This window comes from Mus caroli, unplaced genomic scaffold, assembly GCF_978045245.1.
Source record: "Mus caroli unplaced genomic scaffold, Mus_caroli_1 scaffold_12, whole genome shotgun sequence".
Taxonomy (NCBI): Eukaryota; Metazoa; Chordata; class Mammalia; order Rodentia; family Muridae; genus Mus; species Mus caroli.
The window spans coordinates 19,414,894-19,527,930 of record NW_028227267.1 but is presented as its reverse complement, the minus strand read 5'-3'; the positions used below and the strand labels follow the sequence as shown (position 1 = coordinate 19,527,930).

The following is a 113,037-nucleotide window of genomic DNA, read 5'->3' as shown; positions in this document are numbered from 1 at the left end:
CAGGGGCAGAACTGTTGGGTCATGTGGAAACAACTTACCTTTTGAGAAAATGCTAGGTTACTGAAAGCAGGTGCATCTCTACCAGCAAAACCTGAGGTTCTGATTTTTACACATCCTCAACACTTTTTACTTTTTAATTTACATTCCTCTTTCCTCTAGGGAACATGAGTTCCCTACTTATAAGACTCCAAATGGATTCCTAAAACAGCATCATACCCTGTATCAATCTTGTGTGTGTGCATACATACTTATGATAGTTTAACTGATATAAGTACAATATACTAATAAGATATAAGTTATTTAAAGCCTAATTCTTTTTAAACCTTCCATTTAATTTTTAAAACATGGTGGAACATAAGGACTGAAATTGTGGAAAGTGAACATGTAGACAGAATACCATACATGTCTATTTGAATGGTAATACATTTGGACAAAAAACGAACCACTGTTAACTAAAGCCAGAACAGTTCCTAAGAGCTAGTACTGAGTGCCCAGTGAAACTGAATGCACACCACTCGTTTGCAGAGTAGAAATTGCAAGTTGCAAGGGAACCTAGTTTCTTTTCTTCTACTGTAAACACTGACTGAGAAGGCAGTTGCTGTTTACTGAGTTTGTTAACTTAGTCACTTAAACATGTTACATGGACTACAGAAATAACCTTGTTGGGGCTGGAGAGATGGCTCAACGGTAAGAGCACTGACTGCTCTCCCAGAGGTCCTGACTTCAGTTCCCAGCAGTTCCCACGTGGTGGCTCACAGCCATCTGTAATAGGATCTGATGCCCTCTTCTGGTGTGTCTGAAGACAGCTACAGTGTACTGATATACATTAAATAAATATTTTTTTTAAAAAAATAACCTTGTTATTAATATTTGCCTAAATGTAACTAACTACAATGCTGGGATTAAAGGTATTCGCCACCACTGCCTGGCAAATATTTAAAATTTTTTCATTTTATGTGTTTTGTCTTCATGTGTTCACCACATGTACAGGGCCCCCAGAGTCCAGAAGAGAGCTTTGGAACCCCTGGAGCTGCAGGTAGAGATAGTTGTGAGGCCCCATCTGGGTGCTGGCAATCTGGAAGAGCAGCCAGTGCTTGACCACTAAGTCATCCCTCCAGCTTAGATTTTAGTTAACTGTAGTGCTAACTTACACTCTAACCCCTTAACTTACGGAAGCTTCACATTTTCTATTTTATATCCCAAAAAACCACACACTGTACTGTAATTTAGATTTCTCTAGAGAGAAAGAAGACCTCTCTTACTTGGAAAGAAGGGCTAAGGATATTTCAATCACATCAAATGAAGCACACTAATTAAACATACTCTATCTCAATAACCTACTTTAGATACTCAGAAATTGCTTAACTTCAGTTTACTTTGCTAAATTAAGTGGTTTTTATTTTGTGAACAAAATAAGAACACACATTTTACAAACCTGTAATTGACTTCAGAAATAAAACTTTGAAGCTGGGTGTAGTGGTTCATACTTTTAATCCCCACACTTGGGAGGCAAAGGCAAATGGATCTTTTAAGTTCAAGACCAGCCTGGTCTATAAAGCAAGTTCCAGGACAACTAGGGCTATTGAGAAACCCTGTCTCAAGAACACAAACAAGAAAAGAAATACATTTTTTGATCCATGAGTTTATCTACATCTGTAAGTCATAAAAAATCAGTTTATAATACATGAGACAATATAGACAAAATTCCACTCCAACCAGTAGTTATGGCATGTATCACAGTTGCCACTATAACATGGAAGTCTGGATACATCTTGTGCTGACATTTGAAATGTTAAGTCCCACTGTTGCAGGACTTTCTCTGTCCAATCACATTAGGGCAGTGGCAGACCTGTGATTGGACAAGAAAAGGGAGGCAGAGCTAGGAGTTTTGGGAAAAGGGAGAGGTCACAGAAGAGAAGACAACGTGGAGGCAGACACATGATGATCCTGATCCCATGTGGTTTTAAACAGCCACAAGGAGCTAAGATTGTCACAAAGTTAGAATAATTAGGTCAAAGCTTTATCAATTGGCTCTGAAATTATTGTATTGGCACCTTGTAAATTGTGATCTTGTTATATAAATCTGATTGGATAGTTAAGCTTTTCGAGTCATGTTTTGGCTGAGTAGTGGTGGCACACGCCTTTAATCCCAGCACTCGGGAGGCAGAGACAGGTGGATTTCTGAGTTCGAGGCCAGCCTGGTCTACAGAGTGAGTTCCAGGACAGCCAGGGCTATGCAGAGAAACCCTGTTTGAAAAACCAAAAAAAAAAGGTCATGTTTCTACTGGGTAACTAGGTGTTGAGGTGGCTGATCATGGGGTGTGTGGGGCGTTGTGGTGAAGCGAGATGAACTGGCTAGTTGGGAGAGAGTAGTTCAGTGGTGAGGCTCACCAGTACCAGTACTAGAGCAGGAACTCGGACTGGCAGGTCAGGAGAGATGGCAGCTTGACTTTTTTAATATTGCCACAGTGCTTATGGACTATTCTCAGAGTAGCATCACTTAGCTATGCATCCTACCTAATGTTAGTTGCCAAATGTATGCATACCCACTTGTCAAATTATTTTCTTTGAGAAAGGTCTTATGCTGGCCTCAAACTCAGTAAGTGGATGATGATTTCTGCCATCTCTGTGGCACGTGATACTGGGCTCAAACTCAATGTATACAAGGCAAGCTTCATCACCAATGAATCACCGACTGAGCTTCATCACCAACCCCTTCATACTCAGCTTCTGGAGTTCATATTATGATAACTTAGTCCTCTTCTTCATCTGACCTTTGGACTTCATAGCTTCAAATGGTATTCTACTAGAAAAATTAAAATTCTTCATAGTGCACCTTACTTTAATGCACATGATAACCCATGGTTAAGTTTACGGACAACTTAAACCATAAGTAAATTCACTGGGATTTAGCCATACTTTGTTATATCAGGAAATCATTTTCAAATATTGCAAAGTCTCAAAAGAACACACAATCATGTTTTTTAAAATCATTTTATTAGGAATAATTCCAAATGGGTTATGAAGAAAACTTATTCATTGAATTTGATGAGTTTTCAAAAAATTCTTAATGAAGATATGTTCATCAATAAACAGTAAAATACCAGTAGAACTATCATATACTGGGCAAAGAGTCAGGCTGATTCCAAAAGCAACATGCAACATAAAAAAGATAACAATATAAAGGAAGACAATCTGCTGAGTATTAAAAGTTATCTCAATATGAACTCTTTGCATCCAGCACAGAATTGGCTATCAAATCCAAACCACATCAAAGTTTGGCTGATAGAAGCCAGGAGTCAATAATGTGGGGGTGGTGGGGTGGGGGGATCCTCAGTACAAGAAAACTGAATAGTGTTTTGGACCACGGCCCTGGCCTGTACAAGCATTATTAGAAAAATCTTTTTGGCAAGGGGTAGAAATAAATACAAATGGAATGCTACATTTTTAAGTCAGCAGACTGTCTGAGGAATGATAAAGGTATCAGTAAAGCATCAAGGGAGTAACTTTAAAACATTATTGTTGTGGGCTCACAAACCACTCAGATCTGTCTAAAGGTGTCACAATAGCTATGTATCCAGGCATTTAGGTTCAAGGGAAGCATAATAATGGATACTTTTCTTTCCCAAGGAGAATTTCTCTTAAACCCAAGCACATTGCTAAATAGCAACATTGTTCTTGGTAAACAATAATTGGCAACAAAACAAGTTTTAAACGCTGTAATTTCTGCCCAAACCTGTCTCAGATATCCTTTAATAACCAAGATGCAAACTAATTTTGTTGTAACAAGCCTAGACCAATTCTATCAAACATGTCCTTGGTTAGATATCCAGCTTCATTTAACGTTTTGAAAGTTCATTTGACAGCCAATCCAGTCCCTCATACAGACCAGTTCCTTGTGTAGCACAAGTGGCTTGGACATACCACTGTGAAAAAAAAGAACAAGAAAGCCCTTGATTAACAAGACAATACACAGTGCCATTTTTAAACGAAATATTAAGCTCCTCCCCATAAATGCCTAAGGGCACTACTGAGTCAGTGGTTACAAATATACAAAAAAAGTCACTGTATTAAATATAAGGAAATAAGTACTTATATCCCACAAACATGAACTTAATGATCTAGCTAACTATACAGGTCATTCAACCTTCATCCTTCAGGTATGTTCTCACACCTCTTGCTTCTCACTCTACCCATTTAAAGCTCCATCTATTCTTCAATGAACTTATCAGTTTACCACTCCCCCACATAATCTGAGGAATGATGGGAAAATCTCAAACTACCTACATAATCCATAAGATTCTCATAAACTAAGGCGACACATGAGCCTGACACATGACATAAACTTTGATTTTTGTAGTGCTAGAGATCGTACTCAGGGCCCTGCATGTGCTAGGCAAGTCCTCTGCCATTAAGCCACATTCCCAGTGTAAAAGGGGTAAATTTCTGAAAGATGTTTGTTGATACTTTTATTTTTAACAGAATAGTCTTCTTTCACCTTAGAATAAAATCTTATTTTCATGTTGCAAGGCCACGGCAGGTTTATCATACTGCCAATTATCTGAAGACCAAATACCCTATTAGCCCAGCAGGGAGGGGAAGACAATTTCATATCTCCACAGCACAAAAAAGTTCTCTCTCTCTCTCTCTTTTTTTTTTTTTTTTTTTTTCTTTTTGGTTTTTCGAGACAGGGTTTCTCTGTGTAGCCCTGGCTGTCCTGGAACTTACTTTGTAGACCAGGCTGGCCTCGAACTCAGAAATCCGCCTGCCTCTGCCTCCTGAGTGCTGGGATTAAAGGCATGCGCCACCACGACTGGCCAAGAAAGTTCTTATTGTGTATCTTTATCTTTTTAAATCCATGTAGACACTGCAACATGCTACACAACAAATAAATAGTATCTGCCATGCTGGCAAATTAGAGCAAAGCTCTTGTAAAGGACAGGACACTCAGTTTTCCGCAGTATCTTTTGCTTTTGCTTTTGTTTTTTTTTGTTTTGTTTTGTTTTGTTTTTAAAAAAAACAAGGTCTCATGTTTGTGATACAATTTATATGTATGGGGATATTGCCAATACATCAATCACTGATGTAAAATGTTAAGCTATTTTATAGCAGGCACAGAATATCTTGTAATTTTGTATTCAAAATATCTTCAAAAATGTATCAGTAGAGGTTTCTTCATAAGGTTTTCTTTTAAAGTCAATAAGCAAAGAGCACTGAACAGTATGATCTAAGTTACAATTGATACATCCTGGGCTTTTTATGAACAATCCAACATGCAGGGCTTAGTATGATTGCATGTTTGCAATCCTTGCACTGAGGAAAGAAAAGCAGGAGGCAGGAGGATGTCCCTAAGTTTAAGGCCAGCACAGACTATTTATATTTAGTGAGCACCACCTAAAAAAAGCAAGCCAAGTATAAAATTCTTGCTAAGTTGGAGATTCTATTCAGTGTTAGGGTGATTACCCTAACTTGCACAAGAATCATCTGGGTTCACACCCTAACACCACAGAGAATAGTAAAAATAAATAGCTGGAGAGCTATTTGAATGATACAAATTTAAGAATGTCTGTAACCTCTACATATTCAACTCAACATTGTTAATACATTAATACAGAAGATAAAATTAAATAAAAATAAAATTTAAAAATAGAAAATCAGTATTTTTAAAAGCAACATTCAATGCAGTTAAAGAAAAGTCCTATAAATCACATTACCATATTTTTACAAATGTCCTGTATGTTCAAAGGAAGTAATTATTATACATTTAAACTGGGCCAACATGGCATATGCAGAGGTGACCAGATCTCTTTGAGTTTGAGGCCAGACTAGTCGACATAGTGAATTCCAGTCCAGCCAAGACTACAAATGAGACCCTACCTCCAAACAGTAACAACTACAGCGATACTGACAAACAGCTGAGTATCAGCCTACCTACCCTGACACTTCACCAGAGACGAGCTTAGTGTCTCCTATCAATACTTACTGTTCTGTTTCGCAGAGACTGAAGACCTAACTTGTCTGTCATCTCACTGATGGCCATAGCGTTTGGCAAATCCTGTTTGTTTGCAAAAAGGAGCAGCACTGCATCCTGCAGCTCATCTTCCAGAAGCTGGGGATAAAGGCTAAACCGTTAGCAGTTACCCATGGAAAATCCAACAATCACACAGTCTTCCGAAGTATACATTTTCTTTAACATTAAACAAGCTATTGAACACCAAGTAAATTTCTCTATGTAAATTTTTAAGCACTCTTATAAATCTCATATCCCTCAGTTTGAGCAAATAAAGATTTGCCTCTAAGAAAAGAGACATTTTTTGCTTTTGTTACTGTTTTTCCCCTAGACTAGACTCAAAATTGAGATTTTGCTGTTTCTGCTTGCCAAGTGCTGAGAATCCCAGGCCTGAGCTGCCATTCCTGTAGCACAACTGTTTAAAGCCAATCATCCTCCATTCTATGGCTCATTACCATTCAGCCCTCATTATTACCCACTCAGGTTCAGAACTGACAAGGACAAAAATAGGTATCAAAATATGTATTCCATGATCATAGGTACTTAAGTAGCAAGATTAGTTAGGTATGATTTTTTTTGGGGGGGGGCTCCTATCTTTTCCAGTGCAAGAAGTATACCAAGAACAGATCCAGGTAGCTCTGATACATTCTATCCTGTGGAGATAACACGCTGTGTGGAAGGCCTGGTCTTATGATTACCACACTTACATGAAATCTAAAAGAAGTGACTGTGGGCACAGAAGGCTTTCCTGTGCATTCTTAAGAACCTGGAAACAATATAGTTTCCCAAGTTTATTTCTACCTCTAAACTGTGTAGCCACTGACAGCTCTCAACACTACACCCCTTACAAACGATCAACTGGAAGTCTATACTCACCATTTTCTGCAGCACAGCTGCTCCTTCCTGGATTCTTTCACGATCATTGCTATCTACCACAAAAATGAGACCCTAGGGAAAATTTTTTCCAATAAATTTAAAATTAATGTAAATATACACTAAATATAAAATACCCACCAAAACAGTATCGAAAGTTATTTAATTAGACATGGGGTAGAAAATATGTTCTTGTGTCCTGGCCAGTTTTACCTCAAGTCATCAGAGGGGAAGAAACCTCAAGTAAGAAATGGCCTCCCACCATGAGCTGCAGCTGTGGGCACTTTCTTCATTAGTTACTGACATGGAGGGCCCAGCCCGTGGTAGTGCTGTCCCGGGCTAATGGTTCTGAGCTGCTTTGATCATAGTGTTTCATCACAGCAGTAGTAAACATAACTAAGACAGAGGGTTTCCAAATAGAGTTTTTAAAAGTCTCTAACATGGGGCTAACAAGATAGTTCACCAGGTAAAGGCGCATAATGACCTGAGCTTGATCCCCAGAACTCACATGGTGAAAGAGTAGATTCCTCCCAACAATGCAAGTTGTGTCTCAGAGGTACACCCCCCCCAAGACAGACAGACACAGAGAGAGAAAGAGAGAGAGAGACAGACAGACAGACAAGACAGGCAAAGAGGGGAGGGAAGGAGGGAGAGGGAAGTGATTTTAAAAAGAAAAAAGTTTCTGTTCAGGTTAATTTATGTCAGCTGATGCAATCTGACAGGAGGGAACTTCAGTTTAAAAAAAAAAAAGTGCCTCCATAAGATAAGGCTATAGGGGGCTGGAGATGGTTGGAGATAGTTAAGAACACTGGTTGCTCTTCCAGAGTTTCTGAGTTCAATTCCCAGCAACCACATGGTTGCTCACAACCATCTATTACTGGGATCTGCTGCCCTCATCGGGCATGCAGGTGTGTATGCAAATAGATATTTAACAAAACAAAACAAACAAAACCAAAAGATCAAGCTAGGCAGGACTGTGGGGCATTTTCTTAACTAGTGACTGATGGATGAAGCCCCAAGCCCACTGTGGATGGTGCCATCTGGGCTGGTGGTCTTGAATTCTATGAGAAAGCAGGCTGAGCAACCAAAACAGCAAACCGGTTAATAGCGACCTTCCATCAGCTCCTGCATCTAGGTTCCTGCCCTGCTGGAGTTCCTGTCCTGATGTCTTTCGATGATAAACCAATATATGGAAGCCTAAGCCAAATTAACCCTTTCCTCCCCAGATTGCTTTGGTCATGGTGTTTCACCATAGCAACAGTAACCCTAAGACATTCCTGTTAAAATAAAATCCAAATAAAACAGGAAGATAAGCTCAAGGCTAATATTGAAAACTAATTTAAGCAACATGTGATTTTAACCTATCATTCTTACTTCAAATCCAAAAAAAAAAAAAAAAAACCAACAAAAAACAAACCCAAAACATATATGCACACAGACAGACACACACACACAAAGCACAAAAATCGTATTAATCAGTGACTACCTTTCTCTACGTTAAGAGAAGCAACTGTAGCCCTTTTCCCTACCCTGCCATATTTAAGTATCAGAAGAGCTACAGGTCTTGGGGTGTAGCACAGAAGAGGAGAATGCTTGCCTGGCCTGCAAGCAGCTCTGGGTTTGAGCTCTTACACTGAGCAAAACTGAGTCTGGTGTTACACTCCTCTGTGATCGCATCATTCAGGAAACAGAGGCAGGAGATCACAAGGACTATCAGCTACAGTGACTTCCAGGATGCTACTATGGGCTATGTAAGAACCAGTCTCAAAAGTGAAGAAAATGAGCAGAGGCAATGGTGAAGACAAAAGGAAAATAAACAAAGGATCCCCAAAATTATAAGTGATGTTGATTAATGTATGCAGTAAAAGGCACGTACAAAGTGTGAAATGGAGAGACAACACACTTTTCTTGTTCTAAAATAAATTGGAGAATTGGATAATGGTCCTAACACGTTGTTTTCAGGTGTGTGGTTATAAGAATAACTTCCTGATAGTTTAATCATCTTTAAGAAAAAGTATTTCATTAGTAATGCAAAAGAACTGTTTACATATAATTTCTTCCTCTTTAAGTTATATTTTATTTTTTTGAGATTAAAATAAAATTACATTATTTTTCCTCTTCCCTTTTCTCCCTCCAACATCTCCCATGTAACTCCAAACTCTCTGCTCTCTTTTAAATTCACGGCGTCGTTTTCTTTGTTGTTGATGTGTCTATTCCTAAATACATCAACATAACCTGTTCAGTCAATAGTTTTTATATACTTCACCATAGAAACAAAAAAAAAATCTCACTTTAAAATGTAGCCTGCTAACTCTCTAATTGGAGGAAACAAGCCCTAAGCAAACATCCCATGAAAATTTCAAGGATTACAAGATCAAAAGAAACTCATAACAAAAAGGTGGCAGTAAGAATTTAGAAGATATCTGCAAATATTACAACTTTATACAGCAAAAGAAGTGGCATTAGAAAACAACTGATTTGGGCTGGTGAGATGGCTCAGCGGTTAAGAGAACCTGCTGCTCTTCCAAAGGTCCTGAGTTCAATTCCCAGCAACCACATGGTGGTGGCTCACAACCATCCATAACAAAATCTGATGCTCTCTTCTGGAGTATCTGAAGACAGCTACAGTGTACTTACATATAATAAATAAATAGATATTAAAAAATAAATAAAAATTTAAAAAAAGAAAACAACTGATTTAAGACCTTTTTGAAAATTTTCAAACTGCACAGTATTTGAAATGCTCAGTTAATGAAACAGTAGTATGTAGAAACTACATCTCTGTTAAAAGTATGTACCTTGAGCCAGGCGTGGTGGCGCACACCTTTAATCCCAGCACTTGGGAGGCAGAGGCAGGTGGATTTCTGAGTTTGAGGCCAGCCTGGTCTACAGAGTGAGTTCCAGGACAGCCAGGGCTACACAGAGAAACCCTGTCTCGAAAAAACAAACAAACAAAAAAATTAAAAAAAAAAAAAAAGAGAGAGAGTTTTAAAAAAAATTAAATATAGAGTGTTAGAAAAACTGGTTAGGAATGCAAAGAATGCCAGCTTAAGCAGCTTAGCTGTAATTACACCAGCAGGCAAGAGCTCCCTGGGATGAAGAATGCTCTGGCAAGGAACAAATCTAATCTCAAAGTCATTGATTCACAACATGTCTTAAAAAACATTATGAACAAACATAGGGATAATACTATCATTTTAAGTTTAAAAATCAGCAAGATTTACATCATGCCTAATTTTGTTTCAAAAATATACTCCTTTAAATATCTACAACCTACCTTAAAACAATTGGAGGTGCTAGCATGTTGCAATGAGTACTGGTTAAACACACTGACCATATTTAATAACTGATAATACACTAGCTATACATGAATTCATTGTGTTCACTTCTATTTCCAATCAAGCTTTTAAAGCCTTTACTTTTGCAAAATCTATCCAAAGCCATGTGAATGAACACATTTTTGTTTTTCAGTAATAAATTATGCCACTTATTTGACACTTACACTTATCATACACTTAGCTTAATAAGAATGTACTTATACCACTCAAGCTAAGATTGTTGCAGTCACTCAACAAGTGTGTTCACTACTACCAAGCAACAATGTACCCTAAGGAGAATAAGCACAACACTGCAAACCTTAAATACCCCAAATGTTTACTACACTACTTCGAAAAATTCTCAACTCTGGTAGTGAACAAAACCTGATGTGCAACCCTCATATGGTAAAATGTAGAAGAGACACAAGAACTGAGACCAGGTTACCAACAAGGAATTCCTCAATCGTTCGCAGCCTTAGCTGACCTGGAACTTGCTTTGTAGATAGGCTGGACTCAAGCTTACACAACCCCTTCTAAGTGCTACAATTACAGGTCCATGCCATTGCAGCCCAGCTACAACTCCTCAATCTTGAAGCACTTCTAAGTTTCAGGTTCCTCACATTTAGAAACCCCTGCACACTGCTGCATGTCTGCAATACCAATGCTCAGGGGAGAAAGAAAAAACAAAAATGAAACCACAAGAACAGGTGAACTAAAATAGTTGCTCTCACCAGAAAATAATTTTGTCCCTGGGGAGTTTTTTGGCAAATGTGCAAGCATTTGTAGTTGTCACCACTTGACTGGGAAGGTGAGCTGCTACTAGCATTTAATAGGCAGACACTAAGAATACTGCTAGTCACCCGAAAGAGGCCTCCCCACAATTCGACAAGTCAAGAGAATACTAAGAAATGAGACTGGTGATGAGAAGAATGTAAACTCCGTGTAAACTCTCAGTATAAAAATCAATAAATTAAAGTTACAAATATATGGCATTTCTCACCTGGGTATTCTGGAAGTAATAGTCAATAGAGCTGCTGTTTTAATAACTCAAACTAGCAAAATCAAGACCACAAGAGAACATGCTAGAAGTATAAAATCTAAGAAGCTTGTCCCATTGAATCAATCTGAATTTTAAGCCAATACCCAGGTGACTGGTATGCACACTCAAGTGCTAGAACAATGAGGCTGCTGGGCTTACATGTCCAAGGTTCTGACCTATCATTGGACACTGGAGAGTTTTCAAAACTCCCCTAGTGGTCCAAAATTGAGCCAAATTTCTAATCTACACTTCTAACCTACACCATCAGTAAGATCTTTTTCATGCCAATGTATCCTATATAAAACTGGCCTTACAAGTTAACAAAACACATTGTGCTAAATCAAGTTCTACCATTGTCTTATTAGAGCCACTGTGATACATACCTTAATCTCAAAATTAAGGTTAAAATAAAAAGAACTACTGATAAAATAATTCATTCTTATGGTTTGTTTGTATTTTGGGATTTTGGTTTTGGAGGGGAGGGTTCAAGACAGGATTTCTCTCTGTGGCCCTGTCTGTCCTTAAACTCAGAGATCCACCTGCCTCTGCTTCTAAGGGCTGAAATAAAGGTGTGTGCCACCCACCACAGCAGACCTGCAATAGTTCATTCTTGAGAACTCATTCACTTCCATTCTAAATCTTACCAGAGCAGCTACATTTAGTTCTTCCTCACGACACAGCTGAACTTTCAAAGCACAAGTCAAGAGAATACTAAGAAATGAGACTGGTGATGAGAAGAATGTAAACTCCGTGTAAACACTCAGTATAAAAATCAATAAATTAAAGTTACAAATATATGGCATTTCTCACCTGGGTATTCTGGAAGTAATGCCTCCAGAGAGGCCTAATTTTATCTTGACCACCAACATCCCATACTGTGAAACAAATGTTCTTATATTCTACTGTTTCCACATTAAAACCTGTAAGAAAAAAAATAACCACTGTGCATAATAAAGTACCACAAAAATAAACCCTTTAATGTTCAATTCTCTTAGATTAGCTTGTTAAGTTTTACCGATATCATCTCTACGATTAACAAAAACAAAATTTAATTTCTCACTGTATAAAGTCATCTATAGATTTTCTTACCAATGGTAGGAATGGTGGTGACTATTTCCCCTAATTTCAGTTTATACAGAATTGTCGTCTTGCCAGCAGCATCCAATCCAACTAGAAGAAAACACCATAGATTTAAAATCTGATCATACATATACATAAGGAAGCAATTCAACAATTTAGTTTTAAAGTAAAAGTTAACTGCTTGATACTTAAGTTGAGTTAAATGTAATTTCTCTCATTTCTGCACCACCCTCCACATCAACACTTCCCGAAACCCTTTTCTCTCTTTAGACCTACAGACCGATGGTTTCCTATCTGTGCCGCAACGCCTTTGGGGGAAGGAGTCAAACAACCCTTTTACAGGGGTTGCCTAACACCATCTGCATAGCAGATGTTTGCACTACAATTCATAACAGCATGAATTTTACAGTTATGAAGTAGCAATGAAAATAATTTTATGATTAGGGGTCACCACAACATGAGGAACTGTATGAAGGGGTCTCAGCATTAGAAAGGTTAAGAACCACTCCTGTAGACAGAGAAAAAGAGTATCTGGCAGACTTGAGTTCGGACCTCTGGGCACTGTGCCACTAAACTAGCTGAGTGCCTTTGTTTGGAGAAAGGGTCTTTTATGTATCCCAGAGGGGCCTCAAACTCATTATGTGGCTAAGGATGCCCTTTAACTCTTGATATTCCTGCCTCTATATTCCTGAATATTAGTACTAGGATTATAGGCAACCTGTGCGTGTTAAGAATGGAAGAAGCCAACATAGTATACCAACTATGCTACATCTCCAGATGAAAAAAATTAATCCTTTGTTTGGTATTTACACATTATATCTTGAACAAATGCTCTTCAAGCTGGAGAGATGACTTTAGTAGTTAAGAGCAAGTACTAGTTCAGTTCCTGGCACCATCAGAGGGCTCACAAGTACTTGTAAGTCCAGCTCTAAGGAATCTACTAATGCCTTCTTCAGGTCTATACTCATGTGTACAACCAACATATGAACACACATATACACATAGTTAAAAATTAAGTGTGGCAAGGCAGTGGTGGCACACGCCTTTAATCCCAGCACTTGGGAGGCAGAGGCAGGAAGATTTCTGAGTTCGAGGCCAGCCTGGTCTACAGAGTTCCAGGACAGCCAGGGCTACACAAAGAAACCCTGTCTCAAAAAAGAAAAAAGAAAAAAAAAAAAAAAAAAGTGTGAAATCTTTTAGAAAGTTGGTAATGCTAAGGGGTAACATATATAACTATGTCCTAGTCTCCTGAGACTAATTTTGCCACCACCTAAATCTATATCAACATCAAATATGCATAAGTAAGATTCAAAGTCTTGATTTGTGTTATAAAAATGGTCCTATTATATTCTTCTCTAATTCTTAATTTTGTTGTCTTGTTTTCTGAACCAGGATCTCATGTAGCCCACCCTGACCTCAAATTCATACTGTACCAAAGCTGGCTGGGATATCCTGATCCTCCTGTCATTATCTCTGAAGTGCTAAAACTACAGGGATGTGCTAAATTATGTCTCTGTTCTTAATCCATGAGACCCAGTTAAGTAGGGGGATATGCTTGTTTATGGGATATAACATATAAACCTCTATTATAGTAGTAGCGAAGAACAAATTAAATGTGTTTAAGTATAATTCTCAAAACCTACATCTTTTGTATACTAAAGCTCTCATAAAGAAAAGATCAATAATTAATAACTTAATTGAATTTATTTTTGTTTTGTTTTATGAGACATGGTTTCTCTGTATAGTACTGGCTGTCCTCGAACTCAGAGACCTACCTGCCTTTGCCTCCTGAGTGCTGGGATTAAAAGCCTGTGCTTCCACTCTTGGCCCTACTTTTTTTTTTTTTTTTTCTTTTTTCTTTTAAAGAACATCTCATTTGGCTGCATGCACTTATTTTATCCCAGAATTTAAAAGATTTGTAACTAAATCAACTGAATACTAGTTTAGGCAAAACTACCTACTTAATGTTTAATTCAAACCACAACTTAACATGTGAAAACAATGCTAGCAGGTTTTAGCTTCACTCATCCAAGTTTCTATTCCTGGGCAATTAGGTGTGACTTTTTTCACATCTAATGAAAAGCTACAGGAATTGGATTTCCACCTATAAAATAGCCTTTTCTACTCTGTATTCTGCAAACAGTAGCATCTCTCTGGAGATGCTGTTTAAAAGAAAAGGAAGTTACCACTCCTCTTGGTAGCAACAGGAAAGGCTTAGGGCTTGACAGCATGAACATGGTCTATACTCCCACCAGTATTAAGAATCTAACTTTGCTAGTGTGGGAGGAGAAGGGGTGTGGAGGGGGCAGAGAAGGATGGGAATCAAGCAGCAATTCGTTTTCTTATACTAATGCTCTCTAACTGAACCCTGACTCCCATACCAGTTTTCTTCCTTCCAATGTACTATGACATATATTAGTCAGAATGACTAGTTTATCCTTACTTACAGACCCTACAAAGGTTAGTTAACCTCTCACAAGGGTTAGTTAACAGTTACACAAAATGCTCTCTCAAATGTGCAACAGTATCAAATCTGAGGGTGGTAGCTAAATGGTAACTTCAGCAAAAAAAAAAGGGGGCGGGAGGAGAAAGGAGCAAAAACCCAATCAGATCTTTCAATTCTTCTATGAAGTGTTCTTGTAAGACTCTTTTGGGTGATTACAATCAAATTTTATTAACACCAAAATTCACTTTAGGGCCAGATGGGGTGTCACACCTTTAACCCCAAAGCTTGGAAGTCAGAGGCAGGTGAATCTCTGAGTTTGAGTCTATACACAAAGCTGTTCACAAATATGCACAATGACATTATTCATGAGAACTAAAAATAACTATGAATAACCAACTTCCACCAACTGATAAATGCATAAACAAACTACGGTTTTCTACATGATGGAATTACCATTTGGCCACAAAACGTCACAGAATGCTAATACTTGTTACACAAACTTTGGAAGAAAAAAAAAACATGCCAAGTGAAAACACCAGAAGTAAAACAGCCATATATTATCCATTCCTTCAGCTGAAATACCCAGAACAGAAAAAGCACACAAAGTTATTAGTGATTGCCATGGATGGTCAAAGAGGGAAGTGGGAATGACTGAGAAAAAAGTCATGGGATTTCATGAAAATACTCCATTTGACAGTGGCAACTGTTACACAACTTTGTAGACATAATAATGATTCTCTAGGAGTGGCACTTTTTTTTTTTAAAATCACAGTTTAATTATTTGTGTGAGTTTCCATATGTATGTGTGCACACATGCACAGAGTGGTGTGAAGGTCAGAAAACAGCTTGCAGGAGTCAATCCTGTCCTTCCACCATTCCACTCTAGGGACAAATTCCAGTAGTCAGGCTTGGCAGCAAAGGCCTTAATCTGCTGGGACATCTTGAAGGCATTCATGAATTCAAACCCAGCCTAGGCTTTATGTGACCTTGTCTCACAAAACACCTACCAACTTAAGAAAGCTAATTCTGATGTCAGAGCTCTCAAATAGTATTATATATTGTGATGTTATCTTTAAGATGTTAAGACTATTATATCTTAATATTTTATTTAATTCCTCAGGGATTTGACCAACTAAACAGAAACTGGACCAAACAGATACAGAAAAATAAATTCAGGTTTTGCCAAAATTAATGTTTGGATTTTGGTTCTACCCAACATAATTGAGGGGTATTTTCTTTTTATGAATGAATTAATTAGAAACAAATTATCAAAGGCTAGCAATTATGTTTACAAATAATGGCTTATGAAAAATGCTTGCAATTTATTAAGTAAAAAGGGAACACAATTTTCGAGGAATAAAGCTTTCTAAAATGTGGAGAATAAATGTGACAAGTAGGGACAGGAGCAAGCAGGGCTGGGGCAAGAGGGAGAAAGGGAAGGGGGGAAATTTTGTAAAAAAAAAAAAAAAAAAAAATTGTGACAAGTAAGTACTGAAGAGACAGCTCACTGGTAAGCATTCGCTCTTCTCCTAGAGGAGACTGGAGTTCAATGCCCACATAAATTATGTAATAATAGTGAAAAGGTTGAGTTACAAGTTACAATCACTTTTTTTCATGTCTAAATTGAACTTAAAAACAAACAAACAAACAAAAGAAAAAATCAGAGCCAGGCAGTGGTGGTGTACACCTTTAATCCCAGCACTTGAGAGGCAGTGGCAGGCGGATTTCTGAGTTCCAGGAGAGGCCAGCCTGGTCTACAGAGTGAGTTCCAGGACAGTCAGGGAAACCCTGTCTCCAGAAAAAACAAACAAACCATCAGAACCCAGAATTACCTAATAAAAGGATATATAAAATAAAACATCTATCTAACTTAAAGCCTTATGTTTTAGTACAATTATTACTTATTAATATATTTTTAAATGAGCAAATAGAGGCTCCGTCCCAGTACTCAGGAGGTGGGACAGAAATTGAAGGCCATCCTTAGCTACATAGTGGCCAGCCTGGGCTACGTAATTACATGAGACCCTGTCTCAAAGAACTTGCAAGATGGCTCAGTAGGTAGAGACATTTTATCCCCAGAAGCATTCTCACCAAGTCCAAAGAAAATAGGTTAAAATTAGCAATTCCTCTACAAATATATTAGTAATTTCAGAAAAAAATGAAATACTCATTTGCCTTTTCATAGAAGACATACATACAGATATACAGACAGACCTAGCTTACAATTCAGAGCTACTGCTCTCTAACTCTGGCTACCTGAGTGCTCTAAGACAAAAGCCGGTTGTCCTCGAGTTTAAGTGTAATATTATTCAAACAAGTAAGCTTTCCTTACAAATACCGAGTGCATCATTTCTGTTGGTCAATTGTCTGTAAGGTGTTACATTCAATATAGTGTATTGGCTATGTATTTGTTGGTGTCTGAAGCACAGTATTCCCCTGTTCCAGCCTTCTTGGTGCTTCATTATGGACACTGACCATCATGCTAGCCCTGGCTAGGCTTATTTTTTTTTAATTATGGTTAACTATTAGCCATATCTTCCAACATCTCAAATTAACCTTGGGGGATCAGCTAGTATATAAATTAAGTTTTCATTTCCACAGTAGTTGGGCAAACCAGACACACCGGCTAACTGTCTTTTTTTTTTTTTTTAAGATTTATTTATTTATTATGTATACAGTGTTCTGCTTGCATTTATGCCTACATGCTCCAGATCTCATTATAGATGGTTATGAACCACCATGTGGTTGCTGGGAATTGAACTCAGGACCTCTGAAAGAGCCGCTAAGCTCTTCACCTTTGAGCCATCTCTACAGCCCTAATTATTGTTTCTTTATACACTTCTAAACAGTAATCTAGGGCTGGAGAGATGGCTTAGGGGTTAAGAGCACTGACTGCTCTTCTAAAGGACCTGAGTTCAAATCCCAGCAACCACATGGTCGCTCACAACCATCCTTAATGAGATCTGATGCCCTCTTCTAGTGTGTCTGAAGAGAGTTACAGTGTACTTACATACAATAATAAACCAAAAATAAATAAATAAATAAAACAGTAATCTAGGAGCACAGATGTATCTCAATGGTTATGTAAAGACCCTGATTTTGATCCCCAGAACTCCCCCACCACCACCAAAAAAAAAGAAGAGCCTGTTAATGAAAGAGAGGAAAACAAAATGATCATTTAGGGTGAGGCTAGGCTAGAGTACATGAACAAGGTTCCATTCTCAAACCCATACCACAAAGTAAACACATACACACACACAGAAGCACAGCACATATGCACATATTTATATACAACAATTCATTAACTAGAATTCCCAATACTCAAATGGGGAAAGTTATCATAAAAGTGATTATTAATGACAAGGTCAATCACTCATAAAGCCACAAAGACAAAAACCAAAACTCAAAACGTAGGAATTACCAGACTTCCAAACTACTGTGTTCCCAGTTCACACACAGAACGGACATTTATACTTCCTCTGATGAGTTACCATAAAAGTTGACTTTATGACTAGACTGCTTTAAACAAGGAAAACTAGTATTTCTAAATTACAGTATAAAATAAGAACAGCAAAGCGAGAGCATTCATCCCATGGCTGCCTTTCAGTTCTAAATCTGCTGGTTTACTACCTTTGCTCTTTCAAACTAATTTTATCTAGCTGGATTGGATAATAATAAAATTAGAAAGTCAACTTTTAGAAATGATTTTATTTTTAAACCAGATAGTTCTAAGGAACCTTAATGAAGCTATTAAAAAAACACTGTTTAAGAACTGCTTCTCTGTAACAAGTTTTATTGCCCAGCAGAGACCATTTAATTGGGCACAAGCATGACAAGTGTACACCTGTAATCCCAGCACTTGGCAGGCAGAGGGAGGTGGGTATCTATGAGTTTAAGACCCATCTGGTCTACATAGCTACACAGTGAGTTCCAGGACAGCCAGGGCTATATAGAGAGACCCTAATGTCATTTTAAAACAAAAACAACAAAAAGAATAGCAAACCTGAGCGAGTAAATACTTAAATAAAAAGAGTAAACCTAAACGGTGACTTCCACCCCTTCCGTAATGGCAACCAGCTAACTGCTGTCTACTTCCATTCTCTTCCAATTGGGATGGACAGGAGAGTTTCTCAAGCATAGTGCAGGGCTTAAATCATCATTTCACGCTTCTCCCTCCATCTCTTTAGCCATCACAAGACTCTGACAATGACAGTAACATCGACAATAAATTCTCTTTTTCAGTAACACAATCCTGTACTGGATAATCTCTAAGAAACCCATTTATCACAGTGCAAAGTCCTCCCTTTGACTTCAGCCTTTTTCATACTGCCAATTTCTAACCAATTAAAGCTTAAATAACATGTCTGCCCTCCTAAAATAATTGTCCTTTTCATAAAGAGTATCTGCAAAACTATGAAAGAAAACATTTTCACTTAGCTTTGTGAATGGATCACGAACAATTGTTTTTATGAATTGTAAAGAAGCTGAACAAACTAACAATAACCAACTTGTACAGCCACGCTCTGCAACACTACGGAAACTGACGCGCTCCATAGGAGTGGGTGCTCAAAATAATCCTTTTCTCCTCACACTCAACAAGTGTCAACATTCAGTGTTCTCGGGGCTTTTTAAAAGGCATCATTCAGGTCCTTGCAACTCAGCTGTGAGGTAGACTGCTGTACTAAGGAGAGACCACTTTACAATGCCCAAGCGAAAGGCCTCCGCTGGGCAATAAAACCTGTCACAAAGAGGCAGCTTCTTAAACTTTTTTTTTTTTTTTAATTTGTAGCTCAATTAAGGTGCTTTAGAACTATCCGGTTAAAAAAAGATTTCGTTTCTAAAAGCTTTTGAATTTTATTATTATCCAGGCCAAATGGATAAGATTCGTATGAAAGAGCAAAGATAGCAAACCAAACAGGTTTAGAACTGAAAGACAGCCATGGGATAACTTCCATTTTCACAGAATAGGCTTCATAATCACGAGAAAGAAAGTCGAATCCAGGGCAAGGCAAAGTTAAGCAAAGTGAGCTCAGAAGTCTCCGGACTTTTTTTTTTTTTTTTTTTCGAACCTTGGGTAGCACCAAGTGTGACTTCGCCACAGTGGGCCTGGTCACTTCCTGCCCCAGGCGGCTCCTGGTCCGGGTCACATACCGATGGTGTGTGCACAGGGCGTACACGACCAAGAAAGGGGGAGGAGGAGGAAGGCTGGAATAGGCCAGCTTCACTCTCGGCCGCTGCCCATCGCCAGGAAAGTGAGGTGGAAGGAAGATTGCACCCTGAGAACGGCACCTTTAGAATGAGCTCCGCCAGTGTGAGCTAACCCTACATCTCCGCTCAATCTCCCCAGGCTCTCAATTACATCAGGAAGAGAAAGGCACGCAAAGCCAGGAGCGAGGAAATCTGGCCCAACTCTCTGGCTCAGCCTCTGTGGGAAACAAACCCCTCGCCCCCATTGTTCCCCGGAACGATGCTTCTTGATCGCCCTCCCCCACCGCAGCCGGAGAAGGCTGGGCGCGGGGCCACGGGCTGGCGAAGACACATGGCCTTCCCCAGCCCCGGCCCCTCACTCACCCATCAAAATGCGCATCTGCTTCTTGCCGAATAGGCGCGAGAAGAGAGAGGAGATGGTGAGTCCCATAGCGGTGGTGGCACTTGACGGTCAAAAGGAGGGGGTCTGGTGCGCCCTCGGGCCTTCACGGTTCCGGCTCACAACCGAGTGGGCGGAGGAGAAAACGCTGAAGACGGGTCTCGCAGGCTGGAGTGTCGGCGAAGCCGCGGGACACGACGTAGCGGGACCAGGACCTGCTAGGCGTCTGGTGCGGTGGCTGTGGCGCGGCGTTAAATGTTCGGCTGTGCCACGTCACACGGCGGCCGCGGAGACTCAGGCGGCGGCCCGCCCGCTCCAACGCGGACAGAATCGCGTCAGCGCTGCCCCACCCCCCTGCGTTGCAGGCGCCGCCCGGGCCACCGCGCCTGCGCGCAAAGGGCCTGAGCCCGCTACGCCGACGTGCGACCTACAGGACGTGGAGCCCAGCAAAGACGGTTGGCACAGGCGGACGGAAGGACAGGCGGGCTCCCATGAGTCCTTGCTGCATCTCGTCCAATGGGGTTCGAAGTGAGTGGCTTCCGCCCGGATGAATAGTAGTAGTCCAAGGTTCGGGTAGGCGAGATGTGCATTGTGGGCTGAGTGGTGACGTTCTTGCTGACCTCTGGGTGACTTCTTCCTTCACGGAAGCCTCGGTGGTTTCCCACTCCCACAAATGTAATCGAATCTTGCAAGCGACCAGTATGTTTGTCACAATGAAGGAACGAAGATGGACCCTGTTTTAATAAAAAGTTTCCAGGCTGGGTAGGGACATGCGATGAGACGGATTTCATGTGAAATATCCTTAGTAGCTCGCTGCTTACAGCAAGCAGGGATAGGAGATCCAAAGACAACCCGCACAACAAAGGAAAGTCTTTACTCGTATAGACTTAATTTTATTCATTTTTAAAAAAAAAAACTTATAGACATCTAAAGTATCCTTCTAAGGATAAAGGGGTCTCTGATTTTTGCAGTTGGGTGAAAGTATTAGTAATTAAAGCATGGCTGGCCTTCACAAGGGCAGCATCTGATTCTAGCTTCTCCAGAGAGAATTAAAAACAGACCTGCTGGCAGAGTAAAGGTGGAGAACTCCTAGGCATGACGCCCAGAATCATCGGAATGCTCTGACGGTTTTCCATTCGCCTCCAGTACTGAGGATGGAACCCAGGACTTCAAAGCTTGCTAAGAGCGGTCTACCACTGTGGACAGTTTTCCTTTTGAGATGACAAGCTGCTCTCGAATTTGTGATCCTCCTACATCACCCTCCAGAATGGCCAGGTTTCTTGGCTTGTCCCACCACACCCAGTAGAGTACTAACTTTTTGAGAGGTCAACTAAAGGCTGCGTTTCTGAGACAGGAGCCTTGTCTGCCCTATTCATTCTTATTATTCCCAGAATAATAATGAAGAATTTACTACCGTTTTACTGGTTACAAAATACGGTGTAGGGGGGAGGGGGAAGCAAATTATCTAAGAATGTCACCTTACAACTACTGCTAAAGTTTACCGTTAGTAGCGCCCACAGTTCTACCCTTCCTAGTTAGTGTTCACCAGCTCTTAAGTATTTTCTCTAGGAAGGTACTTTTTGTTTGAGCAGTTCCCTATGTCTTAGGTTCAATGTGTGATGTCTTCTGTTCAGAAATAAGGCTTCCTATTTAATGTTATTGGCAAGAGCCCACCGTTCCTCTTGTCTGAAAGCATTAAGGAAACAGAGAACTTTGCATACTGCAAATAATGACAGAAAGATGACCTATAAACTATGGTATATCCACACTCTAGGATATGAGGAATTAAATCATTACTATACACAGTATCCTAATAAAAATATCTCCAAAGTAGTGTTAGTGGAGTGGAAGACAAATAGTAAATACAGTAAGGTGATATGAAAATAGATTTCTAGGGATATAGCTCAGTTAATGAAAGTCTTGTCATAAAAGCTTTGAGTTCATTCATTCCCCACAGATGGGAGGTGGTGACAGGATGATCAGAAGACCAAGGATATGCTCCACTGCAGAGTACAGGCTGCAGAGGCCAGCCTCAAGTACATGAGACTGACTCTAAAACAAAACACATGTTTCTGCCATCTGTGATAAGACACATTTGTAATCCCAGCTCTTGTCAGATAGAAAGTGGAGGATCAGGAAGACAAGGTTATCAAAGCCTGAACTCTATGAGAACCCAGCAATAATACAGTTTATCACTGTGTATATTTGTATGCAAGCATGTGGACACAGCACAGGAATTTAAAATAGTAAAATTCAGTAGTCATTAGCAGTTACCTGATTAACTATGAAGGAAGGAAAACTTTGAAAGGGTCAAAAAAAAAAAAAAGAGCTTTACTTGTACTTTAAAAAAAATCACTTTACTGAGATATAACTTCATGCACTGATTTGCCAATTTTAAGTGTACAATTTAATAACATATAGTCTGCCATATAACTGTTTCTAAGGCTGGCGAGCATAGACATAGCCTGACAAGCTTGAGCTATACACACACAGCTTTCTCAGTAATGCACCTTGCAACCTGAGACCCTCGCCTGCATGAAGCTTAGCTCCTGAGAAACCCTTAGAAACCCCCCTTTTGTGGCCGAACATGTAACCAGAAACTAAGGGCATTGGGACAGTCTACTCTACACTATGTCCAACTATCCTGTGAGGGAACGCGCAGGGGAAACTCACCTATTAACTACCCTCTGCCTAGTCATGATGGGGCATGCATATCATTAAAACAAGATGCAATGTAAGAAAGGTCATGTGCAGTGAACAAAAACATAACATCAGCCTATGAATCAAAACAAAAAGCCACCTGCAAACCACGCCTAGAAAAGAACTCCTTCTTTCCTTGGGCCTGCAAAAGGAAGCCCCAAACAGTAACCGTGGCTCAATGGAGCCAGCAGCTCCCCTGTAGCGTATGGACTCTATATTTTTACTTGGCCTTGAATAAAATAATTTGCTATGTTCTTATTCATGAGACCACTGGTTCTATTTCTGTTATCCACAAAACAAATTTACCCATACTCCTTTGTACTTAACCTCTCTTTGCTAACAGCCTCTAGTCAACCACACTGACACCTGATCTTTATTCACTGAGCTATCTCCCTAGCCCTTATTTAATTTTTTTAAAGTCCAAAGCAAAAAACCAGATAGCTTTTAAAAAGTCATAATAGGGGCTGGAGAAATAGCTCAGTGGTTGAGAGCACTGACTGCTCTTCCTAAGGTCCTGAGTTCAAGTCCCAGCAACCACATGGTGGCTCACAACCATCTGTAATGGGATCCTATGAACTCTTCTGGGGTGTGTCTGAAGTCAGCTACAGTGTACTTACATATAACAATAAATAGATCTTTTTTAAAAAGTCTTAATAGGGAAACACACAAACAGCCTAGATTACACTTGCCACTCTTCCAAGTGTCTTCCTCTCCCACCCACTCTCCCTGTGTCTCTACCTGCCCCCATCTCTCCCAGAGGCTCATTGATTCCAAGGGCCCCACACTTACTATGGTAGGCTCAAACTCAGGGCTTCATGTATGTTAAAAAAAAAAAAAATTATCAACTGCGCTATAACCCCAGCACTAAAAAGATCTCAAGTTTAGTCTTTACATTTCTCCAAACTATGTGATCCCTCTCCCCCACCTCCAGGCTTTAGGGCTGGATTTCTGACCCAAGCACCCAGGAGAACTTTTGTAGCTTCTTTAGTTAAGAAGAATAAATGGCTCAGTAGTTAAGAGCAATGACTCCTCTTCCAGAGGTCCTGAGTTCAGTTCCCAGCAACCACATGGTAGCTCCTAACCATTTGTAATAGAATCTGATGCCCTCTTCTGGTATATACTCACATATATAAAATAAGTAAATCTTTAAAATAAATAAATAAAAATGATCTATTATTCTGTTCATCTCTTTAACACCTAAAACAAACAAAAGGAAAAGTAATATCAAAACATATTTTTAGACTTTTAATTAAGAATATGCTATATATCAAGTAGGCAACTGATCACAAAACAATATTAACTGTAGCTGCCAGCGACCACAGGTTACATCTAGCCTGCTGGAATGTATTCTGCAGATAAGGTTTTTCAGGATCAGAGAGATTGAAGCACACACCTAAGCTCACATTGTAAGGGAAATGGAGTTAGGACAGTAGCCCATTTCTTCTGATGATAATATTATGTACCCACTATGCACAATGACTTGTTACTTGAGAAGTAAGGAAACTGAACCCTGGGCGGGAGGGGGATTGCTACTGTTTATTCAGGCCAATTCTATACTTCATTTCCTATACCTCATTCGTCCTAACCACTTGAGGTAGACGTGGTAACACTGTCCAAATTTCAACACACCAGTTCATTCCTCACGCCCATCTTCCCTTCCCCCACTTTTTACCTGCATATATGTAAGCTTATGTATGTGCTGTATGTTTGTGGTTTATATGTCAAGTGCATCATACACATTTAAAGGCCAGAAAAAGACATCAGGTATCCTGTCATTCTTCACAGTACTCCCCTGAGAAAGGGTCTCTCACTAAAACTGAAGCTACGCTGGTACCCCAGAATGCCCCAGTCATTCTCTTGCCCTGTTCCCACAGTTCTAGGGTTACAGGTGCATGTAACTTTAAATTCTTACAAGGATGCTAGGAACCAACGTGGGCCCCAGTGATTGTACAGCAAGTCCTCTCACCCACTGAATTCTCTCTCTAGCACCTTGCTCTTTCTAATAGCATCTAACTTTATAGCCCAGAGCTTGAACTCAAGTTCCTCTTGCTTCAGCTTCTCAGTTGCTGGATTACACACCTATCTCTAACCAATCGTTCTTTTTTTTGTTTTTCGAGACAGGGTTTCTCTGTGTAGCCCTGGCTGTCCTGGAACTCACTTTGTAGACCAGGCTGGCCTCCAACTCAGAAATCTGCCTGCCTCTGCTTCCCGAGTGCTAGGACTAAAGGCGTGTACCACCATGCCCGGCTGACCAATCACTCTTCATGACATCCCTTTGCTTACAAATGTTGCACATATCGTCCGTTTGGGTTTAATGCTGTAGGCATTTCTACACTTCAAGCTCATGTAAAAAACCTGGGACAGTGGTGCACGTCTGGAGTTGTACTACTCTGGAGGGTGGGATAGGAGGATTGTGAGTTCAAGACTACACTTGGCTACTTAGCAAAAACCAAAAGGGAACTACATATTTCTTAACATTCAAACATTTGAGAGGATATACTCTATAGTGCTAGTATCTAGCAGTGATAATGGTTATGAAGGACTACAGAGACAGACATTGCACTGAACATACAGTAATCCATTGGATCCTCTTACTTTGCCTAGTGGTAACTCGTCTACTGTGCATGAGGCTCTCTGATCAAATTCAAGTATTGCAAATAAATAAAACTTAATCTCAATTTACCATATATCACTCACTGTTCAGAAAATACAAGCGACATGGTCTACTAATTGCTGTACAAGCAGTGGAATTTTTGCCCTTGCTTTCCCCTTGGCTTTGTAAGCTGTATTGCTAATCTCATTTTCTTACGTTACTTCATTGCTCATCTTCTGAACATTACTTATCCTCAGTGGTAGAAAAGTACCTATGCCTCAGTGAAGAGTCTCACCCACCTACCTTTTCTCCTGTAGGCATCGGTATGGATTTTTTAGTCTTTATCTAGCCAGGTCAGTGAGAAACCCTGTCTCAAAAACACAAACCAAAACACCAAGCATGGTTCCTGAGGAACAGCACTCAAAGTTGGTTTTTTTGTGCACCCGTACAAGTGCCCATCCATACATTAGGCTGGGCATGGTGACAATGCCTTTAATCACAGCACTAGGAAGGGAGAGACGCGGAATCTCTGTGAGTTCAAAACCAGTCCAGACATTAGTGAGTTTGAGAATGTTGAGAGCTACATAGAGACACCCTGCCTCAAAAACAAGTAAACTCAAACGCAAATACCCATAATGAGCACCACATATAAACCGCTTTAAACCTCGGTACACTTCATTTCACTTCATTGTCTCTGCCTTCTGAGCACTGGGATTAAAGGTGTACACCACTGGCGTCTGGCTAGGATCTCATCATTTCACCTGTTTATAATAAAATACACACAAAAAGGTTTGGATTTTCATTTCATTTGGAAAAAAAAACTATCTAGAAATAAAATATTTTAATAATGTACAAGTTTCATTATGTATGTTTCTCCAAGTATTGCAAATATAAGAAATCCAGGTTAGGGCTGGGCACATAGCTCAGTTGGCAGAGTGCTGGCCTAGATGCATGGATCCTTGGGCTCAGGCCTCAGCACTGAACTAGGCATGGTGGAACAGGCCAGCAATCTCCACGCTGAGGCGGTAGAAGCAGGAAAAGCAGACGTTCAAGATCATCCATGGCTACACATGGAGTGTGAAGCCAGTCCAGGATACACGAAAGCTTGTCTCCAAAACAACACCAACCAAAAAAAAAGACACATAACACAAGCTACCTAAGTTTTTTAAAATCCAAGGCCTTTAATTCAAGCTTTGGGTAATGACCATAAATGCCTCCACAAACCCTCTTTTCCACGGTAAAGAGAAGGCACTAGGCATTACAGAACACTCTAAAGCACTGATTCCTTCTGATGCTGGTGGAGATAACACATTAAACAAACCGCAGGGTTTGAATACTAAACTCCTTAAAAACAATGAAAGAGCCTAGCGGTGGTAGCACACGCCTTTAATCCCAGCACTCGGGAGGCAGAGGCAGGTGGATTTCTGAGTTCGAGGCCAGCCTGGTCTACAGAGTGAGTTCCAGGACAGCCAGGGCTACACAGAGAAACTCTGTCTCGAAAAAAACCAAAAAAAAAAAAAAAAAAAAAAAAACCAAAACAATGAAAGAGACAATTCTGAAACTGACATAAAAATTTAAGTTAACCATTCAGTCTTCCTTGGGTTTCCAATGCATAATTTGAAATTAAGAGATAAAGTAGGTGAATATGATTTGGTTTTCACCATGTGTTGAGTTTCTGTTATATGTGGTAAACATAAAGACAGCATTATCATGCTAATTGATATTTCATGTTTTTCTTTAGGTGTGCAAAATAAACTTCAAATGATATATCCTGTAGAAGTATATTTCAAAAATCCTTGATATAACACTAATGACTTTCATATTCATGTCACAAACTGTATATAAATTGTGAAATTATTAAAATACATTTTTTTGAAAAATAATAAGATGACCATTTCTACGTAAATAAAGTTTCCCAGAAAGTTATGAAGCACTTTAGCATATAAAAGTAGTTGCCCCTTTCTGAAAGGTCCGTACTGTTTCACAGAATAACCCATTCAGTCCAGACAAATGATTTCATTCAAATGCCATACTCTTCCTAGGACAGTGGTATGCTTCAAGAGACTGTATCCATGAGTAAGAAAGGGGCACCCTAGATATGAGACCACAGTCACACACACAGAGAAACCTTCTTGGATCAGGAATGCCCTTGAAAATAACATCAAAAGAATAAGAGATGGCTTCTGAAGCCACCGTGTGGCTGCTCAGAAGGGCAGGTACTTAAGTCACAGCTATTTACACATATGCTGCTTTGTGTGTGCCTACCTGATCAGTGGCTTCTGCAACATTCCCATCTGAAACCAAACTATCTCATTCTACTTTTGGCAAGGTAGTACAAACAAAATGAAAACAAACAAACAAAAGTGTAATGCTGATTTACACAAAAGGTCCCATGTCAAACAACAACAGGAAAAGTCTTCTAAAAATCATCCATTAGGGGAAATAGTGTCACCCAACAAATAATGTTAAAAGGTAAATGTAAAACTCTCAAATAATTATTACATGAATGGCTTATCTTTGACATAAAAATATTCTTTTAAAAAACAACTATGATGTTCATAGTGAGAATGTCTTCAAAAGACATTCAAGCTACCTAGTGTATGCAGGCCAGTGAGTAAAAGAGAAAGGAGAAATCAGCTCGTCCATAGCCAGAACTACATGTGCCTCCTTCCTTGGAGACACACCTAAGTCGTACTTGTGAAAATGGTAGAGTTGTGACATGAAAACCTACCTGATAATTTAAAACACCAGGTAATAAACATGAGGGGCAACAAGAAATACTTTTGGGCAAGTGATTACTTGACATAATGCCTTTGAAATTATGTATCATAATTAAAAAAGAAAAAGCCTTACAATTAGCAGCCGGACCCTGTGAAACATATAGGACAATGGAAGGCACTACATAAGCCTCAGTTATATCTAACTCTAGTTGGAAAGTTCAGTTTTTCCTTCTTAAGAAGACAGCCAGTGTGAACATTATTCTTATATTCCCCTGAGTTCAACATGATTGGGCAAAGCAGCACCAATTTAAAAAAATATCTGCAATGCCGGCACTGCAGTTTGGAGTCACTTACACTGATGGCCCCATAGGTCTCTCATAAGAGCACTTTAGAACGTGATTAAAAATATGGAAATGTCTTTCGGTATTTCAGCATTGTGGAACCACCACAGAACGCACTACAAATGTCTGTTTATCCGCTCAGCCTTTCCACCTGTATCTAGCAATTGCTGCTTGTTTCCGTGCTATGCCACTGAGCTTGCTCCTGTGTGCGTCTAGATGAAATGTCAGTATGCTTCCTGCTTCACAGTCCTTTCTGGCTGGAAAACCTGGCAAGTATCATGTCATGCCAGTCTTGAGCAGTATGCCTTGCAGGTCCTCTGGTAAGGCTAGGATAATTGCATCTATATGTGTCCGTAACTTCTCCACAGTGTCAGGCTTCACAGGTAAATTCTCTCGGTCAGCCTGCAACTACATAAGGAATGGTTTTAGTGAATCTGTATTAATATATTGCCTTTGCTACATAAACACCTTTTTATAGAATGATCACTTGGAAGTTTAGGTCTCCGCCTAGAATTTACAGAAACTAAAATTGTAGAGAACATCAAGTGGGGGAGGGGTGTAAAGGACCTCAATAAAGGCCGTTCTATACACTCATAGACGATGCCTAAGGATAGTATGTGCCATAAAATCTAGGTAAGACAATGGCTTTAGAGAGTTCAGGAGATTCTGTTTTAAATCTCTTTTGAGGGGCTAGAGAGTTCAGCAGTTAAGGGCACTGGCTACACTTGTGGAAAACCTGGGTTCAGGTCCTAGCATATACATGGCTTCATACTGCCAATGGAGGGGGTGCCATTTTCTGGCTTCTGCAAGCACTGCATGCATATGGTGCACTTACTAAGAGCAAGCCATACATTTATACTCATAAAATAATTTTTAAAATTGTTTAAATGTCTTTCAAATAATTTAGAATCATTTGATCTATTTGAATGAGCAAAATTTCTAGTGATATCTACCATCAACTGGCCAATCTCAAATGTTCTCATTTAAAAAACGACTTCTGTAGTACACAACAGAGTGAGAGTCAGCTCAGATGAGAAAATATTTTCACAGAAAGGTCCATTTTCTATCCTCATCTCTTTAGTTACATACCAGCTTATTTTTCAGCTTCAACACAAGGTCCACTGTTTCTACTTCTGTGTGTTTCTGGATCCAGAGAAGGAGATCCTACAACAATAAGAAAATCCTCAGTTGGTACAGACTCAGAACCTCTCTGTTCCAGCCAGCGAGTCTAGCGGAAAGGAAGGACAAGACGGGAAGAAAGACAGGGCACACAATTCCCACACAGCAGTATAAGCCCAAGGGTAATTTTCATGAAAATCTAAAAGTGTTAAGTAGATAAATTTCAACATCGGCCAAAACAACTGTAAACAAAAATATAAGAAAACTCCTTTCTGAGGTGGCCTTTTTGTCAAGACAGAAAAACTGAACAGCAGCTCAATGCAATACTAATCTTTACTTAGTATATTAGTAATTTATAAGGAATAGTTAGCTAACAAATCAAGATAACCAAACACAAACATATTACTTGATATAATTTTTATATCTTCAAATAAGATCTTTATAGGGCTTACATGAGGTTGCTTTCATCATAGCATTTTTCTAAAAGCCACAGTCACTAGGAGTTTCTGACAGAAATGATAACACTGTGACCTGCCTACCTCAGCATTTAAAGCTAAATACAAATGCAACTTTTTAGACTGTACTGTCTCTACAAGTGTCCTGTGACGCAGGCTGTGAGACCAATATGAAATGCAGTCCAACCACATGCACAGTGCCATGCACAGCACCAACTGGAGGCGGTGACGAGGTCACACCAGAAGCCAGCTGGACTGAGCCTGCACGCATGTGAGTCCTGATCCCAGGTATACTCAATCCTTTAATATTTGCCAGTTTCCCAGATATAATACTCCTACTGCAGGTGATTTCATGCTACTAATGGAGGTCACTGAACACACAACTGGAAAGAGATGCGCACAGTTAGTTCTCATAGACCAAAAAGCAGACTACAGCACACCATGGCTTCACAGCGTGGGGTGCAGACTGAGGCGAGCTCACTGAACTGAACTACAGGTGCAGCAGAATGCAGATCACAACCCACCCACCTCCAGGACATGACAATTGAGAGAGAGCTCTGACTCATAGGACAGGATAGGAGAACGTTAGCTGTGCATACTATGTAAATAAAGTAGTGCTCTGTGTATAAAGACACTACTGACAAGACAGATACCCCAGGTTAGACCTTGTACCTGCATGGGGGAAAAGGAACCCTGGCCCTGAAATGTGTCCTCCAGATCATACTCACACTGCAGCATGCATGCACACACACATACATACACAGAATAAGTACGTAAATATAATAAAGTGCTGTCCGAGTATTACTCTAAGCCTCTAAGAATACTTTTGTACTCTGAACACTTGCATGTACTAATACACTTTTTTCTGACCTCTTCACAAAGAGCTTCTAGATGAAGTGCCTCCAATTTTTGAGTCATTTCTTTCCGCCGGGTCTTGAACCAGCCATCAAAATTTGGAGACTTTAGAAACTGCCTACAAAATAAATATTAAAAAAGCAAAGTTTAGTTAAGATTTATTTCTTGTTTCAAAATCCTCCTCTTAAAACAAAGCAAAGCAAAACAACAAGAACAAACAGGGATTCAAGTAGTCCAGGCTTGTTCTGAAGCCTGGGAAAAACAAACTCGTTAGGAAGCTGATTCTGGGTCCTCCTGGCTCCACCTCCCAAGTGTCTGGATTATAGACATGCAACACCATACCAGCCTTTCCTTCCTTTCTTATAGTTCAGAAACCCATACGATATGAATATCTTGGTTTTCAACTAGTTTTTTTTTTTTTTTTTTTTTTTAAGTAAAGATCCACAGCTAGGAGGAAAATAAGTAAAGAGCCTAACCGGTAAAGTCCAATCCAGTCGCCCTTTATTCCAGAGGTGAGCTGAGGCCCTGTTTTCTCAAGTGTTTTCATAAATTCTTCTGGAAGGAACTGCCGTAACTGGGGTGGACTCTAGAAAACAAGGCATAATATATTTAGAAATAAGGAACTGGTCTATTCAAAGCAGTTAAGTATAGCTAGACAATGAAAAAGAGGAAATTGCTTGAATATCACATACCTTCCACGGAGAAATACTTTTCTGCAAAGGCATCAAGCTTGCCACATATCTTTCCTGAAGCAAAAATAAATAAATAAATGTATGTATGTGTGTCTGGTGTTCTTACACAGTCTTACTTAAGGGAACTTACATTTTAATAAAGCGGTTGTCCAAGTGATACTATGGCATCACACACACACACACACACACACACACACAGCCTTTTTTCACCCAGTTTCTGTGTGAAACTTGTAACTCCTTACTACAGGCAGTTCATAGAAACCAGATTTTCACTCCCATAGTACGTAACAAAGATCTCTTAAGTCTTCCATGGCCTTTCTACATACAAGTTGCTAGCCAGGAGTTCTCTAATCTATCTGGTCAGAAAGGGTCTGGATCACAACTTCAAGGAGGAGTCTGCCAGACAGGCTCTGTTGACTCCCACCACCCACTGCATCAGTAACAGTGAACACGGATACCCAGGCTTCAGCCATGCTTATGCAAGGAAGTCTCTGTAGCATCCCAAAAGACATGGGTTAAAGAGTTCTAAGGTAGAACCCTGGCATTCATAGCGGTGGCACATTCAGAGACATCGTGCAAGCTTTAGTCTCTCCCTTCATACCTCATCCTATCTATCTGTACTCTTTGTAATGCTCTGTATAATAAACCAGCTAACATCAGTGTTTCCCTGAGTCATTCAAGTAAATTAGTGAAACCCCAAGAAGGGGATTATGGGATTTAGAATGGATCAGTAATCACAGACTAGAGCTTGTGATTGGCATCTAACATGCAATAGAGCATCATCAAGAACCCAGCCCTCAGCATTTGGGATCTGAAGCTATAGCCAGGTAGATTATCATCAGAACTAGATTAAAGGATACCTTGCTGGTGTCTACTGCAGAACTAATTAATCACTTGCTTGTTGGTAAGGTAAAAAAACTTCATGCTTCATGGAATCATAAAAGTGATAGGTCTTGTGGATATATAAAAGGAAAAAGTGAGCCCAGGTGTTTTGTTTTTTAATAATTTTAAGTAATTATATTCATTTATTCTCACCCACACACACACACACACACACCTTCAATGCTTTCACCATTTCCTACAAAAGACTGCTCCAGTTAAAATGAATTGGGAAGTCATGTTTCAACAAAATTTAACTAAGGCTTGGACACTCAAAACAGACTACTTTTAGTTTTGCTGTCTTTCTTTCTGAGATGGGTGGCTTGTTGTATTGCCAAAGCTGATCTTGAACTCATGGCTTCAAGTTATCCTTCCACCTTAGGTTCCCAAGTAGCTGGTACATGGCACTGTGCCCAGTTCATAATTTTGTCTGTTGATAATAATCTGTGTGTGAGTGTATGACATATGGGTTTAAGTGCCCAGCACACACGTGGAAGTCAGAGGACAACTCCGGAGCTGGTTCTCTTCTTCCGTCTTCATCCAGGCCTCAGGGATTGAACGAGTTGCCAGGCTTATACAGCAACTGCCTTTACTTCCAAGCCCTCTCAACAGCTCTTGCTTGTTTTGTTGAGATGGGGTCTGGCTATATACTCCTAGCTATCCCTGAACTCATGATCCTCCTACCACCAATTGTAATTATAGGACTATGCTACTCTTATCTGGCTCTAAATCCATTCATCCATCCATCCATCCATCCATCCATCCATCCATCCATCCATCCATCTTCTCTGTGTAGCCCTGGCTGTCCTGGCACTTGCCCTGTAAACCAGGCTGGCCTCTAATACAGAGATCTGTCTACCTCTGCCTCCCGCTCATATATATTTTAAAGATTAATTTTTAAAATTCTTATTTGTGTGTGTGTGTGAGTGAATGAGAGAGAGAGAGAACACTCATAGATACCGGAAGAGGGTGCTGAATGCCCTAAAGTTAGAACAACAGGCAGTTTTGAACCTCTAAAAATGGATGGCTGGGACAGAACTCTGGTCCTTAGCAAGAGCAACAAGTGCTTCTAACTGCATAGCCATCTTTCCAGCCACATATAGTTTTAATGACAATTATTAAACATGCTATGTCAGAAAATATATGTAACACTGTAGATGCTTCATCTCTTGTAATCCTTGAAACATGTTGTGCTAAGGAAACTGCTGGGAAACTGAAGCTTCAAAAAGCAACCTAGCCAGACTCTTATTTGAACTTGAGTTCAATTGTTGCTATTTGTTTAAATTGAGATTATAATTACATCATTTCCCCATTTCTCTTTCGTCCTCCCAAACCTATATATAACTACCAGCTCACCCTGTGTCTTTTCAAATTCATGGCCTCTTTAGCTTTGTGTGTGTGTGTGTGTGTGTGTGTGTACCTGTTCTGCCTGTATACTAGTACTTGTTTGTAAGTGTTCAGGTCTGACTGACTACCTGGTACTGGATAACCAGCTGGTGTGCCCTTCCCTAGGGAAGACCATGTCTCCCACGCTCATCATTCCTTAGTTGCCTACAGTTTTGTCTTCTCTCCCACGTGAGCATGCCTACTAGTGCTGTCACTGTCACTGTTCCCGTCACATTTAGGCAGCCACACTGGTGAGATTTCATGGGTGTAGGTAGCCTCTGATGTTTCTAAAAGATAAAATCTCACAGCAAACTTCCTGTTTCTCTGGATCTTAAACTCTTTCTACTCCCTCTTACACAATGATCCCTAAGCTATAACCTCCACACACCGTGGAGGAACTGTGTTGTGGATTTGGGCTCCACAGCTCTGCATTTTGATTGGTTTGTTGTGCGAGTTGTTTGTTTTTTGTCTGTGAGACAGCATCAGCCTTGGCTAACTTTCAACTTGTGACAATCCTGCTTCAGCCTCCTGAGTGCTAGGAATACAGAAGTGAATCTCAAGTGGTACTTAGCCTATGCTAAGTACAAAAAAAAAAAAAAAAAAAAAAAAATGTAGTTTGATTCTAGGCCTCAAATCCAAGGTCTCACTAATGCTTATTGTACCACTGAATTATAGCTTCAGCATAACACAGGTTTAAATGGATCAAAATTCTATCCCCAAAACAAGAAAGAATACTTTCTTTCTAAAAATGAACATCAAAGATCTTCAGGTTGCTTTCATGTAACATTTGTAGATTCTATAGCAACTACATAAAGGTAATGATGCAATTTCCAGACCAAGACACTGTCTGTCATACTGCTGATATTTATATCTCACTCCGCTAAGTTTCTTAGAATGGTTGTATTATCTAGTTGTTTATTCAATAAATAGTTAAAGGCCACCCGACATCAGAAGGAGGATGTGCTAAGGTTCCTTTTCAGAGTTATAGAGCTTCCTGGATATGGTATCCACCTGTTCAAAAAAAAAAAAAAAAAACCAAAAACAACCCCCCCCCCCACACACACACACACAAAAAAAAAAAAACCAGTATCAGCCAGGTATGGTAGCACATGTCTTTAATCCCAGGACTTGAGAGGCAGAAGCAAGTATATTGCTATTGAGTTGGAGGCCATCCTAATCTACATATGATTTTCAGGTCAGCCAGGGCTACATAGTGAGATTCTGTCTCAAACAAAACAAAAACAAACAAACAGTAGAGACAGAAACTCTAGGGCGACCTCTTAAGGTACAAAACTCAGGCATGATATAAAATCTCACCACAGGCTAGTTCAGAAAAAATGTATGTACCAAGACACAGGTACTCCCTGCTTTGACCCACTTGGGCCAAAACAGTGCACTGTTGTAATCATTTTTAATTCCAATCCTGGGGCGGGGGAGAGGGGTGTTACTCCACCTTTGATCATTTATTTTACAGATAAAAGACATACATAACTTTTATTACTTATAATAAACCTTAAACAGCACAAGAGCTGGGCAGATATCTACCCTCTATGCTGCTAGAATCTAGTTTTTAATAGATAACCCTGAGTTATTACTTACCATGTTTCATCTGGGCTGCTCTTAACTCTATATGGCCAGACTTTGGGGCCATGTTTTCACAACCCCTAACCCATGGACTTTTTTCTCCTCTTCCTTTCTCTCCTTTGTGGTTCTCCTCTCACCCCACAGGCCCAGAAACCCTAAACCTGCCTATGTCTCTTGACTATTGGCTATTGGCATCTTTAGTCAACAATCAGAAATAACTTGGGGCAAGGTCACATAGCGTCACTTGGGTCTATATGAGGACTCTCTTATCTCTGGGGCAACAAGACCTTGAGGAACCAATAGTAGCATTAGAATACAAGCAACATCAGGGCAAGCCACTAGAGTCCAATTCCCCTTCACTGACCCTGACCAGAGAGATACTTCTGCCCTCTGGGTCCCTGTCACAGAGCAGATAGTGCTTTAATAAGAGAGCAACCTGCGGGACTGCTGGTATACCTCAGCAGTAAGGGAGACAGGAACAAAGTTCCAGCCTTGGCTTCTATTTATAAGGGTGATGTAGACAAATTCTTAAGGGAACCTAGGATAAATCTGATAGAAAGGAGCCACCGCTCTTACTAGAGCAGCCTCCTCACTCCCAGGTAGCAGACACAGAGAAATCTTCTGAAGTAGATCCTCACATTACTGGAGGAAACAAGAGCTCCTAGTCTGAAGAAGATGGTGTTTAAGAGAAGGAAAGAATGGGATTGGCTGAATCATGCAGAAAACACCTCCTACCCACCTACTCAAGAGCTTCCTCCTGAAGAGTGTGTACAGCTCTTCTCAGTAAGACAACAGCACCATGATCAAAGGGGCAGGTTCTCTTTGCTGCATCTGACATCCCCCACCAGTAATTTCTGATGAAGAACTGGACCCAGCTTTGCACATATTGTGGGGATTTATATCAGAACCTGTAATAGCTAACACAAACCTGACCTGATCCTTGGGTATCTGCACCACTTGTAATGATTTGTTCTATGGATGCTGTACCATAAATCCATAGAACAATCACCAAAGCACATGCCTTTATTCCCAGCATTTAGGAGGCAGAGACAGGAGAATCTCTGTGAGTTCAGGACAGTCAGATCTACACAGAGAGACGCTGTCTCAAAAATCAACCATACAAAAAAGAACAATCACCAAAAGTGTCTATTATACCTCTAGGATAAACGGTCTGCGTGCTGACTGACATCTAATGCAGCAGTTTGGTAGTAAACTGTCTGTGGTTACGTGACATAAGCATCTGGTAAAAACAACCTTGACACACGAGTCAAGATGTTCATAGGAATTTAAAAATTAATTCAGTTAGCTGGGCGGTCTTTAATCCCAAAGTTAAAATCCCACTAAAATCTTTAGTCCGAGCACTTGGGAAGCAAAGGCAGGGAGATCTCTGTGGTCTACAGAGTTATTAGTTTGAGGATAGCCAGGGCTACACAGAGAAACCATATCTTGAAAAACAAAACAAACTGATTCAGTGGAAACCCTTCGGTTTCTAAAAATGAAGCACTGGTATTAAACTCACTACTGTAAGGGTTTCTGTGATTGGTATAAAGCATCCTACCAAAGACTCTCTGTTAAAGCTTGGTTCCCTAGCTGGGGTACAACTGAGAGGTGAGTGAATGACAGAAACACTAAAGTCATCAATGGGTTAATCCACTGCTAAACTTGTATGGAATGAGCTAGGAAGAGGTAGGACCTTACAAGAGGTCACAGACAGGACAACCCTGGATGGGAAACCTTGTCCCTTTCTCACAAAGTGTGCAGCCTCTGCTACAGGTTCACACTGCTGTGACAGACTACCTTGCTTCAAGCCTAAAACAGTGGACAGTCTGACCTTTCACTCAAGTCTCTGTCTGAAATTATGAGCAAAACTAAATCCTCCATTTGAACTGAGAATTTTGTGGCTTTATGGTGATACAACTTTAATAGTCTTTAATGGGCTTTGGGGCACCTAATAAACACTACATTTAGAAAGGTGTGGTGGCACACATAATACCAGCACTCACAAGGCAGACACTCAAAAAGACTGCCACAAATTGGAGCCAGGCTGATCTGCATAGTGGGTTCCATGCCAGCCAACGCTAAGGAGGAAAGAAAGGACAGATAGAAGGGAGGGAAGAAAGGACCGATAGAAGGGAGAGAGAGGGAGAGAGACAGAGACAGAGACAGACAGGGGAGACTATACTTGACTACTGGTTCTTACATAACAAATACGAATGAAGATACAGCCACCCGCACCATTGTGAAGTTCATAAACAAACCTGCTCTTGCTTTTGCAATACAAGGCCTTTTCAGTGTTGTTGAGGGGCTTTTTGTTGGTGGTAGTGGTGGTTTTTGGTTTTGGTTTTTTGTTGGTGGTTTTGAGGCAGGAATGCACTCTGGGCCCTTGACTGGCCTCTGATTTTCAACAATCCTGCTGTTCCTATATTGTAAGTGCTGGGATTATTAGGTAATCACCATGGATCGTCAAGTTTCATATCAAAGGTATCTTGGAATGTTTATCACCTGGAATTACGGATTGAATTTTATTGTTTTGTGCTCAACTTTCTCATGCTCTCCACCTCCGAAGTGTAGTGTAGGATGTAGCTCAATGGCAGAGTCTTTGCTTTGCAAGGGCAAGGCCTTGGGATGGATCCTTGCACCACCCTCCCTTCACTACCACCCTACCCCAATCACTTTAACTCTATGCATTCTGGATGGTGGAGGTTTGAATGAGAATAGGCTCATATATTTAAATACTTACCCCCACTGGTGGAAACATTTGGGAAGTAGTAGGAGGTATGGCCTTGTTGGAAGAAGTATCACTGAGGGTTAGCTTGAGCTTTGAAAGCTCAGGCCATTCCCAGTTAGCTTTCTCTGTCTCAAGACTGTGAATCAAGACTTAGGCTCTTAGCTATTGCTCCAGCACTGTGACGTCATGCATGCTGCCATGCCCCCACCATGATGGTCACAGACTCTAACCCTCTGCAACTATAAGCTCAAATAAACTTTTGTTGTATACATTGCCTTGGCCATAGTCTCTTATCACAGAAATAAAAAAGCAATGCAGACAATTCTGTGTCTATTTCAAAAGAATGGTGAATAAAAAAAGAATAAAAACTGTATTAGTATCTCAATAAAGACTTATAATGTGTGACTACCCTTCAAGAAGCCTATGACCATGTTCTCAGGGATCTTTCTGATTGTTCTTCTTTCTCTTAAACCTAGTGCTTGTAATGTATACTGTCCATCTCTTAATAAGCTCCAACCCTACTTCAAAAAATGCATTAATGAACTTCAAAGTTATTTAGGGACCATAGAATCAGGCCTATCTCAAGGACAAGCAGACTGAAGGCAGATGACTTACCTACTTCCTTAGTGAACTACTACTTACAAGTGAACTGGAGCCAGGAATCCACACTTCTCCTAAGTGGCTGGATTGTAAATCACTAAACCCATTAATTGGCAAAGCATATAAGTTAAGATTGAAAAATGGGAATCACATTTATACATGCTCAGTAAATCATTAAGATTAATAACTTACTAATGGAATGATGAAACTTTGTGTTAGTTCCAAAAAATAGCGCCGGAGTATAACGCTTTGGGCCTCAGAAGGACGCTTCTGCTGTATACCCTTGTGAGAAGAAAATGGAAATCCATATTTTAGTGTCAGGAAATTTAAGATAACAACCAACTCCAACTACTTTGTAACTAGACATTTAAATTTAGTACCAACCAACCAACCAACCAAAATACTTAGAGTGTTATATTGAAATAATTTAATTTTAAGTTCATTTTGTAAATTTTGTAAAAGGAAGCTTTAGCTGAAGGCTGGGGAGAGAAAGCTTAACTGTAACTGTACTAAGTTACAGCTTTACAGGAGCAAGCAATTTTGGTGTGTTCTTATTGTACAGCAGGGTAATCATAGAATATTTATGTACTAAATATCTAAAAAAAAAAAAACAGAAGAAAGGATTTTAAATGTTTTCACTACAAAGAAATGATAAGTGTTTGAAGAAATGGGATTCTTTAACCTGACAAAAGATGATACAATATATACATGTATCAAAAGACCATAGTATTTGCATTTATCATTCAAATATAAATTTAATTGAAAAATCCTGAGTAAAACCCAAGAACATACATGTATTAATATCATTTATCACATACTTAAGAGCATCACTTCACAATGAAAATAATCTTTATTTTACATACATTATATTAATACTACTAACATATCTTAAAACAAGAAGCCCCCCAATTTTTCTCTTACTGTTAGTGATATTTTCACAATGTCTAGGTTTCCAGAATGACTGGCATTTTCCCATATCTACAGAGCCAACACTCAAGTCTATGCGCTGGTATCTTGATTATGTGTGTGTGCACCTTACCAACTGAACCATCTTTGCAGCCCCTTGTCTTTTGATTAATTTTAAATTAAAAAAAAATTACTTACATTGTTGAGAGCTTTTGGTGCCACTTGTAGAACTTTGGCATCTGTCACTGGGCTCAGATCGGGATGTGAGAACCAGTGACCCCGGGGCTTTGTGTGCTGCTTTCCTGCATCGTTGCCTGTGTGATCCTTTGCTTACGCTTTACTTACTTACTGTCCTGTGTGACCGCCTTGTCTACTACTTCCCTTGATGACTTTTTTAGTCTTTGCTCTAAGGGCTGACCGTGTTTTTCGGATGGACCTGGAATGCTATAGAGCAGGCTGCTGAGACAGAAAGCTGCTTCAGCCTCAGCACTGGCTGGAGTCTGTGAGCATTTGCTCTGTTTTTCTTCTTTTTCAATCTTCACTCCCTCCCTTGAGATCCTGTTGACTGAGCTGGCTTGGTCAATACATTTGTATGTGTGCGTGTGCACATGTGTGCCAAGGAGTGGTTGTATAGATCAGAGGACAACATGCAGGAGTCAGTTCTGTCTTTATTATGGAAATCCTGAGACAACTCAGGTTTATACATTTATTTTGTATGTAGCAGTGTGTGTGTATGACTGGGGAAGTGGGAAGAAGCACACATATACCACTGCAAAATATGTGGAGGGCTATTTGTGGGAGCTAGTTTTCTCCTCTCTCTTACAGCATGTGGGTCCTCCCCAGACACTGAACTGGGTTGTCAGCTTGGCAGCAAACGCCATCACCTGGTGAGTCATCTCACCATACCTATGTGTCTACTTTTGAGACAAGGGCCTGATAGGTCTAGAACTTAGATCCTTCCGTCTCAAGTTTCCTAGGGCTAATACTACAAGTTTGAGCAAAACATACAAACCTAAGGTTGGATTTAAAAGTGATTCGGGGGTGAGGTGTGCATCAGAGCTAGCAAGATGCCACAGTGAGTAAAGGTATTTTCCCCTGGAACCCAAATAAAAGGTGGAAAGAGAGAATTTCATACGCACACACACACAAACACACAGAGATTTTTTTAATTTTTGAAAGATAATGCAAGTCAAGGCAAGATTGCACATGCCTTAGTGCAGAGTTCTATCACGCCTTCAAAGAAGATCTAATTCCAGTTCCGCACAAACTATTCCACAAAATAGAAACAGAAGGTACTCTACCCAACACATTCTATGAAGCCACAATTACTCTGATACCTAAACCACAGAAAGACCCAACAAAGACAGAGAATTTCAGACTAATTTCCCTTATGAATATGGATGCAAAAATACTCAATAAAATTCTCGCTAACCGAATCCAAGAACACATTAAAACAATCATCCATAGCCGGGCGTGGTGGCGCACGCCTTTAATCCCAGCACTCGGGAGGCAGAGGCAGGCGGATTTCTGAGTTCGAGGCCAGCCTGGTCTACAAAGTGAGTTCCAGGACAGCCAGAGCTATACAGAGAAACCCTGTCTCGAAAAACTAAAAAAAAAAAAAAAAAAAAAAAAAAAAAAACAATCATCCATCCTGACCAAGAGGGTTTTATTCCAGGGATGCAGGGATGGTTTAATATATGGAAATCCATCAACGTAATCCATTATATAAACAAACTCAAAGACAAAAACCACATGATCATCTCATTAGATGCGGAGAAAGCATTTGACAATATCCAACACCCATTCATGATAAAAGTCTTGGAAAGATCAGGAATTCAAGGCCCATACCTAAACATGATAAAAGCAGTCTACAGCAAACCAGTAGCCAACATCAAAGTAAATGGTGAGAAGCTGGAAGCAATCCCACTAAAATCAGGGACTAGACAGGCTGCCCACTTTCTCCCTACCTATTCAACATTGAACTTGAAGTCCTAGCCAGAGCAATTCAACAACAAAAGGAGATCAAGGGGATACAAATTGGAAAGGAAGAAGTCAAAATATCACTTTTTGCAGATGATATGATAGTATATATAAGTGACCCTAAAAATTCCACCAGAGAACTCCTAAACCTGATAAACAGCTTCGGTGAAGTAGCTGGATATAAAAGTAACTCAAACAAGTCAATGGCCTTTCTCTACAAAAAGAATAAACAGGCTGAGAAAGAAATTAGGGAAACAACACCCTTCTCAATAGTCACAAACAATATAAAATACCTTGGCGTGACTCTAACTAAGGAAGTGAAAGATCTGTATGATAAGAACTTCAAGTCTCTGAAGAAAGAAATTAAAGAAGATCTCAGAAGATGACTCTAAGGAAGTGAAAGATCTGTATGATAAGAACTTCAAGTCTCTGAAGAAAGAAATTAAAGAAGATCTCAGAAGATGGAAAGATCTCCCATGCTCATGGATTGGCAGGATCAACATTGTAAAAATGGCTCTCTTGCCAAAAGCAATCTACAGATTCAATGCAATCAACATCAAAATTCCAACTCAATTCTTCAACGAATTAGAAAGAGCAATCTGCAAATTCATCTGGAATAACAAAAAACCTAGGATAGCAAAAACTCTTCTCAAGGATAAAAGAACCTCTGGTGGAATCTCCATGCCTGGCCTACAGCTTTACTACAGAGCAATTGTGATAAAAACGGCATGGTACTGGTATAGTGACAGACAAGTAGACCAATGGAATAGAATTGAAGACCCAGAAATGAACCCACACACCTATGGTCACTTGATCTTCGACAAGGGAGCTAAAACCACCCAGTGGAAAAAAGACAGCATTTTCAACAAATGGTGCTGGCACAACTGGTGTTTATCATGTAGAATAATGCGAATTGATCCATTCCTATCTCCTTGTACTAAGGTCAAATCTAAGTGGATCAAGGAGCTCCACATAAAACCAGAGACACTGACACTTATAGAGGAGAAAGTGGGGAAAAGCCTCTAAGATATGGGTACAGGGGGGAAATTCCTGAATAGAACAGCAATGGCTTGTGCTGTAAAATCGAGAATTGACAAATGGGACCTCATGAAACTGCAAAGCTTCTGTACCAAAAGATACTGTCAATAAGACAAAAAGGCCACCAACAGATTGAGAAAGGATCTTTACCTATCCTAAATCAGATAGGGGACTAATATCCAATATATATAAAAAACTCAAGAAAGTGGACTCCAGAAAATCAAATAACCCCATTAAAAAATGGGGCTCGCTCCTTTCTGAGCCCTGGCGGTGCGCTTTGAGGAGCTCAGCCAGCCTGCTCCGTCCTGACTCACCGCTGTTCGCTCCTGCTGAGGAACAAGTCGGTCAGGAAGCCGCGCCTCAGCCATGGCATTTAAAGATACCGGAAAGACGCCCGAAGTGGCGATTCACCGAATTCGAATCATGCTCACCAGCCGCAACGTGAAGTAGCTGGAGAAGGTTTGTGCGGACTTGATCAGAGGCGCCAAGGAAAAGAATCTGAAAGTGAAAGGACCGGTGCGCATGCCTACCAAGACTTTGAGAATCACTACCAGAAAAACACCTTGTGGTGAAGGTTCCAAGACCTGGGATCGATTCCAGATGAGGATCCACAAGCGACTCATTGATTTACATAGTCCTTCTGAGATTGTTAAGCAGATTACTTCCATCAGTATTGAGCCGGGAGTTGAGGTTGAAGTCACCATTGCAGATGCCTAAGACAACTGAATAAATCGACTTAATAGTCAAAAAAAAAAAAAAATGGGGCTCAGAGATAAACAAAGAATTCTCACCTGAGGAATACCGAATGGCTGAGAAACACCTGATAAAATGTTCAGCATCCTCAATCATCAGGGAAATGCAAATCAAAACAACCCTGAGATTCCATCTCACACCAGTCAGAATGGCTAAGATCAAAAATTTAGGTGACAGCAGATGCTGGTGAGGATGTAGAGAAAGAGGAACACTCCTCCATTGTTGGTGGGATTGCAAGCTTGTACAACCACTCTGGAAATCAGTCTGGCGGTTCCTCAGAAAATTGGACATGGTACTACTGGAGGATCCTGCAATACCTCTCTTGGGCATATATCCAGAAGATGTTCCAACTAGTAAGAAAGAAAACTTGCTCCACTATGTTCATAGCAGCCTTATTTATAATAGCCAGAAGCTGGAAAGAACCCAGATGCCCCTCAACAGAGGAATGGATTAAAAAAATGTGGTCCATTTACACAATGGAATACTACTCAGCTATTAAAAAGAATGAATTTATGAAATTCCTAGGCAACTGGTTGGACCTGGAGGGCATTATCCTGAGTGAGGTAACCCAATCACAAAAGAACTCAAATGATATGTACTCACTGATAAGTGGATATTAGCCCAGAAACTTAGAATACCCAAGGTATAAGTTACAAGTTGCAAAACACATGAAACTCAAGAAGAATGAATTAAGGCCAGCTATCAAAAGCTAGATCTGTGAGATGATGCCGGGGCCTAGCAAACACAGAAGTGGATGCTCACAGTCAGCTATTGGATGGATCACAGGGCCCCCAATGGAGGAGCTGGAGGAAGTACCCAAGGAGCTAAAGGGATCTGCAACCCTATAGCTGGAACAACATTATGAACTAAGCAGTAACCCCCGGAGCTCTTGACTCTAGCTGTGTATGTATCGAAAGATGGCCTAGTCAGCCATCACTGGAAAGAGAGGCCCATTGGACTTGCAAACTTTATATGCCCCAGTACAGGGGAATGCCAGGGCCAAAAAGTGGGAGTGGGGGAGGGGGGAATGAGGGGGAGGGTATGGGGGACTTTTGGGATAGCATTGGAAATGTAAATGAGGAAAATACCTAATAAAAAATATTTTAAAAAAAGGGCTGGTGAGGTGGATCAGCGGGTAAGAGCACCTACTGCTCTTCCAAAGGTCCTGAGTTCAAATCCCAACAACCACATGGTGGCTCACAACCATCCATTACAAGATCTGGTGCCCTCTTCTGGTGTCAGAAGGCTTTATTATGTGTACTTACACATAACAAATAAATAAATCTTAAAAACAAACAAGCAAACAAACAGCAAGGAAACTCCAGCCAGTGGGCAATAACACTGTTTCATATCTGTTTAAAAAAAAAAAAAAAAAGATGGCACATGCCTGTAATACAGTACTTAGGAGGCAGAAGCAGGGAGATTACAAATTCAAGACCAGCCTGGTCTGCATAGTAAGTTCTAAGCCAGCCAGGGCTAAAAGAAGAAAAACTAAGATTCTAAGCTAGGGATATGTGTCAATGGTAAAGCCTTTGCCTAGCATGCATGAGGCTCAATCAGCAGCATAGGGTTTAAAAAGTCAAGTTCAACTTCACATTATTATATAAAAACAAACAACAATAATAAAACAAGAACCACACACTGTCTGACTAAATATTACATAGCTCCAGGAGGAGATTTAAATGAATAATATGGGGGGCTGGAGAGATGGCTCAGCAGTTAAGAGCAGTGACTGCTCTTCCAAAGGTCCTGAGTTCAAATCCCAGCAACCACATGGTGGCTCAGAACCATTTGTAATGAGATCTGATGCCCTCTTCTGGGGTGTCTGAAGACAGCTACAGTGTACTTACATATAATAAATAAATCTTTTAAAAAATAATTAATAATATGAGCAGCTATTTACCTTCTGAAGTTGTTTTATGATCTCCTCATCTCTGTTTAGATATGGCTTGTAAGAAGTATAAACTCCTAAGAAAAGAAGATAAACAGAAAAAGCCAACAACCTAGGTGAGTATATACTTAAAATTAATAAAAGTACGGGCCAACAAACTGACTGAGCAGGGATTGTGCAAGCCACACTCCATGACTGCCATCTCTAGAATCCACGGTAGAGAGAGAGAGAGACACCTCTCCCAGACTGCCCTCTGGCCTCCACACATGCACTGTCACACAAGGAGATACAATGAGAGAGGCAATACCAGGTTTAGAGTCCAGAGTCTTTAGGCTCTTCAGCTTTTTCACTTTAACTTGCTTAGGAATTTCACCTGAAAGAAAAAACAAAAATTCTTGTAAACTGGGCTGTAATTTAGTGATAGAATGTTTGCTTACCATGCACAAAATTCCATCATCAACATCGTAATACTTTTAGCTACAATCATACATGCTCTATATATTATGGCTAAAACATAATGTGCAACAAAAACTAAATGCCAGGGAAAGAAATAATTTAGCAGGATGTTTCCTATTTCTTTTCTGTTTTTTCTTTCTTTTTTTTTTAAGATTTATTTATTTTATGTATGAGGGTACAGTGTAGTTGTACAGATGGTTGGGAGCCTTCATGTGGTTGTTGGGAACTGAATTTTAGGACCTCTGCTCGCTCCTGTCAATTCCGCTCACTCAGTCCCTGCTTGCTCCGGCCCAAAGATTTATTATTATAGATACTACTATTAAGTACACTGTAGCTGTCTCCAGACACAGCAGAAGAGAGTATCCATCAGATCTCATTGCAGAAGGTTGTGAGCCACCATGTGGTTGCTGAAAATTGAACTCAGAACCTTCGGAAGAGCAGCCAGTGCTCTTACCTACTGACCTATCTCTCCAGCCCAAGTTTCCTATTTCTTATTGTCACTAAGTTCTTGGTAATAATGAAAATACTGTCTTTTCTTTTTTGAAATGAGAAATGACAAGAGCCCAGCAGTGCAGCAGGCTTCACTCTGACTCAGGGACTTCATCAGGTGTATGACAGACTCAGAGCTCCAGTGCTAGCTGTCCATGGAAGGAGAGGCAGGTGGACCTGAGCTCACTCACTTCTCGCATGCACAGAAGTTTCAACTGTTTTAAAAACATAAAATGGATGCCAGACAGCTCTGGGAAAGGGCACCAATGCAAGGAAAGAATCCAGGTCTGTGATTATATTTAATTTACAAAGTTATTCAGGGCCCAAGGGCCTTCACATTAGTAGAGTCATCTTAATGCACCTTTGAATATCTGTACATACATCTTAACTTAGGCCAAATATTTTACCTTTCTTGTTGTAAACCAATCCACTTTCTGATTAGAAATGAACACTCTACAATTAGAGCCAAGATAAACCAGCACAACTTGTGCTACCTGCCAGTGTTCAAACTCAACAACAATAATAGGATAATTATAAACTCCTGAGCCCAAAAGACAGACTCTGTTTTGCCATGCCTTCCCTCTGGGGCCTACAGGGTATGCTTTTTTGTAGGTCTATAAACTCTGTTTTAAGTTCTCAAAGCCAGAATCCCCAATAGAGTTTGATGCTGTACAGCCTGTGTAGCATATGCACTGGCTTCTGGAGTTCAAGAAGCCAAACAGTGCCATAAGACACATTCAAGTGACTCTCAATCCACAAAAAAAAAGTAAAGGAAAAGTTAGATACAATGAACTTCATCAAAACTAAAAACCTGTGCCTAAAGGGGCTCTGTAGCTGGTCTTTGCTACTTTTTGGGTATTTCTTTTTCCCACACCTCCCCACCCCCTTTAGCCCACAACTACTAGATAGGAGAGAAACAAAGATAGAGGGGAGAAAGTTATTAGAAATATCCCTGACTCTAATTTCTTTCTTTGTGTTTCTTCTACTAACAAACCACAACCAACTTCTCTAAACGATCAACAACCACCAATCCCTCTTCTCAGGCCCTACCACTCATATACTCTCTGAGAAAGTTCCCAGAATTCCAAATGTCACACAACTGCAGAAACTATCTGTAGCTAGCAAAACCATGCCACTGCTAGAGCATGAGGTAAATCAAAGTCAGATGCTGTGGTCATTTCAAAGCATCCTCACATCTCCCTATCTGGGATTAAAACAAGAGCACAGATTCTTATATTTCTGTGTGTTTTAAAGAAACCAAAATCCAAAATTGTCATTACAGGGACTCAGAGAGTAAAACAGTAAAAAATTTACAAAGCCTGTCTGATAAGAGACCAGCACCCAGACATATAAAGAACTGAGACAACCAATGATGAGAAGTCTTAAATAAACATTTCCAAAGAAGGCATACAAAAGACTCATGTAAATACACTCAACATTATTAATCACTAGGGAAAAGAAACTGTAACCCTGTTGGGGTGATCTTCCTTACATGGTATTATGCTGCATTTTTAATTGTTAATTCTGTACCAGCAAAGGGAGAAGTGCTGGCAGGATTTGGTGTCGACATTTCCGTGACCCATCACCAGGTTTTCTTTTATAAATGTTTTTCCTTCCACACCTGCCCAAAACACATGCAGGTTGGGCAACCTTCACTGACTAAAGTAGCCAAAGAGATGTTTTGGCATTGTCTTACTGCTGATTGGTAATAATAAAGAGCTGGCAGCCAAGTGCTGGGGCAAAAGTGGTGGAACTTTGGGCAACCAGAGAGACAAGCAGAGGCAGGAGGATCAAAGAGGGCATGGAATGGTAACCTGAGTGGAGTAGGGTAAAGAGCCAGCCATGTGGTGGGGGCTGGAGGGAAGTCAGTGTAAGGTAAATGAGCTAGCAGAGAAACTGACCCTGGTTTACATAGTGAGTTCCAGGACATCCAGGGCCACATAAAGACCTTGTCTCAAAAAACAAAAACAAAAAATGGCTATAATGAAAACAATAAGGATATAAAAATGGGGAATCTTCATATACTATCAGTAAGAAGGTTCATTACTGCACAACTCTGGAAAACAATATGGTGAGTTCTTCCTTTTTAATCAACTGATTTATTTCTATTTACATGTATAAGTGTTTGGCCTGCATGTATGCCTGGTGTCCATAGGTATCAGAAGAAGGCATCCCATCCCCTAGAAGCGAAGTTCTAGATGGCTGTGAGTCACTCAGTGAGTGCTGACAAGCAAACCCAGTTCCTATGCAAGAGCAACAAGTGACTTTAAGCACTAATCCATCTTTCCAGCGCCTTTGAGGATTTCTCTTCCCTCCTTCCTTTCTTTCTTCTTTCATTTGTTTGTTTGTTTCTTTCTTATTTATTTATTTATTTAGAGACAAGTTCTCAAGCTTGCTAAGAATATCAAGGTGAGCTTCGAATTCATAGAGATCTGCTTGTCTCTGCCTGGAAAGTGCTGGGATCCTGGGATTAAAAACATGTGCCACCATGCCCAGCTCCCTTTTTTTGATCATACTATGTCATCAATGATTTCTACCTATATCCCTAAGGGAACCTTTTTCATAGGAAAGAAAAGTAAATAGCAGTATATTGTATTACAGTAAATCACAAGTCTAGATAAGTAAAAAACACCAAAAAACCCCACAAAAACAAGCAAACAAACCAAAAAAAAAAAAAAATACACCAAACACTAAGCTACAAAACCTCCCATCTCTTTTGTGAGTAGAGTAAGCTGTTCCCTAAATTATCATTAGAATCTCTCAGAAAACTAATGATAAATGTTAGGGGAATCATTAAATTGGCATCTAAAGTAAACATCCAATCTCAGAATTCATTTATTCGTGTAATAAACACCTATTAAATTCCTACAAGAAGCCAAACACTGTATGTCTTTTTCTCAAAGTTCAATCTATGAGGACTTGCTCAATCAATACAACAGCACAGAGAATTTCATGCCAAATCTGGAATAATTCTAGCTTTTTTTTTTCCTTCCTTATTTTGAGGTACGGTCTTTAGTATGAAATTCATGCTGGCCTGGAACTATATAGTGCAGGCTTCAGGCTGGCCTTGAACTCACAGTCCTCCTGCCTTAGTCTCTTGAGTGCTAGAATTATACATAGGCACTATGACATCTGGCTATCATTTCAGTTTTCTATAAGATTTTTTTCACAAGCAAAACTAGAATCCCCAATTTCATATAGTTTATAAAATAAAAAAGCTCAGTTTTCTTGGGCTTTTTTGTTGTTGTTGTTGTTGTTGTAGTTGTTATTTTTTGGTTTGGTTTGGTTTTTTTCAGACAGGGTTTCTCTGTATAGCCCTGGCTGTTCTGGAACTCACTCTGTAGACCAAGCTGGCCTTGAACTCAGAGATCTGTCTGCCTCTGCTTCTCAAGTGCTAGGATTAAAGGCATGCGCCACCACGCCCAGCTTTCTTGGGCTTTCTTTTGGGGTAGGACATAGGCCCATTTTAGTGAGAAGCTATACTCTTTTCCAAAGGCCCTTATCCAGGCTGTCTCCAAGAATGTTACCAACAATGTCAACCGCAAGAGACAAACACAAGGAGAGTTACCCAGTTCTGTCACATACTCTGAACACCAAGGAGACACATTACCTGCAGGTTTAAGATCTCCTATTCGAATAATGTGTGGCCAGTGCTGTAGTGTTTTAGCAAAAAAGGGGTTGGTTACTCCTAAGATGACTGAGGGCCTGTATAAAAATGAGACAAATAAATATTAAATCACAGAAGAATAAGTGACAGTTTCTGAGTGAACAATATAATGAGTATTGCTCCCTTTACTTATTACATAAATGACAGGCAACATATTCAGTACTAGACACATGAAGATAAAAAACATATGACTTTTTATTAGATTTATTCATTTTATTTTATGTGTACTTTGTCTGTATATATGTCTGCACATCATGTGTGTGCTTGGTACTCCAGAAGATCAGAAGAGAGCATTAGATCCCCTGGAACTGGAGTGAAGGATAGTTGTGAACATCATGTGTGTGCTTGGTACTCCAGAAGATCAGAAGAGAGCATCAGATCCCCTGGAACTGGAGTGAAGGATAGTTGTGAACATCATGTGTGTGCTTGGTACTCCAGAAGATCAGAAGAGAGCATCAGATCCCCTGGAACTGGAGTGAAGGATAGTTGTGAACATCATGTGGGTGCTTGGTACTCCAGAAGATCAGAAGAGAGCATTAGATCCCCTGGAACTGGAGTGAAGGATAGTTGTGAACATCATGTGTGTGCTTGGTACTCCAGAAGATCAGAAGAGAGCATTAGATCCCCTGGAACTGGAGTGAAGGATAGTTGTGAACATCATGTGTGTGCTTGGTAATCCAGAAGATCAGAAGAGAGCATTAGATCCCCTGGAACTGGAGTGAAGGATAGTTGTGAACATCATGTGGGTGCTTGGTACTCCAGAAGATCAGAAGAGAGCATTAGATCCCCTGGAACTGGAGTGAAGGATAGTTGTGAACATCATGTGGGTGCTTGGTACTCCAGAAGATCAGAAGAGAGCATTAGATCCCCTGGAACTGGAGTGAAGGATAGTTGTGAACATCATGTGGGTGCTTGGTACTCCAGAAGATCAGAAGAGAGCATCGGATCCCCTGGAACTGGAGTGAAGGATAGTTGTGAACATCATGTGTGTGCTTGGTACTCCAGAAGATCAGAAGAGAGCATTAGATCCCCTGGAACTGGAGTGAAGGATAGTTGTGAACATCATGTGGGTGCTTGGTACTCCAGAAGATCAGAAGAGAGCATCGGATCCCCTGGAACTGGAGTGAAGGATAGTTGTGAACATCATGTGTGTGCTTGGTACTCCAGAAGATCAGAAGAGAGCATCAGATCCCCTGGAACTGGAGTGAAGGATAGTTGTGAACATCATGTGGGTGCTGGGAATCAGACTTGGGTCCTCTGGAAGAGCAGCAGTGCTTTTTTAACTGTTGAGTCATTTGTCCAGTCCTCCAAAGACATGATTCTTAAACAGCATAAAGGTATCAAGGCACACATACTCAGTCATGATGGCAACAATTAGAAGACACTGAAACGGAAATAAAATGCTCAGCAATCCCAAGAAGAAGATATGCTCTGCCAGGGTTTAAAAGACAGAGTTATCAAAGATAGAGAACAGACATGAAAGATGAGTAGTTTTCCAAAGAAGCTTATAAGGGCAATGCCGAATATTCATGTCAAACAGTGAGGTCGGATCAGTCCCTACCTAAAACTACACACACAATTACAGGCACTCAGCATTCCTGAGCAGAATGGAAGGAGAAAGAGAAGAGCACCCAGTGTGTACACTCAGAAATGAATATGTTATCTTGGAAGCCAAGAGAAGTTACAGAGAATCAAGTGGAGGTATGCCACATAAATGCTACAGATCAATGTAGGGAAATTTAGAGAATGCCCTGTATGGAGGGAAAGCAACTGCAGACAAAGAAAAACTAGAGTCTGAAGAAGGAATTATGGAAAGAACATAAGAAACAGGCTAAAAGATATTTTCAGTTGATGAACTGACAGACTTTAGTTAAGATTTGTTGCAGGTCATGGTAAGAAGACATAATACTACGTTTTTGATAACTTAAGTCAAAACTAATACTATTTATCAAGAAATCAACAGACAGGAGGGTAGAACAAAAAAGAGGGAACTAAAAAGAAGTCAGTCAGTACAGGCTTAGTTTCGGATGCATTAGAAGCACAGCTGTGAACTGGGCATGGTGGCACATGGTATAATCCCAGCACCTGGGCAGCAAAGGCAGGAGGATCAGTAGTTCAAGACCATCCTGAACTACACAATCAAGTTCAAGAACAACCTGATCTGTAAGGTGAGTTCCAGGCCAACAGTGCTAGGGATTGGCATCCATCTCAAAAAGAAGAATGGATATACGGGAGTAAGTCACATCCTGCATGAACACCAACAACAGCACTGATAGAGATCTGGGTGCTGAAAAGATCTAAGGTACAAAGATATACTGCAGTCATTACTGTAGGAGCTTTTGAGTTCTGATTCTGTAGTTAGTCCAGGGTAACTCTGAACTCTTCCACAGTCTTCCTGTGCAGCCTCTCAAGCACTAAGATTAGATTACAGGAGTGACTTACCATGCCAAGTGAATATAAGATCTTTAAAGTTCATTACAATTAATTAAATGTTAATTGAATGTGTGAGAGAGTGAAAAGAGTCTGAAAGAGCAGTTTGCATAAAAGCAAGAGAGAGGGAAGGAGGGAGGGAAGGAGAGAGAGGGAGAAGGAGAGGGGAAGAAGGAGGGGGAGGGGAGAGGGGGAGGGGAGAAACAAACTTTCTCCTGTACTATGGCATGCTGGGGATGGTATCTGAAGAGTTTTCAGGAGTTGGTTCACTCCTTTCACCTTCCTGTAGCTGGGTATTTCACCGTCTGTTGACACAATGCATGCTACAGGCTGGCTGGCCCAGAGCTCCCAGGGGTTTCTCCTGTCTCTGCCAACCATCTAACTGTGGGGCTGCTTAGACCACAGATGTATTCCACTACATCCAGCTCTGTACATGTGTTTGAGGCTTCAACTCACACTTGACAGCTTGTATGGCAAGTGCTTTTACCTGCTTAGCTACCTCCTTGTTTTAGTATAGGGTCTTAACAGAGACCATGGATACTGTTAAGGCTATTTAGAAAAAAATGATCTGTCTGAAAGAGGAACACAGAGCACAGTCTTTGATAATATCAACATTTAAGGGAACACCAGAGAAAGAAGTCTACACAGAAGACTAAAATACAACACCACACAGCTAGGCGACAAGAGGATCATGATTAAGGTATTTTAAAGGAGCTAGGCAGTGGTGACACACACCTTGAATCCTAGCACTTGGGAGGCAGAGACCGTTGGATTGCTTGAGTTATGATACCATCCTGGTGTACAGAATGAGTTCCAGGACAGCCAGGGCCACAGAAAAAACTCTGTTAAACAAAACCAACCAACAACCTACCAACCAAATAACAACAAAGAAGATAATTTAAAGAGAAGGCTGAAGCAGAAGGATCAAAAGTTCAAGGCCAGTCTGAGCTGTGTATGGAAATTCTCTCTTACAAACAGCACATCTGCCATCCTCATAGTTGGAAGGTAGCATCAGGAGGCTCAGAAACTCAAGGCCAGCCTTAGCTACACAGAGAGTTCAAGGCCAGCATGCAGTACGTAAGACCCTGTCTCAAAAGAAACAAAACAAAAAGAGTGCATACTTGTGTGTGTGTGCTCTCCACATGCCCCCCCCTCCACCCCCACACACAAATAGGGCAACAGAGTGCTCACGAATCAGGTCAACCAATGAAAATAAGAAAATGTTGATAGATACTGAGACGTTAGCCTGGGGAGCTGAAGAGATGCTTAGAGGTTAAGAGCAGGGGCTGCTCTCCAGAGCATTCAGGTTCACTTCCTAGTACACAAACGGCACCTCAGCTACTTGTAACTCCAGTTCCAGGGGGTCCGACACCCTCTGGCTTCCATGTGCACATGCATGCATGTGGTGCATAGACACACATGCAAACAAAACACGCTTACACATAAAACAAAATACATTTTAAAACGAGAAATTCTATTTAAAAAATATAGACAAAGTTAGCCTGCAGCAGATACTATATTAGCAGGAAATAAAAAACTAGAGAAAATAAATGGAAATGATGTATGTTCTTCTAAAACTCGAGCTAAGAAAGAAGGTAAACAATTATAAAACTGGAGCTAAAATGGAAAGAATATGATTATTTTCTTCAAATCTTAAATTATTTCCAATAGCTCCCCAAACCTCAGTAAGTCAAAATTTTAAATTAAAATTGTATTACACAATAAAACATATTACACAGTTCTACAAAATCTTGGTAATAAAAATAATACTTAGTCAACAAAAGTAACTGTGTTTACTCACGGAGCTTGAGTACGGGTAGTATATTCTTTGAATTCACTATCATGAATCGTGAAGTAAGGCCGAAAATCACTAAAGTACTTTAATGGAGAGATACAGCTGTGGAACAGGAAGAAACAGAATAAGGTTCTACTCCACAACTATGAGACATCCAGATATATACCAGAAAGACAAATTATTTCAGTGTTATGTAAGCACTGGTCTCTTAATATTAATTGAAATTTATCAAGGTGTAACTCCATATAACTGAAGTGTGTGTGTGTGTGTGCGTGTGTGTGTTATTCAAAGCACCAAATACATGGTTTCAGCTCTAACTGAACCTGACTCAATCTTCTCACATATTCAGAGAAAGTTGTTGCATGGACTGATGCTGTGAGTGGGGGAACATCACAGGTTGGACACAAGGAAAGAATCAGAATCAAGAGCCAAATGCACTCACTTAACAAGAGCCAGTACAGTTTCTGAAGATTCTGACGGCGACGGCGCCATGACCACAAGGGGCTCTCCCAAGAGCACCAACTCCCAAAGCATCTGACTGTGAAGAAAAACTGGGCAGAAACACCTAGAAAATTTACACAGTACAAAGACTTTATTATTTATTTATCCAATTTTGCCTTTCAAATTCCTAAATAATCATTCCAAGAACTTCACATTGATACAAATTCTTCCTGCTCCAGACAGCTTGATCTGAAAAATGAATTGAGAACGTGGAAATGCAGGCAGCAGGCACGCACACAAAGCCAGGCGTGAGGCTCTGAGGACACAATTCCATTAGTGTGTTTAAGTCTGAACATTGAGTAACCTTTATTTATTTACTTTTCTTCCTTGTTTGGTAGCAATTTTCCCTAGCAGATTAGAGAAAAAGTATTTCTGAAGAACAAAACAAATCTCACTAGTTAAAAAAACAACAACACTCCCCCAAACCGAAACACATGTCAGTGCAAAAACATAAAGCAAATTTATGAGATAAAAAAATAAGCTAGTTAATTTTAATTAATAAAACCAAAAAGAAAAGAAAAAAAGAAAAGAAAAGAAAACAAAACAAAACCAAAAACCTAAGCAGTGGTGGCACAGCCTTGAATCCCAGCACTCTGATGCAGGGTCTCTGTGAGTTCTAGAGTTCTAGGCCAGCCAGGACTACAGAGAAACCATGTATTGACTTCACTGCTAGCTGCAAACAGTGCATGTTCAAGCTGGGCTACACATCTCGGACACTTTCAGGTCAGTGATCAGTTGTTCTGCGTAAAATGCATAAGCAGTGCTAGCTTCTCCCTTTGCATCTTTCCTCTTTTGTCAAATCCTAGAGTATATAATTTTATTTTAAAAATTTTAAAACATAATAGTACTTGCTGTTGTTTCTTTTTGTTCCTTACTGAAGTTTTTTTTAACAAAAGGAATAAATCTCATGATATTTCACCCCAAATTTAAAATTCAACTTAAGAAAAAAAAAAAACTACTCTACTTTTTCTAGCTTCACCACAATACAATTCTCAGAGCAAATGAAACAAACCCGTCTACTTAACCACGTAGCACCTAAAGCGCACCTCAGCTTTCTTGCAGCCGGACAGATGAACCACTGGACTTTACCATTAAAACCCAATGAATATTTGGTTTTTAACTTTTCAAGAATCTTTGGGGCCCATAATGAGTATTTCCTCCCAGCTTAATTTACACTTTCCATAAATTAATAACAATTATCACAAAATATAAAGACAAAGTATTTAACATCTTTTTTATTCTTTACCTGAAAAGATCCACCTCATGAACAGTAGGCAAAATAATAGATGTGTGTGTATCTGCCTAAAGGATTAAAAAAGGAAGAAAAAAAGTACGGGAGATGTTACTAAAATTTTTAGAAATTGATTTTTGTTTTTGTTTAAAACAGGATCTAACAGTATAGCCTTGGCTGTCCTGAAATCACCACGTAGTCCAGGATAATGGACTCACGAGAGATTAGTGTTGGAACTAAAGGTGTGTACCACCACATCTGGCTATAGTAAGCAACAGGATGATACATGACTATACTGTAAACCAGCACTCAAAAGCAGAGGCAGGAGAACTGATGTGAGTTCAAGCTCAGCCTCACTAGCAAGTTCCTGGACAGACAGGGCTACACAGTGAGACCCTGTCTCAAAACACATAGTAAATAAATGAAAATGACAACACAACTATCTCACAACCAAAGAGCCCTATCACTCAGTTCATTTTGACAAGTTGTTCTTCCAGGAGCAGCCAGAGAGAATGGATCTTCCAAGTCTCCAACAATACAGCAGAGAAAAGCACAAATACTGTGGGTAGGAATCAGCCCAAGGCCAGATGTGAGCCTGGGTCACAGCTGTACATCAACACTAGGAGATGTGTAACCAGCAGTCAGGTCTCCTGCTGTCTGTAGCTTTACTTGAAGCACAGTGGGGATGGTAACAAAGCAGCTCAAGTATTTCAAATGAAAGATTCAAACCAGCAGGAACAGAAACTGCTTTCAGAAAAAGAAAAGCTCCAGGATCCTTTTGACTTAACGGTCTGAAATTAGAATTCTGTTGCCTACTCTTGTAAGAGAACAGCTTTTGCCAGAATTAAACCTTCTTTAAAGTATTTACTGTCATTTAGTCCTCACAATTACAACATGAACATGCGGTTCTCCGGTACCTACTGAGGTAGTAACAACATTTCTAACAAGAAATGTTAGAAAATTTATCACCAACTACTTAAAAGTAACAGGTGTTTCAGTGACCAGGCCCCAGGCTGCGCCACGGTCACGTTAGCATCATGCTACCTGCTGAGTTAACTGTGCCATCTGCGTGGTCCCAGGCTTGTCATGACACGTGGGAATCCGAACCTTAAAGACAGAGAGGAGCTATTATTTATCTGTATGGCAAGTGCTCTACCTAGCACACTCAGCACTTTGAAAGTGCTCTAAAGACCAAGTGTTTCTGTGGGGTTTTAGAACTAAGGGTGTTCATTCTTAGTTACAGCAGGAACAGGGAAACCAAAGTTCCCATGTCTACAAGTGGAGATCACTAACACAGAGGCAAATGTGCTGGAAACAGAGTCAGGACAGAAGTCTATCACATGGCTTCCTGTTCATTTTTCCAGTCTCTGCTTCACAAATACACACACCCAAACACACCCTCTCAAGCCTGCCAAACTTCTGAATAAACCCCACAGGAAACAATGGGAACCCTCAACCCCACACTATCAGAATTGTTATGTTTGCTGAAGGGGTGAGGGCAAATACACTTACAATACACGAAAATCTAAGGAAGGAACGCTGTTAAGGATAAGTCCAAGGTCACAAAAGCATGAATAGCAAAGAACTTGAGGGCACTCAGACAAAAATCTGCCAGTAAAATTCAAATTCCTTCAAAACAAAGCAATGGGAGGACTATAACTCAGAGGTGAAGCACTTGCCTAGCCCTTAGGAGGCCCTGGGTTCAATCTCCAATACACAAAATAGCAATGAGAGGAAAAATAAAAAAATCCTCACCATAACAAAAATATTCCAAGAAAAACATGCTTGGTCTGACACTAAATGTTAAAAGACCATTTAGAGCTGAAAAACAAACAAACCAATGACTTTTCTAGTTTATCTTAATTTCCAGCAATTCACAGCCAAGACGACAAGTGTTCTCCCCCTTCTTACCACCCATATTGTAGGATTCTAGATAAGAGGGAAGCACTTTTATCTGTGCACACTCCACAGGGAGAAACCAGGGCTGCACTAATCCATTAGGTGCACTGCCTGGCTGGAGGGACCTGGGGATGTATGAAGGACTCTGCGAGGCAGGATCAACCGTGGTGTATCTGTAATGTCTCCCAGCAATGACAACAGTGAAGGCATTAACATCACTAAATGTCATCAGGTTGTTTAAAACAAAGCCTATGTGTGAGCGAGCTTTCTGTAGAGTTCTTCAGAGCAGACAGATGAGATTCTAGTCAGTGTTACCTTCATTACTAGTCCCATGATAGGCAGGTGCAGCGTTTTCCCTGGCACAGGGGCAGGCCATCGGTCAACATCATTACAAGCTGAAAATGTAACAAAATACTAATGTAAGTGGAAAGATAAAATATTTAAAATGGACACTGCTGGTTAGAGCTCTTTTTGTAACATGGGAGAAATATGTTAATAATAACAGCAGATAAAAGTAAATTTGATGAAATATTTAATTTATAATTTTTTCAGAAGTATTATGTTCTAGGATATATATTGGTTAACTGTTGAATGAGAGGCAGAGAGATGGCTCATCACTCATGACAGGAAGCTCACAATCACCTACAACTCCAGCTACAAGAATCCGATGCCCTCTCAGGCCTCCACTCAGGCACTCACACGTGTGTGGCACACACACCACCAATAAAAATGTTTTGGTTTTTTGTTTATTTTGTTTGTTTGTTTGTTTGTTTGTTTTCTGAAACAGGGTTTCTCTGTGTAGCCCTGGCTGTCCTGGAACTCACTCTGTAGACCAGGCTGGCCTCAAACTCAGAAATCCGCCTGCCTCTGCCTCCCAAGTGCCTGGACTAAAGGCGTGTGCCACCACGCCCAGCCAATAAAAACATTTTTAATTAAGAAGAAAACCTGTTGAATGACAAGTAGCTTCAAGGGCAGACTTCCTATTTATTTTTTAACTACTGTTTCTGTTTTTGGATTTCTGTTCAATGGTACTCCAAGAACTATCAGTACAAAATCTTATTACTAACTCTAACAGACACCATTTATATTATTACAGTTGAAAGGACCAGATAGCACTTTGGTATTTATAGTTAAAGATACCAGACTAGATGTTCTGTAGCTGTCTCAAATCATTTAGGATTTAAGTCTTAAATCTTCTGATTTTTTTTTAGAGTATCACCTTAGCTTTATTAAAACTCTTTAAGAGTATGTAACCTGGGGTACTGGTGGAGAAGATAGGACTCAAATGTTAAAAGTGGTAATAGCTCTATCAAAAGATCAAAGTTTGGTTCCCAGAACCCATGTCAGGCAGCTGACAGCAATTTGGAACTCCAGCTCCAAGGAGGATCTGACACTTCACTCTCACGCACACATGCATGCACGCACTCATGCATGCATACACGACACTAAACAAGCAAATAAATACATTGGTTGAAACCAAAAATAAATATAAAAGAGAACATTCCTTGGGCTAAGGAGAATCAGTAAAGTGCTTACTGAACAAGCATGAAGAACTGAGTGTGATCCCCAGAACTCAAAAAAAATATCAGACATGATAACAATGCATGGTTCTAATTCAAGCACTGGGGAAAAGACAGGAGGTTTACTGGGACCCACTGGCAAGTCAGTCTAACCTAATTAAAATGCCTCTGGTCTTAGTAAAAGACCCTAAAAATTTTTGGAGTAAAAGACTCCAAAAATCAATGTGACTGGCTCCTGAAGACCACCACCAAAGAGTCACCTCTGGCTCGCATACAAATCTGCATGAGCACTCTGAAAACATGTGAACATGCATGGACACACACACACAGTACACAACTCATATAATATAACTTACCTGCTTCCAAGTAAGGTTCATTTTTTTCAAAATACTCTGGTGCTATCTGTTTGAGTACGGTGTGAAAAAAATGAATATAAGGTAGTTTGCTGATCAAAACCAATGACTGAGGAAAGAAAGGGGACAAAGGTATTTTTGGTTTGGTTATTTTTTTTAATGCCTAGTGATTATAATTTAGATCTGCCATTTATTTTTCGTGAACAATTATTAATGAGCTAAAATTCAGCAAAAACAATAGTATGGATTTTGAAATTGACAAAGTTTTTTTACAGCAGATGTTTAAAAGAAAATACAATGTCATAACTGAGAAATGAAAAACTTTAATCTCATTAAAATCTAAGACAGTGTTTCTCAACCTGTGGGTCACAACCTTCACAGGGGTAGTATGTTAAATATCCTGTTTATCAGATATCTATATTATGATTCATAACAGTAGCAAATTAACAGTTATGAGTAGCAACAGAAATAATTTATATTGAGGTCACCATAAGACAAGGAACTATTAAAGAGCATTAGGAATGTTGAAAACTACTGCTTTAAGAACTAAAGGCACAGCCGGGCGTGGTGGCGCATGCCTTTAATCCCAGCACTCGTGAGGCAGAGGCAGGCGGATTTCTGAGTTCGAGGCCAGCCTGGTCTACAAAGTGAGTGCCAGGACAGCCAGAGCTACACAGAGAAACCCTGTCTCAAAAAACCAAAAAAAAAAAAAAAAAAAAAAAAAAAAAAAAAAAGAACTAAAGGCACATTCAGAGATATTCCTGCTCTTCAGGGAAACAATTTCCCCCAAAACAGACTAAAGGCCAAGTATAACTGTTAGTTTTAACTGTCAATTTGAGACAATCTATAACCACCTAGGAAAAGAGAATCAGTGAATGATCCTCTATATTAGGTTGGCCTATGTCTGTGGGAGATTTTCTTGACTAGGTTAACTGAGGTGGAAAATCCCACCCACTGAGGATGAAACCATTCCCTAGGCAGGAGGTTCTGAACTGTCTGAGAGTGAAAAGAGCAGGCTGAGCAGGCTGTGGATACAAGTCATCAGTGTTTCATGCTACTCCCACCGTGACCTCTACAACAGTGGACTTATAACCTGGAACTACAGCTAATATAAGCCACATTCTCTCCTAGGTTGTTTGTGTCAGCATATTTTATCACAGCAATAGAAGCAAAGATATCTACCTATTGTATACAACATATATCAAAATACAGCCACATAAAGTCTGTCTGTCTTTCATCATCACCATCATCATTATTATTATTATTCTGGTTTTGTGAAACAGTGCTTTTCTGTACAGCCCTGACTCTCCTGGAACTAGCTCTGTAGACTAGGCTGGCTTCAAAATCAGAAATCCACCTTCCTCTACCTCCTGAGTGCTGGGATTAAAGGTTTGTGCCATCACTGTCCCACCACATGAAGTCTTTCTACTAAGGAAAAACAAACTGTGATGCTTGATCCAAATCCCTATGCCTATTATGTTCTACAGTACAGCTGTTCTAGCCTAGCTACAAACTTAAAAATTGTAACTTTCAGTATGATCACTTTAGAGTCAAACTACACTAGTTTTTAAATGTAGGGATTTTTTGTTGAAAGCCATTCTTTTTAATTAAAATTTTATTTTTATTTATGTGTATATGTGTGGGTGTCCACAGAGACCAGAAAAGGGCTGCAGATCCCCTGGAGTTGGTTATAGGTGCTTGTAAGTGGTCCAATATGGGTGCTCAGAACAGAACTTGTGTCCTCTGTAACAGCAGCAAATGCTCTTAACTACTGAGCCATCTCTCCATCCTCCAAACTACTTCTTACCTTATCTGGCGTTAGAATAGGAAGTTTCCTTTTTTCATTTAATTTATGAAAACAGAATATATTTAGGTTAGAAGCAGTAAGGACTAGATGTTGCTACATTTTACTTATTGACTCATTAAAAAAAAAAAACCTGCAGGTTTTTATGGGTTATAAGAATATTACAATTTGTTTATTTTCTCCCTTATTCTAAAAGTATAGAGACAGCAAAAACTCAATAATTAAAATTTATGGAATATGGTGGCTGGAAAGGTGGCTCAGCAGTTAAGAGCACCTCTTCCAGAGGTCCTGAGTTCAATTTCCAGCAAACCACATAGTGGCTCACAACCCTGTGTAATGGAATTTGATGCCCTCTCCTGACATACAGATCTATATGCACACAGAACACTCATACATGAAATAAATAAATAAATAAATAAAAACTTTAATTACAGAACACCTTTAATCTCAGCACCCAGGAGACAGGCAGGTGGATTTCTGTGAACACAAGGCCAGTAAGGTCTGAACAGCAAGTTCCAGAGCAACCAGAATTACATACACAGTCAGACCCTGTCTGTAAATAAATAAATAATACAAATGGGACAAGTGTCTATAATAAAAAAACCTCAGGCAAACATAAAATCTCAGATATAATTAAGTTTCATTATCTCGACAGGGTCCTATGTAGCCTAGGCTGGCCTCAATTTCCAGATTTTTCTATCTCCATCTCTGAAATGTTCAGACTACAGGTAGGCACCATTAAGTCCAGCTCTCGATTCTTCAGTCATAACAACATAAAACACTTTAATACTGCACATCAAAATTACCTTCTGAAAGTAGCCTCTTTTAAGAGTTTTATCTCGAACTTGTCGAAAATACACATATCCATAAAAATATGCAGGATCTTTCTATGAAAGAAGACAAAAAAAGTATGTGTGTTTGTATGTATGTACATACATATGTATGTGTGTATACATATGTATACAGAGATATCCTTTAACAGTAACACTGGGCTTCTTTAGTAACTCAAGTCAATATATAAGCAATATACAAAAGTTAGTGATACCTTCCTACCAACAAACAGCAACCAGAAGAAAAAATAACCTTCAACTTGCCCAGAAATGCTACAGCCTAAGAACTAAAGGTGGGATTTTTCCCTAGGAACTCATCGGCTTATGTTCTTAATTCACATCTAGACTTGCAAATTGAAATCAGAAAACCATTAAATTCAGAATTTTCTCTGATGCTACATAGTTTCCTTAAAATTTGCAGTAAATAGCTCTAAGTTATAATAAAATCTGAGGTACTGGCACAGGGGAGACCACTTAAATATGATGGTATTTATTATATATCGGTTCCCCACCCGCCCATCCCAACAGATCACGGCCAAGTAAAGCACCTGGCCATGCTAGTCAGTTTTTACAATGTATAATGGCAGCATTTCCAGAACAGTAACTTTAGAGTCAATTCCACTCCTATGTTGAATCCTCATCACTTACTTAAGAAACCCAGCTAGATCATAAAGTAACCCCACAGGCAAACAACACTGAAAAGTTATCAAAGGTGACTGAGTACGCTGGCTCTAAAGGAACAAGTGCCAGGGCTTCCTCTCACATGGATGCTTTCCCACCTTTAAGTAAACTGGTAAATCTTTGTCAAATTCATCAAGAAGACAGTGTAGTGACACCCTTCTCCCAGAAGACTGGCGGAATCTAAAACAAAACTGGGTATCTCCAAGACAACCTAACAAAAAGAAAAGGAAGTCAGGATGGCTTCACGTGACATTTATCCAGTTTCATCAATATCTTAGTGAAGGAACCTTATAATTTTTACCTATTTCTTCATGTTTTAGAGAGGAAAAAAAAAAGCCTAAAAATTCTAGGACATAGTGGTGCATATCTTTAATCTCAGTGCTTAAAGGCAAGTAGATCTCTGGAGTCTGAAGCCAGCCTGGTCTACATAATGAGTTCTAGAATAGCCAGAGCTACAGAGTGAGACCCTGTCTAGAAAAGAATAAAATAGAGAAATTCTGGCCTTGCTGCAGGCCACCTTGCTAGTTAGAGGTAAACTCCATCTTTTTGTTTGTTTGTTTGTTTTTCAAGACAGGGTTTCTCTGTATAGCCCTGGCTGTCCTGGAACTCACTTTGTAGACCAGGCTGGCCTCTAACTCAGAAATCCGCCTGCCTCTGCCTCCCAAGTGCTGGGATTAAAGGCGGACGCCACCACGCCTGGCGGTAAACTCCATCTTGATTCCCAAGTCTTTTCACAGTTTCCTACTTCTCTTTCCAACGCCATTCTTTTTTCTTTTAATTTGTCTGCATATGATGTTGTCTTACATATATAAACAAGTGAAGTCTCCCTCCCTCTCTCTCTCTCTCTCTCTCTCTCTCACACACACACACACACACACACACAAACACCCCTACAACTACTTCTTGTTTCAATCTACAGCTTTATAAACTTTCTCTGCTTTGTTATTGAGACAGCGTCTCACTATGTGGCCCTAGATATCCTGAATTCTCTATATAGACCAGGCTAATTTTGAACTCAGTGACTCCCCTTGCCTCCATCTCCCAAGTGCTGAGATTAAAGGCATGTGCCACCATACTCAACTATATAAATTTTTTAAAAATCTTTTTGATATAGAGTTGTTCCAGGGTATTTGACCACACTGTGAACCTTGAGACTGCTGTTTACTGAAAAAATCTGTTTCTAGTTGTGGTGGCTCAGCCTTAGCACACATCTTTAATCCCAACCAGTGAAGGTAAAGTTAGTTTGTAGAAGGAAGCATCCATGTTTGAAAGTGATGTTTAATGGAGTAGCAGACAAAGTGATGAATCAGAGAAAGATTTGACAGAATAGGATATGTTCAATTCTCATGAGAAGAGAGGAGAGGAAAGCTACTTGAGGGGCAGTGCAAAGAGAGAGGAGGCAGCTTTATCAGGAGAGTTTTACAGAGACAGGGTGAAGCAAGAACAAGCTAGACACAGGTGAGGACAGAATGAGCCAGAGAATGAGAAGGAGCCAGAAAATTAGAACATATTGCCAGAGTTAGCATGAGGTCAAGCAGAGCAATTCAGTCAGAGGTTAAGAGAAGTCAGATTTGAATCAGTCAGCTTGGAGACAAGTTTGAGCCAGAACAGCTGAATTGACCAGCCAGCAAGAGTTCAGAAAGTACAAGAAAGAAAGGATGAGCTTATTCAGCAGTAAGTCTCAGAGCCTGAAAATGTTCTAGGTCTAGATAAGATTGTACAGAGGCTAGAAACTTCCAAGACTAGAGCTAGGTTAGCAGACTGAGACAGTAAGCCTCCCAGACAACCATTATATTGGGAGAATAAAAGCTACATTTACATAGGGTCTCATGTAGCTCAGGCTGGCCTCAAACTTGCTAAGCAGCCTTGAACTTCTGGCCCTCCTGTCTGTCTCTCCGTCCCTCCCTGGTGCTGAGATCATAGTCATGCCATCATGTTACATAGTGAAGGGCACTAAAGATAGTTATTCCTGTGTGCCAGTAAGCACTACCCCACTAAACTACACACCAGTTTCCAAATGTATCAACTTTTAAAAGAAGACAAGGCTGTAATGTTTTAGGATACATGGACTAGTGATTAGAAATAAAAATAATGAAAAATATAAAAGCCCTTATTTTAACAATCAGTGGTTACACTTGGAGGAGGGAGGGGAAGAGGCTTGAGGGGGGCTTTAAGGTGCTAGCAATGTTCTACTAACTGGTCCTGAGTGTATTTTTCATTTCACAATGAGAAGGCCCTTTAATAACACATACCATATAAGATTCAGTAAGAGTCCATAATCAACTTACCATCTTAATCATCTGAAGTAACAATTAATTTTCAACTTTAATCATTTCAGCAAGTCTCTTGAAATGCAAATTTTAATTAAATTTGTCAGGCAATAATTACTTTAAAAAACTATTAGTACTCTAAAAATTAGCTTACTAAAACATGCAAGCTGGTAAAACAGCTAATCCGGGTAAAAGTGTTTTCTACTCAAATCTGATGAACTGAGTTCAACTCCCAGAACCCGTAGATGAAATAGAGAACTGACACCTGACACTTGTCCTCTGGCCTCCACACATGCATGGCAGCACACTGGCACATGTGCACCAACATGCATGTGTGTGTACATGTATACACAAAGTAATAATTTTTATTAATTATGTTATCAAATTTTAAATACTTGCAGTAACATCACTTAGATTTTTCCCCAGGTAATAGGTTAGAATTAATATAATAATGACCAAAATTTTTATCATCATACATGTAATTACTTTTATTTCCTTCTTATATGACATTCACAACAGGAAACAGAAACTTCACAATCTGTTCAACCTTTTTAAAAGCCAAATTATTAAGTATACCTAATGGCAATAATAGACACTAATATTTCTTTGCTTTAAGAGAGAAAAAATGAAAGAAACTGAGTTTCTTTGTGTTTTGAAACAAAGTTTAGACTAGAACTCACCATGCAATCAAGGCTGGTATCAAACTCAAAATCCTCCTGCCTCAGTCTCCTGAGCTCTAGGATTACAAGTATATACCACACACCCAGATCTAGTTTTGCTTACCTATTTAAGCAGAGAAAAATGCTCTGTGATGTGGTCTAGTATTGTTTTAGTTAAACATATATCAATGACTTAGATTTTCTCTTTAGAAAATGCTACAGTTTGAATATACAGTGTTCCCACAAAGGGTTCATTTATTAGCAAGCTACATCCTCAGCTGATGACACTGTTTTTGGAGGTTCTGAAAACTGTGGAAGATAGAGCCTAACTTGAAGAAGCAGGTCACTGGGGCACGTCCCTGAGAACATCTTTGCACTGTGTTTCTTTCTGCTGTGCTCTCTGCTCTCTCTCTGTAGTCATGAAATGAGCTACTCCATCAGACTGAGCTGTATTTTATGAGTAAATCCCAGCACTTGGGAGGCAGAGGCAGGTGGATTTCTGAGTTCAAGGCCAGCCTGGTCTACAGAGTGAGTTCCAGGACAGCCAAGGCTGTACAGAAAAACGCTGTCTCGAAACAACAACAACAAAAGACTATTTCTACATTATCACAAACATGGGTATGGTGTGGCTCAGAATACATGTGACTATGATAAAACTTCAAGACTAGCCCTCTGCAAAGCATACTGGTACATGCTTGTAACCCCAGAACTAGGAAGATGGAAAGAATATCACCAAGTCTCCAAGCGAGCCTGATGACCATCACAACAACAGCAACCAAAAAGCAAAGGATGAAGGCTCTACTCTGCATCCTTCCAATCTCTGCACTCACCCCCCTTGCTGTGACTACTGTGGCTAAGATGGAGTTGCTCAGAGACAGTACTTTAGGTCAGATCTTCTCAGGTGCAGAAGTACAGACACATACAAGCACAAACCTAAGGAAGTGCACAGTGCAGAAGTTCAGAAATATGGAAATGTACAAGTGTAGAAGTGTGCAAGGGAGAAGTACAGAAATGTAGCAGTGGAGAGGACGTGTAGACGTGTATTACTGTAGCTTCTGCACTAACACCAGTTCATAAACTGGCTACTGGTGTGTGACCAAATAAATATGTAAGTTGAATACACTGAAAAGCTTTTCTGGCAACCTGATATTAGTGTGACAAATTTATAGTTTTGTTTTACTAATATTTTTTAAATTTCATTTTTTTCTAATATTTTCTTTAGCATCTATTTTACAAAAGTATTGGTCCATACAGACATTTAAAAATCAAAAACGGGGCTGAAGAGATGGCTCAGTGGTTAAGAGCACCAACTGCTCTTCCAAAGGTCCTGAGTTCAAATCCCAGCAACCACATCCATCTCACAACCATCTGTAAGATCCGATGCCCTCTTCTGGTGTGTCTGAAGACAGCAACAGCACACTCATATACGTTAAATAAATAAATCTTTAAAAAAATCAAAAACATTTGCTTCAGCACAGATAGCTTAAGGAGTATACAGTATATTACAATGTCCTTGCTGTTTGACACAAATATTGTCTGCAAGCCAAGTATACCCACAAGGTCTGTTCTTCCTTGAATTAATGCTACTTAAAATTCTCTCTACTGAGCCTGTGTCTTCTCCCTTGACATATTGAAAATATGAAGATTATTGTTCTTGAGTACCCAACATAGCTTAGGCTGAAGGAACACCTACATTCAGTTGGTGATAAAGGTAAATAATGAGGTAAAAGTCTGGCTGTGTGGCTGATAAGAACACACTCTAAATTCATATTCAGAAAAAAAAACACATGAAACAGAAACAAGGACCAGCCCAAGTTTTCTTCTAAATTCATGAAGATCTAAGGTGTGTACAAGCAGAGGGTTGTAAGCTGGCAAACTATTTCACTGTGAATTGTAAAAAACATTTTCTTCTGTTCAGTTTTCAAACAGTCTAGAATGATATCTACTTTGTATGTGTGGGGGGGGGGGATGTAACACAGGAAGGAAGCCCTAATTTATGACTCTTTCCTAAAGTCTGCTCTTTTGTGCCACGATTTCCTTCCACAGCAATAAAAGCTATTTTAGAAATTTTAAGTCAAAGTTGGCAGAGTAATTATAACTTCCATTTGGAGGATAGAGAGGAAAAACAGTGGTTTGGATAGCCACCAGAGCTCTGAAATGCTCTCCACACCAGGTTCATCTGTCAGACCATCAAGGTCTGCTTTTCAAGATCTTTTGTCAATTTCACTATGTCCCAACCAGGGTTTGGGTAAAATGAATTATAATTCATTTATAGTCAGTTTATTTAAAAGACACTTTTTAAAAAATCTGTAGGTCATTCATATGCCTAAAATATTAGAATTTTTATTTCTATAGATTTATGCTGGGAATTGGTTCTAAGGCTTTGTCTTATTTCAGCTCCAAAAAGCTGCACGTCCAGACCTGAGGGCCCTGCCCCAAGCTGGGTTTGGCTGATAATAAAGAACTGCCATACAGCCAATGGCTGGGCAGTAAGACAAGGGCCTGGGAGAGAGAGAGAGAGAGAATCACCAGGACTTGGAGGGAGAAGGATCCGATGTTGGAGCTGCAGGAAAGAAAGCAACCAGCCAAGTAAGAATTCAGGAAAATGGGGGCTGGTGAGATGGCTCAGCCATTAAGAGTGCCGACTATTCTTCCAAAGGTGTTGAGTTCAAATCCCAGCAACCACATGGGGACTCACACCATCTATAACAAAATCTGATGCCCTCTTCTGGAGTGTCTGAAGACAGCTACAGTGTACTTACATATAATAAATAAATAAATAACTCTTTAAAAAAACAAAAAAGAATTTGGGAAAACGGCCCTAGTGACCACTTCTCTGATTGGGTCTGGGGTAGCAGAGATGAAACGCTGAGTCAGGAAAGTTGGAGGGAGACTGTATGCAGAGGATTAGAAAGGCCCAGCCTTTGAACTAGTCAAGGCATATCAAAATTAGCTGGTGTATGTGTCTTTCATTCACATATCCAGAGAGCTCTTGGGTTCTCTTGCACTTGTGACCCACCAAGATACAAAGCAGTTTAACTAATTCACTGTTACAGATTTACTTTGGAGTTTAAATGTATAAAAACAAAATGACCTACACAAATACTATTAAATAATTTATTAAAGAGGCTATCAAGTGCCAGATGTAAGTCATTAATTCCAGCACTTAGGAGGCAGAGGCAAAAGGATCTCTGGGAGTTCAAGGCCAGCCTGGTCTACACAGTGAGTTCCAAGATAGCCAGGGATATGTAGTTAAAGCCCTATCTCTAAATAAACAAACAAATACCCCAAACCCTCCAAACCCAAACCAAACCAAACCAACAAAACAAACAAGCAAAAAGGCTCTCAGGTCGCTCAGTGATAAAGAGATCTTTCCCGGCATGCTCAAGGTCAAGGTTTTAGTTCCCAGTACTACAAATAAATTAATTAATTAATTTTTTTAAAGGCTGTCAAAATAAAATGAAATTAACTTTTAACCTTGTTTGGAGGAGAAGGGAAGTTTTTCCCCTAGTCTCTGGGGTTCAGTAGCTAGGATCTGTGTATTAAATTGAGCAATAACAATAAAATATTAAAATTAAAAACACTTATCCAGGCATAGTGGTACACCTTTAATCCTAGCACTTTGGAGGCAGAGGCAAATGGATTTTTATTTTTGAGTTTGAAGCCAGCCTAGTCTACAAAGTGAATCTAAGGACAGTCAGAGTAGTTTCAGAGAAACTCTGTCTAAAAAAAAAAAAAAAAACTGGTGGTGGGAGTGGAGGGTAGGGGGCAATAGAAAAGACTTATTTTATTTTATGTTTCTGAAAATTTTACAGAAAATGCTAACACCCAAAGGGAGCTAGATCTGGAAACTTGTACACAATTTTAAAAGGTTAAATTGCAGAAACATGTCCAAACACATTAAAAAGTTTAGCCTTCCGCCGGGCGTGGGGGCGCACGCCTTTAATCCCAGCACTCGGGAGGCAGAGGCAGGCGGATTTCTGAGTTCGAGGCCAGCCTGGTCTACAAAGTGAGCTCCAGGACAGCCAGAGCTATAAAGAGAAACCCTGTCTCAAAAAAAAAAAAAGTTTAGCCTTTTAGACTTAGTAAACTGTAGGAAGGTAAACATATATGGAAAACTACAGAAGTTATTTACAAAAGTTTGTTTATCTAGCCAGAGGTTAGAATCTTGGGCCAGCGAGGCACTTGTTGCACAAGCCAGGAAATTGACCCGTGAAACCCACTCTCATGGCAAGAAGAATCAATTCTATGAAATGCTATGCTGACCAGGCCAGCCATGGCATGTGCAACCATACACACACACACACACACACACACACACACACACACACACACACACACGGTGGGGGTGGGTGGGAGGGTTCTTTGACAGCCAGTTATCATTATGGACCAAACCATTAAAGGTTCTAATCAGTTCAGATCAGAACAAAGACCTACTGGACTTGATTGAGAACAATCTCTAATTAGTAAGAAACTAATTTTCTTTCATATCTTTCACCAAAGTAGCAGAGTGGTGCAGAGGAAGCATGCTGGGCCTATATCTTTCACCAAGGCTCAGCTACACATATAAAGGAAGGGGTATTTATACAAGTACTTATACAGAAAGGAAAGTTATAATAATCTGTCAAATCTCTCAAATCAGATTAGCTGACATAAATTATCAGGACACTAGAGATAAGCACAAAAGGAAAGAAAACTGGAGTAACCCTGCTTCAAGGCTTTGTGTGTGGCCTGAGAAGCCAAGTGCTCTGGTCACTGTAAGTTTATAAAGCTGTCTTGAAAGTAAAATACAGAGGTAGCCTGAGAGGTATCAATGGCTAAGACCACACAAGCACAGCTCATAGGAACTAGAGAAAGCAAGCTCAAGAAGAGCCAAACGAGTACAGGGATCTATAAACGAAGCTCTATTTCAGAGCTTTACCTGACGAGGTGACTCGGGTGAACAACTGGAAATAACTGATGGTAGTCTTTCACCACTATATTCTTGCTGGTTTGTGAGTTTTTAGAAAAGTTGGAGCTAGAGAGATGGCTCAGTGGTTAGAGTTTGTAGCGACCCATAGTGGCTCTTAACTGCTTCTGACTTCAGCTCCAGGAGGATCTGATGACCTATGCTGGCTTCTGAGAGCGCTACACTCATGTGCACACAAACCCACATTCATATACACACATCATGTAAAAAAAATTATTTTTACTGCTTTCGTACAGTTCCAGGCAAATTCTTATGTTTTGAGCTGAAAATAAACTATACACTATAAGTTACCAAATAAACTATCTTGTGTTTATTTTAAGAATGTATTGTTCTTTTTATATTTTACCTTATCACACTGTACCAGTGACCTTAAGAGCTAAACAAAGTGAAATCAGTAACGACAGGACTAGGCTGAATTCATTAAGGAAACTCAGAATCAATGAAGTGCTGAGCTAAAACTGAGCATGCAATCTTAACATGCCCTGCTGGCTACCTGTCGTGTATGAAAACTATAAACCACATGATATTCAATGTACAAGATTCAAGAGAAACAGCAGCTTATGATAAATGGTTACCTGAATTTGAGTCTGGAAAAGACAAGTAGCAAATATTGGTTTTCTGAAAGAGAAAAGCAGAGCCGTCGGTGCCGGCACACACACACCCCACGAGGAACAGCATAGGTGACAGACAGCAGACTGCACAGACAGACAGACAGACAGACAGACAGAGAGACAGACGTGCTTACTTACTTCTTTATCAGTAAGTTTGGAATGCTGAGGATATATCACCTGGAAGAAAGAAGTTAAATCACGTTAGCATATGATGGCTATGCCGAAAATTCTAGTTGGCTATGGCCAAAAAGTTTTTTAGAAATCATAGTTGGGGCTGTGGTGTCATCTGTAGTCACAGATACTTGTAAAGCTATATCAAGAGACTACCTTGAGTCTCATAGTTCAAGGCCAGCCCAGAAAACATGGTGAAACTCTAAAAAATAACATAATTTTTTTTTTAGTAATAAAACAAGGAAGAAGTTAAGAGAACTAAGTAGAAGTTACATTAGCTTTAAAAATTACATCAAAATTAGCTCTAAGACTGGTGAAACCTAAACTTATTCCCTTTTTCTGTTTGAAACTTAAAATCTAAGGAAAACATAAATCTATATTTTCAACTCATACTTGTTCAAGATATAATACTTTTCAGGCGATTACATGAGTACTATACATCAAATACTTAGAGGAAAATGACAAGGAAACATTTACCTAAAATTTTAAAAATTTCTACCATACAGCCTATGGTAACCACCCCTCCCTGCCCCCATTCCTTTAAATAACTGTCTTTCCCTGCACCTGCAGTGACCACGGAATCCTCTGAGGGAAAACAGCTGCCTCTGTAATGGAAGAAGCTCTGGGCCAAAGCAGCTCCTGCCAGAGTCAGCAACAGCCAGCAGAGGTCTAAGGCATCATCCTGCAGACCAGTCCACTCCCCTGAGTGGCTAAAAAGTAGGTCTAGCAGGGTGTGGTGGCAAAGAGTTTATAATCTCAGCACACATGAGCTGAGGCAGGAAGATCACCATGGGTCTGAGATTAGCCTGGGCAGCACAGTGTGAATTTCAGGGCAGCCTGGGCTACAACACAACTCTTGTCTCAAAAACATTCTAAAAAGAGAAGCAAACCTCCCGCCTCTCCTCCAGAAAGTGAGTACTCAACACTTTCTAAACGTGCCTGCTGCTGTTGTGGGTGTTGCTGGTGTTGGTTTTGGTGAAGGAGAGGGGTTATTTGTTGTTGCTGTTGCTGGTGTTGGTTTTGGTGAAGGAGAGGGGTTATTTGTTGTTGCTGTTGCTGGTGTTGGTTTTGGTGTAGGAGAGGGGTTATTTGTTGTTGCTGGTGTTGGTTTTGGTGTAGGAGAGGGGTTATTTGTTGTTGTTGTTGCTGGTGTTGGTTTTGGTGTAGGAGAGGGGTTATTTGTTGTTGCTGGTGTTGCTGGTGTTGGTTTTGGTGTAGGAGAGGGGTTATTTGTTGTTGCTGGTGTTGGTTTTGGTGTAGGAGAGGGGTTATTTGTTGCTGTTGTTGCTGGTGTTGGTTTTGGTGTAGGAGAGGGGTTATTTGTTGTTGCTGGTGTTGGTTTTGGTGTAGGAGAGGGGTTATTTGTTGCTGTTGTTGCTGGTGTTGGTTTTGGTGTAGGAGAGGGGTTATTTGTTGTTGCTGGTGTTGCTGGTGTTGGTTTTGGTGTAGGAGAGGGGTTATTTGTTGTTGCTGGTGTTGGTTTTGGTGTAGGAGAGGGGTTATTTGTTGTTACTGGTGTTGGTTTTGGTGTAGGAGAGGGGTTATTTGTTGTTGCTGGTGTTGGTTTTGGTGTAGGAGAGGGGTTATTTGTTGTTGTTGTTGCTGGTGTTGGTTTTGGTGTAGGAGAGGGGTTATTTGTTGTTGCTGGTGTTGCTGGTGTTGGTTTTGGTGTAGGAGAGGGGTTATTTGTTGTTGCTGGTGTTGCTGGTGTTGGTTTTGGTGTAGGAGAGGGGTTATTTGTTTTTGTTGTTGCTGGTGTTGGTTTTGGTGTAGGAGAGGGGTTATTTGTTGTTGCTGTTGCTGTTGCTGGTGTTGGTTTTGGTGTAGGAGAGGGGTTATTTGTTGTTGTTGTTGCTGGTGTTGGTTTTGGTGTAGGAGAGGGGTTATTTGTTGTTGTTGTTGCTGGTGTTGGTTTTGGTGTAGGAGAGGGGTTATTTGTTGCTGTTGTTGCTGGTGTTGGTTTTGGTGTAGGAGAGGGGTTATTTGTTGTTGCTGGTGTTGGTTTTGGTGTAGGAGAGGGGTTATTTGTTGCTGTTGTTGCTGGTGTTGGTTTTGGTGTAGGAGAGGGGTTATTTGTTGTTGCTGGTGTTGCTGGTGTTGGTTTTGGTGTAGGAGAGGGGTTATTTGTTGTTGCTGGTGTTGCTGGTGTTGGTTTTGGTGTAGGAGAGGGGTTATTTGTTGTTGTTGTTGCTGGTGTTGGTTTTGGTGTAGGAGAGGGGTTATTTGTTGTTGCTGGTGTTGGTTTTGGTGTAGGAGAGGGGTTATTTGTTGTTGTTGTTGCTGGTGTTGGTTTTGGTGTAGGAGAGGGGTTATTTGTTGTTGTTGCTGGTGTTGGTTTTGGTGTAGGAGAGGGGTTATTTGTTTTTGTTGTTGCTGGTGTTGGTTTTGGTGTAGGAGAGGGGTTATTTGTTGTTGCTATTGCTGGTGTTGGTTTTGGTGTAGGAGAGGGGTTATTTGTTGTTGCTGTTGCTGTTGCTGTTGCTGGTGTTGGTTTTGGTGTAGGAGAGGGGTTATTTGCTTCCTCTCTTGCTACAGAGTCTCCTATGTCCCACACCAAGCTGAGACTGAGAGATAGGCAAATGTATGCATGGCTTGTAATTTAATATTTCCTATATAATGGGCATTATGATTGAAAAGTCTGCAAACTTTTCAGTTTGAAGTAGTTTATAATTTAGTTTTTGTTGTTTTGTTTTGTTTGAGACCGTTTTTCACTGTGTAGTCAAGGATGGTCTTGAATCCCTGATCATCTGGTCTCTGTTTCCCAAGTGCTGGAATCACAGATGTGAAACTACTAAACCTGTTTTTTGTTTTTGTTGTTACTGTTGCTATTGTTTGGGGGTTTTTGTTTTGGTTTGGTTTGGTTTTTTTGAGAACTTGGGGGCTTTGTTTTGTTTTAGGTTTATTTGTTCTTTGAGAGAGGATTTTATGTAGCCCAAGGTAGCCTCCAACTGAAAGCAACCCTCCCGTCTCAACCTTCCAAGTGATAGGATTATAGCTGTATATCATGACACTGCCTTTCTTGAATTCTTATTGGTTAAATCCCTATTGTCTATATCATGCCATATAATTTATATTTTGAAATTACAGAGTTGGGAGTAAAGCTTTGATTGAGCATGCTTAAGATCCTGGGTTCAATTCCCCAGCATCACAGTAACATTTAACAGCAAAATGTGCTTGCTTTAAAGTATATTAGGGGGAAATTCCAGCACTAAAGATTCAAAATGGGGCAGGAAATTATAGAATGTTTTCCTAGCACTAATGGAACTCGGAGTTTGATCCCCAGAGCCACATAAACTTGGCACAGTGGCACAAGCTTTTAATTCTAGAGACAAGAGGATCAGATCAGAAGTTCAAGGTCAAGATCTTCCTTGGTAACAAGAGTTCAGGAGCACCCTGAGATACTTGAGACCTTGTCTCAAAACGGGCGGAGGGGCGTGAATACAGCACTCAGCCGCAAGTGTAGGATAAAGCATTCTGTTAAAGAAAAACATTAGCAATGCGAATGTGACCAGAAATTATGGGAATTCAGAAAACAATGGCTTCATATTGTTTAGCACTTTCTTCTAATATCATAAGCACTTTTCTCCTCTAACTCTGAGACAGAGCTCAAACTGACTTGCTTTCAAATGCCAAATTTCTTCAGTGCTCTTTGCTTCCAACAAAACTCCCCCCGCCAACCCCTCACACACACACACACACACACACATACACACCGTAGCTGGAGTAGAGCTCAGCATTGAGCACTCGCCCGCCACACACACATGGTCCTGAGCACTCGCCACACACACATGGTCCTGGGTTCCAAGCTTAGCTTCAAATAGCAAGTATGTGAATACATTTAAAAGGTATCCCATTGATAATGTGATAGGTTACTGTGCTCTCTTCTAATAACTTTCTACCTGCTGTTCATATGTGACACTATTTTAATCAATGTACAGAGAAAGGTGGCAAAAACCTAACTCTTTACAGCACCGCTTATCTCATCAATGGAACTGTGCTTTGGACTATAGATTTTGAAACTGCATTCACCAATAAATTGTTTTCATATCTAGGTCTGCTGGCACAGGTCTACAATCAGAACTACTTGAGAAGCTAAGGCAGGAGAAGTTAAGTTTCAGACTAGTCTCGACTACAGAGAGTTCAAGGCTGGCCTGGACAATTGAGTGAGACATGTCTCAAGGTGAGAAGAGGGCTGGAATGGAGCTGGAGAGGTACAGTGTTTGCCTACCATTAGTTGAGGGCAACATAAACAAACTGAATTTTGTTTTCTCATGCCAGCTTGAACTAGGTTTTTGTCACTTTTAACAACAAAAACAAAAAACAATCACGGTTAAATTTTCCCCAAATGGGAATTCATAAAAGAACTGCCTCACTTCATTTACCCCTCTGTCTTTACACTTAAGATAGTCTCTAGCCCAGAGAAGAGACTTAAAAACCAAAAAACAGCTTTGCTTCATCCGAGGATACCCTCTCAAATTAGTTCTATCCAACCAGTAGTATTTAATATGTAATACTTTTTAATGTGTATCCAAGTCTCCCTTTCTAATGTTGAGATTATTTTACTTGTACTTTTAAAAGCAGAGATAACATCTAAAAGCCATTACTAAATGTTCTATTTAAGTCATAGTTTAAGTCTCAGTAAAAGCTGGAGGAACTGGTATGGGCCTGTAATCCCAGCACTTGAAAAGCCCAGGAAGGAAGATTCTGGGGTCAGACTGGACCATGCGGAGGGTCCGAGCCAACCTGCACAACACCATGAGGTTGTCTCAAAACTGGGATGTTTGCTGGCAGCTGAGTGGGTCAGCAGCTTGTTGGACTCAGTCGTACTGGCAAGTGTGGCCTAGGACAACTTATCGTTAGCAACTCTACGGTTAGTTTTACTAACTATTCTTTCAATGCTTATCTCTTAGACACACACACACTACACAAACAAATAAATAAAACTTTAAAAAAATAAAGTGCAGGAGAGCATCAAGGGCTCTGTTGACTATAACAGAGTCTTCAGGGCTACAACAGAGAGGAGGTGTGACTACAAGGCAAGACAAAGAGAATTAAGGCCTAAGTATAACAACAACAAAAAAATATTTTTCAGAAAAAAAATAATTCACATATCTATGAACTGTCTCATTTTATTTACCACTTTGTCTTTATACAGAAAGAATGTGTGTAATAGACATTACTTCCCAAGGCAAGAAGTGTTTTAAACAAACTCTCTCTATAAAAGTAGATGTATCTGCTATGACCCTGCACAGCTACTTTCAGTGTGAACACTGTGGTCTCTGAAGAAAGATAATTAAGGACATGAGTTACTGGCAGTATCACATGCACACTCAGGTTAAAAAAAAAAAAAAAAAAAAAAAGGGCTAGAGCTATAACTAAGACAGTGATATAGTCCTGTCTACCAAGCTATCACGTGGGACATCCTAGAGTCAACCCTAGTAGCATCAAACAAACAGAAATAAAAAAGTCAACAGCTAAGAAGCACACAAAGACAACATCATTAGTCATAAGGAAAATACAAATGAAAGCAAGATAAAAGATCCCTGCTCCCATTTGGCAAGAACAGGAAAAACTGGAATCCTTTTATGTTGCTGGTAGAAACATTTTGGTAGTTTTTTTAAAAGCTGTATCACATATACCATATATGGCCAAGTCACTTTATCTCTATAACACAAACAAAAGCAGGAAAAAGATATTCATGTGAAAACTAGTGCAAGAGTACTCTGCTGCACTCACAATAGCCACACAGAAACACTTTCTCCAGAATGCTGAGTAGATAAACAAACTGTGGCATGTGCAAACACATGTTACACTACTCAGCCATAAAAGAAGAGCTGCCAGTGTCCAATCTCCAGCTGCATGCCTCATCCCAGGAAGGCAATGAGTACAGCCCAACACCAATGATAAACTTACTTAAGACATTCTGAGATACTTTTGTGTAACTTGGTCCTATAGTTCTCAAGCTTGACCTTTGTAGATGACAATGAGGTATTGCAATATCAAAAGGCTGGGCACACACCTGACAGATGAAACCTGAAAATATGTGAAATGAAAGCAGACATAAAGACCACATGTATGATTTCATTCATGTGAAATGTACACAGGAAGCAAATCCAAAATTGAACACAGACTTGTGGCTGCCGAAGGCTGAGACAAAAGGCTGTTAGTAGAACCGGTCTTCTTTTAGAAGTGATGAAATGTTCTACAACTGGATTAGTGGTACGAGGTGTGTGATTTAGGAAAATACTAAAATCACTGAACTTCGATTCTAATTAGAGTGATCATACATTATGCGAATTCCCTGAGCTAAAACAAGCAAAACTCCTAACTGTCTATGCCTGGGCACAGCTAATAATTCACCTTAAAGTCAAAAAGTGCAAATTATGGCCTTTCTCCCAGTGACCTCAAGCCCCTCCCTCCCAGTATACCCATCTCTAAACTTTTTTCTTTCAAGGAAAAAAATTATTCATGTACTTTGTTTGTTTGTTTTGAGACAGTCTCACTGTATAGCCCTGGCTAGCTGGAAACTCACTATGTAGACTGAGCTGGCCTTCAACTCACTGAGATCTCCCTTCCTCTGTGTGAGATTAGGACTAAAGGTATATGTCACTATGACCAAACTAGCTATTCACATGCCTTCAGCCTAAATTATATTGTATCACACCCTTCTATTTTACTGAAGATTGTAACATTTCTGTATAAAGTCTATTCACTAAGCTGAAATATGCTTTGGATTTTCCTGCAAACCTTTTGGCCATGCTTAGGAACCACTTAACTATTTTGATTTTGCCTATCATAATCTATCCAAGACATGAAACAGGTGATCTTTCTTCTTTTCTATGGTTTTCCTTAAATGAATGTGCACATAATTTTTATTATGTAAGGGAAAGAATTTAATTTTTCAAGTTTTAAAAGATTCAAAATCTCATCTGACATTGGAAAATTTTTACTTAGTCTACAGAAAACTTACTGCATGCTCTTATTCAACTCTTTCATTAAATAATAATGAAAAGCTAAATAATCATCTCACCTCATCACCTCACAGAGAACAGGGCACAGGAGCCTGTGCCTGTGATCTCAGTATTTACGAAGCAGAAACAAGATGATCACTTGATCTCAGGCTTCTGACACGGACCTCAGCAACACAGCAAGAGCTCAACTTTTTGGGAGGGGTGTGTGTGTGTGTGTGTGTGAGAGAGAGAGAGAGAGACAGAGACAGAGACAGAAACAGAGACAGACAGACACAGGATCTGCTGTAGCCCAAGCTGACTTCAAACCCAGCAGGTAGCTAACTCCAAGCCCTCACCTAAATGCTGGAAAAGCCAGACACCACCATGCCTGGTACAAGAATCCATCTCTTTTAAAAAGATACCTAAACAGGGATAGATAGCTCTCTGCTTACAAGAACTTGCTGCTCTTCCAGAGGACCCAAGCTTGATTCCCAGCAGCCATGCAACCATGTAGGTGCCTCACAATCATTTATAACCCAATTCCCTGGGGGATCTGATGACTGTACCCTGAGGCACCTGTACTCAATATATTCACATACATACACACAGTATTAAAAATATTAAAAGTACTTTTAAAAAATTAAAATTAAAAAGGTACCTGATGGAGTCTGCTGTTTGCATGTGGTTTGTATGTATCCACATAAATTTCCTATGTAGGAAGCTGGGTCCCAGTGCAGTGTTGCGCTAGTGGCCTAGAAAGGAATAAATGATGGTCTCAAGGACTTTAGTCCTAGAGAGGACTGTTAATTTTTTTTTTAATTTTAAAAAGGAACTACCCCCTACCCCAGGGTCTGGCTTTCCTTCTCACCATGTGACTCCTTTACGTTCTCACTGTAATTCCACCTCCTAAGGTCACAGAGCCAGGCCCTTGATAATAGATGTTACTGCCATACTACTGGACCATTAAGACGTGAGTTAGGGCTGGAGAGATGGCTCAGTGGATAGGAGCACTGACTGCTCTTCCAAAAGTCCTGAGTTCAATTCCCAGCAACCACATAGTGACTCACAACCATCTGCAATGGGATCTGATGCCTTCTGGTGTGTCTGAAAAGAGTGACAGTGTACTCACATACATTAAATAAATAAATCTTAAAAAAAAATACTGTGAGCTAAATAAACTTCTTTTCTTTTTATATCACCAGTGTCCAGTATTTTGTTACCATTACAGAAAACATACTAATACAGAGTTCTCTGAACATGACAGGCAGTAAGCAGGCTCACTATTATGTATGCCCTTTCCAAACAGCTTCAATGTTCCTATTTAATAGATAGCAACAAGACTTTAGCACTACTGCCCTCAAAACTGATCCTATCACACCTAAAGGGACTCCTAGTAACTGATTAAATCAGAGATGTAAAGCTCTAAAGACCTAACGGTCACTCAGTTTTATTTATTTATTTATTTATTTATTTATTTATTTATTTTAATGTTAAGCTTTTGAAGCATTTGATTTTGAGTTTCCTTTCCGGGTTAGAGGTATTCAGAGTGTTTTACTGAGCACTGCTGTGGAAGGCGATGATAGCTTGAGGAAGGCAGACTGTCACGGCCACTAACTTAGGAATCTCACTTTCGGTTATCACTGGCATTTCAAAGGTCTGCACTGTTTCCAATTTCTCTGAGTAGCTTCAGTTTTCACTCGAGATAGCTGGACTATTAGAACAAATCAAACTTTTGGAACCAAAGGAATCAAAATCCTGGCTTATTAAAACTTTGTGATTTGGGGTAAGTTGGTTACATTTCAGTGTCCTTATTTTAAAATAAGAAAAAGATTTCTAGAAAAATCAATGCTACCCAAAACATCGTTTTGTCTCAAATATCATTCTAAATGCTTTTCCAACACTAATTACCTCACAAAGCAATGGTGTAAGACTACTGTGATCCCACAAAGAAAGCAATGTGTGGCGCAAACTCCTATGTGCTTAGTTTTGCTGTTGCTCCCTGTCTGAGGGCAGGTTGTCCTAGTGTAGCCTTGGCTGGCCTGGGAATCCCCTGTAGGCCAGGCTGGCCAAGGCTGCCTTCTGCCTCTTCAGCGCTGGGCCTACAGGTCTGCAGCACCACACCCTGCACAGACAGGTCTCTCATTGGTACTCCATACTCTCTTTGGTAACTTAAACAGGCTCTAGTTCTATATTTTGTTTTCTTTTGTTTTGTTCTGTTTTGCTTTTTTAAGAACGCTGACATCCCTCCATGCCTTTAACTAGATATTCATTAGGATCTCATCTTTTGTCACATGACTCTCTAAGTGTTGACTGCATTTTTAAGAAACAAATACATAGCCCAGTGGTGGTGGTGTGATTGTACATGCCTTTTTTTTTTTTTTTTTTTTGGCTTTTCGAGACAGGGTTTCTCTGTGTAGCCCTGGCTGTCCTGGAACTCACTCTGTAGACCAGGCTGGCCTCGAACTCAGAAATCCGCCTGCCTCTGCCTTCCGAGTGCTGGGATTAAAGGCGTGCGCCACCTGCCCAGCTTGTACATGCCTTTACTTCCAGCACTAAGGAGACAAGAGGTGGGCTCTGAGCTGGAGGCCAGCCTGCTCTACAAAGTGAGTTCCAGGACAGCCAGAGCTACATAGAGAAACCCTGTCTTGAAAACAACAAAACAAAATGAAAAAAGGAGCAAATATATATAGGCTTTGTGGCCTAGCAGAGAGCCCTGAGTCCTGATGCTGGGCTGTGTGGCCTAGCAGAGAGCCCTGAGACCTGATGCTGGGCTGTGTGGCCTAGCAGAGAACCTCTGAGTCCTGATGCTGGGCTATGTGGCCTAGCAGAGAACCTCTGAGTCCTGATGCTGAAATGGGGAAAGCTGGGAGCCTTCAGGACTATGTTGTCCTGTCTGTGTGACTGCTAGTTGGCAATCCTGCTGCTGAGCCTCCCTGGTTGTACTTTATAGACACAGGACTAGAGTCACTATATATGTCACTCCCAACACAATCTACCTTTCTAATTCCATGCTAACTGCTACTCCTGTACAGTTCCAACACAGGTGCAGCTTCAAAAAAATTACACACACACACACACACACACACACACACGGAATGACCCTGTTTGAATGTTAACTGCCTGTCAGCCATAAGTGCTTAAGTCTTAAGTATATATATATATATATATATATATATATATATATATACAGAGAGAGAGAGAGAGAGCAAAATATAACTAGCTGTTTTCATATATTTGTTCCTGCTTTATGTTCACTTAAAAAGGCAGAACACTGTATTTCTTCAGTAAAATAAAATAAAAGGCTAGGCATGGTGGTGTACTCAGGAGGCAGAAGACAGATCTCTTGAGTCTGAAGCCAGCTTGGTTTACATATTGCCTTCTCTCAAGAATGAAAGCCAGGGGCCAGTGAGATGGCTCAGCTGTTTAGAGAAAAGAAATTTGCTGCTGCCAAGCCTTCAGGCCTGAGATGGCTCCCAGGACTCACGAGGTGAAAGGAGAGAACAGACTCCCGTTCTGTCCCTTCCTCTACTGTGTGCACAGTGACATACATACATGCATATGCACCCCACACATAAAGAAACGTATATTACTCTACTGTGTGCACAGTGACATACATACCTGCACCCCACACATAAAGAAACGTAGTCATTTCTTTTTAGATAAGCAAAACAAAATTGCTCTGTCCCAAACATGGTAGCACTAGGAGGTGGAGTGCTGAGGGGTATAGCCTGAGACAGGTAAACTGCTGTGAGTTTAAGGCCAGCCTGGGCTACATGTACTCGAGGAGAGTGAGATCCAGTCTCAAAGCCAAATCATTTACATCTTACTGTGTTTATCACTCTTTAGCTCCTTTATGAAGGAACCTTCCTCTCCTCTCCTTACTTTCTTAAGGCAGTGATCCTTAATCCAGACAGAGACAGTAACACCTCCATGGATTAGTGCAAACAGCCTAGCTAGCAACACAAGTTTGTCCTACTACTCATTTTCCAAGAGAGTTCAAACTCTTCTTCGTTTTTGAAAGTTCAGGAAGGAAAAAAACAAAAAACTAAGAACTACTTCGTAAAGATACTGCTATGAAATGGCAATTATGGGAAATAAAATTTCATATATAACCTTTAGTGATTATTTTTCATCACCTCAACTCTGTCAAGATATTCCACTTATTTAAAAAAGAAAATACTCATGTTAAAAGCAATGTTCCAAACGATGAGATTACAAAAAACAATCAATGGGGCTAGAGAGATGGCTCACTGGGTAAGAACACTCGATGCTCTTCCAGAGGACACAGGTTCAGTGGCAGCTCTCAACCTTCTGCAACTCCTGTTCAGAGGACCTGATGCCCTCATCTGACCTCCGGGCATGAGTGTGGAGCATGGACACACAGGCAAGCAAAATATCCACACACAAATAAATCTTTTTTTTTTTTAAGGTGACCAAATATGACAGCTTCTGCTTTCTGATTAAGTTTTATTTGGCTACACATAAAATTTCAGTTTATCATTAAATAACTAGCGTAATATATTGTTTTGGGGGGCTAAAGAGATGTCTCAGCTGTTAAGAGCACTTGCTGCTCTTCCAGAGGATGTGAGTTCAGTTCCCAGCACCTACATGACCAGAAGGATTGCAGACTGAGTGGATCTAACCCCCTTTTCCAGCCTCCACAAGCACAAGGTACAAATTCTCTTACATGCAGACATGAAGGCAACACATTCATACACACTATATAAATAAACAAATCTTTAAAAATAAATGTCTTCAATCTTTGGAGATTGTTATTCCTGTCTCAAATAAAATACAGAATCACTCTACATACTAACTCCCTCCATCAACAAACGTTTCATGAATACTGTGTCAGGCAATAAATTTGATCCTATTGACTACGTAGATTAATTCTTAGATCACCTATTGTCTCAATCCATAAATACAAATGAGAACATCCTTTTATGTGTACGTCCACTAACTTGTATAGTGCCTAGATCTTAATGAAAACTCAATATTTAAATGAACTATGTAACGACACAAAAGACAAAGATGCAGCAGTTTCTCATTTGGAACAACCAGACCACCCAAATCAGAATAAGATTAGAATCTTTCACCGATGCCAAAAGAACAATAACAAAATAAAACTCCGGAACATACACCTTTCTAGTCACTTTCTAGTTACTTCTCACTTGGATAAGTAAGACAAATCTTTTATGCTACCAAACAAACAACAAAAAAAGGTGCTAAGTGAAGGCAAAAATGAGTGACATTCAAAGGCCTTTTAGGTAAGATGTTATGATATCTGACAGATTTATAAGCCAACAATTTTTTCCACTGACATTAGGTTCCTGGGAATTGTTACAGAATCAGTATTAAGAAACAGCAGGGGTCGGGCGAGGGGAGTGAGGACAGCTCTTGGAGAGCTTGCCTAGTTTTCAGAAGGCCTTGAATTCTATTTGTAATGCTTGGGAGAGACTTGGAGGGAATAGGAACCCAACGACATTTCACAGAGAAATGGGGAACAGAGAAAAAGGAGAGAATGCATGCTAAGCATTTTGACTTGGACTCAGTAGTCCGATCTACGAGTTGGCGCAATTGACAATACAGTCAGTCAGCCCACATAATTGGACGTGCACGTTTGGCTACTGTAATTCACATATGTCAGGGGTATTGTTCCTTTCTTGAAAGTTCCAAGCAAACATCCTGTCTGCTGTAGGCTTTTCTGGGTGCCGCTACCCTTCAGTTATCGCTGTTTTTTGCTTTGTTTTGTTTTGGTTTTTTTTTTAAAGAGGAACATCAACAAGTATTTAGGAGGGGCCTACAAAGAACTTTTCACCCCTAGCCGCAGCCCACGATCCTCCCACCGAAGGGCCGGAGAAGCACCGCCCAGCTGAGCCGCGCAGGGGCTTCGAGCCACGCCCGGATGCGCGGCGGCCAGGACCCGGCCGCCCAAGGGTGGAGACACAGGGTGCGGCTCGGCCTCACCTCCACCGCCTGGCCCAGCTCCAGGTCGAAGCCCACCACACACACGCAGTGTAGCCAGGCCGAGAAGCCGTCCCAGCGCAGCAGGCCCCGGCGGCCATCGTCCTCCTCCTCGTCCTCCAGCGCGACTCCCGCCGCCGCAAGGGCCGCCGCCTCGCGCCCCTCAGCCCCGGCCTCGTCCAACGACCCGCGGGAACCGGGCCCAAAGACCTCCGGGCCCGGCAAAGCCATCCGCCACCCCTTAGGCGCTCGAGCCGCCTCCGCCGCGGACCGCGCCGCAGAGCGCGCAGGCCTCCGCGCACGCGCACCGAGTGCTGCCGCAGCCGCTCCGGACTCCCTGAATGGGGCGCGGCCACGAGCCACGTGACCCTGGGAGCGGGGGTTCAATGTGTTTCCCTACAAGCCGCCGCTATCTCTGCTGCTCGCTCAGACTGGCCTACTGGTTTTACAGCTCTCTAAACTCAAACAGTGGCTCAGGAATCGTCATCTCGGCTCCACAACAATACAGCAATGAATTATTCTTGGAACGACACAGTTCATTATTGAAGTATTACTAAAACATAGTGGTTAACAGTAGTTTAATTAAACTTTTACTCTGTGCCAGTTGATATGCTAAGTTCAAATACACGTATTAACTCTTATTAAACATATCATTATGGTGGACACTATTGTTTGTTAAGTGTTGAGTAGGTCTTTTCTTTTTTAGCTGTGCCTTACATAGTCCCAACTGGCCTCTAGCTCATGGTACTCCTACCACAGCTACCCAAGATTCTGGGTTTAGTGGCATGGGCCACCACCTCTGGCTAATTTGTCTTCACAGATAAGGAAACTGAAGTTCGGAGAGGCTTCATGACTAGCCCAGCAAGTATAAGAACTCTAAGGCAAGCCTGTGTTCACTCCTGCAGTCCGCTGATAGAGATGTGTACTTTAACTCTCCGAATACCCTCCCTACCAAGGCAGCTCCCATCTTTATTGGTCTGGCGGACTCACTCAACTCTTACGCATATGCAGACTTTCTTGGAATCTCGGGTTGGTCAGTCACCTTTGGACCATGCTATCTGAGCACTGTTGGAAGGGCCTGGTTTCAAGCTACTTTGTTAAGAAGTCAAGACAGCTCTAGGCTGGGCACTCAAGAAACATCTGCCCTGGTGAATTGCTATTGATTATTGGCATAGTATGATATGACTAAGTAGGATTTTTTTTTTAGCACCTGTTTGGATTTATTCATCAAAAGTAATTAGAGCCGGGTGTGGTGGCACATGCCTTTAATCCCAGCACTCGGGAGGCAGAGGCAGGAGGATTTCTGAGTTCGAGGCCAGCCTGGTCTACAAAGTGAGTTCCAGGACAGCCAGGGCTACACAGAGAAACACTGTCTCGAAAAACCAAAAAAAAAAAAAAAAAAAAAAAAAGAAATGATCCATCTCTTGATGGTCAAGCATTCTCAAACTTCAGTAGAAATGAATGCTGAAGACTTTCTTAAACATGTATTTATCATTTTTCTTTTATATATGTGAGTGTTTTGCCTGTATGTATGTATGCATGTATGTGTGTGTATGTATGTATATATGTATGTATGTATGGGTCCTGAAGTGGAGTTTGGTTTGCACAGAGGCCAGAAGAGGGTGCCAGATCCTCTGGAGTTACAGATGGTTGTAAACTCCACAGTGGTGCTGAGAAGCAAACCTTACTCGTCTACAAGGTCAACAAGTGTTCTTAACTGCTGAGCCGCTATCTCTAGTCCCACCTGGAAAGTTTGGATAGCACAGAATTAAGTGGGGACAACATTTAAATTAGAAACTGTCCTTGCCTAAAACAACCTGCCTGTGACAAAGAACCAGTACAGTTCAGAAAGAAAAACATAACCTCTATTCAAGTAAGGTTCCAAACCTACTGTTCAGAGAAAACAGTACTGTTTTAGTATTAGAAAGGACAGTGGGCTAGAAATGAAAAAAATCTGGTATCCAGCTTTAGCTCCAGATGTTATCATGATAGACAAACAGCTCCTGGAACTATTTTCTGGATTGGTGAAAGGTAATTAATTGCTAACCTGACTTATTGTCAAGAAGAGAAAAGTGTTCCCAATCCAGACACTTTACTATATGCTATATTATTAATAATAATAAATAAGCTCTAATGATCAGCTGTTCCATAGTGCTGGACCCTTGGCCTGTGGATACAAATTACCATTCTTTGCAATACTTCTTTGTTGTTGTTGTTGTTTATTTGTTTGAGACAGGGCTTCTTGGTACAGTCCTGGCTGTTCTGGAACAAGCTCTGTAGATCAGGCTGTCCTTGAACTCAGAGATCTGCCTCCAGTCTGCTGGGATTAAAGTCATGATCTACCACTCCTGGCTGAAATACTATCTTATATAATCTTTGGTTAAGCAGAAAGAAATGGTAACCTTTGTAGAGTTTGTCATTAGAGCCTTTAAATCTGAAAGGATCTTGAGCAAGGTTGTTTCTCCACACTTTCCATCCTATTTGTGAATTTTCTGGTGCTGGCTCAGCCATCCCACACATGCACTGGTTCTTAAGCATAAGAACGGCTCTTTCTGCATGTTCATGAGGGCTAGGAAAGCCTTCCTCTTGTGGAGTCCAGCTTTTCTAGATGATAGCCCATGGATTGTTTCAAAAGAGCCATCCTACATCCTCATGTCTAGCTTCCTGGGTAAACTACCCCAAATTTGTCCATCTTTCTTCAAAGGATTCTAGCAGTTAATCATGGAGTCACCCAACCTGGGTAAACTTGAAGTTGTTGAATCAGTTTTAAGACATAGAAGGAAGCACCATTCTCTAGGTGTGAGCTAGCCCCAGCAAAGTGAACCTTTGGACTCTTCTCTTTATTACACTGGCCAGTAGCCTTCTGTTAATGCCACTTCAGATCATATTTGCTTGGCTTGGCAGCCAGGTCACAGCCCTGGCTCAGGTTATGCTTCCTGTCCACTGAAGCCCTAGGTGGTAGGCTTCTCGTTGTTGTTTTTCCCATGTGAGAGACACTTAAGTCAGGGTCGGCTGCTTGAGCCAAAAAACTCTAACTGAATGCCTGGCTTTGCTGCTCTTCCAGTATTACCAAGAACACTGAGTGCAAGATTAAAAACATTCCAGACTTCCCTACTCACCCTTAACCAAACTCCTGGTATTTAAGCAATTTTTATAGCTTTAACAACAACAACAAAAGTGTGAACATGAGACAGGGTGTGAGTTGCAATGTCATATTTTGGAGCTTAATTTTTACCAAAAGAACCTGAAGGAAGACTAAATGCCCTACGCATTCACTTACCTGGGTGACCAGTAGATTTCCTTCTTGCTTTTCAATTAAATGCACTTGAGCATAAATAACTATAGGGCAGTGGCAAGCAAATAGAAGAAATAGGGCCATCCATATAGTTCAAGGATAGAACACTCATTTATGAGGTTCAATTTCCAGGAACAACAAACAAACAAACAAACAAAAACCACCCAAACCAACCAACCAACTAACCAAAGTCAACCTGGCCATTGTGGATCTACTTGGGAGGTGGAGGCAGGAGCATCAGAAATTCAAGGTCATCCTTGGCTACATAGAAAGTTTGGGGCCAGCCTGGGCTACACGAGATCCTCTCAAAACAATAACAACAAAAACAAAACATAGAGAGGCCAGGCACCATTATACTATTATTAGAAAGCAGAGATCACTGCAACACACCTCTGAAAGACTGATGTCTAGGTGCAGATTTTGAAGGAAAGATGGGAAGATTAGATAGCATGTAATGATAAAATGCACTGAGAGGCAATCCCTAAACAGTGTTTGTGAACGTTTTACAGGAGACGGTGCAGGGCTGGGAGAATGGCCCAATCAGTAAAGTGTGTGGATGTGAATTTGAGGAGCTGAGTTCAAATCCTCAGTACTCACAAGAAAGCCGAGAGCAGTGATTCCTTTCTGTAACCTACTGTGAGGGGTAGAAATGACCCCAAAGCTCACTGGCCAGCCAGGCTAGTCAGTCACTGAACTCTGGATTAGGAAAGACGCCGTCTGGATAACCTTTTGGTACAGTGTGTGAGGTTGTCTTTGCATTGTTCAATTGTTGACTGTATATCAAAGGAGCTGAGTACTGGAGACCGTGGTGATAATTATGTCTGTTGGCTGGGTTATGAATTACAGAGGTATTTGGTTGTTCTGAGTCTATCTGTAAGGATCCTCCATGAGGTTACCATTACAATTGCCTTTCCATTTGTGGAAGAGTCTTGTTCAATCCATTGGAAGTCTGAGTGAGCCAATTTGGGGGTGGGGGAAGCAGAAGTGAGGGAAGGAGAGAGAGAAAGTGTGTGTGTTAGGCTACTTCTCTGCAGAATACAGATTATAATGCTAATAGTAGGGTTCTGCTATTATAAATATTTAAGAAAGAGAATTGAGACTAGAGAAATTGCTCTGTGGCTAGAGGACCTGGGTTCAGTTCTCAGCACCCACGTGGCAGTTCTTAACTGTCTGCAACTCCTGTTCCACGTGATCTGACTCCCTCTTCCAGCCTTTGATACACAAGCGATGCACAGTCCTACATGCCAGCAAAACACCCATACTAATAAAATAATTTTTAAAGAAGTTAATAGAAAGTGGCTCTGGAACTGGGTAATGAGGTAGTGGGTGAGAGACTTTTGAGATGCAAAGTATAGAAATTATTTTTGTTTCATTTGGTTTGGGGATAGGTTTTATAGCCCAGGCAGGTTGAACTTGCTATACAGCTGAGGGTGGCCTTGAACTTCTGTTCTTCTTACCTGCATTTCCCAAGTGCTACGATTACAGGCATATGCCATCATTCCTGGCTTGTTTCCATCTTTTCAGAAAGGACACAAGTAATCATAAATACAACATTAGTAAGAATATGGGCAGTAACAGCCATCCTAGTGAGGACACGGTGGGAGTGAAAGACATGCTACTCAACAATGGAGAAGAGAGGGTTCTTGATGTAACTTATAAAGGCATTTGCTACATTCTATTTTTCAGAAGTTAGGACCTGGCCACAATGAGATTGTATATTTACCTGAACTTTCTAACAAATTCGAGTGGCCCAGTTCCTCCTCCAGGTCAAGGCAAGAAGGGATGAGTTTTAAAAGATGTTATTAAGTAAAAGGGAACCAGAAATTAAAAGTTTGAAAAACTCTCAGCTGTAGCTTTAATTTTTTTCAAAACTCATTTCTAATGATGGTTCTTAAACACCTTACCCTCCCTTTTAATCCACCACCTACCAGAGGTAATGGGAAAGAAAGGACACCAGTGTGGGGGTGGGGAGTTGACCTGTTTGAAAAGGTTCTTTGGAGCAACTCCTGTCTGTGTTGTCTGGAAATTAGCAGTTCAGTTTACAGGTCAGCAGTGGCAGCTCGATTCACTCACAAACACTCCATGGATACACCAGCAGTCCAGTTCACCAGAATCAGGATAGCAAACACGAATCTGCAATGGTGGCAATACCTAGCCGAGACTGTCAGGCCTCAGCCTACACACAGGTCAGCAGGAAGGACCAACAGGAACTCCAGAAATTCTCAGCTGTGCCTCTCTCAGAGAAGCAAAGATCAGGGAAGATACAAGACCCACAGCATGCCACTAGCTGTGTAAGCAAGCCCAGCTCTCCCTCTAGCACTGTCCATGGAGTCCTATTTATACCCTCCAAACAGCAGGTGTCCTCCACAGGTCTTAACTCATCGCATATGTTGCCTCAGCATGTAGGTCTGTCTCATCTGACATCACTCTGCCAATCAGCCTAAGTCCATGGAATCGGCAAGAAACCGCAGCACACCACCAGAAGTTTTTTTTTTTTTTTTTTCCTTCTTCTTCTTCGAGACAGGGTTTCTCTATAGCCCTGGATGTCATGGAACTCACTTTGTAGACCAGGCTGGCATCAAACTCAGAAATCCGCCTGCCTCTGCCTCCCAAGTGCTGGGATTAAAGGCGTGCGCCACCACGCCTGGCATCCACCAGAAGTTTTTTGGTGCGTTTCTCTCTATGGAGTCCTGACAAATGGAGCTCAACTACACAATGTAAGACATATCAATATACGCTTGACGTTAGCAAAGAATCCTTCATCATGTGTCCCTTCAGGTGCTTGTTCTAGCAGAACATCCTCTCTGCTGTGTCTGCTGCTGCTAACCGTTCCTTCATGAGTCTGCCTTTGTGAGTGTCCACTTCAGGAAAACACTTTTTCCCATGTTTGCCCCAGTAAAACACCTTCCAACACAACTGACTTTCCTAAGAACCCTTAAGTTTTCACTTCACTCAGCCTATTCATAAAGCTTTAAAAACAAACAGGTGCTGGAGAGATGGCTCAGCGGTTAAGAGCACTGATTGCTCTTCCAGAGGTCCTGAGTTCAAATCCCAGCAATCACATGGTGGCTCATAACCGGCTGTAATGAGAGATCTGATGCTCTCTTCTGGTGTGTCTGAAGATAGTTACAGTACACTTACTTATAATAAATAAATCTTTTTAAAACATAATTAAAGAAAAAAGAAACAAAAAGGAGGGATTGTTTTGAAGAGAACACCATGTGGCTAAATAACCATTTGATAAGGGGATTAGTTTTCCTGTAAGCCTTAGAGCTAATAAGCTTTCCAGCAGACATGCTGTCAGCGTTAACTGAAAGGGATAGAGACAGACAAAATTTGTGGGGCTGGAAAAAGAGTGGAAGTATGGAACCAGGAGGAGCCCTCCGTCAGGAGCAGGAGTGGGGTCCAGTTGTGTTCAACTCTGGAAATCTTATCTCAAGAGTGATAGGAAGTGGGGCTCCCTTCCTCAGGCCTGCATGTCCTATGCCCCCAACTTTACCCACACCAGAGGAAGTTACAGCCAGGTTAAATTTCCCCTCTCCTGTAAGGTCACATCCAGCAAGCACCTTGAATTCCCCCCTCTGCAAATGAGGCATCTCCAACACTCCCCGACCCTGTCCAATCACCTGACAGCCCCTACCTGCCTCCAAGAAGGTTTAAAAAGCCTTTGTCCCCCCTCAACTCCCAATTAAATGAGCTGCTCACTGATGCCTGTCTCCTGAGAAGCCTGTCTTCTGGAGCTCACTCACTCGCAGCCTCAGGTTTCCACCACTCCCCACCCCCACCCAGTTTCCTCTCTCTGCATCTTGTTGGTCGTCCTCACGGTTGATCACAAAGTTAAGGGAGGGAGATCTTAGTGTGAATGACAAAAATTAGGCAAAATTGTAGAATTTCTGAAATCCTACGGGACCCAAAAGTTACTTTTGGTGTGTGAAGGTTTGAATGAGAGCTGTTGCCCACAACCTCTGGGGTTTGAACACTTGGCTCCAGTTGGTGTGGTACAGCTTGGGCCACTTTAGGTTGTGCAACCTCCTGGAGAAAGTATGTCACTAGAAGAAAGAAAGCAGCCTGAGGCCATTTTCCAGCTCGCCTTCACCTTTCTGCTCCGGCTTACATGTCCCCTGCCTGCTGCTGCCACTGTAAGAGAGTCTAACCCTCTGCAACTGCGAGCCCCAAAGAAAATGCTTGCTTTTGAAAGTTGCCTTGGTCATGGTGTTTTAATCACAGCAATAGAAAGTAACTAAGAAACAGTACCTTTCTCTGTCTCTTTCAGACACTAGCCAGAACCTAAATACATCTCTCTTTTGTTTGTTTGTTCTTTTTTTGTTTGTTTTGGGGGTTTTTTGTTTTGTTTTGTTTTCTGGTTTTCCATCTTCTCTCCTCCACTGTCCTTCTCCAAGCAATTGTTGAGATTTACAGCTTGCCTGCTCTAGGGTACTTTTTAAAAATTCTGTGTTTGAGCCCCCCCCCTTCCTCTCCCTCCCCTTTCCCCTCTCCCTCTCTCTCCCCCTCCTCTTTTCCCTCCCCGTCTCCCTCTCCTTCTCTCCCTTCCCCCTCTCTCTCTTAATGGCTAAGGTTCTATCTCAGTTTGGCTTCAATTTTCTTCATGGCTCTTCACTCACTAATTTTGGTTTTTTAAGAGTCTAATCTTGAGGGCTGGAGAGATGACTTAGCAGTTAAGAGCACTGACTGCTTTTCCAGAGGTCATGAGTTCAAATCTCAGCAACCGCAATGTAGCTCGAAACCATCTGTAAGAAGATCTGACGCCCTCTTCTGGTGTCGGTTACAGTGACTTCTGAAGTGTCACTGTGTCTTCTGAAGACACTTACAGTGTGTACTTATGCATAATAAATAAATACATCTTAAAAAAAAGTCTAACCATGAACACGTAACAACACGACTGGAAAAAAAATCCGTACAGCTTGTTTTGAACATTTGTTTTCACTGTTCTGGGCAAAGCAATGGAGTCTGATAGTATAGACCAAAGGAACAGCCTAAATTAAGCTTTATCCAGGAAGTCTTCCCTGACTAGTTGTGCCAGCTAGTCAACGCCAGCCTGCACAACTCTATGTTACTGCAAACTTGGACTCCATTCTGAATAAGAGCTTTGTCTATCTAGAGAAAATACAGGATAGAGGAAATTTCCAAGCTAGGGTTGCTTAAACACCTTCTTCTCAGGAATGTACAGAGTACCTCAGGGGTAGAGTGCGTGCCTAGCATGTATGAGGGTTTGATCCCCAGGCCTGTAGCAGTAAACTGTTAAATCTGTTTTCTGCTCCCAGCAGGGCGCACACCTCCTCTGCACCTGCCCAGGAGCTCTGGATTCATGAATGAAAGACACGCACATGCTGGCTTATTCTTAATATGCCTCAACTAGCTCAATGGCTGGACACTGCCAAACCTCCCCATCGCTAGCACACTCCCCTCCGATATTCCTGAGTTAACACTTACTAAATAGATATTTTACCTTTGCTGCCTTAGACCCTCTGGGCAGCCCTTTTGGGGCTGCTCTCCCTCTCACCTGCATTTCAGCTGTCTCTTCCTCCAGCACCTTCCGGCATGGTCAGTCCTATACCCTAAAATGGCAGAATCTCTAATTGCGGAACCTCTAATTAATGTCTAATAGTGGGTACAAGCCTATAACACATTGAGCGCCATTTCTAACAACTGTAATAACAATAAATGATAAATTGTTGCAAAAAAAGAAAAAGAAAAAGAAAAGAAAGGTTTGAGAGCACTCAATAGTGAGAGTGCTTCCCTCAGGTACATACACAAGTTCTCTGGGTTTGGTTGCCAGTGACATAGATGATAAATAAATTTACAGAGAAGACTAGTTCTAACTAGAAAAAAGTGGCTGTGAAGCATATACTTTTACAATGTTACTGAGCTTGCAATCCTCTAGGGACAATGTGAGGTGGTGACTTAAACAGGATTACGTTTTTGTTTTCAAACGTAAAGTCAGACTCCCTGGTATCAAAACATAATACAAAACCACAGTAGTAAGATCAGTGTAGTAACGCAACAAAATAGACATTCACATCAGTGGATAGAACAGAGAACAGAAGTAACCCCCTGTATGTGCGCTCAGATGATTTCTGAAAAAGATGCCAAGAACATTCATTGGAGAAAGGCCAGACTGTTTAACAAATAGTGCCAGAAAAACTAGAAACTCACATATAAAAGTAATGCAGTTAGGTCTTTAACACTATGCAGAAGATAACTCAAAATAAATAGGTAATCTGAACATAAAATCTGAACTCCTAAAGACCTCTTAAGAAAACACAAAAGAAAAGCTTCAAGATTGGATTTGGCAGTAAATTCTTGTGTGTTACACTAAAAGTATGGGGCAGGGCAACCAGTTATACTAGGCTTTGTCACCATTGAAATGTTTTCTGGGAAACAACAGGATCAAACCTAGGACACTGTACATGCTAGGAACGCACTCTCAACTTCTTATACCAAGGAAACCACAAACAAAGTTAAAAGACAGTCTATAAGTTGTTGTAAATCATTTTTCTGATAAGAGAAGAATATCTAGAGGGTATAAATAATTATTATATAAATTAACATCACCACCACCACCACCACAACCACCACCAACAACAACACTCGTTCTAGTTTGTTTTTCTGCTGCTATAGTAAACATCATGACTGAAAACAACTTGGAGAAGAAAGGGTTTATTTGGTCTTACAGGTGACCTTGCAGCATCACAGAGCATCAAGGCAAAAACTCAGTGCAGGAGCCTGCAGCAGAATCTGTGGAGGAACAGTGCTCACCAGTTTGTTTCTTCCTACTCAGCCAGCTTTTTTATACAACCTGAGACCATCTTTGGGGGTGTGTGTGGCATTGCCCACAGTGGGCTGGGTACCACATCAACCACCAAGCAAGAGAAGGTCCTACAGCCATTCCCTTAAGCAAGAGAAGGTCCTATAGTCATCCCCATAAGCAAGAGAAGGTCCTACAGTCATCCCCATAAGCAAGAGAAGATCCTACAGTCATCCCCATAAGCAAGAGAAGGTCCTATAGTCATCCCCATAAGCAAGAGAAGGTCCTATAGTCATCCCCATAAGCAAGAGAAGGTCCTATAGTCATCCCCATAAGCAAGAGAAGGTCCTACAGTCATCCCCATAAGCAAGAGAAGGTCCTACAGTCATCCCCATAAGCAAGAGAAGGTCCTACAGTCATCCCCATAAGCAAGAGAAGGTTCTACAGTCATCCCCATAAGCAAGAGAAGGTCCTACAGTCATCCCCATAAGCAAGAGAAGGTTCTACAGTCATCCCCATAAGCAAGAGAAGGTTCTACAGTCATCCCCATAAGCAAGAGAAGGTCCTACAGTCATCCCCATAAGCAAGAGAAGGTCCTACAGTCATCCCCATAAGCAAGAGAAGGTCCTACAGTCATCCCCATAAGCAAGAGAAGGTCCTATAGTCATCCCCATAAGCAAGAGAAGGTCCTACAGTCATCCCCATAAGCAAGAGAAGGTCCTACAGTCATCCCCATAAGCAAGAGAAGATCCTATAGTCATCCCCATAAGCAAGAGAAGGTTCTACAGTCATCCCCATAAGCAAGAGAAGGTCCTATAGTCATCCCCATAAGCAAGAGAAGGTTCTACAGTCATCCCCATAAGCAAGAGAAGGTCCTACAGTCATCCCCATAAGCAAGAGAAGGTCCTACAGTCATCCCCATAAGCAAGAGAAGGTCCTATAGTCATCCCCATAAGCAAGAGAAGGTCCTATAGTCATCCCCATAAGCAAGAGAAGGTCCTACAGTCATCCCCATAAGCAAGAGAAGGTCCTATAGTCATCCCCATAAGCAAGAGAAGGTTCTATAGTCATCCCCATAAGCAAGAGAAGGTCCTACAGTCATCCCCATAAGCAAGAGAAGGTCCTATAGTCATCCCCATAAGCAAGAGAAGGTCCTACAGTCATCCCCATAAGCAAGAGAAGGTCCTACAGTCATCCCCATAAGCAAGAGAAGGTTCTACAGTCATCCCCATAAGCAAGAGAAGGTCCTACAGTCATCCCCATAAGCAAGAGAAGGTCCTACAGTCATCCCCATAAGCAAGAGAAGGTCCTACAGTCATCCCCATAAGCAAGAGAAGGTCCTATAGTCATCCCCATAAGCAAGAGAAGGTCCTACAGTCATCCCCATAAGCAAGAGAAGGTCCTACAGTCATCCCCTTAAGCAAGAGAAGGTCCTACAGTCATCCCCATAAGCAAGAGAAGGTCCTATAGTCATCCCCATAAGCAAGAGAAGGTCCTACAGTCATCCCCATAAGCAAGAGAAGGTCCTACAGTCATCCCCATAAGCAAGAGAAGGTCCTATAGTCATCCCCATAAGCAAGAGAAGGTCCTACAGTCATCCCCATAAGCAAGAGAAGGTCCTACAGTCATCCCCATAAGCAAGAGAAGGTCCTATAGTCATCCCCATAAGCAAGAGAAGGTCCTACAGTCATCCCCATAAGCAAGAGAAGGTCCTATAGTCATCCCCATAAGCAAGAGAAGGTTCTACAGTCATCCCCATAAGCAAGAGAAGGTTCTACAGTCATCCCCTTAAGCAAGAGAAGGTCCTACAGTCATCCCCATAAGCAAGAGAAGGTTCTACAGTCATCCCCATAAGCAAGAGAAGGTTCTACAGTCATCCCCATAAGCAAGAGAAGGTTCTACAGTCATCCCCATAAGCAAGAGAAGGTTCTACAGTCATCCCCATAAGCAAGAGAAGGTCCTACAGTCATCCCCATAAGCAAGAGAAGGTCCTACAGTCATCCCCATAAGCAAGAGAAGGTCCTACAGTCATCCCCATAAGCAAGAGAAGGTCCTACAGTCATCCCCATAAGCAAGAGAAGGTCCTACAGTCATCCCCATAAGCAAGAGAAGGTTCTACAGTCATCCCCATAAGCAAGAGAAGGTTCTACAGTCATCCCCATAAGCAAGAGAAGGTTCTACAGTCATCCCCATAAGCAAGAGAAGGTTCTACAGTCATCCCCATAAGCAAGAGAAGGTTCTACAGTCATCCCCATAAGCAAGAGAAGGTTCTACAGTCATCCCCATAAGCAAGAGAAGGTCCTACAGTCATCCCCATAAGCAAGAGAAGGTCCTACAGTCATCCCCATAAGCAAGAGAAGGTCCTACAGTCATCCCCATAAGCAAGAGAAGGTCCTACAGTCATCCCCATAAGCAAGAGAAGGTTCTACAGTCATCCCCATAAGCAAGAGAAGGTTCTACAGTCATCCCCATAAGCAAGAGAAGGTTCTACAGTCATCCCCATAAGCAAGAGAAGGTTCTACAGTCATCCCCATAAGCAAGAGAAGGTTCTACAGTCATCCCCATAAGCAAGAGAAGGTCCTACAGTCATCCCCATAAGCAAGAGAAGGTTCTACAGTCATCCCCATAAGCAAGAGAAGGTTCTACAGTCATCCCCATAAGCAAGAGAAGGTTCTACAGTCATCCCCATAAGCCATCCTCATTGAGGAAGTTCTTCAGCTGAGTATCCAGCTTCCTGGATGATTCCAGGTTTGCATCATATTGGCAGTTGAAACTCATTGAAAACTGTGCAAACAACTTAAATAGAATGTTTTCCGAAGGAGATATACAAAGGGCCATTTGAGCACATGAGAAGAGTCTCTGTATTAATAATGCGAATTCAAACCATGATGAGTAGGCAAGTCACCGTGGCACAAGTTTTCACTCAACACTCATGAGGCCAAGGCAGGAGGATCTCTGTGAATTTGAGATTGATCTACATGATGAGTTGCAGCATAGTCAGGACTACATAGAGAGACCCTACCTCAACACAAACGAATAACCAAAACCCCAAACAAAACAAAGTCAGGACTACACAGAGAGACCCTACCTCAACACAAACGAACAACCAACCAAAACCCCAAAACAAAACAAAAACCCACAAGTGGATATTATTTCACATCTACTAGGCTGGCTATTAAGAAAAAAAGTGAAAATAGAAAAGAAGGGAAGCAAATCAAGCAATGACCAGTTTGGGCTTGGATTGTTTATAGGAATGTAAAATAATGTAGTGTCTATAGAAAACAATATAAATAGACAAAAAAGTTCTTATAAATAAACACAGTGAGGCTAGAGATGTAGCTTAGTAGTACATGGTTGCCTTGCAAACACAAGAATTCTATCCCAAACATACACAACACCCTAAAACATTAAAGTTAACTTATGACCCAGCAATGATAATTTTAGGTATACGTCCTAAAGAAGGGATTTCAGGGAACCAAGCAGGTTTTTGGAAACCATGTGCACAGCAGCTTTATTCATTATGGCTGAAAAGTGAAAATAGCTTAAAAGTCTGTTTGTAAGTGAAGTGATTTTAAAATACGCATTGGCCACAGTTCCATGTGCTCAGTGGACAGTGCAGAGCAGTCTCTTTATGAAACACTCTACTGGGCAGTGGTAGTCTAGACACTTAGAAGCCAATGTCCTAGGTACTTTATTATCACTGCAAAGAGACACCATGCCCAAAGCAACATATAAAAGAAAGCAATTAATTGAGGGCTCGCTTACAGTTTCAGAGGGTGAGTCCGTGATCATCATGGCAGGGAACATGGCAGCAGACAGGCAGGCATGGCACTGGAGCAGTAGCTGAGAGCTTAGATCTGATCCACAAACAGGAGGCAGAGAGAATGAGACTGGGCCTGGCATGGGCCACCCCCAGGGACACACCTTCTCCAACAAAACACCTCCTAATCCTTCCCAAAGCAGTTTTTATCAACCAGAGACCACTCATTCAACTCTATGAGTCTATAGAGGACATTCTCATCCAAACCACCGCAGCCACCACGGTCAGAAGGTGATACGGAGGAGAGTAGAATGATGAGTTTGGAGGGGAATTCAGGTTGATACTAGGTAGGAACTTGTGTGGTGCAGAAAAGTTTGTATCTTAGTCTAAATACAACATATAAAAAGTAACATACATTTTAAGAAGCTATTCCTCTGAAGAACAGTTTGCAACATGAATAGAAAAGAACTCAGATAGTAGACTTGGAGCTGGAGAGATGGTTCAGCAGGTCAGAGGGCTTGTTACTGTTCTTGCAAAGGATGGAGTTTGGTTTCCACACCTCACATTGTATGCTAAAACAACGGAGATTGGAGGATCCGATGCTCTCTTCCTGAAACTACAGGCTCCTATGTGTGTGCATGTGTGCACACACACATACACATACACACTAAATCTGAGAGAGAGAGAGAGAGAGAGAGAGAGAGAGAGAGAGAGAGAGAGAGAGAGAGAGAGAGAGAGCTTGATATATGTCCTTTGAAAGTACAACTGACTATATTGGTCCCTTGGTTGCCTCTGGGAAAGCCCCTACCATCACTCTGATAAGAGCAGTTCACTATGTCTAAACTGCACAATGGGCTTCATGATTTGATCTTTGTGGACTGGTACAATAAAGCAACATAGACTGAGAGACCTAGGTACTTCCCACAGTTCTAGAGGATGGGAAGTCCAAGGTCAAAGCCCTGGAAATTCCTTCTAGGTTAAGGGCCTGCTTCTTTCATTCACAGATTCTATCTTCTCCTTGTCTACAAATAGGTAAAGGGAGGGGACATTGCCTTTCTATATCACATTCCTGAGGACTCTACTCCCCTGACCCTATTGCTTCTCAAAGGCACAGCTCCTAATACCATCACTTTGTAATGGTTTTAACCTATGAATATATATATATATGTAGAACAGCAGACACCTTTATTACACTATGCATGAGGCTCATTTGCCTTTCCGGGCTTTGATCTTCCGCAGATAGAACTCCAGCTCCTTGCCTTCGAGCACATAGCCATCTGCTCTGCCACACTGGCCTGGTCTTGAGGTAATACAGGCTAGAAGCTTGCCCTGCTGGAACTGCTCCTCCAGGAGACTGCTGATTTTGGCATTCTTTTTCCTTTCGTCGCATTTCTTTTGGATTTTCTTTGATCGCTTTTTGTTTAAAATCTCTTCCTCCTCAGGAGTCAGCTTGGCCCCCTTCTTGCGGCCCAGGGGCAGTGCATAGTGGGACTCGTACCACTGTCGGTTCGGCGTGCTGTCAATAAGCACGATGCAGTTCTTCACCAGGGTCTTGGTGCGGACAAGCTCGTTGTTGGATGCATTGTATACAACATCAATGATCCTTGTTTTGCGAGTACAACACTCAGAGCCCCAGGAAAAGTTCCTCACATCCAATCTCAGGGCACGGTTACTTCTTATTGCCTCCTCGAACTCGGACTGTGTGTATGCGGCGAGGGCCAATCAATCTTCGTGTCCCAGCTGTCCTAGCTCATACTTCCGCTTCTTGTGGTAGGGTTTTCGCTTACCCCCAGTCTTGCGGCGCTTGTGCAGTTGTCCCGAGAGATGCCCATCGCTCGGCGCTGGCTGGAAAGAGCTTAACCTATGAATTTTAGGAAGACAAAAATAAGTAAAGATCCAAATGTGGTGGCTCGTAACGCCAGTATTCAGGAGGCAGAGGCAGGAAGGTTGCTGTAAGCTTAAGGCCAGCTTTGCAGAAAGAGCCTACCAGAGCCGCATAGTATCAGGAAAAAGACTCAAAACCATAGCAACTTGGAACCACCTACTTTCTTTTTAGGAAGCTGAAATTCTGGTACTTGCCAGTCAGAAGGTGATTAGCTCTGGAGTAAAATCGCTGGATGTGAATTTGGAAGCAGATTCCGTGTTCAGCGACATTTCACCCAAAGTCACAGTGTATTGGTGGGGATCCTAAGCACCAGTGTGACTCCACTAGGAAACTGATCCTGGAGAAGTCGGTCTGATTTCCTCAGACTTTCTCCCACATCCTTTTCTTCCACTATTAATTTAACTTTGAATCTGCTATAATAAGTCACAGATGTACAATAATATTCTGAGGCTTGGGAGCCTTCCTAGCAAGTTCTCTGAAACATATGGTCTTCTGGAACTCTGGCTGAGATAGTTTAGCAAGGCTGCTGCCAAGGCTGAGCATCTGATTTTGATCCCTGGTACCTTTAGGGCAGGCAGAGAGAACCAAGTCCTGCCAGCTGCCCTCTGATTTCCACAAGCAGAAGTAGATAATGATTTCTAAAATATTATGCTCATTGTGGAAATTCAAATAGAGAATGGAAATCCCCTTCTGATATGAAAATGTTGGTTCTTCCTCCCTAATTCCCCACTGGGTTTGTTAGCTTTGATTCAGTTTACTAAGTATCTGCTTGTTCTCCCTAACTCCCCACTGGGTTTGTTAACTTTGACTCAGTTTACTAAGTATCTGCTTGCCTATTGTGTTCAAAGGGACCCCGCCTTTCTGTTTCCTCTTTTGTGCTCATTGGCATCTCTGTTTTTCTCTCCATCCCTGTAGAATTGACTGCATTGGATTTAGAAAACTGTTCTTTCTTGTGTAAGGCTCCACACCCTCAGGCACACTCACAGAATCTAATTTTCTTTAATTATCAATCCATTCCCATTGTCGTCACACTAAATACCTTCAAGGCTTTCTCATAACCTGTACCCATCCAACTCAGGGTAGCCTTCCATCTTCGTTCTCCCTGATGCTTACCCTCCTCTCTCCAAGGCCTGCTGACACAATGAAGACAGGCTCATTGTTGCTAACTCCAATGCTTTAGTTAGCTACTTCTGCCAATTTCCGCTCTATACTCTTCTCATTTCAACCTCATCTTATTTATAAAGCTTTCTGACTAGCAGCTCTGACTAGACATCTTAGTTCCTCTCAAGACATTCAGAGTACAAGCCACACAGTTCACAATTTATGTATGCACTCATAAGGACTTTTTGGTGGCAAGTGATAGAGAACCAAGCTCTAATTAATGTATTAAGTAACAGGTCCACATATATTGAAATAACAGGTAGTACATATTTTTAAGATTAAAAAGAGCTATGTGTATATGTGTGTGTGCACATGTGCATGTGAGCGAGTGCCCCCAGAGGCAGGAAGAAGGTATCAGGTCCCTTGGCACTAGATTGCTGGGAACTGAAGTCCAGTCTTCTGTAAATACAGCAAGTCCTTTTAACTCGTGAGCCATGGCTCCAGCCTAAGAGCACATATTTAGTGCAGCTTATGTTAGTGACTTGTCTCATGCTGTGACAACTTGAGAAAGTAAAGATTTATTTTAGTGTGTAGCTCCAGGAGACACAGTCTATCATGGCAGGGGAGGTACAGCAGCAGGAACAGGGAGCAATTGCTCCCGTGACCTTCACAGTCAAGAACAGAGAGAGATGAATCCTAGCTCTTGGCTCACCTTCTCCCTTTTGTTAAGCACGGAATTCCATCCCATGGTAGGGTGCCACTCATAGTTACAGTGGGTCCTTTCTACTTCAGTTAACCTAATCCAGTTATTCCCTCACAGGCATGCCCAGGGATGTGTGCCCTAAATGATTTTATATCCTGCCAAGTTGACAATATTTAACTATCGCAGGGCTCTATTCAAAGGCTTTGGCAATGTCTGCCATATTCTGGGTTCTTTTTTTTGTTTTGTTTTTTTTTTTTGTTGTTGTTGTTTTTTTGAGACAGGGTTTCTCTGTATAGCCCTGGCTGTCCTGTAACTCACTTTGTATACCAGGCTGGCCTTGAACTCTGAAATCTGCCTGCCTCTGCCTTCCGAATTAAAGATGTGCGCCACCATGCCCGGCTGGGTTCTTTTTAAATTTATTACATTGTGTGTGTGTGTATACGTACACATGCCACCACTCGTGTGGAGGTCAGAAAACAACTTATGGCAACTTCTTTTCTTGTAGCTCTGGCGATTGAGTTTAGGGCCACTCATGCACTAGACAAATATCCCACCTCTGAGCCATACTCCCAGTCATTAGGGTTTGTCTGCTCTCCATCATTGACTTGGATCTCCTGCTCACCTTAAACTTCAGCTCCATATGCACACAGCTCCAGGCTCAATGGAAGAACAGCAAGTCATACTAGTATCAGCGCACTGGCCAGAAATGCCACTGTAGTTCTTGGTTTTCTCTCTGGTATGAAGTGGGTGTGGGCTCCCACAGCAACAATGTACACCACACCCTTAGCCCATGTGGAGCAAGAGGATCAAGTTCTGAACCAATGGCATCTCTGCACCAGACTGCCCTGGATTGTACCCTGAGCAGGGTGAGCTACTGTTCCTAAGCAATCTCTTTATTTTTCCAGTTTTAATGTCAAGAAATGTCTCTCCTTTAGTCTGGGAGGATGATTTGGGCAAGGGATATCGGATAACGCCAAGAAAGCCTTATATTCTGGGAGGAGTGGGCATGACCTTCAGTGGCAACTTGATGCCTCTCAATTGGTAATCATTCTTGATGTCCCTCAATGAGTAATCAGTCATATTTCCAGTGAAATCTTAATGATGTCTCACATGAGTGCCCAACAATGCTTTATTCCAATACCCCAAAAGTCCCTCCAACCACAGCCTCTTTAACAAACAAAATGCTGCTGGCACCAAGCATGCCTTGCACTGGTTCCAGGTCATGCTTTCCTGTACGGGTCAGATACTACTGCAACCTAAGGATGCTCAGCTGCTGCCAATCACTGCTGATTTCAGACTCCCAGGACTCTTGTGAGCCACTCAAAATGTAGGAAGCTCTCTTCTTACTTGAGGAGTCCACATCTGTCCATAGACATCAGAGAGCACCAGGACTCTTTGGAGGGGCATCCGGGAGGAAATCCCCAGTTTCTAGGCCTTATTTCTGCCAGCATGTTAACTGAGGAAAAGCTTATACTAAGCATACTCATTCGGTGAGTCACCAGTGTAAACACCCAGGTTAGAAGTACTATAAATGCAGCTAGGAAAGGTGCCATATGTTCTTCTATTTCTGTTCTGATGAGCTTGGTTACAATACCAGACACTGACCACATAGGTGTGATAAGTATGTCCAGCCGTTTATGCTGTCTCACTATCTCAGGCTCACCAAAGGGCTCTTGAGCAGATGCCAGGATCCCCAGATGCTCAGGACAAAACCAGTGGACAGGTGATCCTCCTGGCCTTTGACTTAAGTTATTCTCCCCTTCCTCTCCTTTTGGTTGCTCTACCTAAATATTGCTACCTGTGAGCTTCTTAGAAAGGTCTAAGTTTAAAAGTATATAGATGCAAACTAGAAAGTGGTGTCGAAGTTCAAATGAAACCCTGGACCTTGTTCTGGATTCTTTAGGACCTCAAAAAGCTCTCCTCTTGTCTGAGTGTCATGGTCCACACCTTTAATACCAGCACTTGGAAGGCAGAGGCAGGTAGATATTTGTGAGTTTGAGGCCAGCCTGGTCTATATAGCAAGTTCCAGGACAGCCAAGACCATATAGGGATGTCTGTAGGCTTAGGTTTTTCAAAACCTACTTTAATAAAGGTTCTTAAATGTTTCAATCTCCCTTCTAGCCCACTGACCAAAGATAGCAGAGACGAAAGGTTAATAGGAAATGGGGGGTGTGGACTTGTTTAGAAGTGGTTCTTTGGGGTGATTCCAAACATGAGTAGGTAGCAGCCGCCCAGTCCAATCGCAAACACCAAACAGGAATCAGTAGCAGTGGCTCCATCCAGAAGGAACCTTGAGACCCCTCCCCGTCGGCATGAGTCCTCACAAGTGGCAAGAAGTGGCTGGAGTACCATGAGAACTTCTTTGGCACTTTTCTCTCTTACAAAGTCATGACAAGTGAAGATCACTGAAGACCAGCAAAGCATTGCAAGGCGAACCAATGCAAGAGCATCTTGCGCCTCTCATGTGTCAGCTTCCGGAAAAGCACTGTCTTAGTCAGGGTTTCTATTCCTGCACAAACATCATGACCAAGAAGCAAGTTGGGGAGGAAAGGGTTTATTTGGCTTACACTTCCATGCTGCTGTTCATCACCAAAGGAAGTCAGGACTGGAACTCAAGCAGGTCAGAAAGCAGGAGCTGATGCAGAGGCCATGGAGGGATGTTCCTTACTGGCTTGCTTCCCCTGGCTTGCTTAGCCTGCTCTCTTATAGAACCCAAGACTACCAGCTCATAGATGGTCCCACCCACAAGGGGCCTTTCCCCCTTGATCACTAATTGAGAAAATGCCTTACAGCTGGATCTCATGGAGGCATCTCCTCAACTGAAGCTCCTTTCTCTGTGATAACTCCAGTTGTGTCAAGTTGACACAAAATTAGCCAGTACAAGCACCATGTGTCTGTTCTCAGCAAAGCATCCTCTCAGGTGTCTGCTTCAGCAAAACAACTGTCATAAGACGGCTTCTAGAAAAACATCGCATGACACAACCCAATCTCCACAGAAACCAGAAATTTCCACTTCAGATGCCTCATCTTAAAACAAACAAAACAAAACAGCTTGCCTTTCTGGGCCACCTACTTCTATTATGTAGCCCACTGAGATGGTGCACAGAGACAGGGGACTTGGCGTAAAGCCCTCTTCATATGTCCCCATAGACTGACATTCTTCAGCTACTCTCCTTTGCCTGCTCTGTAAAAACCCAAACTCTTCGCTTTGGTCTTCTATTTTCAGGGCCAGCCCACCACTCACTCACCTTTGTCTTTGGTAAAAGTTTTGAACACTGTGCTTTATTTTATCACCTGGAAAAATGATTTTAAAATGTACTAGGCTATATTGGTTATCTCACATACACTGCATCAGATTCTCCCCGGCACTGACCGTCTGCCTGCCCAGGCTCTCTCTCTCCCCACTAGTTGTGGATGGAGTTCCCTACTGCACACAGCCACAGCAACCTTGGCTTGTGGGAGAGTTAATGCTTAGGGAAATTTTGACTAATGGGAAATGGGAGCTAGGAGAGACCTTAGCAGAGAAAATAGTGCCTACTCCTCTCACCAAGACACTGCTTCTTCTAACAGCAGCCTATGGGAGACTCCCCAGCAGCCAGGAACACTTTTCTAGGCTGCTCGGGAAGCAGAGCCTAACTCAGAAATTCACTACCTCTGTTCATCACTTCCAATTCTTTCTTTCCCTTTCTATATTGGTTTGAACCTCCCAAGTAGAACGTTAATAGACAGAGAGACAGAGACAGAGCAAGTATGCATGTTGCCGTGAGTTTTGGCTGCACTGCTTTGTGCTCCTGGCAAGACCCAGGGGCACAACCATCCAGGAACTGTCTCAGATCTAAGAATGGAACACACACACACACACACACACACACACACACACGAACAGGCACCTTGTTTGGTTTGTATAACACTAATTGTTTTTAACCAAGGACTCATATCATCCAGGAGGCCTCAAACTTGCTATTTAGCTGAGGATAGCCTTGAATTCTCTATCCTCTTGCCTTACCTCCCAAGTTCTGGAAACACAGTTATGTGTCACACCTGACTCAAAGTTTCTTGAAGTAACTGACTGTTTCCCCTATGGATCTCAGGATACCATCACCAGCCTTGACCCCAGGTGGGAGAGGGAAACTGTAAGGACGGTGTGGGACTAGGAAAAACCCGTAGAGTCCCTCAAGAGCTCACGAGCTCTTCAACCAAAGTCAGAAAAGCGGCTATAGAGGATGGTGAGATGGCTCAGTGGGTAAGAGAACTGACTGCTCTTCCAAACATCCTGAGTTCAAATCCCAGCAACCACATGGTGGCTCACAACCACCCATAATGAGATCTGACACCCTCTTCTGGTGCTGTCTAAAGATAGCTACAGTGTACTTATTTATAATGGTGAATGGATCTTTGGGCCAGAGCAAGCAGGCACTGAGCAAGTGAAGCAAATGAGCAGGGCTGACCGGAGCAAGCGGGGCTGACCAGCCCCCTCACCTCATGATCTTATCCCTTTCCAGAGTGCTAGAACATGGGGAAGTACCACCACAGCTGGCTGGATCTTGTACTAAAAAAAAAAAAAAAATTGGGCTGGTGAGATGGCTCAGCAGTTAAGAGCACTGACTGCTCCTCTAAAGGTCCCAAGTTCAAATCCCAGCAATCACATGGTAGCTCACAACCATCTGTAACTGACAGCTACAATGTACTTACATATAATAATAAATAAATCTTAAAAAATTGATTCATTTAATTTTACTTGCACGGGTGTACGCCTGAGTGCATTATGTACACCATATGTGTGCTGAAGCCTGCGGAGTGAACCCTGCATTTGAAAGGAAGATGCTAGGCCACTGAGGAGGCAATCGGAAGATCAGCTCTTGAGAAATGTCACCCATTTGTAGAAGTTGCCACTTCATGCTTTCTGTACTCAGATATGGAAAACTTTCTGGAGAGAGGGCAGGGAGGACACGTGTCCAAAAAACTTGATTAGGAAGCAAACATGTATGTTTATTTGAGGTTCTGAGAGGCCTTGAGAGACAATAGGGGAGCCAGAGATGTTAAGAGCAGCATTTCTCAAACTGGAATCACCAGGGATCTTGACCAATGTAAATTCTAATTCAAGAGGGTGCCTGGATCAGGAGATCTCTCTCTGTCTCTGTCTGTCTGTCTGTCTGTCTCTCTCTCTCTCTCTCTCTCTCTCTCTCTGTGTTTGTTCATATGTGTTCATCTGTACATGCAGATGTACAGGCCAGAAGTCAACATTGTACATGCTCTTACATCTTTCTCCACTACAACGATGATGGTGACCACAACAATGAGGACAATGACAACGACCACAACCAAGACAATTTGGGACAGGGTCTCATTATATAGCTCTGGCTATAGCCTGAAACTCTCCCTGTGGAACAGGCTGGCTTCAAACGCACAGAGATTCACGTGCCTCTGCCTCCCAAGTGGTGGGATTAATGTCACTATGCCTTACCCCCACCTTATTTTACTGTATTTTGCGACAGAGTCTCTTGCTACTTTGGCTATGCTGACAGACCAGAAAGCTTCTGGGACCTGTGAACACAGGAGTTACAGAAACACTCTCTGTCACACCTGTCTTTAACGTGAGTTCCTAACCAAAGAATTCTGTATCTCTAGCAGGTCCCTGAGTGACACTGATGTCGTCAGACTCAGGAACACACACTCTGAAGCTTTTAGTCTGATTAAAAAAAGAAAAAGCAATTGAACATAAAAGGGAAGGTCTAAAATAGACTTAATTCAAATATTTCCAGAATTGGAACCATTGGAGCTGAGTTAGAAGAACCCCTTGCAACCCAAGCCAACTAAAAGGAAATCCTTAGGTCCCTAGATCTGCCCTGTGCTTACCCAGCTCCCTTTCTTCATGCACGGTTTGCTGCCGCCTATGAGAAAGAACACTGTGGAGAGGGTGGGTGGCACAGAGATAAAGTCACAGGCTAGCTCCTATAAATTTAGATGCAGGAAAATGAAACAAAGTTTCTAAAAGTAATTACTTGTCTTCTCACAGATTCACCCCTTGCTAACTACCAAATGCTGCTCTACAAATGTGGTTTTTCCCTTGAAATCAGACCTAACACCATCGTCTACTTTAAAATGGTGGTGACAGGATATTTATTATCTTGAAAATGAATCTTGGGGAAATGGACAATGAAGAATGGACAATCCTTAGGAGAATGCTTTAAGGATCCATCCAGCTTTGCCACGATGAGGCTTAGCTCAAGCTGGAAGCAGCCAGGGTGAGGGCAAGGGGTGAGATTCTACTTCTGCTTTGGAGTTTCGGCAGGTAGAATGTGACATCTTGAAGCTGAGAGGCTAAGGTGTCAAGGACGACTGAGCTTGAGGACTCGGAACAAAGACAGAGGCATTGTTGGTTGTGCCAACAAACAAGTTGAGGCTTAAGGAGGGAAGAAAGAGAAGGGGGGACATGACATAATTATAATATATAATCTATATAATCTCAAAAACAAATGAAGGGCCGAGCGTGGTGGCACACGCCTTTAATCCCAGCACTCGGGAGGCAGAGGCAGGCGGATTTCTGAGTTCGAGGCCAGCCTGGTCTACAAAGTGAGGTCCAGGACAGCCAGGGCTATAGAGAAACCCTGTCTCGAAAAACAAAACAAACAAACAAACAAAAAAAAACAAAAATAAATGAAGTAATTTTTAAAAAGTTAAATTAATAATTAAAGGGGGGAAAGGCCATGAATCTGAGAGGGAGTGAGGGGAAATATAGGAAGGGCTGGAGGAAGAAGAGTGGTAAACAATACAATTACATTTTGATTTAAAATATTTGTTAAAGGATGTTAAATATTTTCTCCGTAGTCAACTATCTAGTTGTCTGTTCCAGATTTAGCCACAAAGCCTAAGTGGCAGCTCCCTCTGCACACAACCCCACAAAAACAGCCTGGGCCAGAGCCCTGCCCTTCCGTTGACCTGACAGAATTAATGGGCCTTTGTTTTCCAAGAACTCTTGGCTCATATAAACACAAGAATGAACTTCAGTAAGGCTGGGAGTGGTCATGGGATATGGGAATTTCCATGGGGCTCCCTCTCTTAGAAAATACCGCAGAGGTCAGGACTCAGGTTAGGGTGGCTAAAAGAGGCCTGGGAGACAGGTCACTGGTTCCTGAACCCCTGGAAACAGCAGTGAGATGCCAGGAGGCTTTCCATCAAGTGTGGGAGGATCTCAAGGAAGAGTTGTCTCTGGTCAGACAAAAGTCAAGCAATAGTCCTGCCTTGTTCCAACTTCCCAGAATCACTCAAATCCTAAAGATTTTGTATTTGATAAGAAATCTGGGCCTCGGTGGGTAGGGGTGTTCTGGGAAATGCTTAGGGGTTTAATTCTGGACCCTGAGTCCCACATGTTAGGAGGAGAATCAGCTCTTGCAAGTTATCATCTGACCTCAGCAGGAGCATCCTGGCATGTAGCCCTGCCCTCACAATACGCAAAAATAAATAAATAAATGAATAAATAAGTGAAAAAACAACCTTAGGAACTTGTTTTAAAGTGTTTAATTTAAAAAAAAAAAATTCAGAAGTAACTCCTGTTTCCTGAGTAGATTCCCTGGCCATGTCTTATCTGGATAAATTAATTTAATTAAACAAAAGAAAGACGGATGGCAGGGATTCTCACTATGGCAATGTCAATGTAAAGGAAAGCCTTGGGAGCAACCTAAATGCTCAACTGTGTGTGCAAGGTTGATGGACTGCGTGTTAGCACAGAGCATAATGCCATGCTTTCATTTAGGACGCCATGGGTGTGGAAAGATGCTCATTACTGCTCTCCAGTGTGGAAGAAACAGCTCACAGAAGACAACGTAGACTATGAGTTTGCACTAGTCATGTCATGTGCACACATACACTCAAATACAAACCAGGGATGACTGGAAGCAAGTTCATAAAACATTAATGATTATCTGGGTAGAGAGGGTTTAAAACTTATTTCCTGCTTTTCTATATAAATAAACTTAAAAATGAACATGTCTCTATTATGTAATCAGAAAACTCAGTATTTTCACTATAGGAAAAAGAATTAGGCCGGGCGTGGTGGCGCACAGCACTCGGGAGGCAGAGGCAGGTGGATTTCTGAGTTTGAGGCCAGCCTGGTCTACAGAGTGAGTTCCAGGACAGCCAGGGTTATACAGAGAAACCCTGTCTCGAAAAACCAAAAAAAAAAAAAAAAAAAAGAATTAGGATTTTTGTAATTTTTATCTCTTTTTTTTTCTTTTTTGGTTTTTTGAGACAGAGTTTCTGTGTAGCCCTGGCTGTCCTGGAACTCACTCTGTAGCCCAGGCTGGCCTCAGAAATCCACCTGCCTCTGCCTCCCAAGTGCTGGGATCAAAGGCGTGCGCCACCACTGCCCGGCTTGTTTTTTTTTTTTCTTAAATATTTTTAAATTTTTATGTATTTAAGTGTTTTCCCTATAGGTGTGTAAATGGACCACTTTCATGTCTGAGGCCCATGGAAGGCAGAAGAATATGTCATATTCCCTGGACCTGGAATAACAGAGGGTTGTGAGCCACTGTGTGCATAGGACCAAACCTCTGAAAGCAAAGTGGGGGCTCTCAACCACTGAGGTAACCCTCCATGCCTCATACTCTGCTGTTGTCTTGTTTTTCTGAGATGGAGATCCACGCAGCACATCCCGATCTTCATGTCTCTATGCACCTAGGTTGACCTTCACTCTTGATATCCCTGATTCTGCCTTAGAAGTGCTGGAATAGCAGGCGTATACCATTACACCAGGCTCCTTTTATTTTCTTTTTCCTTTTCAATGTTAGAAATCTAACTCGGGGTCTTGGGCACATCAGAAAAGCATTCTAACACTGAGAGACAGCCCCTGTCCACAGTTTGACTGTTAGCTGTGTTACAACACTGGTTGTTGTGTTGTTGTTTATTGATTTATTGTCTGTATGGTGTGTGGTGCATGAGCTCATGTATGTACCTGTGTGTTTGTGTGTATCATGTATGGCCATCTTTGGGTTTCTTGCTGAATTGTTCTCACTTTATTTTTAAAGAAAGGGTCTTTCGCTAAATCTGGGCCTCGATGATTCAGCCAGACTAGTTGTTCCAGAAGCTCTGGGGAGCTTGTCTCTGTCTCCCCAGTTCTGAGATATGAATACACAGATTTTTATGAGAGTTCTAGGTACAAGCCAAAGAATGGGGATGTTCTTGTGCTTGTTTATATAACACGTTCCTTTCTTTCTTTTTAAAAGATGTATTTATTTATTTTATATTTATGAGAACAGCATTGGTCTCTTCAGACACACCAGAAGAGGGCATCAGATCCCATTACAAATGGTTGTGAGCCACCATGTGGTTGTGGGGAATTGAACTCAGGACCTCTGGAAGAGCAGTCGGTGCTCTTAACCGCTGAGCCACCTCTCCAGCCCCATATAACACATTTCACCAGTGGAGCCATCTCCTCTGCCTATTTATTTATTTATTTATTTATTTATTTATCTATCTATCCTCATAGACAGGTTCTCTCATAACCTAGGTTGGCCTGGAACTTGCTATGTGGCCTAGGACGACACTGACCACCTAACCCTCTTTCCTCCATTTCCCAAGTGCTAGGGTTACAGATGTGTGTATCGTCTCTGCTGGCCACTAAACTGCTCCTACCTAAAGTTAAATCTTAAACACATCCATTAGGTAGTAAAATGTTATTAGGTATCTGTTCCATCAACTCAATGCTGAAAAGGCCGAGCAGATCATAGGCTCCCTAATACTCAAGGTCTTTCCACTAAGCTAGACATGCTGTGCTCCTTTTACTCTTGTTTTTTTTCTTTTTCTCTACACTACTTTGCTTGGACCTGAATACTGACAAATATTAAGCAGTTGCCTTTTTAAAGACCAGTTATTTCCAAAAAAATAAGGTAGCATGAAGTTCATTGACAATTTTTACTGAGGCACAGATAGCTTTGAAACATCCAAAGGAAAAAATACTATTCAGAGACTCTTGATTTCATGTGTTCTGTCATATGTACTCTGTGTGTGTGTGCGTGTCTGTCTGTCTGTCTATCTATCTACCTATCTGCCTATTTGTAAAAAGAAAGGGGACTATGTTAAAAGAGCAGGAAGAGGAGGAGGAAGAGGTCAAGAGCAAGGAGGTAGGAGGAGCATGAAGGAAATGAAAAGGAAAGAGAAATATCACATGTTCTTTGCCTGTGTGGGAGGAGTATGGGGATTAGTGGGAAGTGGGGTTAAGGAAAGGTGACAGGGAACCAACATGAATTAAAGACAATGATGCATATGCACTGAAAATGTCATAAAGACATTACCGGGCTGGTGAGATAGCTCAGTAAGCACCAGCCACCAAACTGTGGTTTTTAAAACAAAATCCCAAATGATTTACCAAATGAAGACTCAGGATCCAGAAGTTGTAGTGAAAGTCTACAAGCTCCAAGAGGCAGAGAAAGCACCCATCTGACCTTCCTCCACCCACGTCCCAGAAAGAAAAAGCCCCTTCTCCTTTTCCGTGTTGTCTTGAATACCCCTCAACCCAAAGACCCTCCTTCCTTTCCTGGGTGTTCTTATGTTCACTTGTTGTCAACTGGTTGCTTACTCTGCCTCTTAACTTAAATCATTGACTTTATTTAGCTCTTGTTTTCAGAAAGCTCTTGAGCTAAAGGTATGTGCTAGGGCTGAGCCACACCACAACAAGAAACAAACAAGTTTTCCCAGTTCACAATCTCAG

At 41.2% G+C, this 113,037-nt stretch overlaps 2 protein-coding genes and 2 pseudogenes across 3 annotated transcripts; 1 reads left to right on the top strand and 3 right to left on the bottom strand.

Annotated features, from left to right (window-relative positions):
* Positions 1-2,978: 2,978 nt before the first annotated feature.
* Positions 2,979-20,705, bottom strand: Arf4 (ARF GTPase 4). The gene is made up of 6 exons (XM_021182009.3): positions 20,337-20,705; positions 12,329-12,409; positions 12,050-12,159; positions 6,887-6,958; positions 5,984-6,109; positions 2,979-3,926 (listed from the first exon to the last, which is right to left on the bottom strand). Exons 1-6 carry the CDS (start codon positions 20,401-20,403, stop codon positions 3,840-3,842), a joined length of 543 nt encoding a protein of 180 aa, XP_021037668.1. The 5' UTR covers positions 20,404-20,705; the 3' UTR covers positions 2,979-3,839.
* A 6,097-nt stretch (positions 20,706-26,802) lies between these two features.
* On the bottom strand, positions 26,803-85,114 carry Dennd6a (DENN domain containing 6A). Of its 2 annotated transcripts, none has more exons than XM_021181499.2 (20): positions 84,826-85,114; positions 71,876-71,914; positions 71,702-71,744; positions 63,327-63,439; positions 62,524-62,604; positions 59,917-60,022; positions 58,356-58,435; positions 57,186-57,248; positions 56,157-56,212; positions 54,852-54,974; positions 54,416-54,511; positions 50,128-50,222; positions 45,880-45,945; positions 45,585-45,649; positions 39,197-39,286; positions 31,828-31,881; positions 31,612-31,721; positions 31,151-31,253; positions 29,796-29,870; positions 26,803-29,114 (listed from the first exon to the last, which is right to left on the bottom strand). In XM_021181499.2, exons 1-20 carry the CDS (start codon positions 85,051-85,053, stop codon positions 28,983-28,985), a joined length of 1,818 nt encoding a protein of 605 aa, XP_021037158.1. In that variant the 5' UTR covers positions 85,054-85,114; the 3' UTR covers positions 26,803-28,982. The 2 variants fall into 2 exon arrangements, with proteins under 2 accessions (XP_021037158.1, XP_029324866.1); XM_029469006.2 differs by lacking the exon at positions 84,826-85,114 and adding an exon at positions 79,517-79,937.
* On the top strand, positions 43,184-43,692 carry LOC147001661 (small ribosomal subunit protein uS10 pseudogene; annotated as a pseudogene).
* A 14,704-nt stretch (positions 85,115-99,818) lies between the features above and the next one.
* On the bottom strand, positions 99,819-100,475 carry LOC110309787 (small ribosomal subunit protein eS8 pseudogene; annotated as a pseudogene).
* Positions 100,476-113,037: the final 12,562 nt, after the last annotated feature.

Excerpts from the sequence above, each read along its gene's own strand:
- Arf4 (XM_021182009.3), bottom strand. The coding sequence starts at position 20,403 with ATGGGACTCACCATCTCCTCTCTCTTCTCGCGCCTATTCGGCAAGAAG. Across the intron at positions 12,160-12,328 it reads CACCACCATTCCTACCATTG|GTTTTAATGTGGAAACAGTA; the intron begins GTAAGAAAATCT and ends TTTTTCTTACAG. Across the intron at positions 6,110-6,886 it reads CAGCTGTGCTGCAGAAAATG|CTTCTGGAAGATGAGCTGCA; the intron begins GTGAGTATAGAC and ends CTTTATCCCCAG.
- Dennd6a (XM_021181499.2), bottom strand. The coding sequence starts at position 85,053 with ATGGCTTTGCCGGGCCCGGAGGTCTTTGGGCCCGGTTCCCGCGGGTCG. Across the intron at positions 39,287-45,584 it reads TCATAAAACAACTTCAGAAG|GGTATACAGCAGAAGCGTCC; the intron begins GTAAATAGCTGC and ends TCTTCTCACAAG. Across the intron at positions 31,254-31,611 it reads GACTGGATTGGACTTTACCG|GCAGTTTCTAAAGTCTCCAA; the intron begins GTTAGGCTCTTT and ends TTTATTTTGTAG.